We start from the raw sequence: 126075 nt of genomic DNA on the forward strand, positions 1-126075 counted from the left end.
GTTTTCTACAACCTCCTAGACCTGGCTGCAATAAATGCACATATATTGTTCAAACAGTGCATGAACGTTAACCTGAGCAGACGAAGGTTTATTCTCGAGTTGGTAAAGGAGCTGTGTGCACAGCAGAAAATGGCGAAAGCGGCTAGGGCAGTGGCACAAAAGCGAATTTTACCTGAAGCTCCTTGCCCGCCCTCAAAAAGAAAACAATGCCAAGTCGGCAGATGTTCAGGGAACAAAACGTATGACATCTGCCAGACATGTAAGCGACTGGTCTGTGGCAAATGTGCAAAGACTGCACCTAAGCTGTGTTTTGAATGTTGAGTTGTGTGAAGCTGACACACAAATCAAAACAAAGGGAACTTAATTTGAGGTGGTGAACGAAACTTATGCAATATACGCTAAAGAGAGACGGGATGCACCCGTTGTTGGCCTGTAGCTGTGTTCTACAACCTCCAAAACCTGGTTGTAATTAATAAATATTGTTCAAACAGTGCATGAACATTAACCACAGCGGTGGAGGTTTATTCTCAAGTTCACAATTCACTACATAAATGTAACTTAATTTGAGGTGGGGAACGAAACTTATTCAATATACGCTAAAGAGAGATGGGATGCACCCGTTGTTGGCCTGTAGCTGTGTTCTACAACCTCCAAAACCTGGCTGTAATTAATAAATATTGTTCAAACAGTGCATGAACATTAACCACAGCGGTGGAGGTTTATTCTCAAGTTCACAATTCACTACATAAATGGAACTTAATTTGAGGTGGTGAACGAAACTTATGCAATATACTCTAAAGAGAGACGGGATGCACCCGTTGTTGGCCTGTAGCTGTGTTCTACAACCTCCAAAACCTGGCTGTAATTAATAAATATTGTTCAAACAGTGCATGAACATTAACCACAGCGGTGGAGGTTTATTCTCAAGTTCACAATTCACTACATAAATGTAACTTAATTTGAGGTGGGGAACGAAACTTATGCAATATACGCTAAAGAGAGACGGGATGCACCCTTGTTGGCCTGTAGCTGTGTTCTACAACCTCCAAAACCTGGCTGTAATTAATAAATATTGTTCAAACAGTGCATGAACATTAACCACAGCGGTGGAGGTTTATTCTCAAGTTCACAATTCACTACATAAATGTAACTTAATTTGAGGTGGGGAACGAAACTTATGCAATATACGCTAAAGAGAGACGGGATGCACCCGTTGTTGGCCTGTAGCTGTGTTCTACAACCTCCAAAACCTGGCTGTAATTAATAAATATTGTTCAAACAGTGCATGAACATTAACCACAGCGGTGGAGGTTTATTCTCAAGTTCACAATTCACTACATAAATGGAACTTAATTTGAGGTGGGGAACGAAACTTATGCAATATACGATACATGTAAATCACCGAATGGTGATAACGCTCGGTGATAACACGGTCGTTAGGACGTGGGATCACACATCGGCTATTCACCGATCAAACACCTCATTTGAAACGGCAACACAATACGGCAAGATAAAAAAGTGAACATTAGAGAGGACAGAGGCAACTATATTCGTGAAGCCATCCGTATCATTTTAATAATTTTGCGTTTTGTTACGCAAAGGTACATAGCCTACCTTTTATAATGATATTTTTGTAATTATTTTGCCTATTTATGCTTTTTGTTCTTTGTCTAACACAAAACATTATAGACATTTATTTGTAGATTTGTTATGTTCACCATAGCCTACAATTCACTAACATACACAACTTTTAGACATTAAAACTTGAAATGGCGTAACATTGAGTATACAAACAAACTTGCTTTAGCTCGGTCTACGGGCTTCACTTTGCTACTCTGAGTATCGAACAAGCTTTTTGTGGATGTGGGGGTGGAAGGCTGCAGCGCAGTCTGTTTCATTAGCAAGACAAAAGACGTGAACGCTTCACAGTGGGGGTGCGGGCCAGTGGGTTAGTGGTGTGGCGAACGAACATGATAATATAGTGACATATATGCCAACAGAATAACACACAGACAAATAAGCAAACTATTACACTAACCAAGCAAACTATTACACTAACCAAGAAACAAAACTGAAACTATATTTTGCATTTACGTTTTCGCACAAACCAGGAAATGCAATATGAAACTAAACAAAACTGACAATGGGAAAGCTACTGAGAACAAGGTCACAAGGCACTGATTCTAAAAGGTTTAGTCACATTAATTTGTTAACATATTGACGTTACGTGCAAATGTCACCATTACGAATATTTTGTTTGGGCGGCTCATTCTTCCTTTTGTGCAAAACGCCATCTAGCGTTAATTATGTGTCAGTACTAGCTACCCTGTGTAAAGACTCAGCGGTCTTTTGACCGACCGAGGCGCGCTTTAAGTAGGTGAAAACAACATGGCGCTAGTAGGAGGTGGTGAAATCGGTCAGATGACCGGCCCTCCGCGCTTCTAGGTATAAGTATGTAAATGAGGCGCGGCGCTTCTAGTGTTAAGTGCTTTAGCTAATATTACTGTCATTTAATTACCCTCGCATAAGACCCAAAAACAAACACAAAAAGCAAGAACAAATGTTCAATTTAACCCACAAGCACTTAGTGTTGTGCTGAAGTCCTCCCTGAGGCCGGTCTGCAAAACCACACCCACTCAAAGGGGGCGTCAGTTCTGGCTGGGCTGGCTGGGACTGGAAGGCTCAGGTGGTAGTGCGTTGTGACCTGCTCTCGGGCAGGTAGAGGACCATCTCTAGAGACACCAGCACATTGAATTCAAAGGCGATCTGCTCCATCCTGCTAATGTGGAAGCTCTCCTCCAGCTCCTGCAAAGAGCAGAGACAGTGAGGGGCGGAGTTAGTGAAGGACCTGGAGCGCTCATTCTGATTGGCTGAGCTTCATGGGAACATGTGTTTGGAATTCAGTGAACAGAGCTCCAGAGCATGATTATACTTAGATATTATTGAAGCCATTTAATGAGAAACCTAACAATATCTCGCAGCAAACCGCTTCTTTGTGTATATTAAATTAATTCCGATATTAGCATTGTATACATCATAATAATAATAATACATTTTATTTAAAAGCGCCTTTCACAACACTCAAGGACACTTTACAAGAAATAAATAAAACAAAGACTGACTTTTAGTCATTACTTGGGTAGCACACATATTCTGAATGAGCAATTTTAATCTAGATTAATTTCAAGATTTCAGTGAGTTTAATCTAGATTTTAAAAAATTAATCTATGCCCACCCCTAATACTTATTAATTCTGCTGGTTTACCATTATGTAATTATATCTGGAAATATAAATATAATTTCTATTAACTGGTTTGCCACAACCACCTGAAATGACTTTCTGATCTCTGACCTTAACCAGAGTTCAGCAGGACTTCTTGGCAACACTGTCCATCACGTCAGCCATGGCAGTGCAGGAAATGACCTACCGCCCACTTCCTGGGGTCCAGCACTGATGATGAGTCTGAGCAAGAGCCAATCAGAGCTGGCCTCACAGGGGAGGGGATGAAGATGCGGATGACCAGCAGATAATCACCACGTCACCCCCCCTCCCCTCACACACACACACACACACCGCACGTCGCCACCGCGCACACACACACCGCAACATACCTGTCAAGTTTTGTATTTAAAAATACGGGACATTTCACGTATATGACGTCATTGCCTAATTTGCATAATCGGTTATTTACATATAGCTGCAATCGAGGCTGTAGGAGAGACGAAAACATCTTTGGAGTGGCAAAAAGTGAAGAATAAACACCCCAATTATGTTTTGAACTACAAATGAATAAAAAAATTCAATTTTCTAGTGGTATTTCTAGATACAAACGGGGACATCTCCTGGGCATATTTCTGTGCCTTTAGCCCGCGTTCGTGCTTGGCAGATTGTTCGTGCTGACGGACATCGTTCCTTCCCCCATGAGAGGCACTAAAATCACAGCTACATATCTTACAGAATGAGTAGCTATGCCCCTTCATGCTCCTCTTTAGGAAAGTAAATTCCCTGTCCCATTCGTCAAGGTACTTACACGTATGCTTAGCTTTTTTGGCAGGACTGCCTTCTCTCGTTAAATCCATGTCTGATTTGTTGTTCCAGGTTTGCTCCCACTGTCAACACTAAACCCGCGAGTTTTCAATTTTTTATTTTTTTTAAATAAAAAAAAATATATATATATATGCCACGTATTGCTGTGTGAAAACAATCCTACATTACTTCCAAGGTGGCATACTTGAGATGTTTTGGAATTATAATTGGGGTTCACACACGTAGTGTGGGGAAACCTATTTTTGCAATTTAGGGTTCACACACATCTCAGGACTGTCACACTGTGCAGTTTTGAAACATTTGGCCACTAGGTGGCACTATTTGTGAATCATGCATAACTTTTCCAAATCTTTGCTTAGGAAAATGAAACTTGATTCTTTTGATTCCTTGCAGTCCACCTGACAACTTTGCAATTACAAGTCCTATTAAAAAAGGCGTAGTTTTGTCACATTCATCAATTGTTTGAAAATAGCACTTTTCGAACTAGTCCTAGGAATTTGATCCAATGATGGCAAGAGTGGCATGGGCATAATCTGTAGACACTGTAGGTAAACTATTTTTAAAAATTGTTGGATTTTTTTTTATTTTCAGGTGGGTCCATTTTCCCATTATATCATTGAGGCCATATATGACCTATATTGCTATAATTCATATAAACATGTTGATCAACTCCCAATTTCAAAGCCTTTTATAGACTGAGGTCCTTCAGGTATGCCAAGTTTGGTTCAAATTGGCCTGTCGCTACATTGTCCAAAAACCTAAGAAATCATAAAAACTCATGCTGCAATCCTGTTATGCAGAATACAGACAAATAAAGGGTCTTGTATGAGTCAGATCAATGAGATAAATAACTTTGCAATTAGATCTCATAACAAAAGGTGCACTGCTTGACCAGAAATGAACCTTTTATTTCACTAAAATGTCTTATTTCATTACTGTAATATCAGTATGGTATTACATGGGCTCCATTTACTGGCCAAATACTGGAACTGACTGAATAGTACATACATAAGACCCCATACACACACACACACACACTGCTGATCTCAGCATGTGATTTAGTTCTTTGATCTGACTCAATTTCCCAATACACATTTTGATCGTTTTGGGCCTTTAGTGCCTCAATTGAATCTTTTTGTGCACACATTAATTTATTTATGGCCCCATTAAGGCCAGAATGCCTATTTGTGTGTGAACCCGCCAATCGCCGGCTATGTTTCAAATATTATGTTTGTCAATTTCACATTATTTCAACCTTTCACTAATCAAATCTCAAACATATGGTCCTGTAGATGAGGAGACTTCATCACCAGTAAAGAGGGGTCGCGTGGAGACACACGGGCGGCTGACAGAGACTGCAAAAGACGGCACAGTGTGGCATGAAGAACAGATCGGAAGACATGATGGAGTGCATCCAAGCCCAAGTAAATGCAATACCACGAATGGAGAGCCAACTGCTTTTGCCCTACGGAAAGTATCGAGTCGCTTAGAGAGTTTCCTCTGTTTCGTTTCTATTGAAATGCTTCGGATCATACAGGGGTGGACTGTCCAGCATGCACGCCAGACACAGCAAGAAAACTGGTTCATGTCCCTCGCTGAGCTAAAGGCGTTCATTGCAATCCTCATCCTGCGAGGTGTTGTGCGCCTTCCAGCGGTGCATGACTCATGGTCTACAACACTGGGAGTGCCCTTAATCACCAAGATTATGTCGCGAAACCGCTTCCAGAACATCATGCAGCACCTTCACTTTGACGACAAGTACACACGCAGTGAACGAGCTGCAACTGACCGGTTTGCTGCAATCTCTAATGTTTGGGGGTCTTTCGCTGCCAATTGCATCACTTGTTACAACCCAGGAAGGCATATCACCATAGATGAGCAACTTTTTCCAACTAAGACCCGTTGCTCTTTTCTTCAGTACATTGCAACAAAACCCGACAAGTTTGGGATAAAGTTCTGGGTGGCATGTGACCTGAAATCCAAGTATGTATGCAACATCATCCCATATCTTGGCAAAGACTCCAGTCGTCCCGTGGGGGAAAGACTATCGGAAAATGTGGTGATGAAGCTTATGGAACCATTTATGGACCAAGGAAGAACTGTTACCACAGACAATTTTTTCACCTCACTGTCACTAGCAAGGCAGTTGCTGGGCCGGAAGACCACCCTCCTTGGCACAGTAAACAAGATTCGTCGTGAGCTTCCAGACTCTGTCAAAAAGAATTTGGGCCGTGAGGAATTTAGTACACAGGTGTTTTCAACCTCTGGTGCCACGCTGACCGTTTACGCGCCCAGACGGAAAAAGACTGTCTGCATCCTCAGTAGCATGCACAGTACGGTGGAGATTGGAGACACCCGAAAAAAAAAGCCAAACACAATCACAGACTACAACAGCCTAAAATGTGGTGTGGATGTCATGGACCAGATGGTGCGAAAGTACAGTGTACGTTCAGGAACACGGCGTTGGCCAGTCGCTGTGTTTTATAACATGATTGACATTTCATGCCTGAATGCACATGTGCTTTTTCAAGCATGCACTGGGGTAAAAGAGAGACGGTCCGAGTTCTTGGTGAAGCTTGCAACAGAACTTGCACAGTCTCATATGGAAGCCAAGGAGGTGTCCAAGGTAGAGTTTCAGCAGCAACAACCCACACCTGACACAGGGAAAAGGGCATTGTGCCAGGTTAAGTGTGGCTGCAAGAGTAACCGTGCCACTAAGCGTTGTGGTTTTTGTAAAAGGTTCACATGTGGCAAATGCAGAAAGGAGATTATGTGGCAGTGCCAAGTGTGTTTAGACAATTTGTAAGTGTGCTGAGTCTATTGGGTTTTCATACCAGTCTGACAACAAGCAATGTAGCTTGCTACTGCACAATGACTGTATGTACATAAACTTCTTAGCAGTTTATATTTCTGTTTCGTTTACATTTCCATTTATGAATACTTATCATAATGTTGCATGCTTATTTTATCCTTGATTACTATTTAGTTGTACAGAGCAACACGTTTCTTTACTGTGCATATACCAATAAAGTTTCTCGTGATGTTTTGCACTGGGCTCCAAAAGTACATTGTGACAAAAGTGCGTCTCTACTAATGACATGGCAGAGACTGAGGGGATTATTAATATTTCAGGGCGAACCCTTTCGGTATTCCGGCGAGGGCATCCTTAACCGGTGATGCACCGGTATTGGTGACCATCAACTTCTGTTCAAGTGTTCTGGATAGTGCTGCTTCTCGTCAGAAAAGAAATGTTTATCAATCGTACGAACCACCCTAGGCATTTGTTAGTAGAAAATAAGAAATGAATAAGCTGACGTTTAACCAAAAGCTTTAGAATCAACAGATTTTTTTCATGCAACGTAAAACATAATTGTCTGCATGTGTGAAAACGTCATTTAGGCCTACCTAATCTTTTCAAATTCAGAGTTTGTCATATGCACAGAGGGAACAGGTTTCCTTAGATACAATGAAAATTTTACTTTGCTCCTCGCTAAGAATGCCAAATATGTCATTAACAAATATCTAAGTATATACAAGCACATATCTTAATCAAGAAATACACACTAAATAAATAATTCATTTTGAAATGAGCTTTAATTTCCTTATAAACTACAATCAACGATTGAGTACCCATGTGCAGTTAACAGGATTTGACCCTACCTTATTTCTTGACGACACATGCATGGTGGTCTCTGGTTACAGAATTCAGTGGTCACAGATGTCTAACACGGGAAACAAGCATAAGACGAATTCAGAATAAAAGGCCATGACTGTTAATCTAAGACAATTGTTTTCTCTTTCAGGGGACATCGTCCATGCATCCTGGGGATGAGGTACGTGATTGACTAAGTCTTGAATCTGGAGTCTGAAGGTTATCTCCTGTGATGATTTTGCACTGGGCTCTGAATGTCTGTGGCGAGAAAAATGCACCTCTACTCTTGACATGGTGGAGTCTGATGGGGGGGGGGGGGGGGGGGTGTTAAAGAAACTGATTCAATAGCTTTATCACCGTACTTTGTAAATATACAGGTGGGACTAATTTTGTCTTGAATTTTGTTTCAGGTGGTGTGCTCTTGACTCCCATGGCTGAGGCTCTGTGAAGAAATTCTGTAGTGTCATTATCCTGGTCTACACTCATGGCCAAAACTTTTGAGCATGACACAATTATTATATTTTCACATGATCTGCTGCCCTCTGGTTTTTATATGTGTTTGTCAATTGTTTTTAGCACATACAGAAATATAATTGCAATCATATGAGTAACAAGCTTTTATTGACAGTTAGAATGAGTTAAGTTAATACTGTGCCATTACACTTACAGTTGTGATCAAATTTATTCAACCCCCACTGAAATAAAGTGTTTTGGCCAGTTTGACATTGATTTTGATCATTTCAGTCATCTTATTTACAATTATATCAAAGAGGCACTTATAAATTAGACAAACATAACATAATATTTATGATGGAATAACCACAAATGTCTTTACTGTGCTCACATCATTATCAGTTTTATTCAACCCCCTAGTGACATTATTTTTTAGTACTTAGTACAACATCCTTTTCCAGTTATGACAGCTTTCAAGCGTGAAGCATAGCTTGACACAAGTGTCTTGCAGCGACCTATGGGTATCTTAGCCCATTCTTCATGGGCAAAAGCCTCCAGTTCAGTCACATTCTTAGGCTTGCGCACTGCAACTGCCTTCTTTAGGTCCCACCAGAGGTTCTCAATTGGATTTAAGTCTGGTGATTGCGATGGCCACTCTAGAATGTTCCAGCCTTTCATGTTCAACCATGCTCTAGTGGACTTGGATGTGTGCTTCGGATCATTGTCCTGTTGGAAGGTCCAACGTCTCCCAAGCCGCAGGTTTGTGACTGACTCCATCACATTTTCCTCCAAGATCTCCTGGTACTGAAGGGAATTCATGGTACCCTGCACACGTTGAAGCTTTCCTGTACCATTAGAAGCAAAACAGCCCCAAAGCATAATTGACCCCCCGCCATGCTTCACAGTAGGCAAGGTGTTCTTTTGTTCATAAGCCTGGTTCTTCCTTCTCCAAACATAGCGCTGGTCCATTGTCCCAAACAGTTCTAATTTAGTTTCATCTGACCCAGTGGGGAACCGTCAGGGCCCTCTACGCCCTCTCAGAGGGCCTAAAATATTCTTAAAGCATTATATATATAATTATCCAATTTTATTTTATCTACTTACAGTTTGACATTCAACATCTAAACAATTACAAAAATATAAGCAAATAAAATATTCACCCGTGTCTATTCAATCTGTGTTGGAAGGTGAGGGGTTGAGTGGAAGCCTGTGAGCCTGTGTCTCCCCCTATCAGGACGAAACGCTGTTCGTTTACAGAGGGCCTGGCAGTTATAATTCAGCGCAATACCAGTTTCAAATGACAGCAAAATTGACCAATCATATCTTCTCTCTTAGTGGGCGGGCTTAACTGTATGATAATTTCCGCCCGCTGTGGCGACGCTAGCTGTCGTTAGCACCATCGCTAGCTAGTTTCGATTCATCCCTTTGACGTCCTCGTGCGCGTTGTTTACATATTCCGCTTCCGAGAACCTTATTTTGTTTGGAAACTTATTTTGCTTAAGATGTTATCTAGTACAGATATTATTGTTTATTGCGTTTTTAAAGCTGTACTGTCGTCTCAGTTTTTCTTTATTTAGTTTATTAAGAAAGGAAAAAAATAATTTCGGGGGGGGGGGGGGGGGGGTAGCAGGCCCAGGTTTAAAGGTCACGGTTCGCTACTGATCTGACCACAGTACACTGTTCCAAAACCTTTGTGGCTTGTCCACATGACTTTTGGCATACTGCAGTCGACTTTTCTTGTTCTTTGGAGTCAGCAAGGGGGTGCGTCTGGGCGTTCTGGCATGGAGGTCTTCGTTATGCAGTGCGCGCCTTATTGTCTGAGCTGAAACTTCAGTGCCCACATCTGACAGGTCTTTTTTCAGTTCCTTAGCAGTCACGCGGGGATTTTTCTCCACATTACGCTTCAGGTAGCGCACAGCAGTCGCGGTCAGGATCTTCTTTCTGCCACGACCAGGTAACGTTTCCACTGTGCCCTTTAACTTGAACTTGCGAATGATACTTCCGATAGTGTCTCTTGGAATATTTAACAACTTCGCAATCTTTTTATATCCATTGCCATTCTTGTGAAGAGCAATAACCTCTTCTCTTGTCTTCTGGGACCATTCTCTTGCCTTCACCATGCTTGGAAACACACCAGTAGATGTCTAGAAGGAGCTGAGTATCACAGTCCTTTTAAATCTGCCTAATTGGTGCTTATCATGCTTGATTGCTGCTCGTTGACATCCACAGATGTTTTCAATACCTGATGGAAAACACTGGAATGAACCTCTGTTCTTAGGAGTGGTAGTCGTAAAGGGGTTGAATAATTGTGTCAATGAAGAAATCACAAAAAGGCCATTTAATACTTTATGACAAAAAAAATTGATGCTATCTTAGTTGCATTTAGTTCTTTAACAAGTCCTTGTAAGATTTCATTATGAACACAATTACAAATGTGCACTGAATTCCATAAAACCCTTCGCAGCATTGGGGGTTGAATAAATTTGATCACAACTGTATTAGCTATACACAGTGCTTACTTTGAAAATCAAACGATGCCAGAACGCAAACAGCGGCATGAGACAAGGGGTCAGAGGCCAACAATGTCACCGGATCGCAAAACAAAATCACAATGTCACCGGATCACAAAACGCTTAGGCACACAAATGTTAAAATAACAAGCCAATTTGTATATATAAATTACTTTTAAATTATTTACATGTGTTTTATAAGTGTTTAAGTGCAGAAGTGCATACAGATTTCTTCATAACTTATAATTAGTAGGCTTGAAAGTTACTGGATCGAGGCAGACAGTTCCCGGAACGCACCCTTCAAAATGAAAGAGTTCCTGGATCCTGTTCCGGCAGGATCCGGCTCAAATTAAGCCCTGGCTATAGAATACAAAAGTAATTTTGTGAGTCGTAGCTTTTTCATTTTTTAAGACTCCTCATTGAAAAGTCACATTACACATACCAAACAACAAAAAGACTATAGATCCTTGTTCCTTGTGCATGTGATAAATTACATTCTGCACAGTTACCTCAGGACATGTCAACAGAAAATAACAATCATAGAACAATATATATCTATAGTCACCATGACAACAGTTATCATGATAAGTGTTAGTATTTCAAAGTGCAAAAAGAGCAGAGCTCCTAGGCATGTTAAACCTGATGTGATTCGCTAAAATCTGTGCTCCTTATTTAAAAGGCCTTCTGAGTTTAAGGATTTAGCTTTCTGCTAATTCAAAATGTTAAAAACGTTTGACTTTCTTCCCCTCTCTTTCATTTAAAGTGCAGGCACAGTAAGAAATACACAAACATCTCCATCTTCAAGTAGAATCCATGTTGGGCTTTATTTTGGTCTGGAGGTCTGGCTTGCAGCTCTCAGTTGATCGGGAGGTTCTTCACAAACTCTCTTAGGCTCTTGCGGATATTGGAAGGTTGGGAAGCAGCGCAGTCCAGCAGCGCCGGACCCATGTGGGCATGAAGGGCTTGGCATAGGTGGACAGTGGCCCCTCTCACGCTTCCACCCCTCCCGTGGACCGTACCACTGTTGCTGGAGGTCCCCAGGAGGTACCAGAGCAGAGGAAGCACCTTCTGCTCAACCAGTTGTGGCTTGCAGGGGTAGAGTTCCCTAACCAGCTCTATAAAAAGAACATTTAAAAGGAACAAAGATAAATAAATCAACCCTGGACAGCACTGGGTTATTACAGAAGCATTTTTTTAACCTAGAAAGATTTAATTCAACTAAAGTGACAGTATTTGGTAACTCTCTGGAATGATTATTATCAATATTATAAATATTATTAATTAATATAGGAATTATAGTATTTCTGGTAAATCTTTTATCTTTTTTTTTTATCTCTGGCATCTCTTAGCATATCAGTGGAATGACTTTCTGAAAGAATTGTTTTTTGATAATGTATTTGAATTTGTAGAATATTTCTGTATACACAACCACAAAAGATTAGACACTGTATATTGAACAAAAGAGCCTAAGGACATCCACTGTAAACTCCATTATTTAACTATCTGCTGTCAGATAATGAAAGATCTCCTGTCAGTCTTACATAAATATTTTTTTCTTTATATTGGACTGTGCCTTAATATGAAAGGAGATTTCCATTTGATCTGCACCACAAACATCTAGCCAAAGAGCAAGAACATTCTTTTACTGATTTGTGTGAACCTTTTCCCCAACCTAGCAACCTTTCATCAAAAGATACAAAGATAAAACAGAACACAATCATTGTTGTTGTGTCACGTAGGGCAACGCCCCCTCTCGTAGCTGTCACTCTGGGTTCCCTCATGTCCGTGTTCCCTGCCTGTTTGTCCCGCCCTGCTCGTTTATTTTGATGATTCCTCGTTTGTTACCACGCCCCTGTGTCATTGTCATCACCTGTCCCTAGTTTGGTTCTGTGTATAAAAGTCCCTGTGTCTCCCATGTCCGTATCGGTCTTTTTGTTTAATCCCGTCACCTGCTGTTGTAAGTTTGAGCTTTGCGTTTTGTTATCCGTCTACTTCTGCCTGTTCCGTGTTTTCCCCCTCGTCGTTAGTTTCTTGTCTGAATATGCCTGTTGTCCTTTCTTGTTCTGGCTGCCCTCCCGGTTTGACCCACGCCTGTCCGTTTAACACTGCTTTTGGAATTTCCTTGAATAAATCTCGCTCTCCTCAGCGTTTGTGTCCGCCTCCCTGTTCTGCCCAGCGCAGACCGTTACATGTTGTTGTTTTTCTAAAGCCCAGTGGCATGTGTCCTTCAAGATGTTTTGTAAAGAGAGAAAAGAACCCACCAAGGTTATTGATGAGAGCTTGAATGGCACCTATTGTCGCCATGTAGATGGCGTTATTCTTGGAGTTGAGGTGATTGTCCACTATAGCTGGGACTAAGATGTAGACCACTTGGACCAGGTTGTCTCTGAGCAGTGTGATTATCTTCTGTAAGGCCTCCAAGGCATAGAGGTTAACCTTGCAGTCGTGCTTTGAAAGCATCAAATACCTGTAGCAGAGGAAGAGAGGTATAGAGCAAGCCGCCCATGCATTCATCAGGCACTCACCATATCAGTGCCGTTAAGCCCTGGAGCTGATTTGATTTCAAGCCCTTTCATTTCAACCGACTGATTTTTTTCCAAGTCATTCACTTGGATTCTTTGGTTTAATGCAATTTCAAGGATACGCTTGGGTGAAATCTTCACATACATTGTAAAACAAGCTCACACTAACAATGGACACGACTGCCCTCCACTGTAATAGTTAAAACTGATTGTTGTAATATTTTCTACTCTGAAGCATCTGAGCTTTTGACATTTCTTCAGATGTGCCAGCATTTAATGTTCTCCAACGTATGACCCCCCATACAGATCACTTCTGAAAGCTGCTGAAAACATTAAAAATCAATTCAGTTCAAATGTGTTACCAGGAACATGTTGCCCACGACCATATATGGGTTGTCCTCGCAGTGGGCCACCAGCTGATCAATGCCCTTGATGGGCTCGCTGAAGTCTTTTGAACCCAGCAGGGCCTTGAGCTGCTTGACGTACTCTGTCTTGTCTGCAATGCTGTGGATGTGTGCTCTGCTGCTGTCTTTGCTGAACACACACAAGAGAGAAAACACAAGGATTGGGTTATAGTGTCCAAACAGAAAATGAACAAGGCTGCAATCAAATTAAACCAACATCAACACCATCAAAAATTGCAAACATCAAAGCAGTTCCAATCAGGATGCACTTTTTTGTTGTTTGTTTGTTTTGATTAACTGTTTAAATATTCACCTGCTGGCAAACTGAGGAGGAGGTACGCATGACTCCACAGCTGGGATAGAGTTCACGGGTAAGCGGTAAGGTAAGGTTCTCAAGATACAGGAGGGGAGCGTTCGCCGAAATCAGCCGTTACCTTTCAGAGGTGCCGCGTCGTCTGGGCTCACGTCCCTGACCGTGTGCCTAAGGCTACGCTTCATTCGTTGCGTGTTCTGACGCTCCACCTGTGCGGCTGGAGCTTCTTGCTGCTCCAGACGAGGCTGACGCATCTTATATCTTCGCATTCCTAGACACCTTTGTCCTCTCCTGGGAATACACACGTACGAATCACCACAAAACATGGAGTGATGATATTGAAGTCCACATATTGCTTCATACTTTGATTCTATCCCAAAGGTTTCAAGCCGGTTCATTTTGAACCATGCTCTGTCCTTTAACTACTGGGTCTGGGACTACACTGTGCATGCCTTACTGTAAATACAATGTGTGGTGCCACGCACTGCCCTGTACTTTATTATTTGTTTACAATATATGTCTACCATCACAGTTTAGATGGTTTTTTTATTGCAGTCTGTTTCACCTAAAAGTTTTGTGAATAAGCTTTGTTTAGTGAGTAAACATGGGGCATAGTGGCTGAATGGGATAAAAAATCCTCATCATGTATCCAAACATGAATCACTACCTTGGATTTCAGAGTGAGGACAGTGTTCCTGATGGTTGCCAGGTCTTTGGCAGGGATGCACTTTTCCACCATCTTATCAAAGTCATGGTGGGAGGACAGGAACAGCAGCATACGCCGGCCCAAGCGCCTGAGACGAAGAACAGACCCCAAAACAGGAGAGAACCGTGAGTGAGGGACCCGTAACTCACAGCACACCGACCATTTATTTACCAGGGTACAATTTTACAAGGCCGTCTGTGTGTAGAAAACACGATAGTGCTTCTATTACTCTACAATTTAACAGCATTTGCTGACTTCAGAGTATCAGACTAGGAGACTAAAAGAATCAGCAAAAGATTACTATCTGGGAAACTGAATAAGCTTTGTAGAATCCTCGTTCTGATCCCAGTACTAACCTGGTTTCTTGGGAAGCGTCCTGTGCCAACTTGGAGACTGCAGGGATAATTCTCGCTATGACGTCTTTTGCCCCAGACAATAAGCGGCCAGCGCCAATCTTCTCTACCAAAGTAGCCAAGTGCAGAGCAGTACACTTTCTTACTGCAGCATTCAGATGACTTTTGAGGAAAACAGAAGGAAAAAAATTAGGGCATTCAAAAAAAGAAGGTAATAACTATTAATCCATCCAATCAATGTATACAGTACAACTTTTAGCTTCTATAAAGAAACTTAATACCCATATGTATGATCTAAGTGCACAATCAAATTATCATATTCTATTCGATGGCTTAGTTTGCACCAGTTAGTGTACATCTGTATTTTTTAAACAGAAAATGTTTGCATGTCCTCTGTAAGCTAGCTAACTAGCCTATTCTTTAAGCGGTGTGAAGGGCAGTTTGGATCAGCAGAGAGGAGGTGGAACGCAATAAAAATAATATTTAACAGGATAAATAACTAAAAATATTGATATAGGCCAGGGCACTATTTTGAAATAACAATGGAAAAGTAAAAACCGCAGACAAAATCAGTGCTTTGTTAGCTTCTTGTGACTGTTGTTGCTATCTGAAAGCCACAGTTTAAAGCTCACTGCAGGCTAACTGACCAGAGTCCTCCAGCGAGAAGGGCGTTCATGCTCCGAATGGGGGTGCAGTTCTGCACCATGCTGTCCAGAGCTGTGTCCACGTCCTGCCTGATGAAGGCATTGGACTCCGCTGCTTTGTGAAGGAGGACCTTAGCTGTAGCCTCCACTTCCTGGTCCATCCCTTTCTGCAGGCTGGAGTACAACTCCCTCAAGGACACCACCGCCATGCGGGACACGGCAGAGCGCAGGTTCTGCACCTGCAGGAAAGACGACGTTCCAGCTCGTTTCAGCCACATCCAACACTGCCACCGCCATCGTAATAAGTATAATCCTCCACTGCAATGTGTTATGTAGGCGGAAATACCTTAATCACTAATTACAGTTAGCTATGCCATCTGAATTTCAATTAGATGAGAAATGTTTTTATAAAAAAGGAATTTCAAAGTACTTTGCTATCGCTGACTTGACTTTGTCAGCAACATCACCTGTAATATGTACATGCTCATGGTGTCTGCCAATTTTAGAATTCAGACCGATACACAGTCAGCAAATCTAGTGGCTTACCTCTTGAATAAGAACAATGCAGACATCATGACGCCTGCTGCCAAGCACATCAGAGTGATGCTGAGCCAATCTACGGATGAACATCAACCCTTCAATTTTCTTCTCCCTGTATGAAGATATTGAACATAGACACACACTGTAACCATCGGCTACTGAAAGAAAAAAATGCTACAAGAAAATGGACAAAGAGGAAAAAACTTCACTAAATACATGCATACTTACCATATATGCAGAACACCATAAATGACTTGCTGTTTAACCTGCCCTAGCCAAATGCTTCAGAATTTTGCAGGCGTGACTTACCAGTCATCAGAGCTAAGCAGACTGAAGCTCTGAGCGAGAGCGAGGTCTGGATCGGAGAAGGTCCGTAAAGTCTGCTGCTCGTGGGGATCCTTCCTGGGAGGTCCTGGTTTGAGTTCATCTAGAGAGGAATACCAGAACCCAAACAAACTGACTAGGACTTTTAGGGCTACCAGCTCAACTTTGGTCAAATTAGCTTGAAGGCTGACAGCAAAACATTATTCAATGTGGTGAACTAGATTTAAAACATTGTTGTGTAATGCAGTGTTAACAGCAAAGCAATTTACATGCAAGTGCAGTGATCACACATGAAGTGCTGAAGAGCAGGCAACACTCATCAGAACTGTTTGAAAGGGACGGACGTGCTCTGATCAGTCTGGTACCTCGTCTGCGTCGTGGCAGCATGTTTTTAGTAGGGACAGCCGTGGGGGGGCTGGGATGAAGCGGAGGACTCAAACTTTTGACGGGACTTCTGGGGGTGCGTGCGTTTCTGGAGCTTGAGGGCAAATCATCCAGGATGACACCGGTCTTAGTCTGTGCTGGAAGACTACTGTTCAGCTGCAGGTCTGATGGGAAAGAGGTTCACGGGTAAGCGGTAATGTAAGGTTCTCAAGAAACAGGAGGGGAGCATTCGCCGAAGTCAGCCGTTACCTTTCAGAGGTGCCGCGTCGTCTGGGCTCACGTCCCTCACCGTGTGTCTAAGGCTGCGCTTCATTCGCTGCGTGTTCTGATGCTCCACCTGTGCGGCTGGAGCTTCTTGCTGCTCCAGACGAGGGAGACACATCTTGTATCTTGGAATCCTAGACAACTTTGTCCTCTCCTGGGAATACACACGTACAAATCACCACAAAACATGGAGTGATGATATTGAAGTCCACATATTGCTTCATACTTTGATTCTATCCCAAAGGTTTCAAGCCGGTTCATTTTGAACTATGCTCTGTCCTTTAACTACTGGGTCTGGGACTACACTGTGCATGCCTTACTGTAAATACAATGTGTGGTGCCACGCACTGCCCTGTACTTTATTATTTGTTTACAATATATGTCTACCATCACAGTGTAGATGGTTTTTTTTTATTGCAGTCTGTTTCACCTAAAAGTTTTGTGAATAAGCTTTGTTTAGTGAGTAAACATGGGGCATAGTGGCTGAATGGGATAAAAAATCCTCATCATGTATCCAAACATGAATCGCTACCTTGGATTTCAGAGTGTGGACAGTGTCCCTGATGGTTGCCAGGTCTTTGGCAGGGATGTACTTTTCCACCATCTTATCAAAATCATGGTGGGAGGACAGGAACAGCAGCATACGCCGGCCCAAGCGCCTGAGACGAAGAACAGACCCCAAAACAGGAGAGAACCGTGAGTGAGAGACCCGTGACTCACAGCATACCGACCATTTATTACTATCTGGGAAACTGAATAAGCCTTGTAGAATCCTCGTTCTGATCCCAGTACTAACCTGGTTTCTTGGGAAGAGTCCTGTGCCAACTTGGAGACTGCAGGAATAATTCGCTCTGCACCAATCTTCTCTACCAAAGTAGCCAAGTGCCGAGCAGTACACTTTCTTACTGCAGCATTCAGATGACTTTTGAGGAAAACAGAAGGAAAACAATTAGGGCATTCAAAAAAAGAAGGTAATAACTATTAATCCATCCAATCAATGTATACAGTACAACTTTTAGCTTCTAAAAAGAAACTTAATACCCTTATGTATGATCTAAGTGCACAACCAAATGATCATATTCTATTTGATGGCTTAGTTTGCACCAGTTATTGTACATCTGTAATTTTTAAACAGAAAATGTTTGCATGTCCTCTGTGAGCTAGCTAACTAGCCTATTCTTTAAGTGGTGTGAAGGGCAGTTTGGATCAGCAGAGCGGAGATGGAACACAATAAAAAGAATATACAAGAGGATAAATAACTAAAAATATTGACAGGGTGTCTACAGGTTTGACCAAGTGAAAATTTAGACATTTTAAGACTTTTTAATACTGTTTTCCAAATAAAATTAAAACCAACTCGCAAGAACATACACGTTAAAATAAAGCACAAAAACTAACTGATTATTAGTTTTTGTGCTTTATTTTAACGTGTATGATCTTGCGAGTTGGCTTTAATTTTATTTGGAATTTTATTTAATTTTATTTGGAATCTACCGATATCCGCCCCCGAATTTCAACACATGGCTGACGGAATTATTCCTCCCTAAATTTAGCTCCGCAAATTTAAGATATTTTGGTTGAAAATTTAAGACAAAATAAGACTTTTCAAGGCCTTATTTGACAAAAATTAAACTTAATACCATTTAAGACTTTTTAAGGACCCGCGGCCACCCTGATTGATATAGGCCAGGGCAATATTTTGAAAGAACAATGGAGAAGTAAAAATTATCTGAAAGCCTCAGTTTAAAGCTCACTGCAGGCTAACTGACCAGAGTCCTCCAGCGAGAAGGGCGTTCATGCTCCGAATGGGGGTGCAGTTCTGCACCATGCTGTCCAGAGCTGTGTCCACGTCCTGCCTGATGAAGGCATTGGACTCCGCTGCTTTGTGGAGGAGGACCTTAGCTGTAGCCTCCACTTCCTGGTCCATCCCTTTCTGCAGGCTGGAGTACAACTCCCTCAAGGACACCACCGCCATGCGGGACACGGCAGAGCGCAGGTGCAGCACCTGCAGGAAAGACAACGTTCCAGCTCGTTTCAGCCACATCCAACACTGCCACCGCCATCGTAATAAGTATAATCCACCACTGCAATGTGTTATGTAGGCGGAAATACCTTAATCACTAATTACAGTTAGCTATGCCATCTGAATTTCAATTAGATGAGAAATGTTTTTATAAAAAAGGAATTTCAAAGTGCTATGCTAACTCTGACTTGACTTTGTCAGCAACATCACCTGTAATATGTACATGCTCATGGTGTCTGCCAATTTTAGAATTCAGACCGATACACAGTCAGCAAATCTAGTGGCTTACCTCTTGAATAAGAACAATGCAGACCTCATGAAGCCTGCTGCCAAGCACATCAGAGTGATGCTGAGCCAATCTACGGATTAACATCAACCCTTCAATTTTCTTCTCCCTGTATAAAGATATTGGACATAGACACACACTGTAACCATCGGCTACTGCAAGAAAAAATGCTACAAGAAAAGGGACAAAGAGGAAAAAACTTCACTAAATACATGCATACTTACCATATATGCAGAACACCATAAATGACTTGCTGTTTAACCTGCCCTAGCCAAATGCTTCAGAATTTTGCAGGTGTGACTTACCAGTCATCAGAGCTAAGCAGACTGAAGCTCTGAGCGAGAGCGAGGTCTGGTTTGGAGAAGGGCCGTAAAGTCTGCTGCGAGTAGGGATCCTTCCGGGGAGTTCCTGGTTTGAGTTCATCTAGAGAGGAATACCAATCAATCAATCAATCAAAATGTATTTATATAGCGCTTTTTACAACAGTTGTTGTCACAAAGCAGCTTTACAAGTGTCCCAATAAGTGTTAACTGCTATAAATGCATGACAGGCACCATAAAACAAAAGACACTCACACTTTACCAGAACCCAAACAAACTGACTAGGACTTTTAGGGCTATCAGCTCAACTTTGGTCAAATCAGCCTGAAGACAGCAAAACATTATTCAACATGGAGAACTAGATTTAAAACATTGTGTTGTGTAATGCAGTGTTAACAGCAAACCAATTCCAACCTCTGCCAATTACTCCTTCAGACATGTCGTCAGCAGGGGACGCCCTGGTGCTTTGCACTTGAGATCCTGAAAAGCACAATACATATTAACACATACTCTATCAAAAATCTCAAATATAACTTCTGGTTTCATAGTGGTTTCTTCATGGTGCAGAAAAACAATGTTAATGGGTGCAGGTATAGCAATGTACAAGAGGATCAGCAGGGGCTTTTTGTTTGTAGTATAGGGCTTTCAAAGCAGTTTTTACTTTTTTAATACTTTTTTCTTTTACTTTTTTTGTTGTTGTTGCTGCAACAAATGGTTTGGATGCCATTTCCAGGAGAGCAAAAGAGTGAGCTCACCTTTGGCAGGCCTGAAGGCACGGAGTGGCTCTCGGCCAGCAGGTTTGGTGAGTGGAGGCAACATTGCTTCTCTGCCACTCGCATTCACCTTAGCCCGCTTCTTAGCCACTCTTTTACGCAAGAGGCGCAGGGAGTTCATCATCTGAAAAATAAAGAGTCTGTCAGCCCAAGTGCAACTGCCCATACCCACTATATCCGTCAAGTACAAGTACATACAACAATACTATACAAGTATTGAATGACCAAAGAAACACAAATTTTGCCCAGTTTAAAGCTGGATCCTCCCTGTATGTTAGGTAAATGACATTTACTGGGTCTATTATTATTAACTACATATCAATGCCTTGATGCCAGAATATATGAAGAGTTTGGTTCCGAAACGCGATAAATGCAGTTAAAAAAAAAAAGAGTTAGAATCAGAATGGTATGTGACCACTCTTGAAAAGCCAATATTCAATTTTTATCAAAACGCCACATCCGCCGTGTAATACTGCCCTGCTTTCTCTCTTTCCTTCCAAAATGCAACAATCGCCAATCCTGATTTCCCGCAGTACGCCACATCTCCACTCATCCAATCACAGTGCACCACCAGATACGGAATGTAAACATCATAGCACGCGACCTGTTGAGCCGCCCGGCATTTCATGTAGCTTACTTTGTTAAAATATGTCTCGTTTTTCACTCTCAAAGTCCGCAAAAATGAACGGTTTTGATGATATAGAGGAGCCTGTTCGTATAGCAGTTATTGGAAAAAGAGATATATTTATTTTATTTTATCAATGCCCAGGTTCTGACCAGTCCCACTGTCGGCGGCAGAATATCAGCGGCAGACTATCCAGCCCCTAACCGAGAATCGTTACATCGCCGCGAAATAGACGGACTGGCTAAAGTGCGCACGTTTAGCTCGCAAAATTATCAAACGTGGAAAAGATTTAGCTCTGTGACTCATGTACAAACACTGTTTGCTGGGGGTTGTTCATAACCAAGCTAGGAGCAGGGTTATTATATTATAATAATATAAATTTATATATTATATGAATTTGTGTTTTTAGGCCCAATGGTCAAACTATTATATTAAGATGTACAATTTACAGTTATTTATTATTGTATTTTGCACATTTTCAGTCAAAAAAAATTTCTAATAATGACAAAGGATATATAAGACATTTTGAAAAAAACATGGCATGGATTTATTGCGTTTTGTGAAAAAATGAATTGTTTTTTTTAAATAAATCTTTAAATATTAAAATCTTGATTTAATTTGTTTGTGTTTTTTTAACCTTAGTATGGTATTTGATAGTTTGAAACAAAAAACTGTGGTTTTCAGCCTACCACTTAAAGAAAACACATTTTTACTCAAATTGATCAAAATGGATTTATAGCGTTTTGGAACCAAACTCTTCATATCTTAACTAGGTTAATTTATTTATTCACAGCCACCATATACCCAAAGGGAGATGGATACTCTCAACCAGACAATGCTCCCTCTCATAGTGCTAGGACTATGTTGATATCCTTAACAACTGAGATAAACGCAAATGTAGCATCAGCAGAAGGAAACATCATCTCATCATATTTGGACACCTAAGCAAAGCATATCGCATGCATGGTCAGATTTAATACTGGGATGCTACAGGGCCTTTATTATGTAAACACAGACGTTAGGTTTGTCAGCTTATATTAGGACCAATGCTGTGTTTATGCATTAAAATCCAGAAAGTACAACACTTGAGTAACATTTGCAGGCAGCAACCAAAGAAATCTATCAGTTATGTTGTATCAGTTGGTGTAATCAGTTGGTGTATTTGTATGTATTTTAAATGTTTTATGCTATGTAAAATTCTACATGTTTTTTCTTTATGAGTTGGGCATATATTGTACTTTTTAGCCTCTATACAGCACTTTGGTTGACTCCGTCATAAAAAATGTGCTTTATAAATAAACTTACTTACTTACTAGTTAAACTAATGCATCTGAGACTGAGATACTCCAACTATGTACAACATGATATATGTTCCTACTGACCTCCTCCTTGTCCACTGGCTCCTCATCTGGGTCATGTATGAGGGCGAGGTCCAGGTGGAGGTTCCTGCCAGGCTTCTCCTCCTGCAGGGCTTCCACTGGGGAGGTGGGCGGAGAAGGTCTCATCAGTCCTGACGAGGTCCCTCTCGTGCGTGAAGTGAGCACAGGCAGTTTGGAACACCTGCTGGAGCCAAATTCACCTGCATGGGTGAATAAGGCCATTAGCAGAAATTACCTCACCATAACATTTCTCAGTGCCTTAGTACTACGTTGCATGTTTCTTTATCTGAAAGTGCCACTGAAATATGATTCAAGCAAGATGGACCGAGAACGGCAACTTCTCATATGCATCTTGCTACAATTCATGTAATGGCAGCACAATGAAGTAGTACTGAATAACTGAAAGCAGGGCATCCGTGAGCCCAGAAGCAGGAAGACATTTATCAGAGCTTCAGTATATGTGTGACCCAGTTTTACAATTTGATTCAATTTAATTATTTTGGCACAATTCAGAATTATTTTAATTCTGATACTGGTAGATACATTAGCCTAGCTCTGCTAATGGCTAGCACATCTCGCCTCTGCTAGACACTGTTCCATTACTGAGTGAAACCATGTCAGATGAAGATCATCAAATTTGAATTTAAGTATTTTGTACATTTGACAAGTGGTGACTATAAATGATCTACGTATATGCACATTTGTTGGTTAAAATTAAATTCATATAGAATATATGACCACAAAATTAGATCTGCTCATCAATTTACCACTGACGTGGGAACAAGTGCAAGACAAGCTTAGTGCAAGACCAACTTAACTTAAGCGGGCACCCAAATAACCAGCCATGCCTCACTGTGTGTGCCTAGCACGTTCTTAGCAACGTAGCCATGCACTCACCAGTACTGTCCCTCCACGGGCCCGGGTCTCTGCGCCGAGGGCTTGTATCTCGCTGCACTCCCGGAAGAGTGGCCAGAGGGTAGGAGGGCAGTAGGAAATACCCGGGGGGGTTCCCAGGTAGCAAGCGGCTGGATTTGGGCAAACCTGCGTGGGAAAGGGCATCCATGCTCATGAGTTTAGCTCCGCTCACTTGACACCTGAGTGAAGTTTCTGACTAACTGATCTCCTTGTTCCCAAATATCGTATTTAGCAATATTTTAACACAAAACAAATGATGCAACATTATAAATTCTACATTTTGTACAGGTATTTCAATGACATATAAAGTAAAGCCAACATCAATAAGTCACCTCTACCAGCATCACTGGGGTTAGCTGCTTCGAAGATGTCTGGGAGCAAGGGTTGAAGATGTCTGCTGCTCCCGTGAAGTCTCCCCACTCTCTCTCTCCTCCACCCTGGAGAGTGGAGCTGGGGAGGCTCCACTGAACCTGGACATGAAACACAGACAGAACTGTAGAGGACACGTTCAATCTTCAGACCAGCATATGAAATTAAGACCTGCAGATCATACTGCATTTTAAATAATAATAGATTATGATAATGGATATTTTGGCATGTGGGATTGGCATTCTGGGGAGTAGGGTGCTGGCACAATCAACTGACTGCAATAAAACATTCAAGTCTAGTCTTGCTTGTAAGCTCACATTGTCCTTGCCAACAGAAGTAGGTACAAAGCACAAACTCCTTATATCACACAGACTGCTGCTGCATACCACTGCTTAATGCTGGCCAGGTGATACCCAATACTTAAAGAAGCCATGTTACATAGATTACAAAGATTAATAGATATATGCTTTGGCAGCAGTCCAGATGAGGTATCAAAAGCCAGCAAAGCAGCATGACAATGTTTTGTTTATATTGTTTGGGGGTGTACTAAAATAGTGATAAATGACATCTGTAATCCATATACATGTATTATCAGTATTATACTATGCTGGTATAACAATGATTCGAAGCATTATAACCTTAGACCAGGGGTCTCCAACACGTCGCTCGCGAGCTACCAGTAGCTCGCCACCCCTTTCCGAATAGCTCGCCAAAGGGCCAATGAATTACATATAAATTTGTAAACCTAATTGGTCCCATCGAGAAATCTACTTAAATTCATGTCCAATCAAAATTCACAGTTGTCCCTCCCCTTCTAACACTAAATGATTATTCGCCAATTATACAACAGTTAGTTCACAATCCGACTGGTTGAGAAGTGTTCTAACCCTGCAGATATGTGTGATAACAGCACGGTATTCTCGTTCTCTGTATCACTCCGCGGACGCGTTGTCAAGTAACGGCATGTACATATATTCACTATAACACACTCTCTCTCGTTTGCTATTGCTCAATTAGCTGTCAATCAAAAAGTTAGGCTGCCGTCAATATTGAATAAACCAGGGGTCACCCACGTCATGAGTCGCCACGTCATGTTTTTGCTACTATTATTATTACACGCAACTTTCGTTCGCCTCGCCACCCCCCCCCCCCCCCCCCACCCCCCCCCAAACCAACTTTTCGTTCGATTGATGCGTTCTAATCTGGTAACCCTCCGCAATAATTTGTATCCAAGAAGTAGCTCCCAGTCTCAAAAAGGTTGGAGACCCCTGCGTTAGACTAAACACAACCGCCTAGCAGATAACGAGTGTCACTGTATGTGGGCTGTCAAGGTGCCCACTCTAAAGTGCTCTACTCTACACCAAACATATCACAGCTAAAGTAAAGAATGGAACATGAAATACATTCAGTTTTTTCTCGATGGAATCGGCATGTGCCTGTTTACAGCCTTGATATTCACCATGTGGGATCAGGGAGGAATTGGGTAAATACTGAAATGATCATATGACTCCTATCTTATCCGTGATCAGTGGAACTGATGGTGTTACAACTCTCCCCATGTTACAACCATACCCGGTCTCCCCTATAGGGCTTTCAAAGCAGTTTTTGCTTTTTTAATACTTTTTTTTTTTTTTACTTTTTTTGTTGTAGTTGCTGCAACAAATGGTTTGGATGCCATTTCCAGGAGAGCAAAAGAGTGAGCTCACCTTTGGCAGGCCTGAAGGCACGGAGTGGCTCTCGGCCAGCAGGTTTGGGGAGTGGAGGCAACATTGTGATGGTGGGCGGAGAAGGCCTCATCAGTCCTGACCTGGTCACTCTCGTGCGTGAAGTGAGCACAGGCAGTTTGGAACACCTGCTGGAGCCAACTTCACCTGCATGGGCGAATAAGGACATTAGCAGAAATTACCTCACCATAACATTTCTCAGTGCCTTAGTACTACGTTGCATATGTTTCTTTATCTGAAAGTGCCACTGAAATATGATTCAAGCAAGATGGACCGAGAACGGCAACTTCTCATATGCATCTTGCTACAATTCATGTAATGGCAGCACAATGAAGTAGTACTGAATAACTGAAAGCAGGGCATCCGTGAGCCCAGAAGCAGGAAGACATTTATCAGAGCTTCAGTATATGTGTGACCCAGTTTTAGTTTAGCTTAGTTATGATTCTTTTAGTTCATTGCATCATGAAATCTTACATTTCAATACAATTTGATTCAATTTAATTTAGTGCTGTTAATTCCAGGTGCTGCGATTAAAAGTCCTCACCAGGATTTTGCTCAAGCTTGCTAGATTTTCTAATTAGCAATTCAGGTAAAATTTGTGGAATCAACACAATCCAGGAAGCCAGAGCAAAATCCTGGTGAGGACTTTTAATCGCGGCACCTGGAATTGACAGCACTAATTTAATTATTTTGGCACAATTCAGAATTATTTTAATTCTGATACTGGTAGATACTGAAGAGCCAAACTACAGTACCTCCTAGCTCTGCTCATGGCTAGCACATCTCGCCTCTGCTAGACACTGCTAGACAGTCCAGATGAGGTATTAGAAACCAGCAAAGCAGCATGACAATGTTTTGTTTAGATTGTTTGGGGGTGTACTAAAATAGTGAAAAATGACATCTGTAATCCATATACATGTATTATCAGTATTATACTATGCTGGTATAACAATGATTCGAAGCATTATCACCTTAGACTAAACACAACCGCCTAGCAGATAAAGAGTGTCACAGTACACCCACACTGTATGTGGGTCGTCAAGGTGCCCACTCTAAAGTGCTCTACTCTACACCAAACATATCACAGGGCTACAGTGCCATGTGAATTCATTACAATGTTGAAGAATATGTGATGTCATATTTTCTGATAAAACTGATGTTTTACTGGTCAGGTCATGTGCAGAAAGCTGATGGTTCTGCACCTCTGCCAGTCCTTACAAACAAATGTAATAAATGTTTTTTTCTACTTCATCATGCATGATTATTTGGTTTGTTGAATACGCATGTAATCTTCAGTGTTACACAGTACCAGTGTGGAGTGGTCCTTCTACAGGGATGTTAACATGGCCGACATCTGAGGGTCCCGCCGTCCTTCTGTGAGGGAAGGGTGCTGGTCCACAGGGATCCGTGTGGATCACTGTCGCTTGGGGGTTGTAGGGCACACCTGAAAATCCCACAGCAGGTCAAGTGAAACCCAGCACGCCTCCCAGTGAGGCTCAAATGCCTTGTAAGTGTTTCCCAATGAACAAGTGATTATAACAAGGGCTATGGTGCCATGTGATGCCATTAGAATGTGGGGAGAATGCTTAAGAATGTGATGTCATGTTAGAAATCTGTTTCTTTAAAAAAAAAAATATTTTTATTTGCTTTTTCCATGGCCACATGGACAATGTTAATACATATATGTAACATGGTGGGATTTATGAAAATTGTGCTGAGTCAAAGAAATCAAAGAAATAACCCATGCTCCATTAATTACATTATCCTGTACACATGAAATAAAGAGCTTGACAGTCATCACTAGAATAAATAAACATGTTATTTTTCTGAACCTTAGAAACCTACTATATAAATGGGTATATTTAACTTTTAATTATTATGAATAAGCCTATGGAAATCCATACTCATAAGAATTAATATACTGTCTTACATAGAAGTATAAAATGATGTACAGTATATGAAAATGTATTTTTCTCACCATGAGTGGTAAAACCTGGTGTGTCTTTGAAGTGGTTCTGTTCCTGTCCAGGCCTTGGCTGGTCAGTTGTCCTGGGGTAAAAACTCATTCTCCACCTGAAAAATAGAAAGAATAGAAAGAGAGAAAGATCTAGAAAAAATAGAAAGATTTGTTAGATTATTTAGGTTTGTAATTCTCAGCAAAATGTCGTGCGACTTGTTTTGAGCTTTTCAGCATCAAAACTGAATCCAAACATTCCACCTTCCCAACCAAACATTCTAAACCAAACATTCCAAAGTTGAGTATCACGTGATATCACAATTTCCTGTTATTCTAACCAAAACACCAACTCAGCCAGGCTGCTACAATAACCTTTTTTTTTTTTACCTTTATTTACAATAATCGCTTACAAACAAAAACAAGGCACAAGTGGTAATACAAGGAATCAGAGTTAAACAAGTTGAGTAGCATATGTACAAAAAAGTAAATAATAAATAAATAATAACGCTAACGACAGCTAGCGTCGCCACAGCGGGCAGAAATTATCATACAGTTAAGCCCGCCCACTAAGAGGGAAGATATGATTGGTCAATTTTGCTGTCATTTGAAACTGGTTTTGCCCTGATTGGCCTAGGTGCACGCACCACTTCCTCGTTGGTGTCAGGATGGTACCGTATTTCCGGTTGGTATGCGGAAGTGTCGATGTCATGGCCGAGTCTAAATTCACAAGGTGCCTGTTGGAGTTCCCGAAATTTACCGTCAACGATGTGCGTCGTATTGTCAGAGCATCAAGTACAACGACACAGAGTCAACTTGAAAAGGGTTTCAAGTTCTACGTTTCATCCTACCTCTGCAATTTTGAAGGTAAGTGGCCGACGCTAGTTAGCTAGCTAGCCTGAGGTGGCAGTCTAATGAAGTGATGTTGTTTTTAGTAACGAACCAACCTGTCCTAGTACTAGAAATGCCTTTTTAAAACATGTTTGTATTTCTGATGGAAGTATCAGGCAAAAGTAAGGCTAACGAGATAACAGTGAGGGCTCACTGCTACAGATCTATGAAGAAAACAGATACGCCACACCAGCTGAGAGTAGGACTGGTTAAAATGACACGAGTTCTGTTCAGTGTCACGTTCAAAGTTCTGTTGAACAAGTTCAAAAGTGAGTTCAACACAAGTTCAATCTTTTATCCTTGCTCTTACTTCACGTAAGCTGTGATAACCATAGGCATTGGTTTTCAAAGCTTACAATGGTAGCCAAATGCAGAGTAGCTGAGTGGGAATCATTAGCAGTCTATTTTGCCTATAGTAAACAAATGGGAGTTTATTTTACAGTTCGAGCTATTGTTATCTACCTCTATGACTCAAAAGCAGAATATAGTCCACCTCAGCTATTCTTCAAACTGCATTTTCTAAAATCTGTCAATCTGTCTTTCAAATCTTTCATCTTAACTTCTTTATTAACATATGGCTGCAACACTTACACCTATTAACATATTCTGATAACACTCTTCAAGAAGCAGTTGAAGTAAAACCTGCACTGTTCTGTTGTTGGTGGTGGAAACAACAAAATAATATAAATATAAGTAGGGCTGTTTCACTCCTATGTGTAAGCATTTCATCTGGAGTGAAAATGAAGTTTAAATCTAAAATATATTTAGTTTATAGTTGCTCAGTGAACTAGTAGATTGAACCATGCACAACACTGTAGAATAGAAAGACAGTATAGCCAAGTGTTTTAAGAGTGATGCAAAACAGCACAAACGTTACATGAGACAATAGACAAGTGACATTCACCACTAACAACATGATGGGACAGATATTGCGCCTATTGACATTGCTGAAGTCTTCTTTTCAAGATATTAAATATTGCCTCTTGTGTATTTCAGATGACATTACGTGATTCAATGCCAGTTGTGCTCATTAACAGCAACTGCTCTTGTGTTGCTGGTTGTGGAATCTGCAAACACTTGGTTGCATTGCTTTTCCAGACTGCTCATTATTCTGAATCTGGCATGTCTGTCGATCCCTCCTGTCCTTTCATGCACACAGACAGAACAGAAGTGGCATAAACCACCAACAATGGTTTGTCTTATTTCATTATTTAATGTTAGTTAATGTATCACAGTCACTTTACTAACACCATCTTTTAAATTAATAGGGGGTGAAGCCTGGACCCGTGGATGCCATGGTTGTCCTAAAGCCAAAACCAGGTGCTACTACAGCCAGTGGAGTTAGGTATGTAGTACCAAATTTAATAGGCAGATTACAGTGTGTGGTAAAAAAAATTAATGCTTTTGATCATCTGATAAGACCCTGTTCTTTTCAAAATTTAATTTAGCCTCGTTGTACTTCAGATGACATGTGATATGTGATTCACAATCAGTTGTGCTGGTGAACAGATTACAATGTGTAAAAATAAATGTTATTCACTCTTCTTTTATTTCAGAAGTACACATTTCAAGGGCTACAGCGGTGAGCTCCCACACCCGGCCACCCTCAATCCTGGACCAGTCTACGCTGGAATGAAAGCAGATTCTCTTCCACTCATCTGCACAATGAACATCTCGCCTGACAAGCCACTTGTGGACTCCATCTTTGGGAAGGTACAAGTTGGCCGTGTACTGTCCTATCAACAACCACCACCTCCATCTGACAGTGTTGTCATACATGAGGATGTACCCCCATTCCTGAGTCTGCCACTCGAATGTTACCATCTAAGCCCACCTGAATATTCATTTGTGCCAACACACCAAGAACAGCTACACCTAAGCTCACTTTCTGTGACCTTGTCACAGTCACACCTTATTGAAGAGGCAACAAGATCCCAAAGTGCTACACCTGAGTGGCATTCACTTAGGAGAGAAAGAGTGACTGCCTCACATTTCAGAGAGGTGAGCCACGTTAGAGGTCCAGGTGCTGCAGAAAGCCTGGCAGAAAGGATAATCCGAGGGACACGACAAACAGCACACATGAAGAGGGGACTTGAAATGGAAACAGGGGCCTTAAAGGACTATGCAGTTCTGAAAAACTTGAACTTGACCAAGTGTGGGCTAGTGATTCATCCAGATGCATCTTGGCTGGGTGCATCACCTGATGGACTTGTATATGACACACTTGAGCGTCCATCATTTGGGCTTGTTGAAATTAAGTGCCCAAATGCACAAAGCTATGTAGACTGCAAATTCCTCAAAGTGGCACAAGGCCTACACAAATTGAAGGAGATCCATTGTTATTATTGGCAAATCCAGGGCCAGTTATTGATTACTGGTATGCAGTGGTGTGATTTAGTCATCTGTGCCCATGATGATATCTTTGTGCAGCGAGTTTACAGAGATAGCAGTGTATTAGAAGAGGTGAAAAGGAGGGATGCACCGAAATGAAAATTCTTAGCCGAAACCGAAAATGAGGAAACCAAGGCCGAAAGCCGAAAACCGAAACAACGAAATACATTATGCCAATTATTAGTAACATTGGATTTATGGCTAACCTCACTAAAATCAAGGCATTGCTATTCAAAGAATAAATCAACTACAAAATTTGATTTGAAAATATTTATTTAGCACTGACATTACAGTAATGCATATTATAAAATAAAATTTGTGGTGGGCCGTTAACGGCGATAACGCTGACAACGGACGACCACTAATTAAATTTAACTCGCTTGCAGACCGTTTTTATCTGAGAGGATAAATATATGTATTTTATACGAGTTAAATTTTATTATAACTGACTGGCCTGAAAGATAAATATAAATTCTCTCATAAAAACGTGACGTGAGTTGCAACAACATTAAACAGCTCAGGTAAACACGCTTCTGAGAAATGTCGTCTGCTCGGCAAAACATAACGGGGCTCAATGTGCTCTATTAGCCTACGAAATCCCACATCCTCTACGACAGAGAACGGCTGATCGTCTAAGGCAACGAGTTCCATAATTTTTGGTGTAATGTCCTTTGCCTTGACGCCATCACTGAAACTTTTTTGCTTTCTGCATCACTGAAACTTTTTTGCTTTTGAAACTTTTTTTTTTATCCAAATAAGCACGTGCAGGTGGCGATTTTTGCTTGCGTCATCACAACACATTGTTTCGGCCGTGTTTCGGTGATGAAAGTATTTCGGCCGAAAACCGAAAATGCAAATTTAAGCCATTTCGGCCGAAAATTTTCGGTGGCCGAATTTTCGGTGCATCCCTAGTGAAAAGGAGGTGTGACATGTTTTTCTTTAACACTTACATGCCAAAATACCTCTCTATGACCAAGCAATAGAAAATCATAATGAAGACATGAACTCATGAACAATTAAAACAATTTCAATTTATTCTGTCAACTGTATTACTATTGTATTCATTTCATTTTTTACAAATACAGTAAAAGTTAAGAAATACATAATGTTGTATTTGTGACGGGCAGGTGTGAGCAACAAAAAGGAAGCGATCACGCCAAGTCTCAGGGAAAAAGGGTGGTTTAATATAAAGTGTGCAAACCTAAAACCCGTGCAATAGATCCGAATTAAGGATATAATGACCAGCGGTCAACTGGTACAAAGACAAGGCATATATAGACAGACAAACGACCATCAGGTGGGAACGGATCACGGGCTCCGCCCACCTGAGGGGTGTACACGACGTCACAAGACAACAACAACACAGCCGCTGTGGACAGAGGCGGCCGGTAGGGGGCCGCCTCACCGTGACAGACCCCCCCACCAAGCCGCACTCCCCTCCACTGGGTGTGTGGCACACAGCGGCTGCACAACAACACGAAGGGGCAGGAAGGCAAGGACAGGCAGGGACACACCTCCTGCAGTCCACGAGCTGAAACACAAAACACATAACATTAGTCAGCTCACCTCCCTGGGCGGGACCCTGGACCGACTGGGCCGTCAACAAGACAAAACCACGCCCCGGTCGGTCACAGGGCCCTCACGCCCTAACCGGCCTTAAGCCGCATAGCCCCACAGGTGCGAGGACGGCGGGCCTCGGCTCCTTGTCCGTCCGGGGTGTATGTGTGTGCAGGTTACCTCCCTGGGGCGTGGCTACGTCACCTCCAGGACCCCGTGGAAGGGTCTCCGTCCTGTGCAGGAGCTCTTCAGACCGGAGCCCCATGGTCCCCAAACATCCGGGGGCCCCAGTCCTCTAGGGAGGGGCTCTTTCCGACCGGGCTCCGGTCACCCCACAACATAAGGGGGCTCCTGCCAGCTGGAGACCCCCACAAGGTCCAGGGATGCCACGATTCAACGCCAGGGAGAAGCACCTGCACATAAAACACAAATGCACACACACCCACACACACCAACACAGAACACAAACGCGCACTACCCTGATCCCCCCTCCAGGGGGGAGGGGTCTCCATCCTAACTCAGGAGAACCCCCCATTTACCTGGTCAGGGCCTCCCTCGGGAGCGACGCCCTCCGTGCCACACCCCATGGCACGGGACCACAGCCGGTCCCCCCCCAAACAAACACACATTCAGGGGGAGGAGCATGTGTGGAATTACACACAAACATTAGACAACACGTTAGGACACAACACACACGCAACTACTAGACAAACAAAACAGTGTACAAACAGACAGACTGGACCCACACATGCGCGCTCTACATACACATACACAATAGTGACGCGCCGCTCCAAGTCGCAGTCGCTCCCCACATAAAACACAAGACACACGGGGAGCGAGGCGACAGTGACGAGCGGCGACCGCGTCACACATGAAACATTTAACATGAAACAACGAGCACGCACACAGATCCACACGTCCGTCAACATGTACACATTTTTCCCACACAAAACATGAAGAGCGCTCCCAGGGAAGACGTCCTGGTCCTCGCCGCGCCACAAACACAAACATGGCGGAGCTCTTCAAACAAACAAACAAACAACAAAAACGAAGAGTATTTCCAGGGCGAGAGCCCTGTCCCTCGCCGTGCCACAAACAACACAAAAGCACGGCGGATCTCTTCAAACAAACACTACGCAGACAAACACTTACCACGAGACATGACCACGAACGAAGGAGAAAGAAAAAGAGACTCGGCGGCTTCCGAAGGGTGGCTGGTCATTCTGTGACGGGCAGGTGTGAGCAACAAAAAGGAAGCGATCACGCCAAGTCTCAGGGAAAAAGGGTGGTTTAATATAAAGTGTGCAAACCTAAAACCCGTGCAATAGATCCGAATTAAGGATATAATGACCAGCGGTCAACTGGTACAAAGACAAGGCATATATAGACAGACAAACGACCATCAGGTGGGAACGGATCACGGGCTCCGCCCACCTGAGGGGTGTACACGACGTCACAAGACAACAACAACACAGCCGCTGTGGACAGAGGCGGCCGGTAGGGGGCCGCCTCACCGTGACAGTATTGTGTTGTGTCAATTTTACATATAAAAGTGAAAGCATTTTATACAATTAATCATATTGCACTGTACCTTAACATTGCAGCCAATATTTACAGACTAGCATGACCTAAAGCAGGGGTCTGCAACCTTTTTGACTCTGAGCTACAAAAGCAAAATAATTGGAAATTTATTTCAGTGACGATGACATGTCACTCAAGCGAAGCGAAAGTAAATACCGGACATTTGTGAAATTCCACCCGAACATTTTTTTAAGTCTCAAAAATAATATACGTTAATTAAATACTCATTAATTCTATTCAAAAGCTGAGCCGCATCAGAGGGATAAAGAGCTGCATGCGGCTCCGGAGCCGCGGGTTGCCGACCCCTGACCTTAAAGGGATCATTTTAAGGTTAGAGAAAAAAATAAATAAATAAATCACCATAATTCACATTACATCATCTGTCTAATTCTGGATTGACACGGGTGAATAATGTATTTTTCTAATTGTTTAGATGTCGATTGTCAAACTGTAAGTGGATTAAATAAAATTGGGTAAATTATATTATATATATTTATGTTTTAAGAATATTTTTAGGCCCTCTGAGAGTATATATATATATATATATACATACGGTCTCTGGTCTCAACACAGCTCACTGTCAAATACTGCCCACAAGTGGGACAGTGATGTAGTACAAGTGACAAACTATAAAAAAAAAAAACATACATTGCATAAAATTATACACATAATCACCATTAATAGGAATGCTTAGATGTATAATAATTTATAGCTATAGTAAATTTTATAGGCTGTTTCAGTGTGCCTAAAAATACACCATTCAAGTGTGTGGATTATAGTTCTACTGTAAATTAAACATAGAAGTTATTTTTGTTGTATAGTCAAAGTCAGTCAAATTTATTTATATAGCTTTCACAACACGTCACAAAGCAGCTTTACAATCGTATGGGTCCAGATCCCTAATGAGCAAGCCAAGGCGACAGTGGCAAGGAAAAACTCCCTATGGTGGTGGGGATTAGGAAGAAACCTTGGGAGGACCAAGACTCAAAAGGGAACCGATCCTCCATTGGGCGGCCCGTTAGCACAAGTCCGTGGTGCGCAGGATGGTTCTACAGATAATGTTTAAGGTCCTTGTTCCCCGGCCAGTGAGGGGCGGAGTTAGTGAAGGACCTGGAGCGCTCATTCTGATTGGCTGAGCTTCATGGGAACATGTGTTTGGAATTCAGTGAACAGGGCTCCAGAGCATGATTATACTTAGATACTATTGAAGCCATTTAATGATAAACCTAACAATATATCGCAGCAAACCGCTTCTTTGTGTATATTAAAATAATTCAGATATTAGCATTGTATACATCATAATAATAATACTACATTTTATTTAAAAGTGCCTTTCACAACACTCAAGGACACTTTACAAGAAATAAATAAAACAAATTATGGAGAGAACACAATACGCACCAAAGGACATAAAACATACAATAGACCCTCAGGATGTCTATCTAGGATGACACGCAGACTCAATTGGCATGGAGACACTGTAAACTTTAGATATTGTAGATTTTGAACCACAGAGCAACATTTCAGTTTTATCACTATTAAGTTTTAGGAAATTAGATGCAAAACAGGTTTTTATTTCAGATAGACAGTTTGAAAGGGATGAGCGTGGGAACAAGGTGCCTGGTTTACCAGATAAGTAGAGCTGGTATCATCTGCGTAGCAGTGTAAATCAATATTATATGAGCCAAATATATTGCCAAGGGGCAAGAGGTAAATGATGAAAAGGGTTGGCCAACCCATCAGAGACCAAGAGACACTTTTTTTTTTTACTGTGAATGGCCCGTGTGAGTGCGCCCTAAGAGCTGATTAGTTTTACCATCGTTTTTCATGCAGTTCATAGTGCTAAATATTAGAGCCTTTACTTTTACTTTCAGTACTTAAGTACATTTGAAGGCCAATACATTTGTACATGTGTGACTGTGTGTGTCTCTTGATGTTCAAAACAACAGTTGTGTGAGTGTGTGGGCATGAATGTGTGTGTGCTTGTATGTCCAGTGGTGGATGGTGCCATAGACATAATATACATAGACGCTTCACGGACTGACACCGCCTATTGGCGCTGACGTAACAGGCGGCTGCCATATTGGATGGGTCTCCCCTGCGCTTCAAGTACATATATTTGTACTGAGAAAGGAGTATAATATAACTATAATAATCACAACTCTGCGAATCTTTACCCAATTTTCACAGTTTGGTGTGTTACAAACAGCAGAGATGTAGTTATGACAAAGGACACTGTTACACATTACATACACATTAAATACGTGCATTCATGAAGCAAACCTGGCGGCTTCGTGGCTGCATCCATGTAAGCACACGTGCGATTTCTTGTGAATTACAAAGACTACCACATGTTTGAAAACTCGTTCTCGCCCTCTACTGTGCAATTTGGTTAGGAACACACCCGAGCTTTATCAAGGTGAAAGTCATCATAGTTTGCTTACCTATTTTGACCCAGCTCCCAACCCAACTTTAAGAATAGATTAATGGCGATATTTTTTATATAGCCCGATAAGAGTATCACATTATCGAACGCCGTTAACGCTGATAACAGCCCACCACTAGTATACATTAATTCATTAATTAATTTTATATTTTAATTAATAGTTTTATTGTTCATTTGAAACTATTTCACACACACATGTATACACATACACACACACACACACACAGACACACGTGTATATACACACACACACACACACATATGTATACACACACATATACACACACACACACACACACACACACACACATACACACGTATTATATACACATATATGGGGCTGAGGATCTAAAACCTTTGAAAAATAACTGTTTTGCACATGGCCGGAGTGGGCCACTTTTTCAGCCCGGGAGTTTCATGCCCAAATCCGGCCCAAAATTATTTTTCCATCCCAATCGGCCCAAATTAGAGATTGACATGAGCTGGCCCATCGGGAATCCTCCCGAATCTCCCGATTAGCCACTCCGGCTCTGGTTTTGCATAATTTCTTGCGTGTGCTGGCACTCTGTATCTCCAGGGTAGTTAATTTTGCAATGTGGTGCAGCCTTAAATTGTGAAATTGTGGGCCAAATTGTGAAATACAGAGACAACAAATGACAGGAACATGTTTCTGCAATGTGCTCCCCGAGTAAAAACACATCTTCAGAACCAATCTCAGCCCGAACGAACTGGTTGACAAAGGACACACTGACACCTGTTGATTTTTGGCGTATCACACGTTCTGCTGCTCTGACCACCTTCACTGTTCCATCTGAGGGGATCATCAGACCACCATTGTTTTTAAGTTGAGGCAGGTGGTAGCTCTGGTCAAAGGATGAGGGTACAGCAGCTTTGACAAGGCTTGCACGGCACACCTCACAGGACAGTTTTTTCAGAATTTTTCAGACAACAAACCCTGAAATGTAGACCAGGGCATTGTCCACAAGACCACCAAAGCAGGTGGGCAGGTAACTGTGGTCACATATGACTGCAGAAATGTTTGCAGATGGGGACGGGAGCTCTTCTTCTACCATTAAAGCAGAGTGCATGTCTGCAGCCGATAGTGATACAGTCTCACTTTGGAACAGGTAGGAAAGCAAGTTTCCCACCCCTACGTCTGCATTCCTCAGACAGAAAGAACGCAACCAACACTATACTGCTTTGTACAGGAGGCTACGGAGGCAGCAGAAGCTATGGAGGTGATGGCTACAATGGGTTTGGAGGAGATGGTAAGGGCATTTATTTTCACAAGGGAGTACTGGGGTCATGTTGATGTGTCCATCTTTATTGAGAAAAGTGGACTGATTTAAGCCTTTCATGTCCAAGTCTCGGAAACTGGGCAATTAAGTTTAAAACCGACACATTCCTTTGTATGTCCTCAGGTGGGAACTATGGTGGTGGACCAGGTTATGGTGGTGGACGTGGAGGATTTGGTGGAGGTTCTGGTTATGGCCACCAGGGTGGGGGCGGCGGCTTTGGAGGATATGACAACTACAGCGATGGACGCAGTTTTGGTGGTAAGTATGGCTGATGGGGCCAAGCAGGTGTTATCACTGAAGACATTTGCACAAGCTAGTTGAAATATTTTGTACAGATCAGATGAGGATGTTTTATGATTTGGAGTCTCAGGCTATTTAACAATTTGTTAAAGAGCAGTTACATGTATACAGCCTTCAGAGGCTGACCCCACTGCCAGGATTCGGTGTACGCAGGAGGAGGGTGTCGCTCCCTCCATATCCGTACTGCCCCCTCGCGGAGCATCTCCGCCATTTCGGGGTCGGGGATCGTCCTGGCCAATGTATTTAAGGCTCTGACAAAAAAAAAAAACACTAATCAAACCATCGTTCATGAGAGGCCTGTATCTATTTTCATAATAATAAGATACAAAAATTAATTATTTACACAACCTTTTCTGCTTTTCTGATGAATGCTGGGTATGGTTTGCCACGGTTGCTAGGTTGTAACCAGGGACTCTAAAGCGCGAACACGAAGAAACCAGAATGGTGGCAGCCGAAGAGATAATGGCGGAAGCCAAAAAAGCTAAAAATTATCACTTTCATCCCGAGTGGGAAGATGACTACTTTTTTACTTATTCAAAGTCGGTATGTCTGATCTGTAATGCTACTGTGGCCATACCGAAGAAAGGGAATTTGGAACAACATTTTCTCACAGTTCACAAGAGGTATACTAACGATTTCCCGGTGAAATCAGCTGTACGAACTGAGAAGGTAAATGGAGTGAGGAGACAGCTGGCAGCAAAGCAGGCAGTGTTCACGACACCTGGTCATAGGAGTAAAACTGCCACGGTAGAGTCTTACCGTGTGAGCCCAGTTCTGGCAAAGCGAAAGAAATGTTTTAAAGAGTTTTCAAAGAAGCATTTGTGGAGGCCAATAAATATTGGACTTATCTTCTCCTCCTTCCTGCTTTGAAGTTATATTTTCTAGAGTTATTGTGTGTATGTGTGTGTAGGGTTGCCAACTCTCACGCATTGAGCGTGAGACACACGCATTTGACACACATCCGATTTCTCACGCTGAAAAAAATCTAGTTTATTTACCTCTGATCCATATCTATGATACAATGAGTTACTAGTTCGCCAACCACTGGCGAACTATCGATCGCGATATAATACTTAATTTGTGTCTCCATTTTACCCACCCACCCAAAAGATCAAATCTCACTCCAAGTGATCTTAAAAAGTTGGCAACCCTGGTGTGTGTGTGTGTGTGTGTGTGTGTGTGTGTGTGTGTGTGTTAATCTTGGAATTACTTGTTTTTTATTTAGATTTGGGTTTTTTGACTGACCAGCCTTTTATGGAGTTTTTGACTGCTATTTTCTGTAGTATTGGCGTGTATGTGGCTAAGATAAAGATGGTGTGAAGTTCTTGTGAGATTCTTGTTCTGTTTTCACAACCTATTTTTGATGCATTGATCATTTCCTCATTTGTTGGATTTACTGCTTATTCTCCACCTGTGCAAATAAAACAACTACATTTGAACTGTGATTGGGGTTCCTTGTTTAATTGCCCGGCCCTTGTGTTTGACTTGGTAGATCTCGGCATGCCATCAACTTCAAAAGTAGATCTTGGTTAACAAAAGCTTGGGCACCTCTGCTCTAACTAATCTCTGCTATTCTGAGTGAAGAAGGCTTGTTTAATGTGATTTGCACCCTCCGAACAAACGGTCGTAGTTCGGGACATATTTAACTTATCGCTTAACCGAAGAGATTGTATGAGAGAGGTCCGCTTGCTGATGATTTTCATGTAATTGTGTGTGGTTTGACCCAAAAATGACTGATTTATGACGAGTTAAACACAGAGGTAAATTGTGAAAAAGGCAATTCGGATTTTGATAAATTAACATGGGAGCTAATGGGGCAGTTTTCTGTGCCTAGTGCCAAACAAATGCTCATAACTCTAAAACGAATTGATCAAATGATTAGATATCCCGGCGTGCCAGAAAGGACAAGATTCTCTCCCATTTAAAATTTAAATGGAGCTTCTACATAAAGGCCTAAGGATTTTACAGCAGTTTATCCAGGAGAGTTTTGATCATTTTTCATGCCTGCACACACTCTAACTAGCAGTTGTAATTGGAACGTCTCTCACGTGATAAACGAGGGATTACGTAGAGATTCCACGCGAGTATTTGTGAGGTCGTTGTTAGGGTAACTATCGCCTTGGTAACTGTAAACTGATTAACCTATATAAGTTCGCTAGCTAGTCAGATGACTCATATACGCGCCATAACGTGTGTAAGAACATCGATCATTGATATTGTTCATTGATATTGATCATTGATATTGTTCATTCAGAACAAACAACCTTAAGTTGATTATGGACTACAAGACAATGTTCCGGGATGTGCTGGTGAGGTCTCAGACCTACGAGAAGGAGCTGCAGCAGCTGGAGGCCAGCAAGCACCGAGCCCTGGAGGAGATGCAGCAGATGTTCGAGGCCGAGCTGGAGGAGACGACGCACGAGTTGGACCAGGTGAGGGCGCTGTGGTGCCGACGGCTCGGCCGCACGGCCACGTCCGTCTCCCGTCTCTATAGTTGCCAGGTTCGCGGTTTTCACGCCAAAAATTCTGGGGTCGCGGGGTGCGGTTTTTTGGGCTACTTTTGAGTTGGGCCACCGCGGGAGTTACAAGTCAACACAAAGAATCGATCGCGATATAATACTTAATTTGTCCCCATTTTAAACACTCGCCACCCAGCCGTCAACAACTTTTGGCTTTGGGCTAGTTTAGGCTGCTGGAGGGCGGGATATTTTTGTAGGACCTGGCAACCCTGCCCGTCTCACGTTTTCTTGAACCGTCCACCTAGTTGCGAAAACGTTCAGACTCCGTGTTTGGCTTGCAGCTCTGCTGGGTGTGTTATTGTAATCGGATATGTGACATCTGTAATGTAATAATGTATCACATGAAGTAGTTACTTGGATTTCCCCGCATGATGATGATTGAGCCGCGGCCATTTTCCTCCGCTCGCTGTCTAAGCGGTCGGTGATCAAGCGCGCTGTAATAAATCGCTGTTTTCATCGGTTTGTAGGAACTTCTTCCCACAGTTTTGGTAATACAGTATGGCGTAATTGAATGAGCGCTTTCTCTCATCCCGTTTACTTCGCGTTTGGACCGTTCAAAAACATCGTTGGGCTGTTCAAAAGATATTAATAGATACGTGGACGGTTACATTATATTCTTGTTTATTGTTTCCTGAAGTTTAATCCCAGTCTGTACAGTTTAAGGTAGTTTTTTAAGGGTCCCAAGACAACGTGTTGGTCCGATGAACCATGATCACGGAAAAGAAATACTAGCTACGTGCTGAAACTAGAGCACATTTCTTGATCACAAGATTTCCTTTTGTTTTAGGTTAATTGCATTTAAAACATTTAAATGTGAATATATTTGGACTGGCTTGATCAAATTTGACAATTAAGGCATCTTTTTTTGTTATATTGTGCTGCATCTAATAAAACTATTTTAAATGTGATTAAGTAATGTTGAAAAAAATGTCCAAGTCACTACATGAAGGTGATGCTACGCTGTAATATTCGTTTTGGAGATGTGTGCCACATTGTGTCAGTGTTGAAAATAAACATCTGTTAGTCTAAGTGGTTTTAGTTGAATAGAGAGCTCTGGGTAATGTATTGTACTGTGCAGGAGTGCTTTCAAGTCTGTGTTGGTAATGAGTGAGTGTTTCCGCTTTGCCCCAAGTGTTCTGCTGAGTGGTCCGTAGAGCAATTAGCAGCAGAGACAATATACACTTTGGTTGTGTTTGCTTTGGTATATAGAGCCCTCATTGGGCTACAAATCCAACTATCGTATACACTGAGGGTCCCGAAAGGTTCGTCCAGCATGTATGTTTACTTCGGAGTTTAGTACTGTCATGTGATCATTCAAGATCAAGGTCTCCAAGAAGAACATACCCTTAGGAAAATGTGTAACACTTGGAGGGTCCCTTGACTGCCGACTGCTTAGTTTGTGCCATGGTACCAGCAGGGTGTTTCTCTCTTCTCCCCAGTGCCGTGACAAGTTGCAGCAGCAGGAGCGCGAGTTTGAGGAGACTAAAAATCAAATGGAGACGGAAAGCAACTTTGAGCTGGAGGAAATGCGCGCCCAGTACGAGTGCAGGCTGCGCGAGGAGGAAGAGAAGCACTACTATCTCGTGGACACGGCGGCATACAGAAAGGTCAAGGTTGGTGGCGTCTTTCACAACCCTGCACTCGTATATTGTTTCCATCACGCATCCCCACTCGTTTTTGTTTTAAAGGCCGGGGGGAATTTCTGGCCTTTCTTTGCGTGAGCCACGGCTTGACGTGCCTCTGTGTCTCTCTGTTGATGTGAATGGTGCAGATTATTGACCTGGAGAACAAAATCAAGAACAAGAACCTGGAGATCAGTCAACTAATGGAGTATAAGCAGAAGCTGCAGGAGGATGTCCAGTCACGGGACAAGGACATCGTGGCCCTGAAGTCGGAGATCCAGGAGAAGGACATGATCATCCAGGACAAGGTGGGGGGTCGTGCAGGCACCACAAGGCCAGCAAAGCTACTGACATTTTAGTGTGCACCACAACTGTTTGCCATTATTTGTTGAGGACCTGGCTGTTACTAGAGGGCTTGAAAAGCAATTAATACAGCCGGAAGCGCTTAACGAACAGACCTCCAAAGGTCTTGGCTCCGAGACCTGTGCTGTGATTTTTATAGTCGATTGGCTTTTTAACTTTCTCAAAATCAGAATTGGGTTTTTCACAATTTGCCTCTGTGCTCGTTCAGGCACCACACACACACACACGCATACATACACACACACACACACACACACACACACACACACACACACACACACACACACACACACACACACACACACACACACACACACATCTCTCTCATACCCACTCCACACATACATACATACATCTCTCACAGACACACACACACACACACCTCTCATACAAACTCCACATACACACAGACACACACACACATACATACACCGCACTTAGACTTAGACAATCTTTATTGTCATTCATTGTACACAGGTGTACACAGAATGAAATTTCGTTGCATTTAAGCTCGCACGGAGTATACAGAGGAAAGTTATTGATAGTATCACAGAATTTAGATATAAAATATATCAATAGATTTTTTAGTAACCCAGGTTTAAGATTTAAGATTTCAAGAATGTGACCGTTGGCATCATCTTTCAAACCCTCTAGCATTTCCTTCAGGAAATGCAAATCTAGTTTTATTGATGTAAATCAGTGGCATATTTATTTTGAGGATAAAAAGCACATATTGTACATGCATTACAAAAATGTGGTTTACTAATGTGGTGTCTTTTATTAAGCTAACCACAAGATATTCAGAAGTGAGCTGTGTACTGTATTGGGCAGTAGATGAGAAGGGGTTCTGTTCCCTGCAGGAAACACACATTCAGGACTTGGAATGGAAGTACCAGGACCTGGAGAAGACTAAGATTGAACTGGATGAAAACCTTAAACATCTGAAGACCCAAATTGAGCCGAGAGAGATTTACCTCAAAGAGACGGAGAAAAAGATCCGGGAGGTAGGAACTGTGTTTCATTATACACAAACTGAATGGATCTTGTCCAGGTCTCTGTGAGAGTCACTGCATTTAATTAACGTCATTTAATTAAAGTAATTCTCTTTTTGGGAGAATCTTCAAGCACCCTTACTTCAGACACCTTATTGGAAACCATTACAGTATATGACTTCCACAGAACCAGAAAATAATTAACATGCATTTATGCAAAAATTTACACATAGTATTTGAATATAGCAGACGTGGTGTATTAATGAGTAGTAAGTGTTAATGAGGGACGTGGTGTATTAATGAGTAGTAAGTGTTAATGAGGGACGTGGTGTATTAATGAGTAGTAAGTGTTAATGAGGGACGTGGTGTATTAATGAGTAGTAAGTGTTAATGAGGCTGTTTTTGGTGTTTTTGTTAGATGACGGCTGCGTTGAAGCAGTACAAGTTGCAGAACATCCAGCTACATGTGAGCAATGATGAACTCAAGCGGATACTGAAAGCCAAAGAAAAGGAATTGAACACAGAGAGGCAGAAGGTGAGTGTAGCCACGCCTCCCAGGGGGAGTGTAGCCACGCCTCCCAGGGGGAGTGTAGCCACGCCTCCCAGGGGGAGTGCTGCCACGCCTCCCAGGATGTCACACCGCAGTTAAACCCAGGTGTCCGGTGCCACACACCTGCATTCATCTTGCTTGGGACTCTTTTGCATGCTGTAAAAATGTTTTGCAGGCTTAATTTGGACCATACTGGATGTGTGTGTGTGTTTGTGTGTGTGCTTGTGTTTGTGTGTGTGTTTGTGTGTGTGTGTATGTGTGTATATGTGTGCATATGTGTGTGTGTGTGTGTGTGTGCGTGTGTGTGCGTGTGTGTGTGTGTATGTGTGTGTATATGTGTGTATATGTGTGTGTGTGTGTGTGTGGGGGTAACCTAGGGCAATAAGTTAGAGTGGTGCTTCTGTTTCTGTGTTTGGCCTTGTTTCCATGTTAATTTCCTAATTCAGACTTATAGACTTGCCTTTGTTATTTTTATTGATGTGATACGTAATTTATGCAAGAAAGTACTTTACAATTCCCCCCACCACACACACACACACACACACACACACACACACACATGCAGACCAAACCCTGCCTATAATAGCTTTGATTTCCCAGGTCAAGAACGGCGAGACCCTGGTCTGCAGGATTAAGTCAGACATCAACAACTGCACTAGGGTATTACAAGAACCAAAGAAGTTAAAGGAAACTGTCCGCAAGCTGTATGAACATCATGTTCAAGGATCTGATGTGGTGAGATGAACACACAACACACAACACACAACACACACACACACACTCACACACACACACACACACACACACAGCTCAGACCATTCATGTCTGGTTTTTGTTTATAGTGCCAGGAGGAGAAAGTCAGTGCAGACGTCCAGTCTGAGTTCCGCAGGCAGAGGGATTATCTCGAGAAGAAGGTGGCATCCCTGACCAGGAAGCTGGCTGAAAATGAACAAAAGCACAAATCACGCTATGACAAGCTCGCGGAGGTAGCGCCGACTTCTCCTTCAGTGTTGGCTTCCCAGTCCTGTTTCTTAAATGGGATGATCTCCAACGACTTTCTAAGACGTATTTTATTTACTGCACGTGGTAGTCTGTGTCTGAGTAGGAGTGACCGTCTGCTTTTGCTCGCCACGCAGGAGAACTTCTTGCTGATCAGGGAGATCAATGAGCAGCGGTTGGCCCAGGATCACGTCAAGAAGCAAACGCGTGCCGTCCAGACTCAAGCCAGAGGGACCTTGTCCAAGAGCTCCACCCACCACAAGAGTAAGTGGAAAAAAATGGGGGCAGACAGCTGCTTTGTTATGACCAATGTAGTTCTTACAACTAACATTTCTCTCATCCTACACATACTAAGACTTTCTCATACTTTGTATTAGCAGCATAATTCAAGGATGTCAACACTGGAAGGTGCTATTTATATGGCTGTATTATTAGCAGCGTAACAGTCAAAGGCTGCTTATATAAAAACTCCCCCCTTCCAGTATCTTACTTTTTGATTTGTTGTCACCCTGTGACCACAGCAATGGCAGAGAGGGCAGTTACGCAGCTGACCTCGGAGGACAAGACCGAGCAGAAGATCCAGTTACGGCGACCCAAGATCGAGAGGCTGAAGTTTCGTGGCCAAGGCCTTTCTCCGCCCCTCCCGGCCCTGTCGCCTAGCACCAAACTGCCCGCCCTCAAACTGCCCGCCCTCAAGCCGTGAGCACCGTCCACATCAATTCCACAGCTTCAGATGTGGACGCCAGAATTGTCATTTTATTATTGTTCTTTTTTTATTGTATAATAAAAACAGTGCTTGCAATGGTATGATTTTGGTACAGTTTATTTCTAGATTGCAGATTGCAAACTGGATTTCTAGACATTCTTATACTGAAATATGTAAATATACAGAATTTTTAAATAAAGGCAAGTCATATATATATATATAATATATAAAAATATAATATCTAATATATAAAAATGTATAACTAATATTAATTCTAACAATAGAGGAATGTTCAAAATAATAAAATAGTACGAATTTCAGTAAATAGTGCATATTTACTCTCGGAAACGAGAACCAGCAGGCTTGCCTGAAACGCTACTCCCACATGATGACAAGCTCAGTTTAGGAGAAATTGAGGCCTCTAAACTTCCTCCAACTTAATGAGGACAAAACAGAAGTTCTCCTCCTAATCTAATGCTTAATCTCGCAGACTATCCCATTACACTTGGCTCAGTAGCCAAAAACCTAGGCGTCATACTCGACTCCGACCTATCATTTGATAAATACATAGATAATACTACTAGGATAGCTTTTCTACATCTCCGCAACATTGCCAAATTAAGAAATGCATTATCACAGGATGATGCAGAAAAATTGGTGCGCGCCTTTGTTAGCTCTAGATTAGACTACTGCAATTCACTACTGTCAGGATGTTCAAATAGGAATCTAAATAAACTTCAAATAGTTCAAAATGCCGCAGCCAGAGTTCTGACCAGAACTAGAAAATTTCAGCATATCAGACCAGTCCTATTAGTCCTGCGTTGGCTCCCAGTTAAATTCCGTATTGAATTTAAAATTCTTTTAACTTATAAAGCACTGCACGGGCTTGCTCCTGAATACCTGCAGGAACTTATTTCCTATTATGAACCCTCACGTCCACTAAGATCACAGGGTGCTGGTCTTTTATTAGTTCCACAAATTAATAAGGTAACAGCAGGGAAAAGAGCCTTTTCTTATAAGGCCCCCCAGCTTTGGAACAACCATCCAAAATGACACAGTCACAATCTTTAAGTCTAGGTTGAAAACCCACTTATTTAATTTAGCGTTTGATAATTAATATCCCCCCTTAGATAAAGGTGTAGATCCAGGGGTTCTTAGACGAAGGGTTTTATGGTAAACTGGGGCGCTGGTGCTGTTATCCTGTCATTGCTCGTGGTCACTCAAGTTTGTTGACAGTCCAGTGGATGGATGCCAATGTCTCAGAATGCTCCCAACTCTATGTTACCTTCTGGTTCTGACTTTTTATCTAGGCTGTAATAATTTTACTTAGGCAGAGCAAGGCAAGGCAAGTTTATTTATATAGCACCTTTCATACACAACAGTCATTCAAAGTGCTTTACAAATGAAAAGAATACACAGAAAAATGTAAAAACAATAGATTTAAAAGAAATTAATCACATTAAAAAATAGAATAAAATAACATAAAATGTAAAAAAGTAAAGGAAATAAGATAATAAAAAAGTAAATAAGATCCACGCTCTCTCATACAACAAACACTGACACAGAGTGCGACCTTCACTCTCACTGGTTGTCTGCGAACTGTGTGCTCGTCGGCCCACAGTTATGCGCGGCCACCTGGTGCTCGACTCCCAGCCGAGGGTGCAACTCCCAATCACTCAGTTACCCTGCCTGGTAACCACCAATGGTGCCACCTGTTGTGACAGAAATGATTGATTATTGACTAATCATCATTGATTAGATCATTTTTAGTTATTATAAGAGATCATTATGAACTTTATGATTTAGGACATGTCCATTCTGACTAAGCAGAAGGACTACAATAATGAAGTAGTGTGTTTCAGTGTAATCATGTACTTATGTTCAGTTCATATTATGCATGTGTGCTATACGTGACCCAGGTCAGGGAGAGTGCTGAGGGTAAGAGCACTCTGTTAACTGGTAGTCACTAGGCTACTAGTCTTGGGTCATTTAGCTTTCTCTGTGTTCAACTGATACATCAGTTGCTTCCGCTAACTCTAGGGAAGTCCATATTAGGAGATACACACATGTGAGACAAAGTAGCCTGCTGGACGCTTATGTTTTGGAACATGCTGTGCTAAAGATAACCTGCTGTTAGAACTGCTGAATTGTGTTTAAGATTGTATATAAGCAGGGGGACTGCCCCCCTGCCTTCAGAGTTGTCATGCTTGAATGAGACTCTCGTGTCTGTGTCTGTCTTGTGTCTGTCTTTGTCCTATATACTGTATATATTTATATTTTTGTAATAAATTAATCATTTAACCACGTCTGAGTCCTCATCCATTTAGTAGAAAATTTCCACGACACTGTATACCCCCCCGTGGAGTTTGACCGCCAAACCTCTCGACTCTTGTAGAGTGAGATCCCCTGATCCTGGCGTCGCCCCCTGATCTTGGCATCGCCTGTGTATACACGTACCAGGAGAGAAATCACAACCTCTGCAATAAGTTTCTGCTGAGGAGAGAGACAAAGTTTAGTTTAACTAAAAGCAGATCTAAAGAGGGAGCAAAGATAAGAAGATAAAAATAAAAAATTAATATTAAACAAAAAGGAAACAAACACAATAAAATCTAAAATAGCAAGCATGATTAAAACAGTAGATTTAAAGGAAGTTAAATTAATGAAGATAAAAGTGCCGTTACAGAGTAAAGGTAATTAAACTGAGCTGAAGGCCTGCTCAAACATGAAGGCTTTCAGTCTGGATTTAAAAGTATCTAGTGTTGGGGTTCTTCTAATGCGCTCTGACAACCGGTTCCATTTCTGAGCAGCGTAGTAGCTAAACGCCGCCTCTTTACCTTAGGCTGCACTAACTGACCAGTTCCTAATGATCTGAGAGTTCTGCTCGGCTCATATTGTTGGAGCACATCCAATAAATATACTGGTCCTGCACCATTAAGACATTTATAAACCAGTAATATTACCTTAAAGTCTATCCTGTAACATACGGGTATCCAGTGTAAGGATTTAAGGATGGGAGTGATGTGCTCCCTTCTTTTACTCCTAGTGAGAACTCTGGCAGCTGCGATTTGAATCAGCTGAAGCTGTTTACTTGTTTTTTTTTTGGGAGTCCAGTTAGGAGCCCATTACAATAATCAATCCTACTAGAAACAAAAGCGTGGATGAGTTTCTCCAGGTCTGCTTTAGCCAGAAAATCTCTGAATTTGTTGATGTTTTTGAGGTGATAGAAAGCTGATTTGGTGACGGCTTTGACATGACTGCTAAAGGTGAGATCAGAGTCCGTTAGTACACCAAGGTTACGTACTAGTTCTTTAGATTTTAGGGCTCTCAAATCTAGATAGGCAGCTAGTCTGTGTCTTTGCTGTTCCCAAATAAAATAATCTCAGTTTGATCTTTATTTAACTGCAGAAAGTTGTGTTTCATCCACTTGTTTATGTACTCAGTGAGTCTAGGGGACCGTAGTTGTTTGGGCAGAGAGCCATGTAGATCTGAGTGTCATCTGCATAGCTGTGGTAAGATATCCCATAATATATCTTATATTATATATCATATATATATATCAATATATCTCATTATATATCTTATATATATCAGTATATCCCATAATATATCTTATACATATCAATATATCTCATTAAAATCTTATATATATCAATATATCCCATAATATATCTTATATATATATCAATATATCTCATTATATATCTTATATATATCAATATATCCCATAATATATCTTATATCCCCCATACTCAAATTTCTGGCCCACGAGCAGTTTTGAAAAGTGTTTTTTTTAGGAATCTTTTTTTTCAATCGCGCTATCCGCTCTTTTTTTGAAATCGCGCACCGCGATCTCAAGACGCTGCCGAGGATTGCCTTTATGGCAACAACAAACACGTCGTAGACGCCCAAATGCGTTCGCTACCCCCCCCCCCCCCCCGTCTACAGTTTACGTTTTACGTTCACAGCCGCCAAACCCTAACCGGCCCCTTCAGTGATTGAAAAAAAAAAAGTGGCCCGCCATCATTTCTATTTGAGTACCCCTGTCTTATATATATCAATATATCCCATTATATATCTTATATATATCAATATATCCCATTATATATCTTATATATATCAAGATATCTAATTATATATCTTATATATCAATATATCCCATTATATATCTTATATATATCAATATATCTCATTATATATCTTATATATATCAATATATCCCATTATATATCTTATATATATCAAGATATCCAATTATATATCTTATATATATCAATATATCCCATTATATATCTTATATATATCAATATATCTAATTATATATCTTATATATATCAATATATCCCATTATATATCTTATATATATCAATATATCCCATTATATATCTTATATATATCAATATATCCCATTATATATCTTATATATATCAATATATCCCATTATATATCTTATATATATATCAATATATCTCATTATATATCTTATATATTGTCCGTCCACAGCGGCTGTTGTTGTTGTTGTTTGGTGACGTCATGTGCGTCCCTCAGGTGGGCGGAGCCCGTGATCCGTCTCACCTGAGGATCGTTTGTTTGCCTATATATGTCTTGTCTTTGTACCAGTTGACCGCTGGTCATTATATCCTTAATTTGGATCTTTTGCACGGGTTTTGGTTTGCACACTTTCTATTAAACCATCCTTTTTCCCTGAGACTTGGCGTGATTGCTTCCTTTCCAGTTGCTCACCCCGCTGGTCACAATATCTCATTATATATCTTTTATATATCAAGATATCTCATTATATATCTTATATATATCAAGATATCTCATTATATATCTTATATATATCAAGATATCCAATTATATATCTTATATATATCAAGATATCTCAGAAACATTACCCTCCTTTTCCACAAAGAAATTCCTTTCTTGAAGGTATGAACTGAACCATTTTAGGACAGTTCCTGAGAGTCCAAGAGTCCAAGTCCAAGTCCAGTTCTGAGAGTCCAAGTCCAGTTCTCAAGTCTATCTATGAGAATTTTGTGGTCAATGGTGTCAAAGGCAGCGCTGAGATCGAGCAGTAGTAGAACAGACATGTTTCCTGAGTCTGTATTTAGCCGAATGTCATTGATAACCCTAATGAGTGCAGTCTCAGTACTATGATTAGGTTGGAAGCCAGACTGAAATTGGTCTAGACAGCTATTTGTGGACAGAAAGTGCATAATTAGCTTGAAGACAATTTTTTCTATTATTTTTCCAATGAACGGTAGATTAAAAATTGGTCTATAATTATTCAACAAGCTTTGTCTAGAGATTTCTTTTTCAAGAGAGGCTTCACAACTGCAGTTTTTAATGCACTCGGAAATACACCTGACATGAGTGAAGAATTTACTATTTGAAGAATGTTCATTGATATTGCGGAAAAGACATTCTTTAAAAACTTGGTTGGTCATTACCATTATCAAGGCTGCAAGTGGATGATTTGAGATGACTCACTGTATCAATTAAACCTTCTTCATTAATAGTACTAAACTGGCATATGTTGAACATTTTGCGTGGTTGTGGAGAGACAATTGGCTCGTTGGTGGATGTAGGCGTACAGATGGCATGTCTGATATTGTGGATTTTAGTATTAAAGAATTTTGCAAACTCATTACATCTCTCAATTGAAACTAGCTCAGGGGTCATATATGTAGGTGGGTTTGTTAGTCTGTCAACCATAGTGAAAAGAACTTTGCTATTGTTAATAATGCTACAGAAGAAGGATTGTCTAACTTTGCACATTATTTTATTGTAATCACGCAGCCTATCTTTGAAAATCTCTATATACGTGAAGGTTGGTTTTACGCCATCTGAGCTCAGCCTTTCTGCATTCTCTTTTTTGGTGCTGAACTGCAGGATCATTTCTCCATGGAGCTTTCTGCTTACATTGCATGGTTTTAACTCTTAACTGGTGCAATCTGATCCAAAATACTGGCAGTTTTTGAGTTGAAACTATCCAGCAGAGTATCAACAGAGCCTGATAGTTGGCAAGGTGCAGAGCACACTTGGGTAACAAAAAGTGCAGCTGTCCTCTCATTTATCTGTCTTTTCTTTAACCTAACCTACCTGGCATTGCTATGGATTGAAATCCACATTTCAAAAAATACACAGTAGTGATCAGACAATGCAACATCCTTAATACAGGCTGAAATGTTAAGACCCTTTGAGATAACCACATCCAAAGTGTGACCATGGCAGTGCGTGCTTGCAGACACATGCTGAGAAAGTTCAAAAGATTCAAGTACATCATAGAATTCTTTGGCATAACTATCATTGGGATTATCAATATGAATGTTAAAATCACCAGCAATAACAAAATGATCAAATTCAGTAGAAATAAAAGATAACATATCTGTGAAACCCCTTTTAATATTTTACTCAAATATTCAAAAGATGTGAAATCACCAAGTGGTAACTGCTTGCATTGGAAAGTATCATTAAACAGCATTGCTACACCTCCCCCTTTCTTGCCATTGTGAGAAACATTTAAAAAGTTAAAGTTTGGTGGAGCCGACTAAGTTAGCACAATATCAGCACTATATGAATTTAACCATGTCTCTGTTAAAAGCATGAAATCAAGCCCATAAGATGTAGTTAAATCATTAATTAGATAAGACTTGTTTGTAATAGATCTGATATTTAGTAGAGCTAACTTAATAACCTGTGCATTTTGTTTCAGAGACTGAGATACTTCCAACATACTGTAGGTTGGATGTATTCACAGTATCTGACCTAAACTCCTTGTTCTTTCTGCTTCTGATCAGAACTGGAATGGGAGAGATAATTGGGACACAGGGTCCATGCTTGTTTTGAAAATATGTACCGCTGATATCAACACTGTAGCAGCACGGACCCAAAAGATGTAAATTTTCCTTTACGGTGGTGGAGGGTGGGTGGAGCTCCTGCTGGTGATGAGCTCGCGAGCGGAGCTGTCTATTTGGTGGATTATGAGCTTGTTTTTTACTTTGAGGTTGTGGGGGAGATTTGTTTATTAAGGACTGTGGGGGAGAAGTTGAGGTGATTTGCCGCTGTACCTGAGGACTCGCTGACAGTGAAAGTGTCAGTCTTGTCCCTACAGATACAAGCTTCTCCATGGTTTCTGGGAAGTTCAGGTGAGGTGATGATGAGATGGAGGATGGTGTGGATTGTCTATTCGGTTGTGGTGTTTCTGGCAGCTGATACAGCACATGGCTCCCATCTAATTACTCCGCATCCTCTGTGGGGGGAGGATGTTGTGTCTCTGTAGTGGCGACGGTGTCCTTGGGCGTTAACGCTGACGTTTCTTCACCAGTTGAAACAGAGAAGTTACACAGAGATAAAATAAAGTTTTCTGACAGGAGATTGACACCCCTCTTGTTAGTTTGCAGTCCGATTGAAGAATTCTCTCTTCCCAAAAAACAGATTGAAGTTGTCAATGAAGTTCAGTCCATTTGACCTGCAGGTTTTCTGCAGCCAAACATTTAATGCCAGTAGCCTTGAGAACGTATTGCAGCCCCCTGCAGGCACAGGGCCACTGATGAATACCTGATTTAATGCCGGAGTTGCTGCCACACTCCAGAAATGTTTATAATCTCATCTGTCCTGTGTATGTCCTTATACAGAGCTAATTTTCCCTGTTTTATTTTCTCGAGGAACACAGATGAGGAGAGACAAGCCTTTTCCAGAGATCCATCCTGGGCCAGCCACCTCCTGCCTAACCGGATATGCCTACACCAAAATGGACATTATCCCTTACAGGTCTAAATTGTTCTTCTGTGTAAATTGTTGTCATTGGCATGGTGACCGGCGTCGGCCCAGAGGAGTATTTTCAAGTGTCCAATACTCATCTCTGTCACACACACATCACCAATAAATGTAACAATTCAGCATGAAATAAAAAAACAGGAAATACTAAGGCCAGCAAAATGGTGGTGGATCCTCTTAGGACCCCCGGCCTGCTACGGACCTGCTGGCGCTGCCATCACCGTTTCCTAGCAAAAGACGTCACGCCACACACCCGTCCCACGAAAAAATGTCTTCTGCTACACACTCCACCACGTCCCCAGAAACGAAAGCTTATGTAGAGATGCAAATGTGAGTGGGAAGAGGCACATTGATGACTGAATAGCATCATTTAAGGCAAATTAAGATGAATTTAAGGCAAATTGTAAGGTTTGTAAAATATTGACACTGATATGGTACAGAACATTGTTATTACTGATTCAGTTTCCTATTGAAACTACTATTGAAAGAACAAATCATGTCAATAGATTAAATCTAAACCTCTGTTTAACTGTTTGAATGATCTGATTCAATTTAATTAAGAATTTGTCATCTCACTCATTCTCTCCAGGTTACCGCAGCACCACACAGTCACAACCTCAGTTACAACAGTGCTGACTGTGCATATAAACTGCATCAAAATATTCTTTCAAAATATTCTTTCAGATTCAAAATTTAGGGAGAACAAAGGCAGAGGCAGTGGTTAAAGATGTCCTTGCTTCAAAGGCAGTGGGTGATGTTGTGAAGGCCCTAACATCAGATAAATCCTGACCATTCTCATTACACACAGATGCATCAAATAAAAGCAACAGGAAGATGTTTCCCCTCGCTGTTCAATATTTCAGTCCAGAATGTGGGATCACCAACAAAATGTTTGATTTCATGGAGAATCCAGATGAGTCTGCTGCCGGGATTGTAGCTCTGATAGACTGTGCATCAGACTCTGGAACAGCTGAACTGATTTCTACCTCACAAACTATCTCTGGACTCGTTCTCGCCCCCTACTGTGCAATTTTCCTTTGCACATTTATTTGAGACACCTACAGCTATATACATATTTACAACCTGCGTTCATGGAAAGAAATAAAACAGTATTAAATTGAGTCCTCTTAATCAGAGTTTAAAGATCGGTGACTGCAAAGTCACATAGATCCCGTCATCACATACATTACGAGCCTGCTCTCTCAGGCTCATCCCCCCTCTGCCTAGTTACACCCCATTATATTCTATAAGCCCCTCCCCAAGAACATTCCATTCATGATACATTATTTGAAAAAATAACTGTTTTGCACAATTTCTTGCATGTGCTGGCACTCTGTATCTCCAGGGTAGTTAATTTTGCAATGTGGTGCAGCCTTAAATTGTGAAATACAGAGACAACAAATGACAGGAACATGAAATTATGGTTCTCGATTTCGAATTGGGTTTCTGCAATGTGCTCCCCGAGTAAAAACACATCTTCAGAACCAATCTCAGCCCGAACGAACTGGTTGACAAAGGACACACTGACACCTGTTGATTTTTGGCGTATCACACGCTCTGCTGCTCTGACCACCTTCACTGTTCCATCTGAGGGGATCATCAGACCACCATTGTTTTTAAGTTGAGGCAGGTGGTAGCTCTGGTCAAAGGATGAGGGTACAGCAGCTTTGACAAGGCTTGCACGGCACACCTCACAGTTTTTTCAGAATTTTTTGGACAACAAACCCTGAAATGTAGACCAGGGCATTGTCCACAAGACCACCAAAGCAGGTGGGCAGGTAACTGTGGTCACATATGACTGCAGAAATGTTTGCAGATGGGGACGGGAGCTCTTCTTCTACCATTAAAGCAGAGTGCATGTCTGCAGCCGATAGTGATACAGTCTCATCTTGTGCTGCCACGTTGCCCGACGTACTTGGTGAGACACCACAGCGCACCATCAGACGATGGAAAACGCCCTGGAACTGCCCTGCAGTGGGACTGTTATTCCAGCCTCCTAAAAAAATCTAAAACATTTGCACACTTAGATTACAGAGATATTTAATGAGGACACTCATAGTCATCAAAGACACATCTTCTGAGGGTAAGTATGGAAACTGTATAACCATGTTTCTTCCACAGGTAGGCTATAAAAACAAATGCATAGGTGTCTGAAGAGGTCTATAATATTGTAAACAAGTGATGTATATTCTCTACTAGAATGCCCACCCAGATGGTACCAATATCCGCTCTGGCTCACGGACTGAAAAGACTAATTATAATGTGAAATTTCTACCTGATGCCCTGACAGAATGGAACAAAAGTTCCAAGTGATCCTGACTGAAGCGGTATGTGCAGACATAATGCTGGACTTGGAATTTTTTGTGTTCCTTGTTGCTACAGGCTAAAATATAAGAAACTTAAAACAACTTCCATAAAACATTTGAATTAGTATACCACATTGTATTGTAATACACAATACATCACTAACCCCTAAACATGCAGAAAGAACAAAAAGTAAAAACATGTTTTGACCTTTTAGCAAAGTATGATATTAACTTTTGTTTCACATATGTATCATAAATACATCTAAGTGCATTACAAATACGTGCTTTCATGATGTGTGTGTGTGTGTGTGTGTGGGTGCGCGCGCGCGCGCGTGTGTGTGTATATATACAGTCATACCCCTGTCAAATTTTGACTTAAATTTACTTTTATTTAACCAGAAATTATATTTTTGACTGGAAATCTCCCAGGAGATAATACGATGATGTACAAGAGGCATCATTGTGGGGAAAAAAAATTCTCAGCTTTTATTCACATTTGAACAAAAAGTAGCATGTCCAAAATTATTCAGACCCTTCTCAATAATTAATAGAAAAGCCTTTATTTACAGCAATCAAACGCTTCCTGTAATTGCTGACCAGCTTTTTGCATGTCTCCACTGGTATTTTTGTCCATTCATCTTTAGTGATGAGCTCCAACTCTTTGAGGTTGGAGGGTCTCCTTGCCATCACCCTGATCTTTAGCTCCCTCCACAGATTTGTTGGTATGGGAGGAGTGAGGTAGTTACAGGCTGCAGTGTGCCTGTAATCAGGCATGTTATAAGGGCACCATGGGGTCCTTGCAGCAATAGCGTGGCTAAGCTAAGCAGCACAACGGGACGACAGGGTTGGAGCGTGAGCTCGACTTTACGGAGTGTTCGCTGTTGTAAGGTACGGTGCATTTTTACTCATGTATTCTGCTTTTAAATGTGAGACTAGTGTCCAGTACTAAGTGTTTAGTCCTGCTCTTATATCGAGGGAGAGGCCCAGACGAGGCGCCTCCTGGTGCAGTACTATTGTGGGAGCAGAACTGAGTCATTAGTAGTTTTGACGGGGTTAAAGCAGGTATGTTTCACTTGTATACGGAGTTTTATGGGTTGGGGATTTAGTTAAGCTACATAACTGGAGTGCAACCTTTAGCTTTGCTCTCTAACCACCTGTGCCTTTTAGTTTGCTTAGCTAGCCCCTGTAGCTTCTTGGCCTTAGGCGCTAACCACCTACAGCTTCTATCTTTGGCTGGTATATAATGCTTAGTTATTGCTGCTGCTCCTTTATAAGTTTAGTTTAGACTTGATAAAGACGAGGTTTGGTTCAGAGCGCCGATTTTGGATTAAGAAAATGTTAATGTTGTGGATATTACAACTTGTGTTTGTTTCCCATCATTTTTGTCCCATGAGGCTGATATCATGTTAACCCTTTGAGTTGGTATGTTTTGATAGCTTGCCAACCTTGATGATTATGTTTGCTTCATCTCCTGTCCGTTTACGTGTCCTAAACATGACAGGTAAACAAAAAAAAAAGTACGTACAGACAGCAGGTCCAACCACCACTGCTGTGTACCATTGTGCACAGCATCGACAAGGTGTAATTCCTACCTGAGCTTCCACACCTTTCCAAAGGACTCAGAACTGCAGAAACAATGGGTGGTTAAGATCAGGAAAGATCATTTTATCGTCACGAGTACTTCCCGAGTGTGTTTGCGACATTTTATCGCTGCTGATCTGCTCGAACCTCCCACTCCTGCTGGACGACGACGACTGCGACCTGGAGCTTTTCCTGTGCTATTTCAATGGAATAACTATACTATTCCAACTCCACGATCTGGAGTATGGGAAAGAACAGAGCGTCCACCCAACACTGATCTAACAGAGATGCAGACTGACCATGATGATGATGACCCCTTACCGTGTCATGAACATGACTACTGCGTCAGTAATGAGCCTGCTGCGCTTGATCTCTCCCTCAATGAAAATGAAGAGCTACGCGAGGAGATATCAAGGCTCTGAAAACGAATCGAAGACTTAACTGTCAGCAGCAAGTTCTGTTTGGAGCGGTTTTCTGCCTCTGATGACGACATACGGTTCTTTACCAGGTAAATAAAAAATATGGCAGGACACAGTATACGGATGGGCCTTCTCTGGTGTCTGAAATACATTGTGAATGAATTAGCCATTATATAACTTTATATATAACTTTTATATTCCACAGATTTGCAATCCATGCCCACCTGATGGGCTTTTGGAAGCAAATAGAGCCAGCCACCCACAACATCATACGGGTTACAAGCGCACGGACTGTTGAGAAGACTGATCAGGTCCCTCACTCTGCCAGTACAACGGTAAATGTTTTCCTGTTGTCCATACAAAGCATGTTATGTCATCATTTTCAAATTAATCTTTACATCAAAAGAAGTTTTGATAGTCATAATGTAATATGACAATAGGATAATGTATTTTTTCCCCAGGTTCTTCAAGCAATTGATGAGATTTTTCTCTTCATGTACTACCTGTCATTGGGACTGATGCGAAAGGATTTGGCCCACAGATTTAGAATACATCGGTCAACTGTTAGTTGTATTATTAACACCTGGGCCAACTTCCTTTATACTGTATTGGGAGCTGTTTCTATTTGGTTAGATGTGGACACTGAAAACTCACCTCCCAGATGTGTTTCAGGACTACGCTGACACTCAAATAATTTTAGATTGCACAGAACTGAGATGTCAAACTCCAAATTCCCTTCTCCTCTAGAGTGAAGTGTTTTCCACTTATAAATCATACTGTACATTCAAAAGGTTGATTGGGATAGCCCCTCGTGGCGCAGTGACCTTTGTGTCTTCTCTTTATCAAGGTGCTATCAGTGATAAAGAGATCTTAAAGCAGTCTGGCATTGTGGCCCTCCTTGACCCATCTATGGCCATCACGGTGGACAAGGGTTTCCTTGTTGAAGACTGCGTTCCATGCAAAGTCCACATACCCACGTTTCTGTCAAAGAGAGCTCAACTGTCTAGGTCAGAGATCAGAACGTCACAGTCCATTGCAAGACTGAGAGTCCATGTTGAGCGTGTGATTCGCAGAGTCAAATAACATAAAATATTCAGCACAGTGATCCCCCTTTCAATCACAGGGAGCATAAACCAAATTTTTACTGTTGCCTGTCTTTTGGTGAATTATCAAAATGGCCCCTTGGTAAAAGCCTGGGCAAACAATGGCTAATCTCAATCCAGAATTAGACAGATGATGTAATGTGAATTACAGTGATTTATTTATTTATTTTTTTCTCTAACCTTAGAATGATCCCTTTAAGGTCAGGGGTCGGCAACCCGCCGCTCTGGAGCCGCATGCAGCTCTTTGATCCCTCTGATGCGGCTCAGCTTTTGAATAGAATTCATGAGTATTTAATTAACGTATATTATTTTTGAGACTTAAAAAAAAGTTCAGGTGGAATTTCACAAATGTCCGGTATTTAGTTTCGGTTCGCTTGAGTGACATGTCATCGTCACTGAAATAAATTTCCAATTATTTTGCTTTTGTGGCTCCGAGTCAAAAAGGTTTCCGACCCCTGCTTTAGGTCATACTAGTCTGTAAATATTGGCTGCAATGTTAAGGTACAGTGCAATATGATTAATTGTATAAAATGCTTTCACTTTTATATGTAAAATTGACAACACAATACAACATTATGTATTTCTTAACTTTTACTGTATTTGTAAAAAATGAAATGAATACAATAGTAATACAATTGACAGAATAAATTGAAATTGTTTTAATTGTTCATGAGTTCATATCTTCATTATGATTTTCTATTGCTTGGGCATAGAGAGGTATTTTGGCATGTAAGTGTTAAAGAAAAACATGTCACACCTCCTTTTCACCTCTTCTAATACACTGCTATCTCTGTAAACTCGCTGCACAAAGATATCATCATGGGCACAGATAACTAAATCACACCACTGCACACCAGTAATCAATAACTGGAACTGGATTTGCCAATAATAACAATGGCTCTCCTTCATTTTGTGTAGGCCTTGTGCCACTTTGAGAAATTTGCAGTCTACACAGCTTTGTGCATTTGGGCACTTAATTTCAACAAGCCCAAATGATGGACGCTCAAGTGTGTCATATACAAGTCCATCAGGTGATGCACCCAGCCAAGAGGCATCTGGATGAATCACTAGCCCACACTTGGTCAAGTTCAAGTTTTTCAGAACTGCACAGTCCTTTAAGGCTCCTGTTTCCATTTCAAGTCCCCTCTTCACGTGTGCTGTTTGTCGTGTCCCTCGGATTATCCTTTCTGCCAGACTTTCTGCAGCACCTGGACCTCTAACGTGGCTCACCTCTCTGAAATGTGAGGCAGTCACTCTTTCTCTCCTAAGTGAATGCCACTCAGGTGTAGCACTTTGGGATCTTGTTGCCTCCTCAATAAGGTGTGACTGTGACAAGGCCACAGAAAGTGAGCTTAGGTGTAGCTGTTCTTGGTGTGTTGGCACAAATGAATATTCAGGTGGGCTTAGATGGTAACATTCTAGTGGCAGACTCGGGAATGGGGGTGCATCCTCATGTATGACAACACTGTCAGATGGAGGTGGTGGTTGTTGATAGGACAGTACACTGCCAACTTGTACCTTCCCAAAGATGGAGTCCACAAGTGGCTTGTCAGGCGAGATGTTCATTGTGCAGATGAGTGGAAGAGAATCTGCTTTCATTCCAGCGTAGACTGGTCCAGGATTGAGGGTGGCCGGGTGTGGGAGCTCACCGCTGTAGCCCTTGAAAAGTGTACTTCTGAAATAAAAGAAGAGTGAATACCATTTATTTTTACACATTGTAATCTGTTCCCCAGCACAACTGATTGTGAATCACATGTCATCTGAAGCACAACGAGGCTAAATTTAATTTTGAAAAGAACAGGGTCTTATCAGATGATCAAAAGCATTTTTTTTTTACCACACACTGTAATCTGCCTATTAAATTTGGTACTACATACCTAACTCCACTGGCTGTAGTAGCACCTGGTTTTGGCTTTAGGACAACCATGGCATCCACGGGTCCAGGCTTCACCGCCTATTAATTTAAAAGATGGTGTTAGTAAAGTGACTGTGATACATAAACTAACATTAAATAATGAAATAAGACAAACCATTGTTGGTGGTTTATGCCACTTCTGTTCTGTCTGTGTGCATGAAAGGACAGGAGGGATCGACAGACATGCCAGATTCAGAATAATGAGCAGTCTGGAAAAGCAATGCAACCAAGTGTTTGCAGATTCCGCAACCAGCAACACAAGAGCAGTTGCTGTTAATGAGCACAACTGGCATTGAATCACGTAATGTCATCTGAAATACACAAGAGGCAATATTTAATATCTTGAAAAGAAGACTTCAGCAATGTCAATAGGCGCAATATCTGTCCCATCATGTTGTTAGTGGTGAATGTCACTTGTCTATTGTCTCATGTAACGTTTGTGCTGTTTTGCATCACTCTTAAAACACTTGGCTATACTGTCTTTCTATTCTACAGTGTTGTGCATGGTTCAATCTACTAGTTCACTGAGCAACTATAAACTAAATATATTTTAGATTTAAACTTCATTTTCACTCCAGATGAAATGCTTACACATAGGAGTGAAACAGGCCTACTTATATTTATATTATTTTGTTGTTTCCACCACCAACAACAGAACAGTGCAGGTTTTACTTCAACTGCTTCTTGAAGAGTGTTATCAGAATATGTTAATAGATGTAAGTGTTGAAGCCACATGTTAATAAAGAAGTTAAGATGAAAGATTTGAAAGACAGATTGACAGATTTTAGAAAATGCAGTTTGAAGAATAGCTGAGGTGGGCTATATTCTGCTTTTGAGTCATAGAGGTAGATAACAATAGCTCGAACTGTAAAATAAACTCCCATTTGTTTACTATAGGCAACATAGACTGCTAATGATTCCCACTCAGCTACTCTGCATTTGGCTACCATTGTAAGCTTTGAAAACCAATGCCTATGGCTATCACAGCTTACGTGAAGTAAGAGCAAGGATAAAAGATTGAACTTGTGTTGAACTAACTTTTGAACTTGTTCAACAGAACTTTGAACGTGACACTGAACAGAACTCGTGTCATTTTAACCAGTCCTACTCTCAGCTGGTGTGGCGTATCTGTTTTCTTCATAGATCTGTAGCAGTGAGCCCTCACTGTTATCTCGTTAGCCTTACTTTTGCCTGATACTTCCATCAGAAATACAAACATGTTTTTAAAAGGCATTTCTAGTACTAGGACAGGTTGGTTCGTTACTAAAAACATCACTTCATTAGACTGCCACCTCAGGCTAGCTAGCTAACTAGCGTCAGCCACTTACCTTCAAAATTGCAGAGGTAGGATGAAACGTAGAACTTGAAACCCTTTTCAAGTTGACTCTGTGTCGTTGTACTTGATGCTCTGACAATACGACGCACATCGTTGACGGTAAATTTCGGGAACTCCAACAGGCACCTTGTGAATTTAGACTCGGCCATGACATCGGCACTTCCGCATACCAACCGGAAATACGGTACCATCCTGACACCAACGAGGAAGTGGTACGTGCACCTAGGCCATTGTACCGGAAAAAGGTTCACTTCATGAAACAGTGGACATTATCGCCATCTGGTGGACAGTGAAAGCAGCGTCTTTTATTTATTCATTTTTAGCCTTTAACTCCATATTGTTTCATTAAAGTTTTTCATGTTTTGTCAATAAGTCAATAAAGGAAATCTGTTTGTTGTGATTTGTTGTTTCTTATATATCTAGCTGGTTTGGGTTCTTATTTTTACACTTTTTAAAATTAATCACATTTTTTTATATGTATACGTACATCGTGAATGTTTATGTATGGATGTAAAAATAACAAAAGTGCTTGTGGAAAAACAAGTTTGATTTATTAGTGATTTTAGTGATTGTGGACATTAGCATCTTTGTTTTCAGTTTTTATTCAAAAAGAGGATTTGTTCCACTGTGCTGGGACACAATTTTTCAAGCCTCACACAGCACTGAGGAGACTGGTGTACATAAAAATTCCAGTGCAAGCTGATAGAGGTGGAGATAAACCGTGGAACTATTGGGTCAGTCAGGTATCTTTGAACCTCAACAGTAAATCCCACATTCCCTCACCTGAAAAAATAAACACACATGATGGTCAAAGAACAGGTTAAGGGGTTTTGTAAAGCATATTAACTTTTACCTCCCATTAGAATGGAAACAATACTTCCCCTTGGCCCACCGGGGAAATCCCCGGTAGTAATGTATGCCAGTCCACCCCCGATACCTACAGTTGCATACATTTTACATACATTTATTATGCATTAAGCAGTTTTACCCTGCTGACTGTCAAAACCTATAGAGTTTTCTGTTGCCATCTGCACAAACGGCAGTCATGTTCGGGGTACAAGCAGAGTGAAGCATGTGAAGTTTTGTCACACTGAAATTTGCACAATGAGTACTCCATGAAGCTTCTCTGGAACATGTCTCCATGTATCTTCCCAATTAGCAAGGTTACAATTTAATAAGTTAGAATTAAAAGTCCTAAAGAACACCTAAATATGTATTAATCCACACTGGACTTACCCTTCCAAACTGCCAAGTCCTCCCATCCAACATCTGCAAAAACTTTGCCTTGCCTTGTATATATGTATATAATATATATTATATTGTATATATCATTTGTATATGTATATATTATATGTATATAATATATACTTATTTTATTTGAATCACTTGTATGATGCATGTAATGTTTAATTACAAATGTCTACATGCCATTTATTCAGGCCCTTACTTGCAGAAGTCCCTACAAGGTAAGATATACAAACACTCTGAAAACAGTGATCACACTACAACACATAAAACATGCAACAGAAACAAAAACAAACAAACTTTAAGTTCAATCAGTGCCTACAACTGAATGATAAGCAAACATCTGAAGTGCCTATGGTTGGCAACGATGTTTTTAAATTAATGAAGAAGATCGCTTTCACTGCGAACCAAAAAACTAATAATAACAACCATACAAACTACCCCACTCTGAAAAAAAATTCACACACGAAGACGTGACAGTGAACTCTTATTTTGATACACTCGTTGATGTTTTGAATAGGCGCCTCATCAGGAAACCACCATCTTGGTCTGTGTTGGCCACATTTCAATCTTTCTTTTTTTTTTTTTATTGAACAAAAAGTGAACATACATAGATGCAGTTTACAAACAATAAGGCGCAAAGACATTACAATTCCACCAAGAAAGAAAAATGGATAGGTGCACACAGAGAAAAAAAAAAAAAGGAAAAACAGGGGCTAAATTAGTCTAAATTATAATCTTCTATTAAAGAACAGAAAAGGCGGGCATAACGACCATGCAGCAAACAAACAGTTTTGCAGTGGAGACTGAAGTAATTGTGGAAATGACAAAAGTGAGGCTTGACTTTAAGATATTTTGATTTATGTATGAAGAATTGTCCCAGGATGATGATATTATTAACAAGAAAATCATCCTTATAGTTGTCTATGCACATTCCATAAATTATGTCATCAACTGAAAACCGTTTGAGAGAAAGTATTTTAAAAGATAACCAAGTAAAAATATCAGACCACAGTGTTTGAACAAATGAGCAGTGAAAAAATAAATGCTCAGTTGTTTCGGTGCCATCACAAAAAACACAATTGTTGGTTTCAATCCCAAACCGATGCTTAATAAAATCACTGGAGGGATAGATTCCATTTAAAGTTTTAAAGTGGACTTCTTTGGCTTTAGGAGCAATTGGATAGTTGAGATACAGTGAGTCCAAGAAGTATTTGATCCCTTGCTGATTTTCTTCGTTGGCCCACTAATAAAGACATGATCATTCTATACTTTTAATGGTAGATGTATTCTTACATGGAGAGACAGAATATTAAAAAGAAAATCCAGAAAATAAATCTAAGGATAATATATTAATTGATTTGTATTTCATGGAGTGAAATAAGTATTTGATCCCTTAGTATTCATTAGCAGTTCTGGCTTTTACAGACCAGTTAGACACTCCCAATCAACTTGTTACCTGACCTGAAGCCACCTGTTCTCACTAATCCCTTGTGTGAAAAACACCTGTCCACAGAATCAGACAGATCACACAGATTTCAAGTCTCCAACATGGGTAAAACCAAAGAGCTGTCACAGGACCTCAGAGTCAGAATTGTTGACCTTCACAAAGCTGGAATGGGCTACAAAAAGATTAATAAGGTGTTGGATGTGAAAGTAACAACTACTGGTGCAATTATCAGAAAGTTTAAAGAGTATAACATGACAATCAACAGACCTCGGCCTGGTGCTCCAAAGAAGATTTCGCCTCGTGGGGTGGCAATGATGCTGAGAACGGTCAGAAATCGTCCTGCAACCACTCGGCAGGAGTTAGCAAATGACCTGAAGGCAGCTGGGACCACAGTTTGCAATGAAACAATTGGCAACACTTTGCGCAACAATGGATTCACATCCTGCAGTGCCCGAAAGGTACCCCTGCTGAAGAGAACACATGTGGAGGCGCGCCTCAAGTATGCCAATGATCATTTGAAAGATGAACCGAGTTATTGGGAGAAGGTTTTGTGGTCAGACGAGACCAAAATTGAACTTTTTGGCCTCAACTCCACCCGCCATGTGTGGAGGAAGAAAAATGCTGCCTATGACCCCAAGAACACTGTGCCCACCGTCAAGCATGGAGGTGGAAGCATAATGTTTTGGGGGTGTTTCTCTGCCAAGGGTACAGAGCTACTACACCGCATCACTGGGAAGATGGATGGAGCCATCCCCCTGGTGTGTGTGCTAAACTTGTGGTTAACTACAACAAACGTCTCACCGCTGTGCTTGCAAACAAAGGCTTTGCCACTAAGTATTGAGTGTGTTTGGCAAGAGGGATCAAATACTTATTTTCCTCATTGAAATACAAATTAATTAAAATATATTCTTTAAAATTATATTCTGGATTTTTGTCTTGATATTCTGTCTCTCCATGTAAGAATACATCTACCATTAAAAGTATAGAATGATCATGTCTTTATTAGTGGGCCAACGAAGAAAATCAGCAAGGGATCAAATACTTCTTGGACTCACTGTATCTGGTACGCAACTTTTGGATAGATTGTATTGTGTAAATTTGAAGAATAGAGTTCCTATATGGCAGAGTGGGGTACAAGATGCTATCAAATGTGTGCTGGATTACCTTATTGGAAAGTTTAGAGTCCTTAAAAGAACAGTTTGCAATCAATAATTGTGGTAAACTGGGGACAATGGGTGAATAAGTGAGAGCTCCAACAATTAGACATAAAACAGATTTAGGAATGGCATTCACAATGGACTTAAAATATTTTTGGGTTTGACTTTAAATTATATTGCTGACATAGAGCATTGTAGGACAACAGACAGCCATTACTATCGACTAAGTGCAACACCGACCAGATACCCTTTTCCATCCAGTCCTCATTAAACAATGATTTTTTCTTTACTGTGATGTAGCGATTATTCCAGATTGGTGAATTATGTCGAGTGAAGTTATGACTGTATATAAGTTTCCTATATAACAGCACCTGCTGGTGAAAATTTGAAAGTTTCACAGGAAGACGTTGAACACTGAAGTCACAGCTTAGGAGAAAATCAATCCCTCCCATTGTTTTGAACAGACTTTGGGGAATGTGAAACCACAAGTTGTTAGAATTAAGGCATAATTTTAACCAATTTAATTTAAGAGTTCCGTTCATAAAATCAAAGTCTATAGTTTGTAGACCCCCATCCTCATAATCTTTAGTCATATCTGTTTTTTTGATGTAGTGTACCTTTTTCTTCCATATAAAGTCATAATTAATCTGATTGATTTTTTTAACAGCTTTGTTTGGAATGGCTAATGAGTATGATGGATAAATACATCTAGATATTGATTCCAATTTAACTAGAAAAGCTCTGCCAAACACACTAATGTCCCTCAACAACCACAAATTGAGTCTGGATTGACATCTCTCAATCAGCTTCCATATATTCTGTCTTTCACTCTCATCAGGATCCTTAGATATCACTATACCCAAATATTTAACCGATTTCCTAACTGGGATATTATGTACTTCTTCTAAGTCAGTGGGATGAACTGACATCATTTCACATTTATTCAGATTTAATTTAAGGCCTGACGCTTTCGAGAACATACTAATAATTTGAAAAATTTTTGGAGTCTCATTTATATCCTTCATGAAAATAGTGGTGTCGTCTGCAAATTGACTAATGATAAGAGGTCTACCTAACATATTAAGAGGAGCAATATTGGAGTTCTTTATACAGATAGAGAGCATCTCTGTGGCCATTATAAAAAGTAAAGGAGAAATGGGACATCCATGTTTAATTCCACGTTCTATAGAGAATGGAGGAGAGGTTCCTCTCGGCAGTGAAACTGATGAAGTTGTGTTCTCATATAAACATTTAATGATATTCTGAAAGCGAATTCCAAAACCAAAAGATTTTAAGCTATGAAAAATAAACGGATGCTCTACAGCAGTGGTTCCCAAACTTTTTCTGTCGTGCCCCCCTTATAATAATTTGGTGCCCTCCCATGCGGCCAATAATTTTTGTTGAGCGGGGGGGGGGCGGTGCGATCGTAAGTTGTTGAGCGGGGGGGGGGGGGATCTTAAGGGCGTACTCACACTAGGCACGGTTTGCTCGTTCCGTGCCGGGGCCCGGTTATCCCCCCTCCCCACTCCCCCGCTGGCCTGCACTCACACTCGCTTCAGCAACCCGGCCCGAGCACGCTTACGTCATCACAACGCCGCTTTATTTGGAAAAAAAGCGCGCTCGCACAACACTATAGAGTTCACGATTCTCTTTTTATTGTATTTTTGGAGTCGTTTTGGGAGTGCAGAAACACGGTGCAAGCACAGATTTATCGATAATTTAACACAACGATTGTCTGCTAATCGCTTTGCCGCTATGACTGTTTAACGTGAGCGTCGCATCCCTGATGTCATGTTTGAGTTCCAGCGAAATGAACCAATCAGACGAGGCACCAAGCGGGCCCGGGCACGGATAGCGCTCACACTAGAAGCGAACCGTGCCCGAGTCCACATGAATCGTGCCCTGGCCCACCTCTTCAAAGCGGGCCCGAGCACGGTTAACTGATCCGGGCCCGGGCACGGTTGGAGCGCTCACACTAGCCAAACGAACCGTGCTTCGGCAGGCAACCGTGCCCGGATCACAGAGCCTAGTGTGAGTACGCCCTAAGTTGTTGAGCGGGGGGGGGGGGGGGGGGGGGGGGGGGCGCCCCCCACTTTGGGAACCACTGCTCTACAGAATCAAAGGCCTTGTAAAAATCCAGGTAAAGAATAAAACCATCATCTTTAATAAGATGGTTATAATCAATGAGATCCTGTATAAGACGAATATTATTATGTATAGATCTTCCCTTCATAAAACCAGATTGTGTCTCACTGATAATTTGGTGCATATTAGTTTTCAATCTATTTGCAAATAACGAAGTAATGATTTTATAATCAGTATTAAGCAAAGTGATGGGTCTTAAATTATCTAAAATAGTGTGGTCCTTACCAACTTTGAGAATAAGTGTTATAACCCGTTGCTTCATAGAAGCTGGGAAGGACAGATCATCATTCGGCCGTAAGGCCATCACATCCAGGCGATTTGTTTAAAGAAAGACGTCCTACTGCCGTGTCCAATTCACTCATAGTAACATCTGCATAACACAGCTGAGAGAAATCATTATCAATACGGGGAATCAGATGATTTATTGAATCAAAGAATGATTTAAGATCATTATCAGAATAGGATGAGGAGTAGAGGTCTGCACTCCCGCGGTAATCCCGCGGGACCCGACAGAATATCTTGCGGCGCGGGACAGAATTTAATTGTTATTGGCGGGAGCGGGAGTTGAATTAGTCCAGGCGATGCGGGACCGGGACCGCATATACATGTAGAAAAATCCCGCAAATTAATAGTCTAGAAAATTATAATAATAACAACGCAATGATTTCCATGCATAAGGAACAGGACGAAAACAACTAATCATTCAGTAAGTAAGCAATAAACTAATTTAAAATATTGGCTAAGCAACTGATCACGTGAACATGAAGTGTGCGTCATTTTGTCATTTTGATACAGAAATGGCAGAGACTGTAGACCAGGGGTCGGCAACCTTTGAGACATGGAGTGCCAACTTTAACATGTCCAGTCAATGAGTGTGCCACTATGGCGGCGAGTTTAAATTGTTGACCGAGGAGGGGGGGAGGTGTAAATCGACACAAAAAGTATTATATCGCGATCGATCGCCAAGTTTAAACGCCTCCGCCGTTCGCGCGAGGTGTGCGTGCGGAGTCGCGCGCTACGGTCACTCGCGAAAGTATAATCCATTAATATAATAATTTATATTAAAATATATATTTTTGCTGATGCTGGTCCAGCGTGTCGCGTGCCAGTGACTATGCCTCGGTGTGCCAATGGTGGCACGCGTGCCATAGGTTGCCGACCCCTGCTGTAGACGGTCAACCAGTTTCAGCTGTGGAAAATTCTATTAAAACAGGCGATTACACCACAATTAAGCCAACTACAGGAAAGTCTGATGTATGGAAGTCATATTCCATTGTAATTAATGGAGATGGAAATCGGCTTGTTGTGATACATGTCAGAAAGTGTTGGTGTACGTCACCTAACGGGATGTGTTTGGACTGTGATAAGAAATGGGACAGCGCGATCAATCGCTATATTGCTGTTTTAATAAATACATAAGAAAATTTCAAGTACTAAATCTAATTAATTCAATTCATATTAGGATTGCGGGCGGGGGGCGACAGAAATGTGTATGTGGTGGGCGGGAGCGGGGTTAAAACAAGTGATTTTTTGGCGGGAGCGGGCAGGAGCGGGTCTAAAACAAGCGGGAGCGGGATTAAAAAAGCAGTCCCGCGCAGACCTCTAATGAGGAGTACAAGTTGGAGTAAAAGGAGCGAATTTCTTTCGTGATCTCAGAAGGGTTTACTACAATCTGTCCATTTATCAATAAAGCTTTAATAGTTATTTTTCTGTCTCCCTTTTTCTAAACGACAAAAATAGGCAGAACTTCTTTCACCCTCCTCTATCCATTTAGCCCTGGATCTTACATAAGCCCCTTCAGCTTTCCTTATATAAATGTCATCCAGTTTAATTGACAGTGATTGTAAACTCTTTTTATCATTATCAGAAAGAATTGCCTTATTGCAGAGGAGGTTAATATCTTTAATTATTTTTTGCTCTGTAATTATGGAAGCTTTATTTTGATATTTACCATATTCAATAGAGTATTGACGGATTTTGTATTTCAAAAATTCCCATTTAGAATTATAAGATGGTATGGACTTATTGTTCATTACTTCTGAGACTAAAGTTTTGATGTGGTCACAGAAACTTTGTGATTTTAGTAAACTGGAGTTAAATTTCCAGTATCCTTTGTTTCTAGGGAAGTCACTAGATGGTTTAAAGACCAACCTTACGGCAGCGTGATCAGTAAGAGGTGCAGCTGAGATGGAACAATCATAAACAGCATTAGTCATGAACGGTGAAATCAACCAATAGTCTATCCTGGATTTAATTATGCTATTCGGTTTAAACCACGAGTATTCTAAGGTGTTGGGATATTTGCTGCGCCATGGATCCAGCAAATTGTGGACAGAGCAAAAGTTAATGAGGATGGGGTTAAAAAAAACTGTCTTGAAATTTTGATGGGAATCTGTCCAAGTGTTCATCAAAAACCATATTAAAGTCACCCCCAACAATCAGCTTTGCATTTGGAAAAGAAAAATTAAGCTCCTGAATCATATCAGAGATTTCTGACATAAGCTTTCTGTTTAACGCAGCACTGTTAAACCCATATACATTAATTAAAGTATAGTATTGACCATCAATATCTATAACACACGAAAGCCAGTGACCGTTACCACTGGAGCTAGATTTGATCACTTTACCTGGCGAGTTGTGAAAAAGAATAGCCACACCAGCAGATGCAGATGAGCCATGATCAAACAGAATATCATCACCCCACTGATTAATCCAAAACCTTTCGTCCACAGCTGTTGAATGTGTTTCTTGCAAAAAATTAAAATTGTTCTTACCGCCTTTACAGAACAAAAAAACAGATTTTCTTTTAATATTGTTCCTTAAGCCCCTAGCATTAACAGATAAACAAGAAAAAGAAGACATAACACAATGTTGCCCAGTAACTACTAATTAGTGCAACGTTTTAGAAAAATACCAAAAAGTGTCAGTAGCTCAAACGTAAACCGTCCTTATTAACATTTACAATGTAAACCATCCAACCGGACGTCTTATTTAAAGTACACAACTTTAAGTCCTTTGAATAATTGCATACTCTGCCGAACCCTGTTCACCTGGTGATTTTTCGCCCGTTGATGAATCCATCTCCACCGCGGTAATAAGCTTGTTTACCTTCTGCTCTCGCTTGCTGAATTTTCGGCCATAGCGCCGCACGCGTCTCCCGGTCAGCCGGACAAAGATCTTCGGTGAAACGGACGCCAAGCTCCCTGCAGACCGCACACTCCTTGGTCTTCCTCCACAGCATGTCGCGGTGTGTTCTCTGTGTAAACTGCACAATAACTTGCCTCACTCTGTTCTCCTCCCGCCGACCGAGACGGTGAACTGTGTCGATGATAAAGTCAATGTTGGGAGACCACTCAGGACAAATCTTCACCAGCAGGTCAGCAATCAGCTCTCGTGTTCTTTCACCCTCTTTTTCTTTCACTCCCTTGATCCTGAGGTTCCACCGGCGTTTATATCTTTCAATCAGTCAAAGTTTATTTGTATAGCGCTTTTAACAACTCAAGTTGACGCAAAGCAGCTTTACAGGGTTTACAAGGTTAACATCTTTCCATCTCCAGCACTCGTTGCACCAGCTGTTGGTTGTCGTCTTTAAGAATGGACACTTCGTGGTCCGTCACCTGCTGCCGAGCTTTACAGTCCTTGATCTCGGCTGCATTAAATTCCACAGACTTAGCAATGCTAGCTAGCATAGCCGCCTGCTGTTGCATCTGTGAGCCGAGAGAGTCAACTTTATCAGAAAGTTTGGAAATAGAGTCCACCAGAGTTAATAGCGTGTCTTGAATCTCAGAACCACCAGTGTCCAGTTTCTTTGCAGCTGATGGATTTTTACACGGTGAAAGCGCGTCCTTTCGTTTAGTGCTCTCAGACGAAACCTCCATCCTCGCAGAATAATCGTGAAAGTCGATAGCGTCTTTTCGGCGATCCGAAGTAACGTTTTTCTTACTCATTATGCTGTGCAATTAAGTAAAAAGCTATTTTGGGAAGGTGATGAAAAGGTTGGATGGTACAAAATTATAAATTGGGACGAAGAAAACAGAACTCAGAAAAACACGTGCACCCTGTCCGCCATTTCGCCGGAACCTCCCTTGGCCACATTTCAATCTTTCTTCTGAGCAGGAAAGGGGCTCCTTGCAAGTAGCTGTTGAAGCGCTGCAGCAATTGGTAAGCATTTGTTTAGACGTTACCGGTTTTTCTATTCTATTCCGTAGTTGATGTTTGCCGTTGCTAAAAGCCGTATTGTCAGAGCCTTTTCGACGTGTGACACCTCTGGTACGTTGACAAATGCACAACAATTCTGTTAATTTGTCGTAGTAGTGACTGTTAAAGGTACTGTAATCTTTTAACACTGCAACTACCAGCATTTTCATACGACTCCTTCTAGCAGAGAGTGCCAAATGGCAGTGCTGGGGTCATTTGCATCCCATTAGGCCAGGCAGAGTTGAGCTCATGCTCCTTATGCAGGCCATATTCAATAGTATTTTCAGAATTTGCTGCAGGCTAATGAAAACTGCACTAATGGACGTGATGGCCTAATGCAGAGGTGTCCAAACTCCGGCCCGCAGGCCAAATGTTTAGGCCATCCTTTGTTATGTACATGCAGCCACTACTTGGTAATGCTAAACGGGGGGGATGGGTGATTGTGTGAACTATGTTGATACATTGACTCAGATGGAGAAGAAAAAAAACCCTTTAAGAAAAAATCAGAACTTTAGCTATTTTTGACCAATCAGCATGTCTCCTTTTGCAGTGAGAACAATCCAAAATTAGTACAAAGGAGGCAGACTTGAGATGTTTTAGAATTATAGTTCAAATAATGTTGTTGTCAGTTTAATAATGGAGAGAGATGACTGCAGACATAGGAAACTTGTTAATAAAGTGCATAGACTTTAATAAATATCTGGCTACATGCTAAGTGAAATAAAATAGAATAAAGGTCTAATAAAAGCCATCCTTTATGTACATGCAGCCACTACTAGGTAATGCTAAACGGGGGGGATGGGTGATTGTGTGAACTATGTTGATACATTGACTCAGATGGAGAAGAAAAAAAACCCTTTAAGAAAAAATCAGAACTTTAGCTATTTTTGACCAATCAGCATGTCTCCTTTTGCAGTGAGAACAATCCAAAATTAGTACAAAGGAGGCAGACTTGAGATGTTTTAGAATTATAGTTCAAATAATGTTGTTGTCAGTTTAATAATGGAGAGAGATGACTGCAGACATAGGAAACTTGTTAATAAAGTGCATAGACTTTAATAAATATCTGGCTACATGCTAAGTGAAATAAAATAGAATAAAGGTCTAATAAAAGCCATCCTTTATGTACATGCAGCCACTACTAGGTAATGCTAAACGGGGGGGATGGGTGATTGTGGGAACTGTGTTGATCCATTGACTCAGATGGAGAAGAAATAGTGAAATAAAATAGAATAAAGGTTTCTCACTATAGTACTATATTACAATATTACAATATATAAATATAATGTTGCAGCCATTAGATCGAAATATGCCGGTACCAGGTAACGGTGAACAGGGATGGGTGTGATGGGTGGTAGTGTGAACGATTATGACTATTATGAATGTAACCACCTACATGTGGATAAAAATCCATGTTGCTATATTTCACTTACTCTGTTGACTTAGAAGCAAAGATGGCAAAGGTTTGCAGAACACAGCAGGCTTTGGACGTGGTCCTCAACCATGTCGACCCTTGTGACTCTGATGGAGGAGAAATAACTCTTGATCCGATTAGTGACTGAAATCTCTTCTGGTAAGATTTCCTATTTTTGTTTGTCAGTTATGGCTGTTGTGTTTTTGGAAGAGACACTGCAAAAAGTACCATCTGGATAAGTTAAAATTACTCTAATATTATTCTATTTCAAGTAGTTGAGGGTTTATTGTATAAATTTATGTAGAAATATCTTTACCTATTGACATTTTTTCAAAAGATAAACTATAAAAAAATATATATATATATATGCCACGTATTGCTGTGTGAAAACAATCCTACATTACTTCCAAGGTGTCATACTTGAGATGTTTTGGAATTATAATTGGGGTTCACACACGTAGTGTGGGGAAACCTATTTTTGCAATTTAGGGTTCACACACGTCTCAGGACTGTCACACTGTGCAGTTTTGAAACATTTGGCCACTAGGTGGCACTATTTGTGAATCATGCATAACTTTTCCAAATCTTTGCTTAGGAAAATGAAACTTGATTCTTTTGATTCCTTGCAGTCCACCTGACAACTTTGCAATTACAAGTCCTATTTAAAAAGGCGTGGTTTTGTCACATTCATCAATTGTTTGAAAATAGCACTTTTCGAACTAGTCCTAGGAATTTGATCCAATGATGGCAAGAGTGGCATGGGCATAATCTGTAGACACTGTAGGTAAACTATTTTTAAAAATTGTTGGATTTTTTTTATTTTCAGGTGGGTCCATTTTCCCATTATATCATTGAGGCCATATATGACCTATATTGCTATAATTCATATAAACATGTCGATCAACTCCCAATTTCAAAGCCTTTTATAGACTGAGGTCCTTCAGGTATGCCAAGTTTGGTTCAAATTGGCCTGTCGCTACATTGTCCAAAAACCTAAGAAATCATAAAAACTCATGCTGCAATGCTGTTATGCAGAATACAGACAAATAAAGGGTCTTGTATGAGTCAGATCAATGAGATAAATAACTTTGCAATTAGATCTCATAACAAAAGGTGCACTGCTTGACCAGAAATGAACCTTTTATTTCACTAAAATGTCTTATTTCATTACTGTAATATCAGTATGGTATTACATGGGCTCCATTTACTGGCCAAATACTGGAACTGACTGAATAGTACATACATAAGACCCCATACACACACACACACACTGCTGATCTCAGCATGTGATTTAGTTCTTTGATCTGACTCAATTTCCCAATACACATTTTGATCGTTTTGGGCCTTTAGTGCCTCAATTGAATCTTTTTGTGCACACATTAATTTATTTATGGCCCCATTAAGGCCAGAATGCCTATTTGTGTGTGAACCCGCCAATCGCCGGCTATGTTTCAAATATTATGTTTGTCAATTTCACATTATTTCAACCTTTCACTAATCAAATCTCAAACATATGGTCCTGTAGATGAGGAGACTTCATCACCAGTAAAGAGGGGTCACGTGGAGACACACGGGCGGCTGACAGAGACTGCAAAAGACGGCACAGTGTGGCATGAAGAACAGATCGGAAGACATGATGGAGTGCATCCAAGCCCAAGTAAATGCAATACACCTACACCATGATGGACATTATTACATATTTTTCGGTCTAAATTGACATTATTGCATCTTTTACATTCTGTCTACATTCTGTCTAAATTGTTGTTGTTGTCATGGTGACCGGTGTCGGCCAGAGGAGGATGGGCTCCCCCCCTGAGTCTTGGTTCCTCTCAAGGTTTCTTCCTCATGCAAAAAACTAGGGAGTTTTTCCTTGCCACTGTCGCCTTTGGCTTGCTCACTGGGGGCTAGGACTCGGCACTTGTAAAGCTGCTTTGTGACAACAACTGTTGTAAAAAGCGCTATATAAATAAAATTTGATTGATTGATTGATTGAATACCACGAATGGAGAGCCAACTGCGTTTGCCCTACGGAAAGTATCGAGTCGCTTACAGAGTTTCCTCTGTTTCGTTTCTATTGAAATGCTTCGGATCATACAGGGGTGGACTGTCCAGCATGCACGCCAGACACAGCAAGAAAACTGGTTCATGTCCCTCGCTGAGCTAAAGGCGTTCATTGCAATCCTCATCCTGCGAGGTGTTGTGCGCCTTCCAGCGGTGCATGACTCATGGTCTACAACACTGGGAGTGCCCTTAATCACCAAGATTATGTCGCGAAACCGCTTCCAGGACATCATGCAGCACCTTCACTTTGACGACAAGTACACACGCAGTGAACGAGCTGCAACTGACCGGTTTGCTGCAATCTCTAATGTTTGGGGGTCTTTCGCTGCCAATTGCATCACTTGTTACAACCCAGGAAGGCATATCACCATAGATGAGCAACTTTTTCCAACTAAGACCCGTTGCTCTTTTCTTCAGTACATTGCAACAAAACCCGACAAGTTTGGGATAAAGTTCTGGGTGGCATGTGACCTGAAATCCAAGTATGTATGCAACATCATCCCATATCTTGGCAAAGACTCCAGTCGTCCCGTGGGGGAAAGACTATCGGAAAATGTGGTGATGAAGCTTATGGAACCATTTATGGACCAAGGAAGAACTGTTACCACAGACAATTTTTTCACCTCACTGTCACTAGCAAGGCAGTTGCTGGGCCGGAAGACCACCCTCCTTGGCACAGTAAACAAGATTCGTCGTGAGCTTCCAGACTCTGTCAAAAAGAATTTGGGCCGTGAGGAATTTAGTACACAGGTGTTTTCAACCTCTGGTGCCACGCTGACCGTTTACGCGCCCAGACGGAAAAAGACTGTCTGCATCCTCAGTAGCATGCACAGTACGGTGGAGATTGGAGACACCCGAAAAAAAAAGCCAAACACAATCACAGACTACAACAGCCTAAAATGTGGTGTGGATGTCATGGACCAGATGGTGCGAAAGTACAGTGTACGTTCAGGAACACGGCGTTGGCCAGTCGCTGTGTTTTATAACATGATTGACATTTCATGCCTGAATGCACATGTGCTTTTTCAAGCATGCACTGGGGTAAAAGAGAGACGGTCCGAGTTCTTGGTGAAGCTTGCAACAGAACTTGCACAGTCTCATATGGAAGCCAAGGAGGTGTCCAAGGTAGAGTTTCAGCAGCAACAACCCACACCTGACACAGGGAAAAGGGCATTGTGCCAGGTTAAGTGTGGCTGCAAGAGTAACCGTGCCACTAAGCGTTGTGGTTTTTGTAAAAGGTTCACATGTGGCAAATGCAGAAAGGAGATTATGTGGCAGTGCCAAGTGTGTTTAGACAATTTGTAAGTGTGCTGAGTCTATTGGGTTTTCATACCAGTCTGACAACAAGCAATGTAGCTCGCTACTGCACAATGACTGTATGTACATAAACTTCTTAGCAGTTTATATTTCTGTTTCGTTTACATTTCCATTTATGAATACTTATCATAATGTTGCATGCTTATTTTATCCTTGATTACTATTTCGTTGTACAGAGCAACACGTTTCTTTACTGTGCATATACCAATAAAGTTTCTCGTGATGTTTTGCACTGGGCTCCAAAAGTACATTGTGACAAAAGTGCGTCTCTACTAATGACATGGCAGAGACTGAGGGGATTATTAATATTTCAGGGCGAACCCTTTCGGTATTCCGGCGAGGGCATCCTTAACCGGTGATGCACCGGTATTGGTGACCATCAACTTCTGTTCAAGTGTTCTGGATAGTGCTGCTTCTCGTCAGAAAAGAAATGTTTATCAATCGTACGAACCACCCTAGGCATTTGTTAGTAGAAAATAAGAAATGAATAAGCTGACGTTTAACCAAAAGCTTTAGAATCAACAGATTTTTTTCATGCAACGTAAAACATAATTGTCTGCATGCGTGAAAACGTCATTTAGGCCTACCTAATCTTTTCAAATTCAGAGTTTGTCATATGCACAGAGGGAACAGGTTTCCTTAGATACAATGAAAATTTTACTTTGCTCCTCGCTAAGAATGCCAAATATGTCATTAACAAATATCTAAGTATATACAAGCACATATCTTAATCAAGAAATACACACTAAATAAATAATTCATTTTGAAATGAGCTTTAATTTCCTTATAAACTACAATCAACGATTGAGTACCCATGTGCAGTTAACAGGATTTGACCCTACCTTATTTCTTGACAACACATGCATGGTGGTCTCTGGTTACAGAATTCAGTGGTCACAGATGTCTAACACGGGAAACAAGCATAAGACGAATTCAGAATAAAAGGCCATGACTGTTAATCTAAGACAATTGTTTTCTCTTTCAGGGGACATCGTCCATGCATCCTGGGGATGAGGTACGTGATTGACTAAGTCTTGAATCTGGAGTCTGAAGGTTTCCTCCTGTGATGATTTTGCACTGGGCTCTGAATGTCTGTGGCGAGAAAAATGCACCTCTACTCTTGACATGGTGGAGTCTGATGGGGGGGGGGGGGTGTTAAAGAAACTGATTCAATAGCTTTATCACCGTACTTTGTAAATATACAGGTGGGACTAATTTTGTCTTGAATTTTGTTTCAGGTGGTGTGCTCTTGACTCCCATGGCTGAGGCTCTGTGAAGAAATTCTGTAGTGTCATTATCCTGGTCTACACTCATGGCCAAAACTTTTGAGCATGACACAATTATTATATTTTCACATGATCTGCTGCCCTCTGGTTTTTATATGTGTTTGTCAATTGTTTTTAGCACATACAGAAATATAATTGCAATCATATGAGTAACAAGCTTTTATTGACAGTTAGAATGAGTTAAGTTAATACTGTGCCATTACACTTACAGTTGTGATCAAATTTATTCAACCCCCACTGAAATAAAGTGTTTTGGCCAGTTTGACATTGATTTTGATCATTTCAGTCATCTTATTTACAATTATATCAAAGAGGCACTTATAAATTAGACAAACATAACATAATATTTATGATGGAATAACCACAAATGTCTTTACTGTGCTCACATCATTATCAGTTTTATTCAACCCCCTAGTGACATTATTTTTTAGTACTTAGTACAACATCCTTTTCCAGTTATGACAGCTTTCAAGCGTGAAGCATAGCTTGACACAAGTGTCTTGCAGCGACCTATGGGTATCTTAGCCCATTCTTCATGGGCAAAAGCCTCCAGTTCAGTCACATTCTTAGGCTTGCGCACTGCAACTGCCTTCTTTAGGTCCCACCAGAGGTTCTCAATTGGATTTAAGTCTGGTGATTGCGATGGCCACTCTAGAATGTTCCAGCCTTTCATGTTCAACCATGCTCTAGTGGACTTGGATGTGTGCTTCGGATCATTGTCCTGTTGGAAGGTCCAACGTCTCCCAAGCCGCAGGTTTGTGACTGACTCCATCACATTTTCCTCCAAGATCTCCTGGTACTGAAGGGAATTCATGGTACCCTGCACACGTTGAAGCTTTCCTGTACCATTAGAAGCAAAACAGCCCCAAAGCATAATTGACCCCCCGCCATGCTTCACAGTAGGCAAGGTGTTCTTTTGTTCATAAGCCTGGTTCTTCCTTCTCCAAACATAGCGCTGGTCCATTGTCCCAAACAGTTCTAATTTAGTTTCATCTGACCACAGTACACTGTTCCAAAACCTTTGTGGCTTGTCCACATGACTTTTGGCATACTGCAGTCGACTTTTCTTGTTCTTTGGAGTCAGCAAGGGGGTGCGTCTGGGCGTTCTGGCATGGAGGTCTTCGTTATGCAGTGCGCGCCTTATTGTCTGAGCTGAAACTTCAGTGCCCACATCTGACAGGTCTTTTTTCAGTTCCTTAGCAGTCACGCGGGGATTTTTCTCCACATTACGCTTCAGGTAGCGCACAGCAGTCGCGGTCAGGATCTTCTTTCTGCCACGACCAGGTAACGTTTCCACTGTGCCCTTTAACTTGAACTTGCGAATGATACTTCCGATAGTGTCTCTTGGAATATTTAACAACTTCGCAATCTTTTTATATCCATTGCCATTCTTGTGAAGAGCAATAACCTCTTCTCTTGTCTTCTGGGACCATTCTCTTGCCTTCACCATGCTTGGAAACACACCAGTAGATGTCTAGAAGGAGCTGAGTATCACAGTCCTTTTAAATCTGCCTAATTGGTGCTTATCATGCTTGATTGCTGCTCGTTGACATCCACAGATGTTTTCAATACCTGATGGAAAACACTGGAATGAACCTCTGTTCTTAGGAGTGGTAGTCGTAAAGGGGTTGAATAATTGTGTCAATGAAGAAATCACAAAAAGGCCATTTAATACTTTATGACAAAAAAAATTGATGCTATCTTAGTTGCATTTAGTTCTTTAACAAGTCCTTGTAAGATTTCATTATGAACACAATTACAAATGTGCACTGAATTCCATAAAACCCTTCGCAGCATTGGGGGTTGAATAAATTTGATCACAACTGTATTAGCTATACACAGTGCTTACTTTGAAAATCAAACGATGCCAGAACGCAAACAGCGGCATGAGACAAGGGGTCAGAGGCCAACAATGTCACCGGATCGCAAAACAAAATCACAATGTCACCGGATCACAAAACGCTTAGGCACACAAATGTTAAAATAACAAGCCAATTTGTATATATAAATTACTTTTAAATTATTTACATGTGTTTTATAAGTGTTTAAGTGCAGAAGTGCATACAGATTTCCTCATAACTTATAATTAGTAGGCTTGAAAGTTACTGGATCGAGGCAGACAGTTCCCGGAACGCACCCTTCAAAATGAAAGAGTTCCTGGATCCTGTTCCAGCAGGATCCGGCTCAAATTAAGCCCTGGCTATAGAATACAAAAGTAATTTTGTGAGTCGTAGCTTTTTCATTTTTTAAGACTCCTCATTGAAAAGTCACATTACACATACCAAACAACAAAAAGACTATAGATCCTTGTTCCTTGTGCATGTGATAAATTACATTCTGCACAGTTACCTCAGGACATGTCAACAGAAAATAACAATCATAGAACAATATATATCTATAGTCACCATGACAACAGTTATCATGATAAGTGTTAGTATTTCAAAGTGCAAAAAGAGCAGAGCTCCTAGGCATGTTAAACCTGATGTGATTCGCTAAAATCTGTGCTCCTTATTTAAAAGGCCTTCTGAGTTTAAGGATTTAGCTTTCTGCTAATTCAAAATGTTAAAAACGTTTGACTTTCTTCCCCTCTCTTTCATTTAAAGTGCAGGCACAGTAAGAAATACACAAACATCTCCATCCTCAAGTAGAATCCATGTTGGGCTTTATTTTGGTCTGGAGGTCTGGCTTGCAGCTCTCAGTTGATCGGGAGGTTCTTCACAAACTCTCTTAGGCTCTTGCGGATATTGGAAGGTTGGGAAGCAGCGCAGTCCAGCAGCGCCGGACCCATGTGGGCATGAAGGGCTTGGCATAGGTGGACAGTGGCCCCTCTCACGCTTCCACCCCTCCCGTGGACCGTACCACTGTTGCTGGAGGTCCCCAGGAGGTACCAGAGCAGAGGAAGCACCTTCTGCTCAACCAGTTGTGGCTTGCAGGGGTAGAGTTCCCTAACCAGCTCTATAAAAAGAACATTTAAAAGGAACAAAGATAAATAAATCAACCCTGGACAGCACTGGGTTATTACAGAAGCATTTTTTTAACCTAGAAAGATTTAATTCAACTAAAGTGACAGTATTTGGTAACTCTCTGGAATGATTATTATCAATATTATAAATATTATTAATTAATATAGGAATTATAGTATTTCTGGTAAATCTTTTATCTTTTTTTTTTATCTCTGGCATCTCTTAGCATATCAGTGGAATGACTTTCTGAAAGAATTGTTTTTTGATAATGTATTTGAATTTGTAGAATATTTCTGTATACACAACCACAAAAGATTAGACACTGTATATTGAACAAAAGAGCCTAAGGACATCCACTGTAAACTCCATTATTTAACTATCTGCTGTCAGATAATGCAAGATCTCCTGTCAGTCTTACATAAATATTTTTTTCTTTATATTGGACTGTGCCTTAATATGAAAGGAGATTTCCATTTGATCTGCACCACAAACATCTAGCCAAAGAGCAAGAACATTCTTTTACTGATTTGTGTGAACCTTTTCCCCAACCTAGCAACCTTTCATCAAAAGATACAAAGATAAAACAGAACACAATCATTGTTGTTGTGTCACGTAGGGCAACGCCCCCTCTCGTAGCTGTCACTCTGGGTTCCCTCATGTCCGTGTTCCCTGCCTGTTTGTCCCGCCCTGCTCGTTTATTTTGATGATTCCTCGTTTGTTACCACGCCCCTGTGTCATTGTCATCACCTGTCCCTAGTTTGGTTCTGTGTATAAAAGTCCCTGTGTCTCCCATGTCCGTATCGGTCTTTTTGTTTAATCCCGTCACCTGCTGTTGTAAGTTTGAGCTTTGCGTTTTGTTATCCGTCTACTTCTGCCTGTTCCGTGTTTTCCCCCTCGTCGTTAGTTTCTTGTCTGAATATGCCTGTTGTCCTTTCTTGTTCTGGCTGCCCTCCCGGTTTGACCCACGCCTGTCCGTTTAACACTGCTTTTGGAATTTCCTTGAATAAATCTCGCTCTCCTCAGCGTTTGTGTCCGCCTCCCTGTTCTGCCCAGCGCAGACCGTTACATGTTGTTGTTTTTCTAAAGCCCAGTGGCATGTGTCCTTCAAGATGTTTTGTAAAGAGAGAAAAGAACCCACCAAGGTTATTGATGAGAGCTTGAATGGCACCTATTGTCGCCATGTAGATGGCGTTATTCTTGGAGTTGAGGTGATTGTCCAGTATAGCTGGGACTAAGATGTAGACCACTTGGACCAGGTTGTCTCTGAGCAGTGTGATTATCTTCTGTAAGGCCTCCAAGGCATAGAGGTTAACCTTGCAGTCGTGCTTTGAAAGCATCAAATACCTGTAGCAGAGGAAGAGAGGTATAGAGCAAGCCGCCCATGCATTCATCAGGCACTCACCATATCAGTGCCGTTAAGCCCTGGAGCTGATTTGATTTCAAGCCCTTTCATTTCAACCGACTGATTTTTTTCCAAGTCATTCACTTGGATTCTTTGGTTTAATGCAATTTCAAGGATACGCTTGGGTGAAATCTTCACATACATTGTAAAACAAGCTCACACTAACAATGGACACGACTGCCCTCCACTGTAATAGTTAAAACTGATTGTTGTAATATTTTCTACTCTGAAGCATCTGAGCTTTTGACATTTCTTCAGATGTGCCAGCATTTAATGTTCTCCAACGTATGACCCCCCATACAGATCACTTCTGAAAGCTGCTGAAAACATTAAAAATCAATTCAGTTCAAATGTGTTACCAGGAACATGTTGCCCACGACCATATATGGGTTGTCCTCGCAGTGGGCCACCAGCTGATCAATGCCCTTGATGGGCTCGCTGAAGTCTTTTGAACCCAGCAGGGCCTTGAGCTGCTTGACGTACTCTGTCTTGTCTGCAATGCTGTGGATGTGTGCTCTGCTGCTGTCTTTGCTGAACACACACAAGAGAGAAAACACAAGGATTGGGTTATAGTGTCCAAACAGAAAATGAACAAGGCTGCAATCAAATTAAACCAACATCAACACCATCAAAAATTGCAAACATCAAAGCAGTTCCAATCAGGATGCACTTTTTTGTTGTTTGTTTGTTTTGATTAACTGTTTAAATATTCACCTGCTGGCAAACTGAGGAGGAGGTACGCATGACTCCACAGCTGGGATAGAGTTCACGGGTAAGCGGTAAGGTAAGGTTCTCAAGATACAGGAGGGGAGCGTTCGCCGAAATCAGCCGTTACCTTTCAGAGGTGCCGCGTCATCTGGGCTCACGTCCCTGACCGTGTGTCTAAGGCTACGCTTCATTCGTTGCGTGTTCTGACGCTCCACCTGTGCGGCTGGAGCTTCTTGCTGCTCCAGACGAGGCTGACGCATCTTATATCTTCGCATTCCTAGACACCTTTGTCCTCTCCTGGGAATACACACGTACGAATCACCACAAAACATGGAGTGATGATATTGAAGTCCACATATTGCTTCATACTTTGATTCTATCCCAAAGGTTTCAAGCCGGTTCATTTTGAACCATGCTCTGTCCTTTAACTACTGGGTCTGGGACTACACTGTGCATGCCTTACTGTAAATACAATGTGTGGTGCCACGCACTGCCCTGTACTTTATTATTTGTTTACAATATATGTCTACCATCACAGTTTAGATGGTTTTTTTATTGCAGTCTGTTTCACCTAAAAGTTTTGTGAATAAGCTTTGTTTAGTGAGTAAACATGGGGCATAGTGGCTGAATGGGATAAAAAATCCTCATCATGTATCCAAACATGAATCACTACCTTGGATTTCAGAGTGAGGACAGTGTTCCTGATGGTTGCCAGGTCTTTGGCAGGGATGCACTTTTCCACCATCTTATCAAAGTCATGGTGGGAGGACAGGAACAGCAGCATACGCCGGCCCAAGCGCCTGAGACGAAGAACAGACCCCAAAACAGGAGAGAACCGTGAGTGAGGGACCCGTAACTCACAGCACACCGACCATTTATTTACCAGGGTACAATTTTACAAGGCCGTCTGTGTGTAGAAAACACGATAGTGCTTCTATTACTCTACAATTTAACAGCATTTGCTGACTTCAGAGTATCAGACTAGGAGACTAAAAGAATCAGCAAAAGATTACTATCTGGGAAACTGAATAAGCTTTGTAGAATCCTCGTTCTGATCCCAGTACTAACCTGGTTTCTTGGGAAGCGTCCCGTGCCAACTTGGAGACTGCAGGGATAATTCTCGCTATGACGTCTTTTGCCCCAGACAATAAGCGGCCAGCGCCAATCTTCTCTACCAAAGTAGCCAAGTGCAGAGCAGTACACTTTCTTACTGCAGCATTCAGATGACTTTTGAGGAAAACAGAAGGAAAAAAATTAGGGCATTCAAAAAAAGAAGGTAATAACTATTAATCCATCCAATCAATGTATACAGTACAACTTTTAGCTTCTATAAAGAAACTTAATACCCATATGTATGATCTAAGTGCACAATCAAATTATCATATTCTATTCGATGGCTTAGTTTGCACCAGTTAGTGTACATCTGTATTTTTTAAACAGAAAATGTTTGCATGTCCTCTGTAAGCTAGCTAACTAGCCTATTCTTTAAGCGGTGTGAAGGGCAGTTTGGATCAGCAGAGAGGAGGTGGAACGCAATAAAAATAATATTTAACAGGATAAATAACTAAAAATATTGATATAGGCCAGGGCACTATTTTGAAATAACAATGGAAAAGTAAAAACCGCAGACAAAATCAGTGCTTTGTTAGCTTCTTGTGACTGTTGTTGCTATCTGAAAGCCACAGTTTAAAGCTCACTGCAGGCTAACTGACCAGAGTCCTCCAGCGAGAAGGGCGTTCATGCTCCGAATGGGGGTGCAGTTCTGCACCATGCTGTCCAGAGCTGTGTCCACGTCCTGCCTGATGAAGGCATTGGACTCCGCTGCTTTGTGAAGGAGGACCTTAGCTGTAGCCTCCACTTCCTGGTCCATCCCTTTCTGCAGGCTGGAGTACAACTCCCTCAAGGACACCACCGCCATGCGGGACACGGCAGAGCGCAGGTTCTGCACCTGCAGGAAAGACGACGTTCCAGCTCGTTTCAGCCACATCCAACACTGCCACCGCCATCGTAATAAGTATAATCCTCCACTGCAATGTGTTATGTAGGCGGAAATACCTTAATCACTAATTACAGTTAGCTATGCCATCTGAATTTCAATTAGATGAGAAATGTTTTTATAAAAAAGGAATTTCAAAGTACTTTGCTATCGCTGACTTGACTTTGTCAGCAACATCACCTGTAATATGTACATGCTCATGGTGTCTGCCAATTTTAGAATTCAGACCGATACACAGTCAGCAAATCTAGTGGCTTACCTCTTGAATAAGAACAATGCAGACATCATGACGCCTGCTGCCAAGCACATCAGAGTGATGCTGAGCCAATCTACGGATGAACATCAACCCTTCAATTTTCTTCTCCCTGTATGAAGATATTGAACATAGACACACACTGTAACCATCGGCTACTGAAAGAAAAAAATGCTACAAGAAAATGGACAAAGAGGAAAAAACTTCACTAAATACATGCATATTTACCATATATGCAGAACACCATAAATGACTTGCTGTTTAACCTGCCCTAGCCAAATGCTTCAGAATTTTGCAGGCGTGACTTACCAGTCATCAGAGCTAAGCAGACTGAAGCTCTGAGCGAGAGCGAGGTCTGGATCGGAGAAGGTCCGTAAAGTCTGCTGCTCGTGGGGATCCTTCCTGGGAGGTCCTGGTTTGAGTTCATCTAGAGAGGAATACCAGAACCCAAACAAACTGACTAGGACTTTTAGGGCTACCAGCTCAAATTTGGTCAAATTAGCTTGAAGGCTGACAGCAAAACATTATTCAATGTGGTGAACTAGATTTAAAACATTGTTGTGTAATGCAGTGTTAACAGCAAAGCAATTTACATGCAAGTGCAGTGATCACACATGAAGTGCTGAAGAGCAGGCAACACTCATCAGAACTGTTTGAAAGGGACGGACGTGCTCTGATCAGTCTGGTACCTCGTCTGCGTCGTGGCAGCATGTTTTTAGTAGGGACAGCCGTGGGGGGGCTGGGATGAAGCGGAGGACTCAAACTTTTGACGGGACTTCTGGGGGTGCGTGCGTTTCTGGAGCTTGAGGGCAAATCATCCAGGATGACACCGGTCTTAGTCTGTGCTGGAAGACTACTGTTCAGCTGCAGGTCTGATGGGAAAGAGGTTCACGGGTAAGCGGTAATGTAAGGTTCTCAAGAAACAGGAGGGGAGCATTCGCCGAAGTCAGCCGTTACCTTTCAGAGGTGCCGCGTCGTCTGGGCTCACGTCCCTCACCGTGTGTCTAAGGCTGCGCTTCATTCGCTGCATGTTCTGATGCTCCACCTGTGCGGCTGGAGCTTCTTGCTGCTCCAGACGAGGGAGACACATCTTGTATCTTGGAATCCTAGACAACTTTGTCCTCTCCTGGGAATACACACGTACAAATCACCACAAAACATGGAGTGATGATATTGAAGTCCACATATTGCTTCATACTTTGATTCTATCCCAAAGGTTTCAAGCCGGTTCATTTTGAACTATGCTCTGTCCTTTAACTACTGGGTCTGGGACTACACTGTGCATGCCTTACTGTAAATACAATGTGTGGTGCCACGCACTGCCCTGTACTTTATTATTTGTTTACAATATATGTCTACCATCACAGTTTAGATGGTTTTTTTTTATTGCAGTCTGTTTCACCTAAAAGTTTTGTGAATAAGCTTTGTTTAGTGAGTAAACATGGGGCATAGTGGCTGAATGGGATAAAAAATCCTCATCATGTATCCAAACATGAATCGCTACCTTGGATTTCAGAGTGTGGACAGTGTCCCTGATGGTTGCCAGGTCTTTGGCAGGGATGTACTTTTCCACCATCTTATCAAAATCATGGTGGGAGGACAGGAACAGCAGCATACGCCGGCCCAAGCGCCTGAGACGAAGAACAGACCCCAAAACAGGAGAGAACCGTGAGTGAGAGACCCGTGACTCACAGCATACCGACCATTTATTACTATCTGGGAAACTGAATAAGCCTTGTAGAATCCTCGTTCTGATCCCAGTACTAACCTGGTTTCTTGGGAAGAGTCCTGTGCCAACTTGGAGACTGCAGGAATAATTCGCTCTGCACCAATCTTCTCTACCAAAGTAGCCAAGTGCCGAGCAGTACACTTTCTTACTGCAGCATTCAGATGACTTTTGAGGAAAACAGAAGGAAAACAATTAGGGCATTCAAAAAAAGAAGGTAATAACTATTAATCCATCCAATCAATGTATACAGTACAACTTTTAGCTTCTAAAAATAAACTTAATACCCTTATGTATGATCTAAGTGCACAACCAAATGATCATATTCTATTTGATGGCTTAGTTTGCACCAGTTATTGTACATCTGTAATTTTTAAACAGAAAATGTTTGCATGTCCTCTGTGAGCTAGCTAACTAGCCTATTCTTTAAGTGGTGTGAAGGGCAGTTTGGATCAGCAGAGCGGAGATGGAACACAATAAAAAGAATATACAAGAGGATAAATAACTAAAAATATTGACAGGGTGTCTACAGGTTTGACCAAGTGAAAATTTAGACATTTTAAGACTTTTTAATACTGTTTTCCAAATAAAATTAAAACCAACTCGCAAGAACATACACGTTAAAATAAAGCACAAAAATTAACTGATTATTAGTTTTTGTGCTTTATTTTAACGTGTATGATCTTGCGAGTTGGCTTTAATTTTATTTGGAATTTTATTTAATTTTATTTGGAATCTACCGATATCCGCCCCCGAATTTCAACACATGGCTGACGGAATTATTCCTCCCTAAATTTAGCTCCGCAAATTTAAGATATTTTGGTTGAAAATTTAAGACAAAATAAGACTTTTCAAGGCCTTATTTGACAAAAATTAAACTTAATACCATTTAAGACTTTTTAAGGACCCGCGGCCACCCTGATTGATATAGGCCAGGGCAATATTTTGAAAGAACAATGGAGAAGTAAAAATTATCTGAAAGCCTCAGTTTAAAGCTCACTGCAGGCTAACTGACCAGAGTCCTCCAGCGAGAAGGGCGTTCATGCTCCGAATGGGGGTGCAGTTCTGCACCATGCTGTCCAGAGCTGTGTCCACGTCCTGCCTGATGAAGGCATTGGACTCCGCTGCTTTGTGGAGGAGGACCTTAGCTGTAGCCTCCACTTCCTGGTCCATCCCTTTCTGCAGGCTGGAGTACAACTCCCTCAAGGACACCACCGCCATGCGGGACACGGCAGAGCGCAGGTGCAGCACCTGCAGGAAAGACAACGTTCCAGCTCGTTTCAGCCACATCCAACACTGCCACCGCCATCGTAATAAGTATAATCCACCACTGCAATGTGTTATGTAGGCGGAAATACCTTAATCACTAATTACAGTTAGCTATGCCATGTGAATTTCAATTAGATGAGAAATGTTTTTATAAAAAAGGAATTTCAAAGTGCTATGCTAACTCTGACTTGACTTTGTCAGCAACATCACCTGTAATATGTACATGCTCATGGTGTCTGCCAATTTTAGAATTCAGACCGATACACAGTCAGCAAATCTAGTGGCTTACCTCTTGAATAAGAACAATGCAGACCTCATGAAGCCTGCTGCCAAGCACATCAGAGTGATGCTGAGCCAATCTACGGATTAACATCAACCCTTCAATTTTCTTCTCCCTGTATAAAGATATTGGACATAGACACACACTGTAACCATCGGCTACTGCAAGAAAAAATGCTACAAGAAAAGGGACAAAGAGGAAAAAACTTCACTAAATACATGCATACTTACCATATATGCAGAACACCATAAATGACTTGCTGTTTAACCTGCCCTAGCCAAATGCTTCAGAATTTTGCAGGTGTGACTTACCAGTCATCAGAGCTAAGCAGACTGAAGCTCTGAGCGAGAGCGAGGTCTGGTTTGGAGAAGGGCCGTAAAGTCTGCTGCGAGTAGGGATCCTTCCGGGGAGTTCCTGGTTTGAGTTCATCTAGAGAGGAATACCAATCAATCAATCAATCAAAATGTATTTATATAGCGCTTTTTACAACAGTTGTTGTCACAAAGCAGCTTTACAAGTGTCCCAATAAGTGTTAACTGCTATAAATGCATGACAGGCACCATAAAACAAAAGACACTCACACTTTACCAGAACCCAAACAAACTGACTAGGACTTTTAGGGCTATCAGCTCAACTTTGGTCAAATCAGCCTGAAGACAGCAAAACATTATTCAACATGGAGAACTAGATTTAAAACATTGTGTTGTGTAATGCAGTGTTAACAGCAAACCAATTCCAACCTCTGCCAATTACTCCTTCAGACATGTCGTCAGCAGGGGACGCCCTGGTGCTTTGCACTTGAGATCCTGAAAAGCACAATACATATTAACACATACTCTATCAAAAATCTCAAATATAACTTCTGGTTTCATAGTGGTTTCTTCATGGTGCAGAAAAACAATGTTAATGGGTGCAGGTATAGCAATGTACAAGAGGATCAGCAGGGGCTTTTTGTTTGTAGTATAGGGCTTTCAAAGCAGTTTTTACTTTTTTAATACTTTTTTCTTTTACTTTTTTTGTTGTTGTTGCTGCAACAAATGGTTTGGATGCCATTTCCAGGAGAGCAAAAGAGTGAGCTCACCTTTGGCAGGCCTGAAGGCACGGAGTGGCTCTCGGCCAGCAGGTTTGGTGAGTGGAGGCAACATTGCTTCTCTGCCACTCGCATTCACCTTAGCCCGCTTCTTAGCCACTCTTTTACGCAAGAGGCGCAGGGAGTTCATCATCTGAAAAATAAAGAGTCTGTCAGCCCAAGTGCAACTGCCCATACCCACTATATCCGTCAAGTACAAGTACATACAACAATACTATACAAGTATTGAATGACCAAAGAAACACAAATTTTGCCCAGTTTAAAGCTGGATCCTCCCTGTATGTTAGGTAAATGACATTTACTGGGTCTATTATTATTAACTACATATCAATGCCTTGATGCCAGAATATATGAAGAGTTTGGTTCCGAAACGCGATAAATGCAGTTAAAAAAAAAAAGAGTTAGAATCAGAATGGTATGTGACCACTCTTGAAAAGCCAATATTCAATTTTTATCAAAACGCCACATCCGCCGTGTAATACTGCCCTGCTTTCTCTCTTTCCTTCCAAAATGCAACAATCGCCAATCCTGATTTCCCGCAGTACGCCACATCTCCACTCATCCAATCACAGTGCACCACCAGATACGGAATGTAAACATCATAGCACGCGACCTGTTGAGCCGCCCGGCATTTCATGTAGCTTACTTTGTTAAAATATGTCTCGTTTTTCACTCTCAAAGTCCGCAAAAATGAACGGTTTTGATGATATAGAGGAGCCTGTTCGTATAGCAGTTATTGGAAAAAGAGATATATTTATTTTATTTTATCAATGCCCAGGTTCTGACCAGTCCCACTGTCGGCGGCAGAATATCAGCGGCAGACTATCCAGCCCCTAACCGAGAATCGTTACATCGCCGCGAAATAGACGGACTGGCTAAAGTGCGCACGTTTAGCTCGCAAAATTATCAAACGTGGAAAAGATTTAGCTCTGTGACTCATGTACAAACACTGTTTGCTGGGGGTTGTTCATAACCAAGCTAGGAGCAGGGTTATTATATTATAATAATATAAATTTATATATTATATGAATTTGTGTTTTTAGGCCCAATGGTCAAACTATTATATTAAGATGTACAATTTACAGTTATTTATTATTGTATTTTGCACATTTTCAGTCAAAAAAAATTTCTAATAATGACAAAGGATATATAAGACATTTTGAAAAAAACATGGCATGGATTTATTGCGTTTTGTGAAAAAATGAATTGTTTTTTTTAAATAAATCTTTAAATATTAAAATCTTGATTTAATTTGTTTGTGTTTTTTTAACCTTAGTATGGTATTTGATAGTTTGAAACAAAAAACTGTGGTTTTCAGCCTACCACTTAAAGAAAACACATTTTTACTCAAATTGATCAAAATGGATTTATAGCGTTTTGGAACCAAACTCTTCATATCTTAACTAGGTTAATTTATTTATTCACAGCCACCATATACCCAAAGTGAGATGGATACTCTCAACCAGACAATGCTCCCTCTCATAGTGCTAGGACTATGTTGATATCCTTAACAACTGAGATAAACGCAAATGTAGCATCAGCAGAAGGAAACATCATCTCATCATATTTGGACACCTAAGCAAAGCATATCGCATGCATGGTCAGATTTAATACTGGGATGCTACAGGGCCTTTATTATGTAAACACAGACGTTAGGTTTGTCAGCTTATATTAGGACCAATGCTGTGTTTATGCATTAAAATCCAGAAAGTACAACACTTGAGTAACATTTGCAGGCAGCAACCAAAGAAATCTATCAGTTATGTTGTATCAGTTGGTGTAATCAGTTGGTGTATTTGTATGTATTTTAAATGTTTTATGCTATGTAAAATTCTACATGTTTTTTCTTTATGAGTTGGGCATATATTGTACTTTTTAGCCTCTATACAGCACTTTGGTTGACTCCGTCATAAAAAATGTGCTTTATAAATAAACTTACTTACTTACTAGTTAAACTAATGCATCTGAGACCGAGATACTCCAACTATGTACAACATGATATATGTTCCTACTGACCTCCTCCTTGTCCACTGGCTCCTCATCTGGGTCATGTATGAGGGCGAGGTCCAGGTGGAGGTTCCTGCCAGGCTTCTCCTCCTGCAGGGCTTCCACTGGGGAGGTGGGCGGAGAAGGTCTCATCAGTCCTGACGAGGTCCCTCTCGTGCGTGAAGTGAGCACAGGCAGTTTGGAACACCTGCTGGAGCCAACTTCACCTGCATGGGTGAATAAGGCCATTAGCAGAAATTACCTCACCATAACATTTCTCAGTGCCTTAGTACTACGTTGCATGTTTCTTTATCTGAAAGTGCCACTGAAATATGATTCAAGCAAGATGGACCGAGAACGGCAACTTCTCATATGCATCTTGCTACAATTCATGTAATGGCAGCACAATGAAGTAGTACTGAATAACTGAAAGCAGGGCATCCGTGAGCCCAGAAGCAGGAAGACATTTATCAGAGCTTCAGTATATGTGTGACCCAGTTTTACAATTTGATTCAATTTAATTATTTTGGCACAATTCAGAATTATTTTAATTCTGATACTGGTAGATACATTAGCCTAGCTCTGCTAATGGCTAGCACATCTCGCCTCTGCTAGACACTGTTCCATTACTGAGTGAAACCATGTCAGATGAAGATCATCAAATTTGAATTTAAGTATTTTGTACATTTGACAAGTGGTGACTATAAATGATCTACGTATATGCACATTTGTTGGTTAAAATTAAATTCATATAGAATATATGATCACAAAATTAGATCTGCTCATCAATTTACCACTGACGTGGGAACAAGTGCAAGACAAGCTTAGTGCAAGACCAACTTAACTTAAGCGGGCACCCAAATAACCAGCCATGCCTCACTGTGTGTGCCTAGCACGTTCTTAGCAACGTAGCCATGCACTCACCAGTACTGTCCCTCCACGGGCCCGGGTCTCTGCGCCGAGGGCTTGTATCTCGCTGCACTCCCGGAAGAGTGGCCAGAGGGTAGGAGGGCAGTAGGAAATACCCGGGGGGGTTCCCAGGTAGCAAGCGGCTGGATTTGGGCAAACCTGCGTGGGAAAGGGCATCCATGCTCATGAGTTTAGCTCCGCTCACTTGACACCTGAGTGAAGTTTCTGACTAACTGATCTCCTTGTTCCCAAATATCGTATTTAGCAATATTTTAACACAAAACAAATGATGCAACATTATAAATTCTACATTTTGTACAGGTATTTCAATGACATATAAAGTAAAGCCAACATCAATAAGTCACCTCTACCAGCATCACTGGGGTTAGCTGCTTCGAAGATGTCTGGGAGCAAGGGTTGAAGATGTCTGCTGCTCCCGTGAAGTCTCCCCACTCTCTCTCTCCTCCACCCTGGAGAGTGGAGCTGGGGAGGCTCCACTGAACCTGGACATGAAACACAGACAGAACTGTAGAGGACACGTTCAATCTTCAGACCAGCATATGAAATTAAGACCTGCAGATCATACTGCATTTTAAATAATAATAGATTATGATAATGGATATTTTGGCATGTGGGATTGGCATTCTGGGGAGTAGGGTGCTGGCACAATCAACTGACTGCAATAAAACATTCAAGTCTAGTCTTGCTTGTAAGCTCACATTGTCCTTGCCAACAGAAGTAGGTACAAAGCACAAACTCCTTATATCACACAGACTGCTGCTGCATACCACTGCTTAATGCTGGCCAGGTGATACCCAATACTTAAAGAAGCCATGTTACATAGATTACAAAGATTAATAGATATATGCTTTGGCAGCAGTCCAGATGAGGTATCAGAAGCCAGCAAAGCAGCATGACAATGTTTTGTTTATATTGTTTGGGGGTGTACTAAAATAGTGATAAATGACATCTGTAATCCATATACATGTATTATCAGTATTATACTATGCTGGTATAACAATGATTCGAAGCATTATAACCTTAGACCAGGGGTCTCCAACACGTCGCTCGCGAGCTACCAGTAGCTCGCCACCCCTTTCCGAATAGCTCGCCAAAGGGCCAATGAATTACATATAAATTTGTAAACCTAATTGGTCCCATCGAGAAATCTACTTAAATTCATGTCCAATCAAAATTCACAGTTGTCCCTCCCCTTCTAACACTAAATGATTATTCGCCAATTATACAACAGTTAGTTCACAATCCGACTGGTTGAGAAGTGTTCTAACCCTGCAGATATGTGTGATAACAGCACGGTATTCTCGTTCTCTGTATCACTCCGCGGACGCGTTGTCAAGTAACGGCATGTACATATATTCACTATAACACACTCTCTCTCGTTTGCTATTGCTCAATTAGCTGTCAATCAAAAAGTTAGGCTGCCGTCAATATTGAATAAACCAGGGGTCACCCACGTCATGAGTCGCCACGTCATGTTTTTGCTACTATTATTATTACACGCAACTTTCGTTCGCCTCGCCACCCCCCCCCCCCCCACCCCCCCCAAACCAACTTTTCGTTCGATTGATGCGTTCTAATCTGGTAACCCTCCGCAATAATTTGTATCCAAGAAGTAGCTCCCAGTCTCAAAAAGGTTGGAGACCCCTGCCTTAGACTAAACACAACCGCCTAGCAGATAACGAGTGTCACTGTATGTGGGCTGTCAAGGTGCCCACTCTAAAGTGCTCTACTCTACACCAAAAATATCACAGCTAAAGTAAAGAATGGAACATGAAATACATTCAGTTTTTTCTCGATGGAATCGGCATGTGCCTGTTTACAGCCTTGATATTCACCATGTGGGATCAGGGAGGAATTGGGTAAATACTGAAATGATCATATGACTCCTATCTTATCCGTGATCAGTGGAACTGATGGAGTTACAACTCTCCCCATGTTACAACCATACCCGGTCTCCCCTATAGGGCTTTCAAAGCAGTTTTTGCTTTTTTAATACTTTTTTTTTTTTTTACTTTTTTTGTTGTAGTTGCTGCAACAAATGGTTTGGATGCCATTTCCAGGAGAGCAAAAGAGTGAGCTCACCTTTGGCAGGCCTGAAGGCACGGAGTGGCTCTCGGCCAGCAGGTTTGGGGAGTGGAGGCAACATTGTGATGGTGGGCGGAGAAGGCCTCATCAGTCCTGACCTGGTCACTCTCGTGCGTGAAGTGAGCACAGGCAGTTTAGAACACCTGCTGGAGCCAACTTCACCTGCATGGGCGAATAAGGACATTAGCAGAAATTACCTCACCATAACATTTCTCAGTGCCTTAGTACTACGTTGCATATGTTTCTTTATCTGAAAGTGCCACTGAAATATGATTCAAGCAAGATGGACCGAGAACGGCAACTTCTCATATGCATCTTGCTACAATTCATGTAATGGCAGCACAATGAAGTAGTACTGAATAACTGAAAGCAGGGCATCCGTGAGCCCAGAAGCAGGAAGACATTTATCAGAGCTTCAGTATATGTGTGACCCAGTTTTAGTTTAGCTTAGTTATGATTCTTTTAGTTCATTGCATCATGAAATCTTACATTTCAATACAATTTGATTCAATTTAATTTAGTGCTGTTAATTCCAGGTGCCGCGATTAAAAGTCCTCACCAGGATTTTGCTCAAGCTTGCTAGATTTTCTAATTAGCAATTCAGGTAAAATTAGTGGAATCAACACAATCCAGGAAGCCAGAGCAAAATCCTGGTGAGGACTTTTAATCGCGGCACCTGGAATTGACAGCACTAATTTAATTATTTTGGCACAATTCAGAATTATTTTAATTCTGATACTGGTAGATACTGAAGAGCCAAACTACAGTACCTCCTAGCTCTGCTCATGGCTAGCACATCTCGCCTCTGCTAGACACTGCTAGACAGTCCAGATGAGGTATCAGAAACCAGCAAAGCAGCATGACAATGTTTTGTTTAGATTGTTTGGGGGTGTACTAAAATAGTGAAAAATGACATCTGTAATCCATATACATGTATTATCAGTATTATACTATGCTGGTATAACAATGATTCGAAGCATTATCACCTTAGACTAAACACAACCGCCTAGCAGATAAAGAGTGTCACAGTACACCCACACTGTATGTGGGTCGTCAAGGTGCCCACTCTAAAGTGCTCTACTCTACACCAAACATATCACAGGGCTACAGTGCCATGTGAATTCATTACAATGTTGAAGAATATGTGATGTCATATTTTCTGATAAAACTGATGTTTTACTGGTCAGGTCATGTGCAGAAAGCTGATGGTTCTGCACCTCTGCCAGACCTTACAAACAAATGTAATGTTTTTTTCTACTTCATCATGCATGATTATTTGGTTTGTTGAATACGCATGTAATCTTCAGTGTTACACAGTACCAGTGTGGAGTGGTCCTTCTACAGGGATGTTAACATGGCCGACATCTGAGGGTCCCGCCGTCCTTCTGTGAGGGAAGGGTGCTGGTCCACAGGGATCCGTGTGGATCACTGTCGCTTGGGGGTTGTAGGGCACACCTGAAAATCCCACAGCAGGTAAAGTGAAACCCAGCACGCCTCCCAGTGAGGCTCAAATGCCTTGTAAGTGTTTCCCAATGAACAAGTGATTATAACAAGGGCTATGGTGCCATGTGATGCCATTAGAATGTGGGGAGAATGCTTAAGAATGTGATGTCATGTTAGAAATCTGTTTCTTTTTAAAAAAAAATATTTTTATTTGCTTTTTCCATGGCCACATGGACAATGTTAATACATATATGTAACATGGTGGGATTTATGAAAATTGTGCTGAGTCAAAGAAATCAAAGAAATAACCCATGCTCCATTAATTACATTATCCTGCACACATGAAATAAAGAGCTTGACAGTCATCACTAGAATAAATAAACATGTTATTTTTCTGAACCTTAGAAACCTACTATATAAATGGGTATATTTAACTTTTAATTATTATGAATAAGCCTATGGAAATCCATACTCATAAGAATTAATATACTGTCTTACATAGAAGTATAAAATGATGTACAGTATATGAAAATGTATTTTTCTCACCATGAGTGGTAAAACCTGGTGTGTCTTTGAAGTGGTTCTGTTCCTGTCCAGGCCTTGGCTGGTCAGTTGTCCTGGGGTAAAAACTCATTCTCCACCTGAAAAATAGAAAGAATAGAAAGAGAGAAAGATCTAGAAAAAATAGAAAGATTTGTTAGATTATTTAGGTTTGTAATTCTCAGCAAAATGTCGTGCGACTTGTTTTGAGCTTTTCAGCATCAAAACTGAATCCAAACATTCCACCTTCCCAACCAAACATTCTAAACCAAACATTCCAAAGTTGAGTATCACGTGATATCACAATTTCCTGTTATTCTAACCAAAACACCAACTCAGCCAGGCTGCTACAATAACCTTTTTTTTTTTACCTTTATTTACAATAATCGCTTACAAACAAAAACAAGGCACAAGTGGTAATACAAGGAATCAGAGTTAAACAGTTTTTTTGTTTAACTGTCATGTTTAGGACACGTAAACGGACAGGAGATGAAGGAAACTTCCAAGTAAATAACGGTAAATATACTCGTTACAAGACTGGTGAGGTGAATAGCTAGCACAGTGTACGCTTTCAATGGCTACCGGATGTCAACAACCATCCTAAACTTTTAGCAGAAATTACGTCACTTAACAGCGTGCTCATATGCCATTGTCCCCTGATTGTCCTCATGTATTATTGTTTGTGTGTATTTGTAACTTTCCATATTCCCCAGTAATTGTTCTAGGTAAAGACACTCTTGAACAGTAGAAGCAAGTGCCATATACTCTGCTTCGCATGTGGAAAGTGCAACAGTAGGTTGCTTCTTCGTCTTCCATGAAATAAGTGCGCTGTTCTCACTTAGGCTCACACAGTATCCTGTTGTACTGCGGCGATCACTGGTATCAGCCGCCCAGTCTGCATCGCTGTAGGCTTGTATACCAAGATTCTCAGTGTTGTTTCTCCTAAAGGTTAAACCTTTGTTTGATGTACCTTTAAGGTATCGCAGGACATGTTTCACCATTGCTCCTGTGTAGGCTCAGCTAGGTACTGTGACAGCCTGCTCACCACAAAACTCAGATCAGGCCTAGTGCAGGTTGTCAGGTATATCAGACTGCCCACGGCCTCTCTGTACATTCTGATGTCTGTCATTTTAACTGCATCATCACTGTATTCAAGCTTTTGCTCACAAGGAGTTTCTCTTACCCTACATTCTGACATGTTAAAACGCTGTAGAGTTTTGTTCGTGTACTTTTCTTGTGACATCTTAATACACCCACCAGAAAAATCAAAATGTATACCAAGAAAATGCTTGAGTTGCCCCAAATCCTTCATCTTGAATTGCTGTGCAAGCATCCCTTTCACTCTTTTCAATTAATTTCCATCCCTTGCAGCGATGATTAGATCATAGAACCATACAATTATGATCACTTTCCCTTCTTTTGACTCTTGAGAATATACACAATGGTCAGCTTGGTTTTGTGTGAATCCATTTTCTGTTAAACAATTATGTAAAACCCTATTCCAATTTCGTCCAGACTGTTTGAGTCCATAAAGTGATTTCTCCAGCTTATATACTGTAAGAACGCCGTTTTCACATCCATCTGGTGGACCAGTAAATGTTCCTGTACTGCCTTTTGTAACACAACTCTTATTACTCGTTAGGTCTGCTGTTGGTGAAAACGTTTCCCCATAGTCTACTCCCATTTTCTGGCTGTAGCCCTTAGCGGTAAATCGAGCCTTGTATTGGTCATTCCCATCTACACCAGACTTGATTGCGTAAACCCACCTACCCCCCACGGGTTTCTTGCCCACTGCTAGTGTTGTCGGGGTGAAGGTTTTGTTCTCATTTAGAGATTGGATTTCTTCATCCATTGCTTTTCTCCATTCTTTTGAATTGTCTGATTGCATTGCTTCATCATAAGTCTGTGGAATGCCACACACTGCTCTACAGCAGTAGTCTACTGTGATATGCATTCCATCACTATCCTCGTCTTCAGTTACGTAGTCACCTAGGTAATTTGGTGCCCTTCTATCTCTAGTTGGATACCGCCTACTCTCAGGATATAAAGTTACACAGGTCTAATAATTAGGAACAAACTAAAATACAAATTATTTATAATAAATACATTTTATATATTATATTTTTTTATAATAAATTATTTTTGTTATCATTAAAAGTCAGTTTCCAGTAATTCAATTTCCCATGATGTAATTTATTGACATGAGACAGTACTCATGCATTTACTCACTACTTGAGTAGCTTTTTATCAAAGTGCTTTTTTACTTTTACTCAAGTAAATTTTTGGATGCATACTTTTACTTTTACTTGAGTAACATTTGGTTCAAGTAACAGTATTTTAACTTGAGTAAAATTGTTGAATACTCTACCCACCTCTGTCAGTGTGTGATGTTCATACATGCAGCCCTAATCCTGTAATTAGGCTTGTTGACGCAGCTCTAGTTAGTGATGCGCGGATCGATACTGAAATATCCATTCCATCGATACCAGGTCTTTATGTTGTAAAATCGATTTTCAAATCAAAATATCCATACTTTTGATACTTCAGTCATTTGAGGTAATGCAAAGCACTAACAGGAACACTGTGGAAGTAACAAAAATATTGAGATCTTGTCTAAATGATATGCGGTTGGTGGGAACTACTTTTTCTTCCGCCTGGGTCAGTGCATAATGCGTAAGTACTGCGGCACGCTCACACACACACACACACACACACACACAGACGCTCACTCAGTGTACTAGGGCGCTGTACGTACGCTATGGCGGAACGCAAGAGAAGTCATGTGTGGAGCTATTTCAGCCCCACAAAGAGCCAAGATGCTGTTTGTGATTTGTGTTAAAAAAAAAAAAAACTATAAGGAGTTGTGGCAACACAAGAAATCTTGTTAAACACCTTAGGGTAAACCCAAAGGTCCAATATGAGGCTTTCATGCTTAGGCGGACAAAATAGGAGAGCACTGTGTCAGGTGGTGCTAAAGGTTGTAAAAAAAATCGGTTGCAGGTCACTAGGAGCCCTTCATCCCTTCAATCGCATGCCATTACCATACGATTCTTTTCCAAGGGAGCGCAACATCTAGTGCTTCCTAACAACACATATAGCGTTGGCCATTTGTACAATATATATAACACTACACATTCGTATATGTCTCGATGACGGTATGCCAAAAAATATATTACCCTAAATATATATTTATTTTTTCCCTGTGCAAAATAAGATTTCGCTACCAGAATGCGTTACTATTTTGCATATTGAGGCTACTAAACCAATCAGCTTGAAGTCGCCATATTACGCCCTCTGACGTTTCTAGAAAGTAAACAGGAAACTAACGAGCTAACTGTGATGACCGCTGTTCGTTTACAGAGGGCCACGCAGTTATAATTCAGCTCAATACCAGTTTCAAATGACAGCTAAATTGACTAATCATATCTTCCGTCTTAATGGGCGAGCTTAACTGTAGCCCGCTGTGGCGACGCTAGCTGTCGTTAGCGTACCACCGTTAGATAGTTTCCACTCGCGTTGTTTACATATTCCGCTCCCGAGGAACACGGAGCTGTGAACCTTATTTTGTTGGTACCTTATTTTTGCTTATCTAGTACATATGTTATTGGTTTATTGCGTTTTTAAAGCTGTAATGTCGTCTCAATTTTTATTATTTATTATTTTTTAATGGCTTAGGTGCACGCACCACTTCGTCGTTTGGTGTAAGGATGGTACCATATTTCCGGTTGGTATGCGGAAGTGCAGATGTTTATGGCCGAGTCTATGAAATTCACAAGGTGCCTCTTGGAGTTTCCGAAGTTTACCGTCAACGATGTGCGTCGTATTGTCAGAGCATCAAGTACAACGCCACAGAGTACACTTGAAAAGGGTTTCAAGTTCTACGTTTCATCCTACCTCTGCAATTTTTAAGGTAAGTGGCTGACGCTAGTTAGCTAGCTAGCCTGAGGTGGCAGTCTAATGAAGTGATGTTGTTTTTAGTAACGAACCGACCTGTCCTAGTACTAGAAATGCCTTTTAAAAACATGTTTGTATTTCTGATGGAAGTATCAGGCAAAAGTAAGGCTAACGAGATAACAGTGAGGGCTCACTGCTACAGATCTATGAAGAAAACAGATACACCACACCAGCTGAGAGTTGGACTGGTTAAAATGACACGAGTTCTGTTCAGTGTCACGTTCAAAGTTCTGTTGAACAAGTTCAAAAGTTAGTTCAACACAAGTTCAATCTTTTATCCTTGCTCTTACTTCACGTAAGCTGTGATAGCCATAGGCATTGGTTTTCAAAGCTTACAATGGTAGCCAAATGCAGAGTAGCTGAGTGGGAATCATTAGCAGTCTGTTTTGCCTATAGTAAACAAATGGGAGTTTATTTTACAGTTCGAGCTATTGTTATCTACCTCTATGACTCAAAAGCAGAATATAGTCCACCTCAGCTATTCTTCAAACTGCATTTTCTAAAATCTGTCAATCTGTCTTCCATATCTTTTATCTTCTTTATTAACATATGGCTTCAACACTTACACCTATTAACATATTCTGATAACACTCTTCAAGAAGCAGTTGAAGTAAAACCTGCACTGTTCTGTTGTTGGTGGTGGAAACAACAAAATAATATAAATATAAGTAGGCCTGTTTCACTCCTATGTGTAAGCATTTCATCTGGAGTGAAAATGAAGTTTAAATCTAAAATATATTTTATAGTTTATAGTTGCTCAGTGAACTAGTAGATTGAACCATGCACAACACTGTAGAATAGAACGACAGTATAGCCAAGTGTTTTAAGAGTGATGCAAAACAGCACAAACGTTACATGAGACAATAGACAAGTGACATTCACCACTAACAACATGATGGGACAGAAATTGCGCCTATTGACATTGCTGAAGTCTTCTTTTCAAGATATTACATTTTGCCTCTTGTGTATTTCAGATGACATTACGTGATTCAATGCCAGTTGTGCTCATTAACAGCAACTGCTCTTGTGTTGCTGGTTGCGGAATCTGCAACCACTTGGTTGCATTGCTTTTCCAGACTGCTCATTATTCTGAATCTGGCATGTCTGTCGTCCCTCCTGTCCTTTCATGCACACAGACAGAACAGAAGTGGCATAAACCAACAACAATGGTTTGTCTTATTTCATTATTTAATGTTAGTTAATGTATCACAGTCACTTTACTAACACCATCTTTTAAATTAATAGGGGGTGAAGCCTGGACCCGTGGATGCCATGGTTGTCCTAAAGCCAAAACCAGGTGCTACTACAGCCAGTGGAGTTAGGTATGTAGTACCAAATTTAATAGGCAGATTACAGTGTGTGGTAAAAAAATAAATGCTTTTGATCATCTGATAAGACCCTGTTCTCTTCAAAATTTAATTTAGCCTCGTTGTACTTCAGATGACATGTGATATGTGATTCACAATCAGTTGTGCTGGTGAACAGATTACAATGTGTAAAAATAAATGTTATTCACTCTTCTTTTAGTACACTTTTCAAGGGCTACAGCGGTGAGCTCCCACACCGGGCCACCCTCAATCCTGGACCAGTCTACGCTGGAATGAAAGCAGATTCTCTTCCACTCATCTGCACAATGAACATCTCTGCATTCTGCAGAAAGCCTGGCAGAAAGGATAATCCGAGGGACACGACAAACAGCACACATGAAGAGGGGACTTGAAATGGAAACGGGGGCCTTAAAGGACTATGCAGTTCTGAAAAACTTGAACTTGACCCACTTGAGCGTCCATCATTTGGGCTTGTTGAAATTAAGTGCCCAAATGCACAAAGCTATGTAGACTGCAAATTCCTCAAAGTGGCACAAGGCCTACACAGATTGAAGGAGAGCCATTGTTATTATTGGCAAATCCAGGGCCAGTTATTGATTACTGGTATGCAGTGGTGTGATTTAGTTATCTGTGCCCATGATGATATTTTTGTGCAGCGAGTTTACAGAGATAGCAGTGTATTAGAAGAGGTGAAAAGGAGGTGTCACATGTTTTTCTTTAACACTTACATGCCAAAATACCTCTATGCCCAAGCAATAGAAAATCATAATGAACTCATGAACAATTAAAACAATTTCAAATTATTCTGTCAATTGTATTACTATTGTATTCATTTCATTTTTACAAATACAGTAAAAGTTAAGAAATACATAATGTTGTATTGTGTTGTCAATTTTACATATAAAAGTGAAAGCATTTTATACTATTTATCATATTGCACTGTACCTTAACATTGCAGCCAATATTTACAGACTAGCATGACCTAAAGCAGGGGTCGGCAAGCTTTTTGACTCGGAGCCACAAAAGCAAAATAATTGGAAATTTATTTCAGTGACGATGACATGTCACTCAAGCGAACCGAAACTAAATACTGGACATTTGTGAAATTCCACCCGAACATTTTTTAAGTCTCAAAAATAATATACGTTAATTAAATACTCATTAATTCTATTCAAAAGCTGAGCTGCATGCGGCTCTGGAGCCGCGGCTTGCCGACCCCTGACCTTAAAGGGATCATTTTAAGGTTGGAGAAAATATAAAATAATAATAAATCACCATCATTCACATTACATCATCTGTCTAATTCTGGATTGAGATTAGCCATTGTTTGCCCAGGCTTTTACCAAGGGGCCATTTTGATAATTCACCAAAAGACAGGCAACAGTAAAAAATTTGGTTTATGCTCCCTGTGATTGAAAGGGGGATCACTGTGCTGAATATTTTATGTTCTTTGACTCTGCGAATCACACGCTCAACATGGACTCTCAGTCTTGCAATGGACTGTGACGTTCTGATCTCTGACCTAGACAGTTGAGCTCTCTTTGACAGAAACGTGGGTATGTGGACTTTGCATGGAACGCAGTCTTCAACAAGGAAACCCTTGTCCACCATGATGGCCATAGATGGGTCAAGGAGGGCCACAATGCCAGACTGCTTTAAGATCTCTTTATCACTGATAGCACCTTGATAAAGAGAAGACACAAAGGTCACTGCGCCATGAGGGGCTATCCCAATCAACCCTTTGAATGTACAGTGTGATTTATAAGTGGAAAACACTTCACTCTGGACGAGAAGGGAATTTGGAGTTTGACATCTCAGTTCTGTGCAATCTAAAATTATTTGAGTGTCAGCGTAGTCCTGAAACACATCTGGGAGGTGAGTTTTCACAGTGTCCACATCTAACCAAATAGAAACAGCTCCCTGGCTCTATTTGCTTCCAAAAGCCCATCAGGTGGGCATGGCTTGCAAGTATGTGGAATATAAAAGTTATATATAAAGTTATATAATGGCTAATTCATTCACAATGTATTTCAGACACCAGAGAAGGCCCATCCGTGTACTGTGTCCTGCCATATTTTTTATTTACCTGGTAAAGAATCGTATGTCATCATCAGAGGCAGAAAACCGCTCCAAACAGAACTTGCTGCTGACAGTTAAGTCTTCGATTTGTTTTCGGAGCCTTGGTATCTCCTCGCGTAGCTCTTCATTTTCATTGAGGGAGAGATCAAGCGCAGCAGGCTCATTACTGACGCAGTAGTCATGTTCATGACACGGTAAGGGGTCATCATCATCATGGTCAGTCTGCATCTCTGTTAGATCAGTGTTGGGTGGACGCTCTGTTCTTTCCCATACTCCAGGTCGTGGAGTTGGAATAGTATAGTTATTCCATTGAAATAGCACAGGAAAAGCTCCAGGTCGCAGTCGTCGTTGTCCAGTAGGATTGGGAGGTTCGAGCAGCGATAAAATGTCGCGAACACACTCTGGAAGTACTCGTGATAATAAAATGATCTCTCGTGATCTTAACCACCCATTGTTTCTGCAGTTCTGAGTCCTTTGGAAAGGTGTGGAAGCTCAGGTAGGAATTACACCTTGTCGATGCTGTGCACAATGGTACACAGCAGTGGTGGTTGGACCTGCTGTCTGTACGTTGTTGAAACGATACTTTTTTTTGTTTAACTGTCATGTTTAGGACACGTAAACGGACAGGAGATGAAGGAAACTTCCAAGTAAATAACGGTAAATATGCTCGTTACAAGACTGGTGAAGTGAATAGCTAGCACAGTGTACGCTTTCAATGGCTACCGGATGTCAACAACCATCCTAAACTTTTAGCAGAAATTACGTCACTTAACAGCGTGCACATATGCCATTGTCCCCTGATTGTCCTCATGTATTATTGTTTGTGTGTATTTGTAACTTTCCATATTCCCCAGTAATTGTTCTAGGTAAAGACACTCTTGAACAGTAGAAGCAAGTGCCATATACTCTGCTTCGCATGTGGAAAGTGCAACAGTAGGTTGCTTCTTCGTCTTCCATGAAATAAGTGCGCTGTTCTCACTTAGGTTCACACAGTATCCTGTTGTACTGCGGCGATCACTGGTATCAGCCACCCAGTCTGCATCGGTGTAGGCTTGTATACCAAGATTCTCAGTGTTGTTTCTCCTAAAGGTTAAACCTTTGTTTGATGTACCTTTAAGGTATCGCAGGACAAGTTTCACAGTGACCCATTGCTCCTGTGTAGGCTCAGCTAGGTACTGTGACAGCCTGCTCACCACAAAACTCAGATCAGGCCTAGTGCAGGTTGTCAGGTATATCAGACTGCCCACGGCCTCTCTGTACATTCTGATGTCTGTCATTTTAACTGCATCATCACTGTATTCAAGCTTTTGCTCACAAGGAGTTTGTGACACTTGGTTTTGTGTGAATCCATTTTCTGTTAAACAATTATGTAAAACCCTATTCCAATTTCGTCCAGACTGTTTGAGTCCATAAAGTGATTTCTCCAGCTTATATACTACACCCTCTTTTTCTTAACCCTCTGGTGTATTTATGTAGACCTCATAGTCGATGGGGGCGTGTAAGAACGCCGTTTTCACATCCATCTGGTGGACCAGTAAATGTTCCTGTACTGCCTTTTGTAACACAACTCTTATTACTCGTTAGGTCTCCTGTTGGTGAAAACGTTTCCCCATAGTCTACTCCCATTTTCTGGCTGTAGCCCTTAGCGGTAAATCGAGCCTTGTATTGGTCATTTCCATCTACACCAGACTTGATTGCGTAAACCCACCTACCCCCCACGGGTTTCTTGCCCACTGCTAGTGTTGTCGGGGTGAAGGTTTTGTTCTCATTTAGAGATTGGATTTCTTCATCCATTGCTTTTCTCCATTCTTTTGAATTGTCTGATTGCATTGCTTCATCATAAGTCTGTGGAATGCCACACACTGCTCTACAGCAGTAGTCTACTGTGATATGCATTCCATCACTATCCTCGTCTTCAGTTACGTAGTCACCTAGGTAATTTGGTGCCCTTCTATCTCTAGTTGGATTTTTTGTGCTCGAATGGCTGTTTCCTAATCTCCTTGCTGCTTATAGCCACTAACCGTTAGATGGCGCGATTTAAACAAAAACAGGAGCACAAATGTAGCAAGGCTGCCCCCTTGTGGCGCAAACGAGAATTAAAATGTTCACCAACTGGCATTAAACAAACTAACAAATCCCGCTGCAAGTGTCCGGGACAGAACAAATACATTATTGCTTATGTCATGTTTATCAAAATGTGTTGTACGTATTGTCTGTTGAATTGTCTTACTCTCCAAAACATTTAGACCCAACGCCTGGGTCATTAGATGCAAAAGTGCTGAACATGTCGTCATAATCTCTAAGACATAATTTTACTTCTTTTTTTTTTTGTCGTTACATTTTGGTAATTTTTTCCTAACTTGATTAAATTATTCGCAGGTGAACATTCAGATACAGTAAAAAATGGAATTTGTGAAGGTTTAGATCAACCAATGGTCTCAACTACAGGTCAGAGGTGCGTCTCATGAACCCTAACTGTAATTGGCAAACATTATTGCAGAGGCTAAACACTGCAGTATCACAAAGTCTCATAATGGAAACACAAGGCCATGTGCAGGGTGAACAGCCAAGAAGAGGAGTAAGACTGTGTGGTGTAAGGCTGAGGGGACAAAACAGTGAAATAAGGGCAACAATTGTGGACCATGTTGTACATGTAAGTCATGGTTTTACAATGGCTGAAGCTGGTCACTGGGTGCAGCTGAATATTGGAAGAACAACTGTGTCTGTGTTCAATTGTTCAAACATTTCATAGAGAAAATGTATGTAAATTCAGAAATGTGTATATTCTCTGGAGGCTGTATGTGCTCAGGTTGTTTTGAATGTGTAGAATAAGTTTCTTCTAATTTTGCAGTTTTTCCAGTCAGCTGTCTGTCTTTTCTGAATTTCAATCAGATTTGTTTTTGTCAACAAATTGCAGTGCAAACAATACAGTCAAACAATATTGCTGTACAAAATTGATTCCAGCCCAATTTCTTTCTATCAGTCTCCCACATGCAGTCATGTGTAACTTTGTGTTCTGTGTAACTTTGTATTTTGTGTGTAAAATGTATTGTTTCATTTGATATACCACAGCATGTGCAGCATTCTTGAAATCAAAAGCTTAGCTAGTTTTCATCAGAATGTACTTACAGTCTGCACTGACTGTGACTTGTGACTGTAACGGGCCGCCCAATGGATGGGTTCCCTTTTGAGTCTTGGTCCTCCCGAGGTTTCTTCCTATTCCCCACCATCATAGGGAGTTTTTCCTCACCACTGTCGCCTTTGGCTTGCTCATTAGGGATATGGACCCATAGTATTGTTAACCATGTAAATCCTGTAAAGCTGCTTTGTGACAACATGTGTTGTGAAAAGCGTTATATAAATAAATTTGACTTTGACTTATAGTTGCACTGACAACATGACTAATTATTTTGACTGCCTTGTTCATAGGCAATGGCACACAGACTAGATACTCTGATGGCACTGACAAATTGACTTACCTAAATATTTGCTTTTGAAGCAAAAACAAAGAATTTTGAGTGAATTATGTGCTTTGCAACTGTTTTGAAAATCATGATGAAAGAAATGTACCAAATCGACTGAGAAAAACTGTAAATCAAATCTAGCTACCACCAACTCTCTATCTCCACAAATATGGACTTGTGCTAAAGGGCCGCCCAGTGGAGGATGGGTTCTATCTATCTATCTATCTATCTATCTATCTATCTATCTATCTATCTATCTATCTATCTATCTATCTATCTATCTATCTATCTATCTATCTATCTATCTATCTATCCATCCATCCATCCATCCATCCATCCATCCCTCCATCCCTCCAGAGATGGGTAGAGGTTCACCAATCTGTCAATATTGCATCTAAATATTTTCTAAAAAGAAGTGCAAATATTTTAGCCAAGACTGTATACAGTTTTATATTATTAGTCAAAAACGTTCTAATCACTTACTTTAAGTCAATACAATGAATAAGATATTAACTGATTTTAAATAAGAACCCTGATTACAAAATGCAAAACAATGTACATTTCCTAGGACATATGAAGGTGCAGTTGGTGCAGTGAGATTGCTGTTTATCCATTTATATTCTTATTGTGCTTTATTTCAGACCAACATGCTGTCACTAAGTGGAGGCCACACAATAAAGAGAACGATATGGTAGATCTCCAGCAAGGTCTTCACCCCAAACCTGGCAAAAAGCCTTAACTGGTGTGGCAGGGGACACAAGCGAGGATTAAAACAGACAGCCTCTGGACAGCTTGTTATTGGTGAGTATATTGGAACGACTTACATGTTACATTTTTAGCTTTAACATGAAGCGCATAGCATTTACGGACTCTTATAGGTCATGTGGTTTTTAAAGTTTTACGGCAAAATGACCGGTAAATAACAACACCTTTGTATATTTTGGAAAATACTACTCCTCCTCCAATTACTTACTATGCTTGTAACCTAATACCTTAAGCCTAGCCTAATAACAGATACATTAGATGATTTATTTCTTACATGCAGTTTAATTAATGTATTCAGGGTAATATAGCTGATAAATGTGTAGCCCTTATGCCTCTTTAACAAGAATAGTAATAATATTTTGACACAGCTGCCGCAGTGAAGAACCCAGCGCTACCCGCTCCCATGAAAGCAGAGGCTGAAAAATGCCTAAAAGACTACCTCCACCTGGCACCAGCAAGACGCTCATCTTTAATTTGTTAATTACACGTTTGTTGCATATTGTTGATTTTCTGTTAAATAAACATGTTAAATGAAAATCCCTTTCACTTAATTTTGTTTTGTGGTAATAATAATAATATTAATTAATTACATAAAATAATATAGCATAATTTTCCAGTGTATATTTCTGTTTGAGTCTTTAGGCTTCTTAGTGGCTCATACGATCTCGCTGCTTGTGTATTTCATAGCTTTAACTTAGGGAGGAAGAAGAATATAAAATCTAGCTTTAAATGTAATTCAATCTGGTTTGATTTTAAATGCCACATTCAGGTACGTTCAGATGCTGCATTTTAGCTATACTGTACATATAAGTCTGGAATGCAGCGTATGAACGTCATTTTGGCATCCAAACCTGCCGTTTAAAAGACGTACTGCAGATGAATAATCGCTGTATTAAATAGTCTAGGAGAGATCTCATAAGCGTCTCCGAGACGCAGGCGCGATCATGACGCAGCCAGGTAGGTCTGTAATGCAGCTGCTGGAGGTCTTTCACGATCCACCACAGACTATCAGAGACGTGTTGGCGATGAGCACGCGCTCTATTAAATACGTATTCCAGACGAACTGTGTTACATCCAGCAGAGTCTCTGAGATGTACATGTGCTATCAGTTTATCCTTCTATACAACCCCCTTCACCAAGCGTTCGGCTGAAGAATTAAAAGCATAAAGGAGTTTGTAGTGGACAGACCCAATTTTAGGGTTCGTACGACTGCTTGAAATACTTGGAAATACTTTCATTTTAATGTTGCTTTTTCAGATTAAAAAAAAAGTGTTGGATATTGGCTAAAGCATTTGAAGATGCTTGAAATGAACTGTGTTTCGTTTCGCAACAAATAGCTATTTGACTGAATGGTTCGCTTATATAACGTTACAAATATATAAGTTACAAATACATAAGAAATGTATCAACCTCTTGTAATTCCAGCGGTAAACTCGAGAGTGCATTAAGACGTTAAGATTGTGTGCTTTGAAAATAAACTACCATTAAATAAAATATTGCTAGTTTGTTAGGTAAGGTAGAGCTACTGGATTAAATCCTACCCAAACGAGCATATATCTTAACTACATATTAATACGCCAACGTGATCGTTTGGGGGGGGGGGTGGTTAGGTAATAGCTAGCGAGCGAATTAGAGAAAAAGCAAAACTGTAGCTGGCTACCCAAACACGCACATTTAAAACAGTGCTGTTGTTTTGTGTATTGTTTTGAAATTAATCGACCTTATATTTGATCTTATATGCTAATAAAGCAGCGCTGCGTAGCGCGTTGTGGTGCCTGTTACCACGTCACAATCGTAGAATTCGAATTGAGCTTCCATGGAAACCGCTAGTTTACATTACGCGTTGTCATAGTGATGTGCAAACAGAACAACATTTACGGTCGACTACGAATGAATTCCGTGTCGTTTTCTTCTGCTTTTTATTCAAAAAGTTTGTTCTGAGGTTAGTTAACCCAGATAACTAAATAAGATATTCAGATTGGTTAAATCTCTACCACCTGGTCCATGGCGTACTTTGACTCCATGGCTACAAGCAGCAGTTTCCTCAGCATGGACGACTACCGTCTAGTGCAGCACGAGGTCCTCTGCTCTGCCTCCAACAGATACGAGGTGCTGGAGTTCCTTGGCCGCGGGACTTTTGGCCAGGTGGCCAAGTGCTGGAAGCGCGGCACCAGTCAATCTGTCGCCATCAAGATCCTGAAAAATCACCCTGCCTATGCCCGCCAGGGCCTGATCGAGGTGGGGAAATTATGGTAGATTTAAAAGAGGTTTTGAGAATCAATGTGTCAGGGCTGGCTCGGCTGCCACTCCCTCTACCACCAGGAGTTGCGGGACGTAATCAGCAATGATCCGTTTCAGCTGTCTGAAGTTTTGTTTATTGTTTTACCGTGCTCTCACGGCTTATATTGTTTCTCTTTTCACACGTCAAGTACCTCCCTGTACTCCCGCGTTACACAATTGTAGCCCTGATTGTGATGTTGCTTTGTTCCTGCTCTAATAAGATGTAATAGGCTGATATTGGCTAACACTGCAATTTGTAATCAGGGGCAGTGGCGGCTGGTCAATATGGGGCGCTGGGGCGCCGCCCCCTTAATATTGTTCCGATATTAAAATGAGTTCATTATAAACTGCGATAGTGAGGAAATTATTTAGTGACACTGTGTGTCTAATTGCCATGTTTGAATTTATTAAAAGTGTAAACACATAATTGTATTTAATTGGTTACATTGTGCACACTTCCTGTGTGCGGGGCACCGGTCTAATGAGAGTGCATGGAGAGGCATAAACTTTTGCCAAGCACTGATCTGAGGCTGCAGTTTAATTGGTCGGTTTCAGACACACCCACTCTTGTTGGACACACCCACTCTTGTTGGTAGTGTCAGTCAGCTGCGGTTCGTTAAAGCTGGTTTATACTTTCGCGAGTGATCGTAGGGCGAGACTCCGCCCACCTCGCGCGAACCTCCAACGTAAATCGGTTCATGTTGAATATCAGCAGGCTGGAGCAGCAGCTCATACAAAATGAGAGAAAATTCAGTTTTATCTTTACAAAATAATCTTCTCACAAAGCATTCACTTGAAGAACGTTAGGGCAAAATTCATGTTCAAATAAATAAAGGGCAATAAGACTGCTTTATTTGTTTTTAATTTGTTTACACCCCCCTCAATTATTTGTGCACCAGCCGCCACTGATCAGGGGTCATTTCTCTCTGGAAAAGAGCATCTGCCAAATATAGCAAAAGTAAATGTCTGAAGGGAGCCATGCAGTAACTGGGCTGATGCTATTGAAGTTACGTAGCATATTAGCCCTTGAATGCTGTGCCCACATAACTTACCGCCTGTCCCATCTTCCCCCATCTGCTCAGATGAGCATCCTGAGCCGTCTCAACAAGGAGAACGTAGACGAGTTCAACATTGTTCGCTCGTACGAGTGCTTCCAGCACAGGAACCACTTATGCCTGGTGTTTGAGATGCTGGGGCAGAGCCTGCAGGACTTCGTCAAGCACAGCCCGCTGCCGCTGAAGTGCATCCGGCCCATAGTGCAGCAGTTGGCCATGGCGCTCCTGAAGATGAAGAGTCTGGGCCTGATCCACACCGACCTCAAGCCTGACAACATCATGCTGGTGGACCCCGTCAGGCAGCCGTACCGGGTCAAGGTCATCGACTTCGGCTCCGCCACCCACGTCTCCAAGGCCGTGTGCTCCTCCTACCTGCAGACCAGATACTACCGGTGAGTGGCACGGCCTAAGGCATACTGGAAACAGATGCATGGTTGTGGGAATCGCTTCCGCTCGAGTGTGCTTGAGAGGTGAACTGCCCGTTGTGGATGGCTATGGTGACACGGCTGCACATTAAGATTGTGATAAGCATTATGATGAACTGCAACACGTTTGATTGCCATTTGATTTATAAATGATGTATTTTTAACTGGATCATGTAAGTGTTGTCATTTATCCAAACACCAAAGAATATCTTAATATCTTCAGTGCCTGAGAAGTTAAGATGCTCTCAGCACACATAAAAATATTTTTTTGGTTGGTTTTATGCTTCAGGCTTTGGTAATATCAGTACAGGGTACCTGCACTGCTCCATTGTAGTTACACCATGGCAGTGTTGTTCTGTATTTACGTAGTGGAGAACAGCACATCAGTATGTAGTGTCAGTGTGTCAGTGTAGTGTCAGTGTCAGGTTACACTACAGTAGTAGATGGGTAATGCACAGGCCAGTATTGTACTACCAATTTACCAAAAGAATATTTCAGGTAGTAAAAAAAATACTTCTTAAAGCTTTTACATTTTCACACATTAATTCATCACTCTGTGTTAAAGTGAGTACCTTTGAATCACCACAAACCACAGTATCATGCTAAACGTGATGATGGACGTTTTTGTCTTTTTGGTCCAGATCGCCCGAGATCATCCTGGGTCTCCCGTTCTGCGAGGCCATCGATATGTGGTCCCTGGGCTGTGTCATCGCCGAGCTCTTCCTGGGCTGGCCCCTGTATCCTGGAGCATCTGAATACGATCAGGTCAGCCCACGGGCCTCGGACCCGAACCTCGCCTTTCTCACGCTTCTGTCTTTATTCACGAAGCATCGAAGAACAGTGCTGATTTAGAGTCTGCTTTCCCACCTCCTTTCCAGAACTTCCTCGCTGTGTAATAAAGATGTAAATCTTGTTTGGGAGAAGAGTGGAGTTGCTAACAGTGATGGCCACCTTTATTCTAACTATGCAGCTTGCTAGCTGTTCTGTAATGACTGGCAAAGAAGAGACTATGAATGATTTTTGGGGAACCAACAAAACAATTAACTCAAATGTGTTGAGAGTGTGATCTGTGGGCCCTTTAGGCCTGAGATGTGTTTGCTGGCTATAATTGGTAATCTAATAAGAGCTCTTTACAGTAGTGCTAGGAATACTGTCTTGCAGTGGGAAAAAATCTCAAGTTTGCATGACAGTGGAATTCTAAGATGGGTCCAGGTGAAGCTCCCAGTACAACAGGGTTGACTGGTGCAAGGTGTTTTAGGAAAGCGAAGCCCTTACTGTGTTAGAGGTGCAGACCCATGGTGGCTTTGTGGCTGTAGGGACATGTAGGGTTTGGATAGAGTAGTTGTCTTTGCTAGCTCGTCTTCAGGATCAATATATGAACATAAAATAAAGTCATCCCATCATACCATAAAATCATCCCTCCTGTACGCTGTCGCCGCAGATCCGGTACATCTCCCAGACGCAGGGCCTTCCAGCAGAGAACCTCCTGAGTGCGGGAACCAAGACCAGATGCTTCTTCCACAGGGGCTCTGGCTCCAGCTACCATCTGTGGAGACTCAAGGTCCCCCATCCTTCTTGTGCCATGTGTTCGGTTCATAAGAGATCTGTAATGGCACCTGACAGTACACCTGAACGTTTTTTCTCCTTCTATGTTCCCCAGACGCCTTTAGAGCATGAGGTGGAGCTTGGCGTCAAGTCCCAAGAGACCAGGAGATACATTTTCGACCGTCTCGATGACATGAAGCAGGTTATTTGTGCTCTTGTACACCTTATTGCACGCTTAGCATCACTGCTGTGACATGCAAATGAAGAACAAAGCGCACCAGCTGCTGGTGGAGCATGTAGAGCAAGGTCTTGGTTTTGAGTTCAAGGGTTCGAGGGTTCGTGCTGTCATAATAAGAAGTGTATGTAAGTCACAACAGCGCCTGTGAAATGCAGAGGAACACACGGCAATGTTGCTGCTGAAACAGCGTCTTAGGCACATCGCCGCCCTCTGCTGGCACATAATATGACCTACCCGTTCGTCTCCCATGCAGGTCAACATGCCCATTCTGGAAGGCACAGACGTTCAGGTGGAGAAGGCTGACCGGTGGGAGTTCATCAACCTGCTTAAAAAGATGCTGACGCTGGACGCAGGGAAACGGATCACGCCATTGGAGACTCTCAAACACCCATTCGTCACCATGGCTCACCTCTCTCACTACCCTCACAGTGCACAGTGAGTATGTACAGGGCCGTCCCTCCGTCTCACACAGTCCAGCCTGTGTTCCAGCTCCGACGCGGGCAGGATGGTTTGCGTGTCGATCATTATGCAGGGCTGGGCGCTCCATAATTTGCTTCTTTCGTGTTAAATGTATTCAGACAAGGAGCTAAGAATTCCAACTGGAAGCACACTAAAGTTGCATGCAAATGGAAGAAAACCCCAAAGAGCTCTTTTTAAGGAACGCCATCTTATTGTAACTTGCTGTAGCACAGTGCTGTAACTCACCTCTTTCTGTCTCACTGACTCTGTGTGTCACTCTCGTTGTCTGTCTCACTCTCTGTCTCTCTCACTTTGCAGTGTAAAGTCTTGCTTCCAGAACATGGAGATCTGTAAGCGGAGGTGCACGGGCTTCGACGGCAGCAGAGGCCTGTTCGGCAGTGGGGGCGTGGCTGGGGGCGGGGCTGGGGGCGGGTGCCAGCACCAACTCCAACCTCCCAGTCACCTTCAGCAGCCAGCCCGACCAACACAGCCAGGTGGGCCTGCCAGCACAAGCTTGTCGTGTGTTGCACCAGTATCCCCAAACCTACAGCTCACATTAAACACTGCAGGTGTTCAGATAAGAAATTACTCACCGGAAATGTGCTTTTCAGCTTTGTTTGAAGGGTCTTGCCATTAAGTACATGTGACCTGTTTGTTGGTTGTGTGTGTGTCCTCTGCCACGCACCCATCTCAGCCCATCGTCATCTCGGACACACTCCGCCCCGCTGTCAGAATAATCACCATCTCCAGCGACACCGAGGGCAAGGACAATGCCAAGATCCTGCCCACCAGGTGCCCTCACCACGAACTCCTTTGCTCCGCCTCCTGTGCCTCTGAGCTCTGTGTTTGCTCTGTGTTGAAACGGTCACCCTTCTGTTTGCTCACTTTGTGGATTTAAACACTCCTCCCTAGCTGCGGCGTGAACAAGCGGGTGGACGTCAACAGCTGTGTGACCGTGCGGGACTCGGACACCTGCAGCCCGCTCAGCCCCAGGCGCCTGCCCACCTTTGTGGAAAACGCCGCCACCCTGCCTAAGTCGCTGGCCATGGTCATCCCACCGGGTGAGTCCCACGCGCTCTGCCTCTCCCTCCCCTCCGGCTCTGTCGACAGGTCGCAGTCGTTGATCACTGTCTCGCATCTCCTTATAGAATAGAGCGCCGCGGCCTCCGGGATGGTCCAAAAAGACCTCGGTTGTGCCTTCTGCCAGAGCAGCCCTGCCCGGCGCCGAGAGACACAGAGCCGCGTCCTCCAAGTTTCAGCCTCTCTGAGCCAGGTAGAGCGTCTGTAGAGCAGTTTGCCTTCTCACGCTGCAGCTGCCATCACACTTCACACTGCCCCATAGAAAATCTTATCTTTGCCCTGTTGTCTTATCCACATGCTGCAACCAGGTGTAGTCCAGAGAGTAGTTCAGCTGGGAGTATTGATATCTCACTGCCATTTTGTGTCTTGGCTCCTCCTACAGGTCCAGGATCTGTTGTGATCTCATGACAGTTCAGGAGGCAGATCCCCCTGGCACCAGTCCACCAGTCAGGAGGATCAACTCACTCCCTGCTCTTTCTTCAATTTGCACTCCTGTTACATTTGCACATTATATTTCTAATTCATTGCATACGTTCACTTTAATCGTAATTACACCAGATTCCTCATACATTCACTTTGCACATACAGTATGTTTACTTACTGCTGCATACGCCACTTACTTGAATGTAAATTTCAGAGACCTCTATTTATTTTATTATATATATAAACAACTCAGCTATATTTTTTATCTTTACTATTGTACTTACCGTTACTATTGTACTATTCCTTTTTTTACTGTTTTAGTTAATGTTAATTTTAAGTAAATGTTTACCGCTGCACTATGGAGTCTGAGAGTAACGTAATTTCAATCCTGTGTATGTCCTGCACGTATCACAGATTTGACAATAAAGTTGACTTTGACTTTGAACTACCCCTCAGCAGGCTCTTCTTACCTGAAAAAAATGACTTTATTACAGAATTTCAATACTGCAGTGTCTGGGCTTTTTTGTTTGTTTGTTAGTCCACTTTTGTTTGTTTTAGCCTATTTTAGTATTTTGTTTTTAAATTATGTTTATTTCAGATGCATCATCTGTTTTATATATTTATTTTTATTTAACATTTATTCAACCAGGAGGAATCTCACTGAGTTACAATAACTCTTCTCCCAGGGAGTCCTGGCCAATATTTGCAGAACAAAACAATTATACACAATGACATACAATACTTCTATACACAACACAATTTCAGAGAGGGTAAGAAGCCTAGGTTTAAGACAGCTTGACGCTCATTCCAAACATAAGGCGCATACAATGAAAAAGCCATTTTCCCCAACTCAATCAATCAATCAAATTTTATTTATATAGCACTTTTTACAACAGTTGTTGTCACAAAGCAGCTTTCCAAGTGCCGAGTCCTAGCCCCCAGTGAGCAAGCCAAGGGCAACAGTGGCAAGGAAAAACTCCCTAGTTTTTTGCATGAGGAAGAAACCTTGAGAGGAACCAAGACTCAGGGGGGGAACCCATCCTCCTCTGGCCGACACCGCTCACCATGACCAACTCTGTTCTTTCTAATGGGCTATCTAAGAGCAACTTATTTTGTGATTTTGTATTATATAAATAAGATAAATTAGATTGAAATGGAAGTAGATTAGAAATATATAAAGGTATTTTCCCCATTAGGGCCTTTGCAATAAAAAATCAATACATGATACTTCCTACTAATAATTCTATCCACTGAATTTCTGTGACATTACATGTACACCGTATACGTCCTGTGTGTGGGGCGCCGAACTAATTCGTGTCTATTAAACTTTTGGCAAACACGTGACTTGGAGAAGCTTTTTAACAGTGTGTGATAATGCAGACACAAAATAAAGACAATTGTATTCTTCATCACAGCTGTGGCATTATGGTGAAATATCTGATCGGTTGGAGCAGTTCTTAACCAATTAGATTGTGTGGCAGGAACTAACTCTTTTTTACATGTGCTAGCAATGTATTAATTTGGATAGATTGCTGATAATGCTAGCTTGCTGCTAACGTTAGCAAGCATTTTATTGCTCAAAAATAACTTTATTATAGAAACTCTGTTCATGTCACGTTATAGCCTATGTCTTGTCATTCACTTGATCTTTTGTATGAAGCACACTGTTTTGCTTTTGACTGAAAGCAGTAATGGTTTAAAATGTTATTTGATGCCAAATGATAATAAACAAGTTCATATCTATGAAACCAGTGTTGTCAGTGAAGTTCATTTACAATAATTATAACAATTAAGTATTAATAATAAAAAATCTCATAAGTATCTCTTAAGTTATTTGTAACTGTGTAGTGATTAATACTGTAGCAGGAACCACATACCAAAATTATAGCAATAGCAAAAATGCCTTTATTAAAACAGAGATATCTCTGGGGATCTCACATTCTAACATCAGAGAGACCCAACAAGTGTTTGTACATGCCGTCTTTATATACGATTTCTCCACGCCCCAAACTCACAGATCTGCTTCTATGCCTTACATGGTATTGTTGTTCGAACAAACAAGACTTCTCTCTTTGTCTCCAAACCTAACATCTCTTATACATATGGTTCCTGTCTCTGGACTGTCTGCTTGACCCGAGGTCACCATACATCAGGATGTCATACATTCATGTTTCACCCATGTCAGCATTATTAGTTCACCACTTCTGCTTGAGCAATCACCTTCTCGTTTAAACTCCTTACGCATCATGATTTCCTAAGGCCCCTCTCTCGGGTTCACAGCTCGGACACATTTAAAACAATAGTTACATTTAATTCCTATATTATGTTTAAAGGGTAAGCAAAATATATTGTTGCTAATGCTAGTGCTAAGCAAAAAACTCAAAATCATAACAAAAGTTAAATTAACAAGTAAAAGCAACTGAGTAATTTAAAATTGAGTAAATTGAGTAATTTCAACTTTTGATTAGTTCACTCTATTTAAATCATATAAGTATGAGTTGTATCCATACAACTCAATTATATTAGTTTTGACAGAAGCCATTACTAAATTTTTTTGAGGCAACGAGTTACCTCTGTTTTTTAAGTAGATTGAACTTATTAGGGTTAATTGGTTGCCTTGAAGTTTGCGGTGGGGAGCAAAGACACGCGGGACACGCCTACCTTTTTGGTAGCCTATCAGTATTGTTAATTATATTTCCTCTTATGTGACTGGATTATCCTGGATGATTTGCGTTAGCGTTTGGATAGCTCGTTAGCTGACCAGGGCTATTCCACGAAGCGAGCTTATGAAAGCGGCGCTTATTAGAGTGAGCCTCGCTTGAGTTAGCCAAACAGTTCACTTCCGTCTAGTTCCGTTCCACTAACAAAATCCAGACGCAACCTATTCCCGCTAATTCAAGCCAGGCTTTTGTAATTGGCGATCATGCGCGTGCACACAGTATTTACACAGCCTCACTAATCGATATTCGAAAAGGCAAGAAAATGTCGAAAGAGCTGAAGAAACGAGCAGCTTTTTTTTTCTTCTGCTGAACAGGAGCTACTCATACGTCTTTATGAGGAATATAAACACGTTATTATGAAGAAAGGCAACACATCCTGTATTAATAAAGCCAGAGAAGCTGCTTGGCATAATATTGCAGACAGATTAAATGCGTGAGCATATACACTACCGTTCAAAAGTTTGGGGTCACCTAGACAATTTTGTGTTTTCCCTGAAATCTCATACTTTTATTTATCAAATGAGTTGCAAAATGAATAGAAATATAGTCCAGACATTGACAAGGTAGAAATAATGTTTTTTTTTTTATTTGAAATAATTTTCTACTTTAAACTTTGCTTTCGTCAAAGAATGCTCCCTTAGCAGCAATTACAGCATTGCAGACCTTTGGCATTTTAGCTGTTAATTTGCTGAGGTAATCTGGAGAAATTTCACCCCATGCTTCCAGAAGCCGCTCCCACAAGTTTGATTGGGTTAATGGGCACTTTTTTCGTACCATACGGTCAAGCTGCTCCCACAACAGCTCAATGGGGTTGAGATCTGGTGACTGCGCTGGCCACTCCATTACCGATAAAACACCAGCTGCCTGCTTCTTCTCTAAATAGTTTGTGCATAATTTGGAGGAGTGCTTTGGGTCATTGTCCTGTTGCAGGATGAAATTGGCTCCAATCAAGCGCTGTCCACAGGGTATGGCATGGTGTTGCAAAATGGAGTGATAGCCTTCCTTATTCAAAATCCCCTTTACCTTGTTCAAATCTCCCACTTTACCAGCACCAAAGCAACCCCAGACCATCACATTACCTCCACCATGTTTGACAGATGGTGTCAGGCACTCTTCCAGCATCTTTTCAGTTGTTCTGCGTCTCACAAATGTTCGTCTGTGTGATCCAAACACCTCAAACTTTGATTCATCTGTCCATAACACTTTTTTCCAATCTTCCTCTGTCCAATGTCTGTGTTATTTTGCCCATATTAATCTTTTTCTTTGCCACTCTGCCCTGAAGGCCAGCATCCCGGAGTCGCCTCTTCACTGTAGACGTTGACACTGGCATTTTGCGGGTACTATTTAATGAAGCTGCCAGTTGAGGACCTGTGAGGCGTCGATTTCTCAAACCTGAGACTCTAATGTACTTGTCTTCTTGCTCAGTTGTGCAGCGGTGCCTTCCACTTCTCCTTCTACTCTGGTTAGAGCCTGTCTGTGCTCTCCTCTGAAGGGAGTAGTACACACCATTGTAGGAAATCTTCAGTTTCTTGCAAAATGTCTTGCATGGAATAGACTTCATTTCTCAGAACAAGAATAGACTGTCGAGTTTCAATTGAAAGTTGTTTTTTTCTGGCCATTTTGTGATTTTAATCGAACCAACAATTGTAATGCTCCAGATTCTCAACTAGCTCAAAGGAAGGTCAGTTTTATAGCTTCTCTAATCAGCAAAACTGTTTTCAGCTGTGCTAACCTACTTGCACAAGGGTTTTCAAGGGTTTTCTAAATATCCAATAGCCTCCTTACAGAGTTAGCAAACACAATGTACCATTAGAACACTGGAGTGATGGTTGTTGGAAATGGGTCTCCATACATCTATGTAGATATTGCATTAAAAACCAGATGTTTACAGCTAGAATAGTCATTTACCACATTAATAATGTATAGAGTGTATTTTTGATGCATTTAATGTTAGCTAAATTGAAAAAAAAAAACAGCTTTTCTTTCAAAAATAAGAACATTTCTAAGTGACCCCAAACTTTTGAACGGTAGTGTAATTTAATCCATTCATTGGCATTTTAAAAGTGTTATAGTAAATTAATAATGTTAATAATAATTTCATGATTTAAAAGTAACATGAGCAGGGTTAAGCGAACGTGGCAGCAGGTCAAGGTGAAATATAAAAATATACTCCAGAATGGTAAGTACAGTTGATTAGTCCAATGTGCAGGAAAAGGTAAAACACCATATTAAATAACTATATAAAATATTTTAGCAACCAGAAAGAAAACTGCTACTGCTACTGCTGCTGCTGGTGGTGGGCCTCCTGTAGCAGCCCTCACTCCTGCAGAAGACCTTGCTTTAGAGCAAAACAGCGGACACCCCATCATTGTGGGAATTGAAGGAGGAACATCATCTGATCCTGTCTGTCCTCATGATACACAGCCTTATGTTAAAGGTAGGTTCAGTTGTTTCTCAGATTTTACATGTTTGTTCTTACAGGCTACATCATAGTATTATTGTATTCTTGATGACTACAGTGGTGGGGGGTGTGCGGACTCTTTTAGACCCTCCTGTATTTGACAATGATGTGAGTACCATAAACCAGCCTATTTCTTATGACTGAACCCTGAGGATCGTTAACATTTATGTGTCTTAATTTGTTGTTTGCAGGGGGAGATTGCCGGACCATCCAGTATGGTACAGGAGAATGAGGACACAGTGTCTGCCTGTTCTGTAAGGCGTGTGTGTCTATGTATCTGTCTGTTAATGTGCTGTGTGATCTCATGATTTGTGTTGTATTTAAAGGAAATGGAAGAACAGAGAGAAGACCCTCAGGCCTCCATGTCCAGAGCTCACACCTCTGCAAGAGAACACGTGAGTAGTAGTTATGCAGTTCAACATGAATAAATACTTCTCAATCTTGACTATACTTCAGTCTTAAAGGAATCTGAGATTAGTGAGATCTACAAAAGGTTCTTGCTCCAAGATATAGAATGTAAAAAAGCAGATCTGCAATACAAAAAACTAAAAATATGGAAGTTGGAGCTTGAAATAAAGAAAATGGAGAAAAATGTGAGTATTTGCAAAAAGGTCTCACTTTAATATGCTTGTTTTTGCAAGATAAGTAAATCAAAGTTTCTTCTCTCCACAGGCTCAGCAAGACAATTAATAAATTTCTCTTTCCAAAAAAAAAGCCGTCTTGTTTTATGTTAATAGTGTTAATGAACAAATGCAAACAAAATATTCCCTTAACCAAAGTAAATGTTTGCATACATGTCCCTCATAGCTCTACCATCCATGTGGTCTGCAATTAAAATGCCATCTTCCCATTGCTCCAACTGCACTCTTGGCATTTCTTCTTTTTGCAGTATTGCCACATTGTGCAAAACTGCACAGGGTGCTACGATATCACAGGCTCTCTCAGGGGTGACTCTGAGATGGCGCAAGCAGTTAAATCTGCTCTTTAACTGTCCAAATGCCATCTCACTGCATGCCCTTGTCTTAGAATGTGCACGATTGAACCTCCTCTCTGCATCTGTTGTAGGGTCTGCATATGGGGTAAGGAGAAAAGGTTGGCAGGGGTAACCCCTATCCCTAAGCAATAAGCCAGAAAAAGCACCTACAATTATAAGGAGAAGAGTTAAACACTGAGGCCAAATCTGCACTATTTTGTGTAGTTGGAATGTTCTTACCTTGGGCAAACCTCTGTGCCAGTGAGGAGGCACGAAATATTGTGCACCGAGCCGGGCCATTTTACCTCAATGTTGGAGAATAGAAATTGGCTGGTGCAAACCATTTAGAACAATGGCAAAAGTGACAAAGGGTGAAAGTTGTTCAAACCCATGAACTGACATGCTTTACATTTTCTGTTGGGTAGGCAAAACTTGCATGTACCTGTACATTGATGCTGTGAAATAATTTTTTGGTTCACATAGTCTGCCTCCATGGGTACAGATGGAGCCTTTATCCAGATGTGAGTACAGTCTATAGCACCAATGACATTTGAAAATCCTAGAGAATTCAATGCGTTTTGAATTGAATGAATTTTAGCATGAAATAGTTGATTAAGATGAATACAAAGCACTTTGGTAAGTGCTCTGGATAAGAGCATCTGTTAAAGTCATATACATTTAACTCCAGTGCCAGCCCCCTACTGCCTGACCGGATAAACCTACACCATGATGGACATTACTACATCTTTTCCTTTTCTTTATTTTCTTTCTGTCTAAATTGTTGTTGTCATGGTGACCGGTGTCGGCCAGAGGAGGATGGGTTCCCCCCCTGAGTCTTGGTTCCTCTCAAGGTTTCTTCCTCATGCAAAAAAACTAGGGAGTTTTTCCTTGCCACTGTCGCCCTTGGCTTGCTCTCTGGGGGCTAGGACTCGCCACTTGTAAAGCTGCTTTGTGACAACAACTGTTGTAAAAAGCGCTATATAAATAAAATTTGATTGATTGATTGACTCCAAGTTAATGATCAAACCAACACTACTTCTCATGAATACATGCCAGCTGTTCTGAAAAGGATGGGAAGGATGCCTCTGTGACCAGGGAATTTGATGAATATATTAAGGAAACGCTTAAGCGCAAGGTAAACCTTTCGAATTTCACGGCAGACCGTTGCCTTACTAAGATGTTATGCATCCCCAATGCTGTACAGAAATGCACGACTGGCAAAGAAGCGCAAAGCGATACAGACCGTTTGGGGTTTGGTAAGAGCTTTTTTTTTTTTTATCATTCTCTTTTTATTTAGAAAGACATATTTCCATCATAGACATTTCAGTTTTCCACAGGAAAGTTTAGCACATCCGTTCATTTGCCTTTCTGGAATTTTCTTAACTAAACCTAGATTATTCTCAAAAACAAATAATAAACCAAGAACACAAAAGGGGGCAATCATCCAATAGGACAGTATTAAAGCCAAAGAAAATCTGGCCTAATTGGCCTTATGTACTCAGTCCATTTAGTCCAGGTCTTATAAAAGTTTTCCTTTTCCATTTTGAGAGAGAAAGAAATCTTCTCCATAACATAAATCTCGTACATAATGTCAATCCAGTCGTCGATGATAGGGGGATCCACTTTCAACCATTTCCTCGTAACACATTTCTTACTGGCTGCCAACAATATAGCAAGCAGTTTTTTGTCTCTTACAGTCCATGTTTCAAACAGTATATTGCCCAAAAACAAAGTTTCACATTTCAATGGAATATTAACATTAAATATATTTTCGATATGTTTATGGATCTCTTCCCAGAATGACCTTATTCCTTGACAGTCCCAAAAAACATGGAAGTGGTTGGCCCCAGTAAACCCACATAATCTCCAGCAGGCATCACTGCCACCCTGGTATCTTTGTTGTATGGGTGTAATAAAAAATCTCACAACACTTTTCCAGCAAAATTCCCTCCATGCATTTGAGCCTGTTGAAAGCCATTGTAATTGGCATATTTTCTCCCAGTCCTCCTCTGTGATTATCACTCCTATTTCCCTTTCCCATTTCCTTTTTATATATTCTGTGTTATCTTTTTTGGATAATTGTATGGCATTGTATAGATTGGATATAATTTTCTTACACGACCCCGTTTTTGTTAATGATAAAAAGACGTTCATAAACCCTGGTTCTTCCTTGTCTAATCCATCTTTAATGTTGTTATTAAAATAATGCCTCACTTGTAGGTACCTAAAAAAGTCGTCCCTCTCCAAACCATGTTTCTTCTGGAGGGTTTCAAAACTTTGAAAAACTCCTTCTTGAACGAATGAATGGTAGGTAGTTAAACCTTTCGTAATCCATGACTTAAATCTGTTGTCGATTTTGTTTGGAGTAAAGTCCGAATCATAAGCACACCATCTCATCTTTTTAGATATATCTTTTGGTCTGTAAATTTTCACTATTTCCTGCCAGGACTTAAAAAAACTGCCCACTACAGAATCTTCTGGGGTCCCATGTTTTTCTAGTAATTTGTTATCACTCAGAAAAGGTAAGAGCTTTACTACGTCTAGAGGTCTTCTCAATATATGGCCCCAGTAATTTACAAAGATATATAATACTGTGTCTTCTGAACAAATAAGTAGTCATCTGGAAAGCCCAGTGGATCTGTCCTGTCCTGGAATGACCTTGGAGCTGGTAGCATGAATGCTCTGCACACTGTACACGCTCCCTCATCTACTGGATTCTCTACAAATGGGCATGCCATGGTCAATCAGCCTTCAGCCTTCACTGTTAGCTGCTCTTTTATAGCCTACATTTTGGATTATTTGTATCACCTGTATGAAAATCTTGGTAAGGTAGTTGTCTGTGTCCATTTCCTTTTTGCACCATTAAGTTAACCACACATTTACATTATTTATACTGAACATATGTAAATTGCAGAGTGATATGATTTGCTTGTAATTTGAACACAAAAGAGGAAGTATGGGGATAAATATATACCTAAAAGTATCTTCACCTAAATTACTCAGTATTAATAATTATTAATACTCAGGTACAAAGAATTGTATTTTTTGTGATATAGTTTATACTAATGTATGTTTCTGCACCATAACTGCGATTAGACACTGTATTCCATTTTACACTGACCTGAATTTGTGAAGATTAAACCAATACATTAAAATGTGCAGAAACCTCACTGATTAACAATGAATATGTACTCTTAAGATCGAAATATATATATTGCATTTGGAAATATAATTATTAAATTTTGATAATAATAACCTGCAATCATTCCAAACTAATAATTACAGTACTCAATTAAATGTATAAAGATATGATATTATATGCTACATCCACAGCAATTTAATGGATAGAACTGCAGTGGAACCTTGTTCCTCAATTCAGTTTCCCGGATGGCGAGACTGACATCACGCTGCTCAGCCAATAGAAGCGGTCCCGCTAAGCTAAGCCTCAACTCTAGCCTGGTACAGAGCAGGTTAGTTCAAACGTATATGTTGCTGTAGTAACTGAGCGAGGCTCAAGTCTAGCCTCTTTCGTGGAACCGAATTTGAGCAAAATGAGCCAGGCTTGTCTTAAAAAGCCCGGCTTACTGAGTTAGCTCGCTTCGTGGAATACCCCCCAGATCCTTGTTTCTTGTGTATGTGATAAATTACATTCTGCACAGTTACCTCAGGATATGTCAACAGAAAATAACAATCATAGAACAATATATATCTATAGTCACCATGACAACAGTTATCATAAGTGTT

At 41.2% G+C, this 126075-nt stretch overlaps 5 protein-coding genes, 2 long non-coding RNA genes and 2 other non-coding genes across 9 annotated transcripts; 6 read left to right on the forward strand and 3 right to left on the reverse strand.

The window, feature by feature from the left end:
- Positions 1-7921: 7921 nt before the first annotated feature.
- LOC143485523 (small nucleolar RNA SNORD88) lies at positions 7922-8012 on the forward strand. Its single transcript, XR_013122897.1, has one exon. It is a non-coding gene; the product is annotated as a small nucleolar RNA SNORD88 (small nucleolar RNA).
- Positions 8013-11462: 3450 nt separating this feature from the next.
- On the reverse strand, positions 11463-97322 carry LOC143485362 (uncharacterized). The gene is made up of 24 exons (XM_076984758.1): positions 97089-97322; positions 96420-96554; positions 95097-95261; positions 93359-93496; positions 93009-93152; positions 92115-92311; positions 90090-90231; positions 89749-89814; positions 89320-89437; positions 89018-89123; positions 88475-88710; positions 87502-87627; positions 84158-84284; positions 17103-17271; positions 16835-17017; positions 16455-16572; positions 16152-16257; positions 15609-15844; positions 14965-15123; positions 14570-14696; positions 14024-14193; positions 13548-13719; positions 12925-13130; positions 11463-11778 (listed from the first exon to the last, which is right to left on the reverse strand). The coding sequence occupies exons 1-21, from the start codon at positions 97174-97176 to the stop codon at positions 14158-14160; spliced, it is 2922 nt and encodes a 973-aa protein (XP_076840873.1). The 5' UTR covers positions 97177-97322; the 3' UTR covers positions 11463-11778; positions 12925-13130; positions 13548-13719; positions 14024-14157.
- LOC143485473 (uncharacterized) lies at positions 20111-27741 on the reverse strand. The gene is made up of 8 exons (XM_076984917.1): positions 27510-27741; positions 26841-26975; positions 25514-25678; positions 23771-23908; positions 23421-23564; positions 22527-22723; positions 20502-20643; positions 20111-20226 (listed from the first exon to the last, which is right to left on the reverse strand). Exons 1-8 carry the CDS (start codon positions 27595-27597, stop codon positions 20111-20113), a joined length of 1125 nt encoding a protein of 374 aa, XP_076841032.1. The 5' UTR covers positions 27598-27741.
- On the forward strand, positions 40153-45697 carry LOC143485474 (uncharacterized). Its single transcript, XM_076984918.1, has 9 exons — positions 40153-40381; positions 41908-42081; positions 42240-42398; positions 43314-43457; positions 43864-43980; positions 44596-44730; positions 44838-44981; positions 45132-45258; positions 45516-45697. Exons 1-9 carry the CDS (start codon positions 40226-40228, stop codon positions 45695-45697), a joined length of 1338 nt encoding a protein of 445 aa, XP_076841033.1. The 5' UTR covers positions 40153-40225.
- LOC143485388 (uncharacterized) lies at positions 56573-59524 on the forward strand. Its single transcript, XR_013122863.1, has 3 exons — positions 56573-57874; positions 57991-58120; positions 58247-59524. It is a non-coding gene; the product is annotated as an uncharacterized LOC143485388 (long non-coding RNA).
- LOC143485522 (small nucleolar RNA SNORD88) lies at positions 78181-78271 on the forward strand. The gene has a single exon (XR_013122896.1). It is a non-coding gene; the product is annotated as a small nucleolar RNA SNORD88 (small nucleolar RNA).
- Positions 81091-83715, reverse strand: LOC143485365 (TOG array regulator of axonemal microtubules protein 1-like). The gene is made up of 4 exons (XM_076984762.1): positions 83612-83715; positions 83136-83307; positions 82513-82718; positions 81091-81366 (listed from the first exon to the last, which is right to left on the reverse strand). Exons 1-4 carry the CDS (start codon positions 83673-83675, stop codon positions 81107-81109), a joined length of 702 nt encoding a protein of 233 aa, XP_076840877.1. The 5' UTR covers positions 83676-83715; the 3' UTR covers positions 81091-81106.
- On the forward strand, positions 89072-96557 carry LOC143485368 (uncharacterized). The gene is made up of 3 exons (XR_013122855.1): positions 89072-90136; positions 95041-95218; positions 96444-96557. It is a non-coding gene; the product is annotated as an uncharacterized LOC143485368 (long non-coding RNA).
- Positions 97323-110676: 13354 nt separating the features above from the next.
- Positions 110677-116162, forward strand: LOC143485502 (homeodomain-interacting protein kinase 1-like). Its single transcript, XM_076984948.1, has 11 exons — positions 110677-110910; positions 112035-112399; positions 113074-113197; positions 113874-113993; positions 114093-114179; positions 114469-114650; positions 114993-115206; positions 115369-115466; positions 115587-115735; positions 115828-115947; positions 116137-116162. The coding sequence occupies exons 1-11, from the start codon at positions 110677-110679 to the stop codon at positions 116160-116162; spliced, it is 1719 nt and encodes a 572-aa protein (XP_076841063.1).
- Positions 116163-126075: the final 9913 nt, after the last annotated feature.

Source organism: Brachyhypopomus gauderio, unplaced genomic scaffold (assembly GCF_052324685.1).
Source record: "Brachyhypopomus gauderio isolate BG-103 unplaced genomic scaffold, BGAUD_0.2 sc34, whole genome shotgun sequence".
NCBI classification, from domain to species: Eukaryota; Metazoa; Chordata; class Actinopteri; order Gymnotiformes; family Hypopomidae; genus Brachyhypopomus; species Brachyhypopomus gauderio.

Excerpts from the sequence above, each read along its gene's own strand:
- LOC143485365 (XM_076984762.1), bottom strand. The coding sequence starts at position 83,675 with ATGAAGCGTAGCCTTAGACACACGGTCAGGGACGTGAGCCCAGATGAC. Across the intron at positions 83,308-83,611 it reads TGACGCGGCACCTCTGAAAG|CAAAGACAGCAGCAGAGCAC; the intron begins GTAACGGCTGAT and ends GTGTGTGTTCAG. Across the intron at positions 81,367-82,512 it reads AGCTCTCATCAATAACCTTG|AGCTGGTTAGGGAACTCTAC; the intron begins GTGGGTTCTTTT and ends TTCTTTTTATAG.
- LOC143485502 (XM_076984948.1), top strand. The coding sequence starts at position 110,677 with ATGGCGTACTTTGACTCCATGGCTACAAGCAGCAGTTTCCTCAGCATG. Across the intron at positions 113,994-114,092 it reads ACCATCTGTGGAGACTCAAG|ACGCCTTTAGAGCATGAGGT; the intron begins GTCCCCCATCCT and ends TATGTTCCCCAG. Across the intron at positions 115,736-115,827 it reads GGCCATGGTCATCCCACCGG|AGCGCCGCGGCCTCCGGGAT; the intron begins GTGAGTCCCACG and ends CTTATAGAATAG.
- LOC143485362 (XM_076984758.1), bottom strand. The coding sequence starts at position 97,176 with ATGAGTTTTTACCCCAGGACAACTGACCAGCCAAGGCCTGGACAGGAA. Across the intron at positions 95,262-96,419 it reads AGAAGGACCACTCCACACTG|GTGAAGTTGGCTCCAGCAGG; the intron begins GTACTGTGTAAC and ends TCGCCCATGCAG. Across the intron at positions 89,124-89,319 it reads CTGCTTAGCTCTGATGACTG|GGAGAAGAAAATTGAAGGGT; the intron begins GTAAGTCACACC and ends ATCTTTATACAG.
- LOC143485474 (XM_076984918.1), top strand. The coding sequence starts at position 40,226 with ATGGACTACAAGACAATGTTCCGGGATGTGCTGGTGAGGTCTCAGACC. Across the intron at positions 40,382-41,907 it reads CGACGCACGAGTTGGACCAG|TGCCGTGACAAGTTGCAGCA; the intron begins GTGAGGGCGCTG and ends TCTTCTCCCCAG. Across the intron at positions 42,399-43,313 it reads ACATGATCATCCAGGACAAG|GAAACACACATTCAGGACTT; the intron begins GTGGGGGGTCGT and ends TGTTCCCTGCAG.
- LOC143485473 (XM_076984917.1), bottom strand. The coding sequence starts at position 27,597 with ATGAGTTTTTACCCCAGGACAACTGACCAGCCAAGGCCTGGACAGGAA. Across the intron at positions 23,565-23,770 it reads CCCCAGTGATGCTGGTAGAG|GTTTGCCCAAATCCAGCCGC; the intron begins GTGACTTATTGA and ends TTTCCCACGCAG. Across the intron at positions 20,644-22,526 it reads AGCCAGTGGACAAGGAGGAG|ATGATGAACTCCCTGCGCCT; the intron begins GTCAGTAGGAAC and ends TTTATTTTTCAG.